Genomic DNA, 144,179 nt, shown 5'->3' on the forward strand with positions numbered 1-144,179 from the left:
GCAGACTTATCAGTAAAGGAGCCTTTAGTCCACGTTCAAAGTCAGCAGGGTTCGGACAGACAACAGCAGTAGGTACATCTTAACAGTGTAGTATAAGGCCTACACATAAATAAGTTTTTTGATGACAGCAGCAGCAGGTAGTGTTGTATTATGAGGCATACAGTGGGATGCGAAAGTTTGGGCAACCTTGTTAATCGTCATGATTTTCCTGTATAAATCGTTGGTTGTTACGATAAAAAATGTCAGTTAAATATATCATATAGGAGACACACACAGTGATATTTTAGAAGTTAAATGAAGTTTTGGGGATTTACAGAAAGTGTGCTATAATTGTTTAAACAAAATTAGGCAGGTGCATAAATTTGGGCACTGTTGTCATTTTATTGATTCCAAAACCTTTAGAACTAATTATTGGAACTCAAATTGGCTTGGTAAGCTCAGTGACCCCTGACCTACATACACAGGTGAATCCAATTATGAGAAAGAGTATTTAAGGGGGTCAATTGTAAGTTTCCCTCCTCTTTTAATTTTCTCTGAAGAGTAGTAATATGGGGGTCTCAAAACAACTCTCAAATGACCTGAAGACAAAGATTGTTCACCATCATGGTTTAGGGGAAGGATACAGAAAGCTGTCTCAGAGATTTCAGCTGTCTGTTTCCACAGTTAGGAACATATTGAGGAAATGGAAGACCACAGGCTCAGTTCAAGTTAAGGCTCGAAGTGGCAGACCAAGAAAAATCTCGGATAGACAGAAGCGACAAATGGTGAGAACAGTCAGTCAACCCACAGACCAGCACAAAAGACTTACAAATGATTTGCTGCAGATGGAGTCACTGTGCATCGTTCAACCATTCAGCGCACTTTACACAAGGAGATGCTGTATGCGAGAGTGATGCAGAGGAAGCCTTTTCTCCGCCCACAGCACAAAAAGTGCCGCTTGAGGTGGGCTAAAGCACATTTGGACAAGCCAGCTTCATTTTGGAATAAGGTGCTGTGGACTGATGAAACTAAAATTGAGTTATTTGGCCATAACAAGGGGCGTTATGCATGGAGGAAAAAGAACACAGCATTCCAAGAAAAACACCTGCTACCTAGAGTAAAATATGGTGGTGGTTCCATCATGCTCTGGGGCTGTGTGGCCAGTGCAGGGACTGGGAATCTTGTCAAAGTTGAGGGACGCATGGATTCCAGTCAGTATCAGCAGATTCTGGAGTCCAGGAATCAGTGACAAAGCTGAAGCTGCGCCGGGCCTGGATCTTTCAACAAGACAACGACCCTAAATACTGCTCAAAATCCACTAAGACATTTATGCAGAGGAACAAGTACAATGTTCTGGAATGGCCATCTCAGTTCCCCAGACCTGAATATAATTGAAAATCTGTGGTGTGACTTAGAGCTGTCCATGCTTGGAAGCCATCAAACCTGAATGAACTAAAGATGTTTTGTAAAGAGGAATGGTCCCAAATACCTTCAACCAGAATCCAGACTCTCATTGGAACCTACAGGAAGCGTTTAGAGGCTGTAATTTATGCAAAAGGAGGATCAACTACATATTGATTTCATTTCTTTTTTGTGGTGCCCAAATTTATGCACCTGCCTAATTTTGTTTAAACAATTATAGCACACTTTCTGTAAATCGGATAAACTTCATTTCACTTCTCAAATATCACTGTGTGTGTCTCCAATATGATATATTTAACTGACATTTTTTATCGTAACAACCAACGATTTATACAGGAAAATCATGACGATTAACAAGGTTGCCCAAACTTTCGCACCCCACTGTATATATAACAAATAAACTTGATCAAGACAGCAGCAGCAGGTAGTGCTAAAGTATTCTGAGGCCTACAAGTCAGCTTTAAAATGTACAGCAGCAGCAGGTATTTATAGTGTTGTATTTAGAGGTATATACATAACAAATCAACTTGATCAGGATAGCAGCTGCAGGTAGAGCTAACGTTATATTCTGAGGCATACAAGTCAGCTTCATCTGGACAGCAGCAGTAGGTAAAGTTAACGTTTTAGGTTGATTAATAAATTGAAAAATCAACTTTATCAGGACAGCTGATGGTGTTGTATAAGGACTTCACATAGCTACAAAGGACAAACAACTAGCTTGACATAACTCTGTATGATCATGACAGAGAGCATCTGCAGCTGGTAGATATTAATGGTCTAGTATAAGACCTAAACATATCTCATCCTAACTCAGCAGGACAGGCAGCAGCAGATAATGTGGATTGTCAAAAGGCTAAATGCTAACTCGCTGTGATCAGGACAGACAGCAGCAGAATCCGCAGCAGGTAGATATTAACAGTGGATTATACGGCCTACACATAACTCTCAATGATCAGGACAATAGAAGCAGTCATTGCTAACGGTGGAGTATAATGACTACACAGAACTCTGAAGTATCAGGACAAGATCAGTATGCAGTTGGTAAGTTAAAGTAGTATTCTAATTACTACACAAAGTTTGGCATAACTAAGCAGTAATAGAGAGTGTCAAGTTATTATATTGCAGCAGACAAAATTTTGTAACAGATATGGCTGTGGAAGACCGATTAAAAAAAAGATTGAACCCCCAACTACAGCATGTGTATTCATCGCTTACATATACGCTGTTGTACAACTAAAATAAACTATTTAGATAAAAAAAAATTATAACAGTTCATTATTATTATATTTTATTAAAAAGGCCTATATAACATTGTACAAAAAATCAGTTATCTAAAAAAAAATAAAAAAAAGGCCGTAATTTATATTAGAAAATTATTGTTTAATGCACATTAATTAACCTTTGTGTGAACATACTATTACCTATTCAAATGTATTATTGAACAAAGCTTTAGATTACAAAATACAAATCTACATTCAAAATGTGTAATAAATAATAAATAGAGAATCAACCAAATTTTAACATAAAATAAAATGATACTTTAAAAAAAGTAGCTTATAATAAAAAAAAATTCCAATTATCCATACTGTGATCCAAATCTCAACCTCAATAAGATAATATTGCATAGTAAAATTGGCTTCAGTTATATTAGTTCCATAAAAAAAATATTTAATCAAATGTGTTGGAAAATATAAATAATTATTTTAAAAAAGTAAACAATTGATGAGTCAGCAAAGAAATAACTAGCATGAATCTGATATAGTGTCTGTTTGCTAAACTGGACATGTCGGAGCATAGTTTCCTCAATAAAGACATCAACATGTGATGCAATGAGTAGAATCACTCACAAAATGGTGACATGGCTTCAAGATCATTATACTGTCAGTAGTTAATTCGGAAAGATTAAAATCTGTTATTATATTACACTAGCATGTGAAAATAATCATTATATAATTGTCAAGAAGTAAGATTACATATAAATGTATCTATCTATCTATCTATCTCTCTCTCTCTCTCTCTCTCTATATATATATATATATATATATATATATGTGGCAATAACACTCCATTACCAAAACCGAATTACCACACGGATGAGTATAAAGCCAGTAACACCCAACCATGTAGAGAGGTCAACACGGAAGCCAGACATCCTTTCCAGGACAACAAACAACACCATGTTAGAACCTAAGTCCGTATTAAAATAATAATAATAAATAAAATAAAAAACTTTTATTAGGTTTATCAATCAGTCTTGTACAATGTTAAGTGCAGAAAACCTTTTGAAAATGGAAGCCCACATGCGGTCTCCACCTTGCTAAAGTAAGAACCACAACATGGATGCCAAAAACCCAATTAAAGCAAAATTAAAACTTTAAAAATAAAATAAAACAAAATAAATTATTTTGGTGAATGAAGCGCAAAACCGCATGAATGTATTAAAGGAAAACATTTTTCTTCAATATATATTCAAATCAAATTCTTGACAATATACAATGAATAGTGCACATTTGCAAATATTAAACATGAACACCATTTTATGAAAAATATAATTCGCAATACTTGTCATATTACAAGGGCTAATAAGTGGTCCAGTATGGTTGTCCTTTGCATGATCTGGACAAAAAATTCAACAGTTAGATTTTAATACTTTACTATATTTCAGACACATTACTTGGCAGCATTAGGCCAGACAGTAGCAGTAAAATAGTAACACAACAGAAGGCATGCAAATCAAAGGCCCAAACAATGAAGGATAACTACTGAAACTACCATTAAAATTTAAAAATCTGTTGTCTAAAGGTCACACATAGCTAAACTAAACTCTGCAGGAACAGGACGAACAAAAGCAATTAAATGTAAACACCATAGTAAAAGGTATACACCAAATTCGCCTAACCCTGCAGGACAGGCAGCATCATAATTTAATGTAAAAATTGGAGAATAAAGAGTAATTATAACTCTGCATGTTCAGGACAGACAGCTTCAGCATCAACAAGATGGAGGTTTGAAATGGTTGAGCATAAGGTCTACACATAACTTGGCATAACTCAGTAGGAAATACATAATCAACATTTAAATCTAATGATGCAGTGTAAGGATTAAACAAAAATCAGCATGATCAGCAAATACTATTGTAACATCAACTGGATGGAAGATGGAAAATGTCTAGTATAAGGCCTAAACATAGCTCTGAATAACTCATCAGGACAGACAGCAGCACATTCAAAGTTAGCAGCAGGAATGAGTACCCCTGAATGGGAAACCAACAGGCCATGGTAAGCCCATAAATAAAATATGACATGTCAGACAGCAGCACTTTTAAAGTTAGCAGCAGCAATGTATACCCCTGAATGGGAAACCAACTGTAACGGACTCCTAGCACCCCGACCGGGTACCTCCGTTAATGGATGCTCCCAGTGCCTCCCGGGGACTCCAAGCACTCCGCTCGACACCGATACCACCACAGGAACCAGGAACAGCTCTTACAAAAGCTAGTAGTAATAGCCAGGAGAGTATACAGCGTATAGCAATCCCCATACACATGAGACGAGGCTCTATGTTGAATGTAAAAACAGCAACTCTTTATTGAGGGCTACCCGCCCGTATTTATGCAGGTCCCCATCTGGTTGACATGCCCCTAGGGGACCAGAAGGAAGACTGCGACACAGGACAGATACAACACATCCCCACAATGCATCATGGTTTCCTCCTCTCTGTCCTGGAGACAACCGAGGAGCAATCCAATTATCTCTCAGGAAAAAGGGAAATCGCCAATACACATGTGGAGACAACAGGACAGACATCTCCATTTAAACACACAATGGCACAATGGGACAATAGAAACACACCCAGCATATTCCTCCCCTCTGTCTATCCACTCAACTATCTCCCAAGCTGACAAGTTACACTTATTATAAATTGTTGCAACTTTGTGAGTTTACATTGTCCATACATATAACTTATATCAATTTAACCAGTATAACTTGGGGACAAACCTATCCAAAATTCACTTGAACAGGTTCAGGGGTTTAAAAGTTAGCAAAAGTATCTCAAAGGGCCGTAATCCTGGGGCAGGAGGCTGGCAAACAACCCCCTCCAAAACACCGTGGCGAGGTTGATTTTGTCACACATCTCCCCCTCCCAGGAAAGCCGGTCGGTACCTGAGTTAGTCTGGCAGCCCACCCACAACCAAATACTGGACCTGTTGAATTTAGTAGCCTGTCTCTGTCCAGTGAATCCACCAAGGTTATATTGGTATCTGGTACTCCCGGTCTCTGAGTTGCTCCCTGGCTTGGAGGGGAGGTTGCTTTGTGGGCAGGGATCAGCGGGACTCTGCCCTGGTGCCAGCGCTACCACGGAAGAAGCCTGGTTGGAGTCTGGTTGTTGGAGGGGGAGACCGACTGTCTCCCCTTTGGCTAAACAGCCCTGTTGCTGGGGGACAGGAGCGACTGTCCCTACCCCCTGTGCTGTAAGTGCAGAGACCACGGTCCCATATGCACTGTTGTGGGGCTTACTGTCTCCCCCTGGTGCGTTAAGCTGCCGCTGGGGAGAGGGGGTAACGAGCTCCTCTACCATACATACTTCCAGCCGCTGGGAAGGGCGACCGACCGTCTCCGCTCCCAATACAGTGTCCTGCTGCTGGGGAAAGGAGACTGGGCTCTCTATTCCCTGTAGGACACTCTGCCGCTGGGGGACAGGACTGACTGTCTCTGCCCCCTGTAACTCCGCCTGCCGCTGGGGAATGGAGACTGGGTTCCCAATTCCCTGTAAATCACCCAGCCGCTGGGGAATGGAGACTGGGCTCCCAATTCCCTGCAATTCACACTGCCAATAGGGAGAGGGGGTAACAAGCTCCTCTCCCATACATACTTCCAGCCTCTGGGGAGGGAGACCGACTGTTTCCACTCCCAATACAGTGTCCTGTTGCTGGGGAAAGGAGACTATTGCTCCTGATGAAGGGACGTGCCTGTCCCGAAACGCATTGAGCCGGATTTTTATATGTACATGCAATAAAGACCTTTGAAGAGAAGCACCCGTGTAATTAGCTGCCTTCATCCGTTAAAACTCTAGACGTGATCCAGGCTGAGGGGGTGTTCGGTTTACAGGTGTATTATGCTTATCCTGGTAAACCGCCCCCTCGTGAAGTGAGTAAATGAACCCACGATACCACATTATTTTAATATACAGTGTGCCGGCATACATACATAATTCCTCTGGGTAGCCATCTTATATGCTTCTGGCCTATGTAAAAAGCTGTGAACTCTCATCTTTCTGAAGCCTGGGTCGCCTATGATATAGATGGACACTTTTATTACCACTACTCTGTAAGGCCAGCAATAAAAGGTCATAAAGGCTATACCAGGCCCAGCTCATCCTATAAGATAAGATCAGCTCGCTGTCAAGCCTGGCTGGAGCGTGACGTCATTAATTTCCAGGTCTGGTTTGAGGAGAGCTAATAGCCCTTAATTAGCTCTGGGCATAAAACCAGTCCACTTTCATATTTCATTTATGAATCAACTTATGCCCTTTCTGACACCAGATCCAGGCTCTACAGAGTATTGTGGTTAATTGGGTATCAAATATGACTAGAGGATGTGATTCCGTAGCTGACCTATGGGTGGTAGAAGAACTACAGGTCCCAGCATTACCGTGTGTGGTCTCATTCTGTAGGTAAATAAATAAGGATCGCAAATATGTATTCTGTATAAAAATATGCTGATGTATCAAGGAGATACGGGCTTAAGTATAATCCTCATTGTAGGAACTGAACTTTGATGGGGTCATAAAACACTTGGAGGCCAATCCCTAGGATTGACAGTCACTCTGCTGCCATTGGCTGACAGGAGTAAGTCTCCTGCCCATGGGAGAGTTCATAAAAACCCATGCACAAGGACAGAGGAGAGAGACCCATGGAACATCACCAGACACTTAATTGGACATTGACGGCATATCCCTGTATCAGAAGAACTTTGAGGGTCTCCCCTGATACATACTGAAAAGGGGTTTGCAAGGATTCAAAAAGGACATATGAGCGACCATCTGAAACCCTCCAGAGAAACTAAGTATTCTTTCATCTTTTTCCCTTTCATTTGAACTGTCGTGATTATTTATATTGTTATTATTATTCTGTAGATTTATAGTCATTTTCATTAGACTTGTCTGCACTGCTTTTTACCGCTTATTAAAGATTATAAAATCTAAATAGCCAAGTCTTCCATATTCTAAGCTGCTGAACAACGTACCTTGCCTCTGAAGAGACGTTACCAGGTAGTTAGTTAAATTGCATTTAGGAATTGTAGCTGGGGGTGATTGACTGCGGTTGGTCAGTAAGTGATATCCGGTTCATCCACTAATCTGTGTGATAGTGAATGACCCGGATAGTCGGCTCGTGGACCGGGAACCCACGTGGTGGCAGTTACCGAAGTATAGTGGGGGGTGTTAGCCGAATGTAATACCCCGGTCACGTGAGGTCTCTGTGTGTGCGCAGACTCCGTCACAGACCACTACGTCAGAGCTGTGGGATCCGGAGCGATCGGATCCATAGTTCGTGACATTTTTCTGGTGGCAGCTTACGGGATTCTGTATGCTTAGAATATTAGTGCATGAAGTTATGTCCATAACTCTGTACTAAAGGATTAAAAAATTCTGGAAGACGAAGCATAGTGCATTAGTTTTGATAGAATAATAATTCACGACAGTACCCTCCCCTCTCTCTTGTTTTCTGTCCTATCTTTTATTTGGCAATAATGTCTGAATCCGTGAATTATGACGCCCTGAGCGTGGCTGATATCACAGCTCTGTGTGAGCACAAAGGCATCCAAGTATATGGGAAAAATAAGACTGTCCTTATCCAGGAGTTATGTGCACGGAGGAGTCAAGAGTCATCCCTGCAGGATTCAGAGAATGGAGGAGACTCTGGGGCCCCTGAGCCAGGTGACCCCTTCCAGAATGAGGATGATGAACTGGGAGGAGGACAGCCTGCTGGGGCTTGCAGTCCTCTAGCTGGACATAACTCTGTCTCTATGCCATCCCAAAATGGTCTGGACCAACTAATGCTCAGTAACCCGGACTTATATTTTCGGCTGCTGGAGGCACGTCGTGCAGAGCGTAAGGCTGAGCTCGAGGCTGCAGAGCGCAAGGCTGAGCGCGAGGCTGCAGAACGAGAACGGGAAGCTGTCCGCAGGCATGAACTGGACCTGGCCCGAGTACAGCTTCAGGGGTCCGACCGGCATGCCACATCCACAGGCCCATCCCTGATGGTCAAGCCAAAACTGCCTGTGATGGAGTCTGAGAACTGTGACATTGATCTTTTCCTGCATGCTTTTGAAACCTCATGCCAGCAGTACCAGGTACCAGAGCCACAGTGGGCGGGACATCTAATGTCCGCACTGAAGGGCAAAGCTATGGAGGCCCTGGTCGGACTACCATTAGCAGAGCGTACCAGTTACGCGGTCATCAAAAAGGCTATTCTGGTCAAGTACCAGCTGACTCCAGAGACTTACCGTTTACGGTTCCGGTCCCTGCGGAGAGGGCCCGGAGATACTTTTATGGACCATCTGGGCAAGTTGCAGACCACCTTCCAACAGTGGTCTGATCCCCTCACAGAGGACACCAAGCAGTCCCTGGCGGATCTGATGGTCCGAGAACAGTTTGTCTCCAATTGCCCCACAGATGTGCAAAAATATGTATGTGAGCACAAGCCGAAGAGTGCGCGAGAGGCGGCTGAGCTAGCCGATGAATACGTCGCCATGCCCAGCACTCGGGCATTCAAAGACACTCTGTCCCGTCTGGGAGGAACCTCTTCATCTGCTTCTTCCTCACGGCCAGCTTTGTCGGTTCCTGTCCAGCGACCCTTTCACAGGCCTGCACAAAGACCGGAAGGAGTCAAGCCAGCACCGACAGACGTGCGCAAGTGCTATGCGTGCGGCAAGCCAGGACACCTCAGCCACTCGTGCCCGGAGAAGAAGATAGCACCCCCTGGCAAGCTTGCCCGCAACCCATCATCTGTGCTGTTAGTGAATGGAGCTGCAAGACACACCGCAGACAACCTACAGTCGGTTACTGTGGGCAACCGATGCACCACAGGCTTCCGCGATACAGGAGCCGAAGTCACACTCGTTCGGCCTGAACTAGTGGATGACACAGACCTTATTCCCGGCAAAAGCCTCACCATCACGGGAGTTGGGGGGGTGAGCCCTAATGTTCCCCTAGCTCGTGTTTTCCTTGATTGGGGGGCTGGGAGTGGAGTAAGGGAGGTGGGAGTCTCTGCGGAGATCCCCACAAATGTTTTATTAGGCACTGACCTAGGACGATTGGTCTCGTGCTACATGCCCCCTGGAAGCACACAGGACTCACCCGTCCCTATGGAGGTCCCTGGACATACCGAGGTACTGTGCAAGGATGTTTGCGTAACATCAGATAACCTTGTGGATGGACCGCGGGAGGTGGGAGGTGGGGTGTGTGGGAGCAGTTCTCCTATGACAGGAGATGTAGAGGGGATGGCGGGTGTATGTACACAGGTAGCAAACATGTGTTTAACTGATTCAAGTTGTGCAAATGTTAAATGTGATGACATTATTGTGCCTGTGTTGCCCGTCACTCGCAGGGCTGCAAAAGCCGCAGCGGAACGCTCCATTGGGGAAGAGCAATTGGAAGTGTCCTCTTCCACCGGTTCGGACCCCGTGGACTTAACCGCGTCAGAGCCTCAGCCACTGTCCCTGTTCGCCACAGGACAGCTGGCTGGGACTTGTAGTGCCGCCTTTGAGCAGGCCCTGCGAGATGACCTTACCTTGGAGCAGCTAAGAGGGTTAGCTGCCAGCCCTCCCACTGAGGGAGACAAATACCGAGTGTGTTGGGACAATGGGAAACTGTATAAGGAGGACATCTCCCACAGTGACAGTAGGGTGGGGCCACTCAAGAGGCAGCTCATTGTACCTGTGCAGTTCAGGGAACAATTACTGCAAGTGGCTCATGAGATCCCCTTAGCTGGTCACCTGGGAATAACCAAAACAAAGTCCCGGGTGATGCAGAATTTTTTCTGGCCTGGCCTCGGGGCAGATGTCGCCAAGTACTGCAGGTCCTGCGACACCTGTCAGCGAGTTGGCAAAGCAGGAGACCGTCACCGAGCTCCATTGAATCCCTTACCAATAATTGATGAACCCTTCAGGAGGGTGGCCGTGGACATCATTGGTCCCCTGGCCATCCCCAGCAGTTCGGGTAAACGGTTCATATTAACCCTGGTGGATTACGTGACGCGCTACCCGGAAGCAGTGGCGTTATCCTCCATTAGGGCGGACAAGGTTGCAGACGCCCTGCTGGGGATCTTCACGAGAGTGGGGTTCCCAGCTGAGCTTCTCAGCGACCAAGGACCTCAGTTCATGTCTGAACTAATGCAGGGGCTCTGTAGGAAAATACAGGTGAACCATATCGTAGCCAGCCCTTACCACCCACAAACAAACGGCCTCTGTGAGCGCTTCAACGGGACGTTGAAGCAGATGCTGAAGACGTTTGTGGAGGCGCAAGGGAAGGACTGGGAACGATATCTACCTCACCTGCTATTTGCCTACAGAGAGGTTCCCCAGGAGTCAACCGGGTTTTCGCCCTTCGAACTCCTGTATGGTCGACGAGTAAGAGGTCCCCTAGACCTAATCAGAGAGTCTTGGGAAGGCAAGGTTGCCGGAACTGAAGTCTCTGTAGTAGACTATGTCCTCAGGTTCCGAGACAAAATGGAGTCGCTGGTAGGTCTGGTACAGGAGAATATGGTGCAGGCCCAAAGCAAACAGAAGCAGTGGTATAACCGCACTGCCCGAGAGAGAATCTACCAGGAGGGGCAGAAGGTCTATGTCCTGCTGCCATTGCGGCAAAACAAACTGCAAGCTGCATGGGAAGGGCCATACCCCATTGTCAAATGTCTGAGTAAGGTAAATTATGTGGTGGGCCTTGGAGAGGGAGGTAGGAGACAGAAGACGTTTCATGTCAACATGCTCAAGGAGCATCACGAGAGAACGCCACATGTTATGCCGGTTTGCAGCCTGCCCGAAAGGGAGGAGGCCGACCCCCTACTAGATCTGCTAGCTGACACTCGAGAGTTGGAGGTGGACTTAACCCTCAACCCTCAACTCTCGTCCCAGCAGAGACCTCAGCTCTTAGAAGTGTTGACGGCTCACCGTGACACTTTTACAGGGAAACCCGGGAGAACACACCTTGCAGTCCATCATGTGGACACAGGTACACATGCTCCCACAAAGCAGTCCGCCTACCGTGTCTCACTGGAGGTCCAGGCAGACCTCAGGAGGGAGATCGAGGAGATGAAGCATCTCGGGGTCATTCAGAAATCCCACAGCGCTTGGGCCTCACCGGTGGTTCTGGTCCCGAAGAAAGATCAGATAACCAGGTTCTGTGTGGATTATCGGAAACTGAATGCCATCACAACCTCGGATGCTTACCCCATGCCCAGGATTGATGAACTGTTAGATAAGTTGGCAGGAGCCAGCTACCTGACAATCATGGACCTGAGCAGGGGGTATTGGCAGATTCCCCTGACCTCGGAGGCTCAGGAGAAGTCGGCCTTCATCACCCCTTTCGGCTTATACGAATTTACTGTAATGCCGTTTGGGATGAAGAATGCGCCAGCCACCTTTCAAAGGCTTGTGAATGACTTGCTGGAAGGACTAGAAGAATGTGCTGTCGCCTATTTAGACATTGCCGTGTATAGCCCCACGTGGAAGGAGCATCTGGTGCACCTGTCGCAAGTACTGGACAAACTTGCTGCGGCTGGACTAACTGTTAAGCCTAGCAAGTGCCAGCTGGGCATGAATGAGGTCCCTTACTTAGGACACAGAGTAGGAGGAGGCACACTGAGGCCTGAAATAGAGAAGGTGAAAGCCATTACGAGATGGCCAACACCTCTCACCAAGAAGCAGGTCATGTCTTTCTTGGGAACGGCCGGGTACTATAGGAAGTTCATCCCGAACTATAGCGCCCTGGCCAAGCCTCTGACAGACTTGACCAAGAAGAAGCTGCCCAGGATGGTGTCATGGACGCCGGAATGCGAGCAAGGCTTCCAGGCCCTGAAGGATGCACTAGCCAGTGCTCCTGTGCTTCAGGCCCCAGATTTCACTCGGAAGTTTGTGGTCCACACGGATGCTTCCGCCTTTGGTCTGGGTGCAGTCCTGAGTCAGGTGAACCAGGCCGGGGAGGAGCATCCTGTACTATACCTGAGCCGTAAGTTACTGGCCAGGGAGACCAGCTACTCCACAATAGAGAAGGAGTGTTTAGCTATTGTGTGGTCCCTGCAAAAGCTACAACATTACCTATATGGACGCAATTTCACAGTGGTCACTGATCACAATCCCCTCAGCTGGTTGGCACGTCTCGCAGGAGACAATGCGAAACTGCTGAGATGGAGCCTGATTTTGCAGCAGTACAACTTCACCGTGCAGCACAGAAAAGGTAGTTTACATGGAAATGCCGACGGGTTGTCGCGGCAGGGAGAATCGACCGGAGATGGCTGGGTTGCTGTGGAATAGGCTTGTGGCCATTTCCCCAGGCAACCTTTTAAAAGAGGGAGGTGTGCCGGCATACATACATAATTCCTCTGGGTAGCCATCTTATATGCTTCTGGCCTATGTAAAAAGCTGTGAACTCTCATCTTTCTGAAGCCTGGGTCGCCTATGATATAGATGGACACTTTTATTACCACTACTCTGTAAGGCCAGCAATAAAAGGTCATAAAGGCTATACCAGGCCCAGCTCATCCTATAAGATAAGATCAGCTCGCTGTCAAGCCTGGCTGGAGCGTGACGTCATTAATTTCCAGGTCTGGTTTGAGGAGAGCTAATAGCCCTTAATTAGCTCTGGGCATAAAACCAGTCCACTTTCATATTTCATTTATGAATCAACTTATGCCCTTTCTGACACCAGATCCAGGCTCTACAGAGTATTGTGGTTAATTGGGTATCAAATATGACTAGAGGATGTGATTCCGTAGCTGACCTATGGGTGGTAGAAGAACTACAGGTCCCAGCATTACCGTGTGTGGTCTCATTCTGTAGGTAAATAAATAAGGATCGCAAATATGTATTCTGTATAAAAATATGCTGATGTATCAAGGAGATACGGGCTTAAGTATAATCCTCATTGTAGGAACTGAACTTTGATGGGGTCATAAAACACTTGGAGGCCAATCCCTAGGATTGACAGTCACTCTGCTGCCATTGGCTGACAGGAGTAAGTCTCCTGCCCATGGGAGAGTTCATAAAAACCCATGCACAAGGACAGAGGAGAGAGACCCATGGAACATCACCAGACACTTAATTGGACATTGACGGCATATCCCTGTATCAGAAGAACTTTGAGGGTCTCCCCTGATGCATACTGAAAAGGGGTTTGCAAGGATTCAAAAAGGACATATGAGCGACCATCTGAAACCCTCCAGAGAAACTAAGTATTCTTTCATCTTTTTCCCTTTCATTTGAACTGTCGTGATTATTTATATTGTTATTATTATTCTGTAGATTTATAGTCATTTTCATTAGACTTGTCTGCACTGCTTTTTACCGCTTATTAAAGATTATAAAATCTAAATAGCCAAGTCTTCCATATTCTAAGCTGCTGAACAACGAACCTTGCCTCTGAAGAGACGTTACCAGGTAGTTAGTTAAATTGCATTTAGGAATTGTAGCTGGGGGTGATTGACTGCGGTTGGTCAGTAAGTGATATCCGGTTCATCCACTAATCTGTGTGATAGTGAATTACCCGGATAGTCGGCTCGTGGACCGGGAACCCACGTGGTGGCAGTTACCGAAGTATAGTGGGGGGTGTTAGCCGAATGTAATACCCCGGTCACGTGAGGTCTCTGTGTGTGCGCAGACTCCGTCACAGACCACTACGTCAGAGCTGTGGGATCCGGAGCGATCGGATCCATAGTTCGTGACATACAGTATGTATTGGTATCCTTTTAAACAAATTTTACCTATTGATTTGCCCAACTGTACCACACTATATCGTGTACAATACTGCAGAATACGGTCTCTCAGGCACTCGAGACGGTATGCAGTGATCCTATCTATGTGTACAATCTTTTAATCTTTTATGCAGATTATATATATATATATATATTTTTATCCTATACATCGATATCTCTATATACATCCCTACATCCTTGAATTCACTTCTTTACAATCGTTACGCTAATGTAAAACCTATTACACACCTAAGTAGCTTGACACCGGCCCACCACTATCGACCGACCACTATTGGCGCCCCAAAAGGGTTTATCAAAGAATAGGTGAGACCTGGAGGGTACTACCACCCACCTGTCCCCCTATTTTGGCATGCTACAATATCACGGCACATAAGACATTAGACCTAATTCTGTTAGTGCTGACGATACTGCATTATTTCCAAAGTCAATTGTTAGTATAAGTGTCTTTAGAGTGTTTGTGGAAAAGGAAGGACATTTTTTTCTCCTCCCTGTCTTTAAGTTCTGGAAAACAAGTAGTAGTAGTAGCAGTCCACAGTCCACAGTTGTCCCTGGCTTTGGAAAGGCACAATATTATCATTGAGGACAAAGCTCAAGGCCCAGCAGGATGAGGAACTGACTTCTGAGTCTAACACCATTCCATGGAGCCAGGGGTCCTCCTGCTTCTCCTCCTTGCAGCACTAGAGAAGGCTTTCAAAGGAGTCATCTCTGTCTTCATTGCCCCTTCCTAGTGGGATGCCTTCATTTTTCCTAAGAAGTGGCAATAAAAGCCTATCATGCTCTATGGCAGGTAGTCAAGAGAGTCTCCCTGTTGAAGACTTCTGTGAGAACAGCAAGCATTTGAACTGCCCCGAGGAAGAGGTTCAGGTGGAGGCTGGAGACTTCATGCATAGCTGTATTGGTGGTGGCAATAGTGGTGTCACTACCTCCCCTGTGAGAGATCTGAGAAGATTGGATAGACTTGAGGCATGTGAGTCTATCTGACAGGTTTTTCTGTGTTTCCATTCTGTTTGTTGTTGCTGGCAGGATCCCACCTCTCCACAGGTTCTGCTAGCTATATGTGAAGAGGCTCTATTTAAGTCTGCCTCTTACTGCTGACTTTGCGGTTGATAACCGGTCAATCTTATTCCTGGAGCTAAATTGCCAAAGTCTTGGTTGTATAATCTTTCTCAACCCAAAAGAGAAGCAATGCTAGAGTATATTACCAGGAGTATGGCAAAACGGACATATTAGAGCATCCAAGTCACCTGTAGCTGCCGGCTTCTTTTTTGTTAAAAAGAAGGATGGGACCCTTAGACCGTGTTTAGACTTCCAGGAGCTAAATTTGATCCCAGATTTATTTGATCAGGTTGTCGGAGCCAAGGTGTTTTCCAAGTTGGATTTAAGAGGGACTTATAATCTGATAAGAATCAGGGAAGGGGACAAATGGAAGATGGCCTTTAATACCCCTGAGGGGCACTTTGAGAACTTGGTCATGCCCTTTGGGTTGACTAATGCTCCGGCGGTCTTTCAGCACTTTATCAATGATATTTTTCATCATTTGGAGGGGAGGTTTGTTGTTATATACCTCGATGACATACTAATTTACTCGCCCGATATGAAGACTCATCAGGATCATTTAAGACAAGTATTACTGATCCTCTGGGAAGAATAAGTTGTATGCTAAATTGGAAAAAATGTGCAGTTCCTGGGTTACCTGCTTTCTTCCTCAAGTTTTCATATGGATCCCGAAAAGGTCCGTGCAGTATTGGACTGGGATCGACCTGAGAATCAGAAAGCGCTGATGTGGTTTTTGGGGTTTACTAATTACTACAGAAAATGTATCCTGAATTATTCTACTGTTGTCAAGCCTTTGACCAATATGACTAAGAAAGGTGGATTTCTCAGTCTGATCTGAAGAGGCATTACATGCTTTTTCTGCAATAAAGAATTTTTTTGCTTCTGCTCCCATTCTGGTGCAACCCGATGTATCTTAACTAGAGTTGAGCGAACACCTGGATGTTCGGGTTCGAGAAGTTCGGCCGAACATCCCGGAAATGTTCGGGTTCGGGATCCGAACCCGATCCGAACTTCGTCCCGAACCCGAACCCCATTGAAGTCAATGGGGACCCGAACTTTTCGGCACTAAAAAGGCTGTAAAACAGCCCAGGAAAGAGCTAGAGGGCTGCAAAAGGCAGCAACATGTAGGTAAATCCCCTGCAAACAAATGTGGATAGGGAAATGAATTAAAATAAAAATTAAATAAATAAAAATTAACCAAAATCAATTGGAGAGAGGTTCCATAGCAGAGAATCTGGCTTCCCGTCACCCACCACTGGAACAGTCCATTCTCAGATATTTAGGCCCCGGCACCCAGGCAGAGGAGAGAGGTCCCGTAACAGAGAATCTGTCTTCATGTCAGCAGAGAATTAGTCTGCATGTCATAGCAGAGAATGAGGCTTCACGTCAGCCACCACTGCAACAGTCCATTGGCATATATTTAGGCCTAGCACACAGGCAGAGCAGAGAGGTCCCGTAACAGAGAATCTGGCTTCATGTCAGCAGAGAATCAGTCTGCATGTCATAGCAGAGAATGAGGCTTCACGTCACCCACCACTGCAACAGTCCATTGGCATATATTTAGGCCTAGCACACAGGCAGAGCAGAAAGGTCCCGTAACAGACAATCTGGCTTCATGTCAGCAGAGAATCAGTCTGCATGTCATAGCAGAGAATGAGGCTTCACGTCAGCCACCACTGCAACAGTCCATTGGCATATATTTAGGCCTAGCACACAGGCAGAGCAGAGAGGTCCCGTAACAGACGATCTGGCTTCATGTCAGCAGAGAATCAGTCTGCATGTCATAGCAGAGAATCAGGCTTCACGTCAGCCACCACTGCAACAATCCATTGTCATAAATTTAGGCCCAGCACCCAGGCAGAGGAGAGAGGTCCCGTAACAGACAATCTGGCTTCATGTCAGCAGAGAATTAGTCTGCATGTCATAGCAGAGAATCAGGCTTCATGTCAGCCACCACTGCAACAGTCCATTGGCATATATTTAGGCCCAGCACCCAGGCAGAGGAGGGAGGTCCCGTAACAGAGAATCTGTCTTCATGTCAGCAGAGAATCAGTCTGCATGTCATAGCAGAGAATGAGGCTTCACGTCACCCACCACTGCAACAGTCCATTGGCATATATTTAGGCCTAGCACACAGGCAGAGCAGAGAGGTCCCGTAACAGACAATCTGGCTTCATGTCAGCAGAGAATCAGTCTGCATGTCATAGCAGAGAATCAGGCTTCACGTCAGCCACCACTGCAACAGTCCATTGGCATATATTTAGGCCTAGCACACAGGCAGAGCAGAGAGGTCCCGTAACAGACAATCTGGCTTCATGTCAGCAGAGAATCAGTCTGCATGTCATAGCAGAGAATGAGGCTTCACGTCAGCCACCACTGCAACAGTCCATTGGCATATATTTAGGCCTAGCACACAGGCAGAGCAGAGAGGTCCCGTAACAGACAATCTGGCTTCATGTCAGCAGAGAATCAGTCTGCATGTCATAGCAGAGAATCAGGCTTCACGTCAGCCACCACTGCAACAGTCCATTGTCATAAATTTAGGCCCAGCACCCAGGCAGAGGAGAGAGGTCCCGTAACAGACAATCTGGCTTCATGTCAGCAGAGAATTAGTCTGCATGTCATAGCAGAGAATCAGGCTTCATGTCAGCCACCACTGCAACAGTCCATTGGCATATATTTAGGCCCAGCACCCAGGCAGAGGAGGGAGGTCCCGTAACAGAGAATCTGTCTTCATGTCAGCAGAGAATCAGTCTGCATGTCATAGCAGAGAATGAGGCTTCACGTCAGCCACCACTGCAACAGTCCATTGGCATATATTTAGGCCTAGCACACAGGCAGAGGAGAGGTTCATTCAACTTTGGGTAGCCTCGCAATATAATGGTAAAATGAAAATAAAAATAGGATTGAATGAGGAAGTGCCCTGGAGTCCAATAATATATGGTTATGGGGAGGTAGTTAATGTCTAATCTGGACAAGGGACGGACAGGTCCTGTGGGATCCATGCCTGGTTCATTTAATGAACGTCAGCTTGTCCACATTGGCTGTAGACAGGCGGCTGCGTTTGTCTGTAATGACGCCCCCTGCCGTGCTGAATACACGTTCAGACAAAACGCTGGCTGCCGGGCAGGCCAGCACCTCCAAGGCATAAAAGGCTAGCTCTGGCCACGTGGACAATTTAGAGACCCAGAAGTTGAATGGGGCCGAACCATCAGTCAGTACGTGGAGGGGTGTGCACACGTACTGTTCCACCATGTTAGTGAAATGTTGCCTCCTGCTAACACGTTGCGTATCAGGTGGTGGTGCAGTTAGCTGTGGCGTGTTGACAAAAGTTTTCCACATCTCTGCCATGCTAACCCTGCCCTCAGAGGAGCTGGCCGTGACACAGCTGCCTTGGCGACCTCTTGCTCCTCCTCTGCCTTGGCCTTGGGCTTCCACTTGTTCCCCTGTGACATTTGGGAATGCTCTCAGTAGCGCGTCTACCAACGTGCGCTTGTACTCGCGCATCTTCCTATCACGCTCCAGTGCAGGAAGTAAGGTGGGCACATTGTCTTTGTAGCGTGGATCCAGCAGGGTGGCAACCCAGTAGTCCGCACAGGTTAAAATGTGGGCAACTCTGCTGTCGTTGCGCAGGCACTGCAGCATGTAGTCGCTCATGTGTGCCAGGCTGCCCAGGGGTAAGGACAAGCTGTCCTCTGTGGGAGGCGTATCGTCATCGTCCTGCCTTTCCCCCCAGCCACGCACCAGTGATGGACCCGAGCTGCGTTGGGTGCCACCCCGCTGTGACCATGCTTCATCCTCATCCTCCTCCACCTCCTCCTCATCCTCGTCCTCCTCGTCCTCCAGTAGTGGGCCCTGGCTGGCCACATTTGTACCTGGCCTCTGCTGTTGCCAAAAACCTCCCTCTGAGTCACTTCGAAGAGACTGGCCTGAAAGTGCTAAAAATGACCCCTCTTCCTCCTCCTCCTCCTCCTCCTCCTGGGCCACCTCCTCTTCCATCATCGCCCTAAGTGTTTTCTCAAGGAGACATAGAAGTGGTATTGTAACGCTGATAACGGTGTCATCGCCACTGGCCATGTTGGTGGAGTACTCGAAACAGCGCAACAGGGCACACAGGTCTCGCATGGAGGCCCAGTCATTGGTGGTGAAGTGGTGCTGTTCTGTAGTGCGACTGACCCGTGCGTGCTGCAGCTGAAACTCCACTATGGCCTGCTGCTGCTCGCACAGTCTGTCCAGCATGTGCAAGGTGGAGTTCCACCTGGTGGGCACGTCGCATATGAGGCGGTGAGCGGGAAGGCCGAAGTTACGCTGTAGCGCAGACAGGCGAGCAGCAGCAGGATGTGAACGCCGGAAGCGCGAACAGACGGCCCGCACTTTATGCAGCAGCTCTGACATGTCGGGGTAGTTGTGAATGAACTTCTGCACCACCAAATTCAGCACATGCGCCAAGCAAGGGATGTGCGTCAAATTGGCTAGTCCCAGAGCTGCAACGAGATTTCGCCCATTATCACACACCACCAGGCCGGGCTTGAGGCTCACCGGCAGCAACCACTCGTCGGTCTGTTGTTCTATACCCCGCCACAACTCCTGTGCGGTGTGGGGCCTGTCCCCCAAACATATGAGTTTCAGAATGGCCTGCTGACGTTTACCCCGGGCTGTGCTGAAGTTGGTGGTGAAGGTGTGTGGCTGACTGGATGAGCAGGTGGAAGAAGAGGAGGAGGAAGCCGAGAAGGAGGAGGTGGCAACAGGAGGCAAAGAATGTTGCCCTGCGATCCTTGGCGGCGGAAGGACGTGCGCCAAACAGCTCTCCGCCTGGGGCCCAGCTGCCACTACATTTACCCAGTGTGCAGTTAGGGAGATATAGCGTCCCTGGCCGTGCTTACTGGTCCACGTATCTGTGGTTAGGTGGACCTTGCCACAGATGGCGTTGCGCAGTGCACACTTGATTTTATCGGATACTTGGTTGTGCAGGGAAGGCACGGCTCTCTTGGAGAAGTAGTGCCGGCTGGGAACAACATACTGTGGGACAGCAAGCGACATGAGCTGTTTGAAGCTGTCTGTGTCCACCAGCCTAAATGACAGCATTTCATAGGCCAGTAGTTTAGAAATGCTGGCATTCAGGGCCAGGGATCGAGGGTGGCTATGTGGGAATTTACGCTTTCTATCAAATGTTTGTGAGATGGAGAGCTGAACGCTGGCGTGTGACATGGTTGAGACGCTTGGTGACGGAGGTGGTGGTGGTGGTGTTGGTGGTACATCCCCTGTTTGCTGGGCGGCAGGTGCCAACGTTCCTCCAGAGGCGGAGGAAGAGGCCGAGGCGGCAGCAGCAGAATAGGCCGAGGCGGCAGCAGCAGAAGAGGTAGCAGGGGGAGCCTGAGTGACTTCCTTGGTTTTAAGGTGTTTACTCCACTGCAGTTCATGCTTTGCATGCAGGTGCCTGGTCATGCAGGTTGTGCTCAGGTTCAGAACGTTAATGCCTCGCTTCAGGCTCTGATGGCACAGCGTGCAAACCACTCGGGTCTTGTCGTCAGCACATTGTTTGAAGAAGTGCCATGCCAGGGAACTCCTTGAAGCTGCCTTTGGGGTGCTCGGTCCCAGATGGCGGCGGTCAGTAGCAGGCGGAGTCTCTTGGCGGCGGGTGTTCTGCTTTTGCCCACTGCTCCCTCTTTTGCTACGCTGTTGGCTCGGTCTCACCACTGCCTCTTCCTCCGAACTGTGAAAGTCAGTGGCACGACCTTCATTCCATGTGGGGTCTAGGACCTCATCGTCCCCTGCATCGTCTTCCACCCAGTCTTGATCCCTGACCTCCTGTTCAGTCTGCACACTGCAGAAAGACGCAGCAGTTGGCACCTGTGTTTCGTCATCATCAGAGACATGCTGAGGTGGTATTCCCATGTCCTCATCATCAGGAAACATAAGTGGTTGTGCGTCAGTGCATTCTATGTCTTTCACCGCTGGGGAAGGGCTAGGTGGATGCCCTTGGGAAACCCTGCCAGCGGAGTCTTCAAACAGCATAAGAGACTGCTGCATAACTTGAGGCTGAGACAGTTTCCCTGGTATGCATGGGGGTGATGTGACAGACTGATGGGGTTGGTTTTCAGGCGCCATCCTGTGCGCTTTCTGCAGAAGACTGGGTGGGAGATAATGTGAACGTGCTGGATCCACTGTCGGCCACCCAATTGACTAATGCCTGTACCTGCTCAGGCCTTACCATCCTTAGAACGGCATTGGGCCCCACCATATATCGCTGTAAATTCTGGCGGCTACTGGGACCTGAGGTAGTTGGTACACTAGGACGTGTGGATGTGGCAGAACGGCCACGTCCTCTCCCATCACCAGAGGGTCCACTAACACCACCACGACCATGTCCACGTCCGCGTCCCTTACTAGATGTTTTTCTCATTGTTATGGTTCACCACAACAACAAATATATTATTTGGCCCAATGTATTGTATTCAAATTCAGCGGGATATAAATTTGAGGCCTAGTATTTAGGCGCTGGGTGACCGGTATGGATTTAGTGACAGAATTAGACTTGGAAATGCACAGAAGCGTGTGTGTGAAGTTATTCTGAATGACCCTATGTGCACCTTCAATATGATCTACCCTTTTAGGGATAGATTTCAAATAGCTCTGATATAGCAGAAACGACTAAATTATGAAATTGCTAAATTGGGAATTGTATTTCAACCCAGAACAAAAAATGTGCTTTGACGGACACTAAATAACTTTCCCAGCCACAACAGGACAGCGGTAACGAGAGATTTAGCGGGATATAAATTTGAGGCCTAGTATTTAGGCGCTGGGTGACAGGTATGGGTTTAGTGACAGAATTAGATTTGGAAATGCACAGTAGCGGGTGTGTGAAGTTATTCTGAATGACCCTATGTGCACCTTGAATATTATATACCCTTTTAGGGATAGATTTCAAATAGCTCTGATATAGCAGAAACCACTAAATTATGAAATTGCTAAATTGGGAATTGTATTTCAACCCAGAACAAGAAATGTGCTTGAACGGACACTAAATAACTCGCCCAGCTACAGCACTAGGGACAGATTTAGCGGGATATAAATTTGAGGCCTAGTATTTAGGCGCTGGGTGACAGGTATGGGTTTAGTGCCAGAATTAGACTTGGAAATACACAGTAGCGGGTGTGTGTGAAGTTATTCTGAATGACCCAATGTGCACCTTGAATATTATATACCCTTTTAGGGATAGATTTCAAATAGCTCTGATATAGCAGAAACCACTAAATTATGAAATTGCTAAATTGGGAATTGTATTTCAACCCAGAACAAGAAATGTGCTTGAACGGACACTAAATAACTCGCCCAGCTACAGCACTAGGGACAGATTTAGCGGGATATAAATTTGAGGCCTAGTATTTAGGCGCTGGGTGACAGGTATGGGTTTAGTGCCAGAATTAGACTTGGAAATACACAGTAGCGGGTGTGTGTGAAGTTATTCTGAATGACCCAATGTGCACCTTGAATATTATATACCCTTTTAGGGATAGATTTCAAATAGCTCTGATATAGCAGAAACCACTAAATTATGAAATTGCTAAATTGGGAATTGTATTTCAACCCAGAACAAGAAATGTGCTTGAACGGACACTAAATAACTCGCCCAGCTACAGCACTAGGGACAGATTTAGCGGGATATAAATTTGAGGCCTAGTATTTAGGCGCTGGGTGACAGGTATGGGTTTAGTGCCAGAATTAGACTTGGAAATACACAGTAGCGGGTGTGTGTGAAGTTATTCTGAATGACCCAATGTGCACCTTGAATATTATATACCCTTTTAGGGATAGATTTCAAATAGCTCTGATATAGCAGAAACCACTAAATTATGAAATTGCTAAATTGGGAATTGTATTTCAACCCAGAACAAGAAATGTGCTTGAACGGACACTAAATAACTCGCCCAGCTACAGCACTAGGGACAGATTTAGCTGGATATAAATTTGAGGCCTAGTATTTAGGCGCTGGGTGACAGGTATGGGTTTAGTGCCAGAATTAGACTTGGAAATACACAGTAGCGGGTGTGTGTGAAGTTATTCTGAATGACCCAATGTGCACCTTGAATATTATATACCCTTTTAGGGATAGATTTCAAATAGCTCTGATATAGCAGAAACCACTAAATTATGAAATTGCTAAATTGGGAATTGTATTTCAACCCAGAACAAGAAATGTGCTTGAACGGACACTAAATAACTCGCCCAGCTACAGCACTAAGGACAGATTTAGCGGGATATAAATTTGAGGCCTAGTATTTAGGCGCTGGGTGACCGGTATGGATTTAGTGACAGAATTAGACTGGGATATGGCCAAAAAATAAACAGACTATTGCTGGTTAAATGCACTTGGTGTGACAGCTTCACCCTGATGTAGGCTTTAGCCAAAAAACAACCACACCATTGAGGGTTAAATGCACTTGGTGACAGGCGCAGCTTGCCCCTGATTTAGTATATGGCCAAAAAATGAACAGACTATTGCTGGTTAAATGCACTTGGTGTGACAGCTTCACCCTGATGTAGGCTTTAGCCAAAAAACAACCACACCATTGAGGGTTAAATGCACTTGGTCGCAGCTTTTGCTGGCGCACCACAAGACACAAAATGGCCGCCGATCACCCCAGAAAAATGTGACTGACAAACGGTCTGGGCAGCCTAAAAACAGTGAGCAATTGAGGATCAGCAGCTCAATGATCCACAGCTGCAGATCGATCAGTTAATCAAGTCCTTTGGAGGAGTTAATCTGCCTAATCTCGCCCTACTGTCGCAGCCGCAACCTCTCCCTACGCTAATCAGAGCAGAGTGACGGGCGGCGCTATGTGACTCCAGCTTAAATAGAGGCTGGGTCACATGGTGCTCTGGCCAATCACAGCCATGCCAATAGTAGGCATGGCTGTGATGGCCTCTTGGGGCAAGTAGTATGACGCTTGTTGATTGGCTGCTTTGCAGCCTTTCAAAAAGCGCCAAGAAAGCGTCACAAAAGCGCGAAGAAAGCGACGAACACCGAACCCGAACCCGGACTTTTACGAAAATGTCCGGGTTCGGGTCCGTGTCACGGACACCCCAAAATTCGGTACGAACCCGAACTATACAGTTCGAGTTCGCTCATCCCTAATCTTAACCTTTCATTATGAAGGTTGACGCGTCAGAAGTGGGAGTCTGAGCAGTTTTGTTGCAGGGTCCTTCTCCTGGCAAATGGTGCCCTTGTGCTTTTTTTTTTTTTTTTCAAAAAAACTCTCTTCTGCCAAAAGAAATTATGATGTTGGTAATTGAGAGTTGCTGGCCATTAAATTGGCCTTTGAAGAAGGACGTCATCATAATTACTGATCATAAGAATCTGGATTACCTGCAATCGGCGAAACGTCTGAACCCAAGGCAGGTCAGATAGTCATTGTTTTTTTACCAGATTTAATTTTGTGGTCACTTATCGCCCAGGGGTCAAAAACATCAAGGCGGATGCTATGTCGCATAGCTTTCCTGGGGGGGGGGGGGATTCGGAGGATCCTGCTCTGATTTTGGCTGATGGGGTGGTTGTATCCGCACTTTATCCCAAACTTGAGGCGGAGGTGTTAGAAGCTCAAGTAGAGGCACCTGATTCCGGTTGTTTGTTCCTCCTGAACTTCGGTACAAGGTGTTCAAGGAACATCATGATACTGTCCTTGCAGGACACCCTGGGAGCAGATCCACTGTGGATCTTTTTTCCCAGAGATTCTGGTGGCCAGGTTTGCATAAAAGTGTGGAGGGCTATGTGGCAGCCTTTGCGACCTGTGTACTTGCCAAGGTGACTCATACTCGGCCTTCAGGATCTCTTCTTCCTTTGTCCATCCCATCCCATCCCTGGATGCATTTGTCCATGGACTTCATCACTGATTTCCCTAGTTTATCTGGGAAGATTTTGGTTGCGGTTGACCGCTTCAGTAAGATGGCACACTTTATACTATTATTAGGTTTGCCCAATACCAAAACTCTCGCTCAAGTGTTTATTGATAACATCATGAAATTACACACCATTCCCTCTGATGTGGTGTCTGATAGGGGGACGCAATTTGTTTCCAGGTTCTGGAGGGCGTTCTGTACTCAGTCACCTGGGGGTTTAGTTGTCCCTCTCTTTGGCTTTCCACCCTCAGTCGAATGGACAAACTGAACGCACTAACCAGAATCTGGAAACTTGTTTGAGGTGTTTTGTCTCTGAGAATCAGGAAGAGTGGTCTTCATTTTTGTCTTTGGCTGAGTTTGCCTTGAATAACCATAGACAGGTGTCCACTGATAAGTCACCATTTCTTTTCACCCTCAGTTTGGTACTTTTTATGGGACTGAGTCCTCTGGTATACCTGAAGAGGAAAGATTCTCTTCTTCATTGTCATCTGGCAGGAGATTCAAATCAATTTGGAAAAAATGGGCGAAAGATATAATTGTATGGCTGACAAGAAACGTATAACTGGTCCGTACCTGTGTGTGGGTGATTTGGTGTGGCTGTCCACTAACAACATTAAGTTGAAGGTAACCTCTTGGAAGTTGGGCCCAAAATGTATTGGTCCTTACAAGCTATCTGCCATTATTAATCTGATTGTGTTTTGTCTCAAACTTATGCAGGCTTGGAAGATCCATAATGTGTTTCTCAGGTCTTTGTTGAAAAACTATGTGGAACCTGGCAATCTAGGGGTTTCAGATCTCCAGAATAATTAACTGGCATATTCTTTGTGGTTCCCTTCAGTACATCATACACTGGAAGGGTTGCGGTCCAGCAGAAAGAATGTGGGCTCCGGCGACTGATGTCAGTGCTAGTGGCCTTCTAAAGGCCTTTCACAGGGCAAACCCTGATAAGGTCGGTCCTGGGTGCCCAGATGTCACCCCTATCAGGGGACGTGTATAGAATAGATTTATGGGGGAGGGGGGGCGGAGCCAACTGAGGAGCAGGACGGCTGCATGTGAAGTGAGCTCCTGCTCTTTGAGCTAATTATCATCTTTTATTGTGGTTCTAACCTTTTTCCAGTGGCTCAGAGGACTTTGATTTGGCTGGGTGACGTTTTAGCACCCTTAATTTGTGCTGAAAGCCTTTTCTGCGGCGAATCTGCATGTCATTGTAAAACCTGTTCCCCTGCAGGCACCGGAGTCAGCGCTCCCGGCGGGAGAAAGAGCCGACAGAAGAAAAATAGTCCCGCTCTTGCAGGACTGCAGGACTGCACAAATTCAAGGAGACTGGAGCGATTTTGCTGCCACTAACACCAGTGGATCATAGCACAATCAGTGAGGTTAGTGCTGAAAATAATCAGAGCTGGACTGTAAGCAGTGTGGGGGAAAGTAGTTCCGGCCGGAGCTACAGCCAGAAGAGAGACACAGAGCTGCTTCTGAGTGCCTGTGTCTTACAGATCCCTGCTCCCCCTGCCTCTCGGAACTTGAAGGGAGCAGGAGTGAACATTGCAGAGGGAGAAATCTCATTAATAAAGGACACCTCAGTGGAGCTGACAATTGCTACAGTGCTTGGCAAATAAATAATTAGTGGGGCGTGGCTAACTTCCGACCGAGGAGGACGTCTTCACTAGCCAGCGTCATCTTGTGAATCAGATGTAGTGACCTTAAAGATCGGTCACCTGAGGCACTAACACTCCCCGATTTTATTATATAAAGCATGTATCTGCGGACGTTTGTGCTGTATATTTCCTTGGGCACTTGTCTCTTGGATCCCCTCTCTGCCTCACACACTCCAGCCTATTGTGGGGTTATACTTATCCTGCTCAAGTGCAACGGCACTGAACTGGGCCCTGGTGCCCCTTATGGTTGCTGGACTGTAGTGGCATATGACCCTACAACCTCCTGATTGCCACTGCTTAACCCTAAACTAAAAGATCCCTGCTCTGTTAATTTTTCAAAATTTAAAGAGACAGTAACACATTTTAACTAAGTATTAAAAACACTGCAGGAATATTTCCCATCTATAAAATGGCCTAAGAGCCTGATCTAGAGGGGGTGAAACTGACGCTTGATCTAACCGGCCGCATGAAGTTGTAGCTCCGTCAGTAATATCACCCACAAAGCCTGGCCTTCTAGCCTGTCAAGTCCAGAATGGTCAAGATCGGCAAATCCGCAGCTGGGGACACGCTGAACCAACACAGATCTGTAAACACTGAAGGAGAGATGGACAAATTTATCAAGAAAGCGGCCTCTGCTTATGTGGCCAGAGATTCCAAAATGGCGCCGATCTCACCGCACCCCGCAAGCCACAAAACGCCGGAGGCAACTGATACTGCGCACGGTGGTGAGACTGATGCGGATGCGCTACCCATATCCCACACATACCTCAAAGAAGTCCTTTCCTCTTCCCTGGCATCTGCCCTGGAACCTCTAAATTAAGATCTGCTTGCCATCAAACAAGACGTCCGACATATAGGACGCAGAGTAGAAACACTAGAGGAGTTGCAAACCTCAGTTATACAGCATCAGACCGCTGTTCAGCATAACCTACATGCCATTCATTCTAATATGAACTTCCTTTACAGTGCGCTAGAGGATCAAGAGAATAGAGGGAGGCGCAATAATCTACGCTTCAGGGGTGTCCCTGAGTCAGTCGCCCCTAGCGATGTACCTAACACCATAGTGCAAATCTGCCTCTCCCTCCTAGGCCCAGATTAAGCACATGAAGTGCTCCTGGAAAGAGCCCACAGGGCCCTTAAGCCCAAACCAGCTTCCTCAGCCCCTCCTAGGGACATAATATGCAAATTTCTCCATTTTCCTGTGAAGGAGGCTGTCCTCCTAAAAGCTAGAGAAGCTAAAGCTGCAAACTGGGATGGGCATGAAGTTCTCATTTTCCAAGATTTGGCCCAGTCAATCCTGTGGAAGAGAAGAGCTTTAAAGCCACTGACGGACTGGCTTAGATCAAAGCAAGTCCTATATAGATGGTCCTTCCCTTTTGGCCTCTCCTTCATGTACGAGGGTCGCAGAATCAATGTTTCCTCATTCCAGGACCTGGAACACGCTTATGAACTCCTGGGGATTGATCCCTTGGACATCCAGAACTGGGACCCAGTCCAGGACCTGGATAAATTGCCTACCCTTCCTCCGCTTGAGCTTTGGGAAAAGCAGCAAACCCCTAAACCTCAAAGAGGTAGAAGAGGAACCCCCAAGGCAACACCCAGAAGGCTTACATTGGGGGACTGAAGACATCCCCTCTTCGCTGATGTCCCTTGATTAGGGATACTCTATGCTTAATTTTACGAAGTCTTTTCTACGCTGTCTTTTCCATTAAAATTTCTTGACTTCTTTCCCTCTCCACCTACCTCTCTGATGCTCACTTGCCGATCCCAACCTGGTCACCTATCTCTTAATTAGGGTGATACACATGATAGTGTCTCACCCCCCCCCCCCCCTCCAGATTCTCTGATTCTCTGTTCTCCTCACTCTCCCCTACCCCTGCTTACTTATCTTAATTCCCTTTTCCCACACTGTCTCTTTCCTCACACTTTTCATCTCTTTGGCTCTCAATTTACAATATGGTATTGTTATATACAATGCTTTTCTCCTACCTGGAGCTGTGTTGCTCCTCTTTGTGCGAACATCCTGTTACTCTAACTGTTATGGTACATGTTAATGTTCTATATGTTCTTATCTTGTTCCTCAGATGTGAGATGTCTAGAAGCACAATGTGGTATCACTATTTTGTGGAAGTATTGGAGTCTTCCTCTCCTTGTGGCAGCGCCCTTCTCCCCCTTCTACTAGCGGTATTTACCTGCACTGTTCAACAGACTTCTGAGCTTGTCCTTCCATTTCTCTCCTTAAAACATGAGTACACTTAAAATAGCATCATATAATGTCAAGGGGTTGAGGTTTCCACCAAAGAGATGTCAAATCCTCTCGCAACTTAATAGAGAGAAATGCTCAATAGTCTTCTTACAGGAGACTCATTTTAAGCATGGTAACTATCCGAACCTCTTCTACTCCAAATTTCCCATTTGGCATCACAGTGGGGCCGGGGGCGCAGCTTCAAGGGAAGTTAGTATTGGATTCCATAAAGATCTGTCATTCCAATACAAAATGCATATCCAGGATCCAGAGGGAAGATTCCTGATTCTGATAGGATTAATAGGGCAGACTCTATTCACCCTAGTTAATGTATATGCCCCTAACAAGGACCAAATCACCTGGCTCTCCTCTCTCCTTTCTCTCATAGAGACCCACAGGGAGGGAATATTGATTATGGCGGGCGATTTTAACATAGCACTCCACCCTTTAGTAGACACCTCTTCAAAGAGATCCTCCATCCCCATAAAGGCTCTCAAATTAATACAAACCAGATTATTTGATATGGGTATGTTAGATAACTGGCGCTGTCTTAACCCTGATGTACGTGACTATTCTTTCTATTCCTCCGCTAACGACTCGTATAGCAGGATAGACTACATCTTTATTTCAAGAGAACACTTACAGCACTGCTCCTCCGCAGAAATAGGTGACATGACCCTCTCGGATCACTCCCCGGTATATTGCTACCTTTGTATTACGCCCGGGTCAGGTAAGAAACCTAACTGGAGGTTCAATGAGTCTCTGCTGAGCAACCCGAATCACAGATCCCAAATTACTTCCTTTCTAGAGCAATTTTTCTCCATCAACTGCACCCCAGATGTATCCCCCCAGGTCCTATGGGACACCCATAAGGCCTATATTAGAGGTAGACTGATTAGCCTTTGCTCTTTCCTTAAAAAATAATCTGACAAAAAATACACAACTTTACTGGCAAAGATCCATGCTCTGGAAAAGGCTCACAAGCAGTCATTACTAGCTCAACAGTTGGTAGAACTTTCTTCCCTTAGGACTGAACTAAAAAACCTCCTGAATGAGCGCTCAGCCAAATACTTTCTGTCTGCACAACAAAAAATTTATGCTCATGGTAACAAGGCATCAAAATTTATGATGCAGAGAATCAAACAGAGGAGAGGCTCCCGCCTCGTCCAAAGCATTAGATCTCCCCAGGGGAACCTCCTATTTAAGGCTGAAGAAATTGCTGAACAATTCAAACTTTATTACAAAGCCCTGTATAATTTACCCACCCCTACGCCGCCTGACCCCACTAAGGGGAGAGAGGACAATATTATCGAGTTCCTGAGACGACTGCATCTCCCAATCCTCTCTAAGTCTCAACGAGACTTATTAACTAGACCGTTTACAATAAACGAACTGTCGCTAGCCATCAATTCCACCCCCAAGGGCAAGTGCCCAGGCCCTGACGGTCTTCCCATAACATATTATTCAGCATTCAAGAAACCCCTTCTCCCTTTCCTGCTTTCCATATGTAATCTTTCCTTGGAGAACCACCCCATTTCCATGGATATGACTAGGGCCATGATCACTATCATCCCAAAAGAGGGCAAGGACCCTTCCCTGTGCCCCAATTATCGCCCCATCTCGCTACTCAATGTGGACCTCAAATTGTTAGCCAAAATGCTTGCCTCTAAACTCCAGGGTTTATTACCCACACTGATCCATCCTGATCAGGTGGGTTTTGTCAAAGGCTGAGAAGGAAAGGATAATACTATGAAGGTCCTAAACGCCCTTTATTATGCCACCCACAAATCCATCCCTCTGGTCCTGATTGGCACGGACGCCAAAAAAGCATTTGATAGAGTGGATTGGTTATATATTAGACTGACCCTAACTAAATTTGGGGTCCCGGAACCCTTTGTGAATGCAATTTTTTCTATGTATATTTGCTCTTCGGCGTCCGTGTCAGTGAATGGAATCTTATCATCCCCCTTCCCAATCAGGAACGGAACCAGACAGGGATGCCCACTCTCCCCCCTACTCTTTGTTTGGTAATGGAGACTCTCCTGCAAACCCTCAGGCAAGAGGAGAAAATTAGGGGTTTCCTAGTGGAAGGCTGTGGGTTCAAACTTGCTGCTTTTGCAGATGACCTGCTAATAATCACTACGAATCCCTCTAAAGCCATGTTTGTCCAATTTTAAAGTAAATCCCACCAAGTCGCAGGTCCTTCACACCGGGCCTTTAACTTTAACCCTCTCCTCGCTCCAGAAAAACTCTCCATTAAATTGGCACACTCAACAATTAACGTATTTGGGTATTAAGCTCACTCCCCACCTCCCTGACTTGTTTAACCTAAACTACAAACCCCTTCTTGCTTCCATGGTTGCTCAGCTCTGGATCTCCCTTACCTGACCTGGTTTGGGAGGAAAAATATCCTCATGTCCTTAGTTATCCCCAGATTGACCTACTTAATGCAGGTACTCCCTATTGAGATTCCCCAGACATTTTTTCAATCTCTGAATAAAAAAAATTGCACTTACATCTGGCAAGGGAAAAGCCCACGCATCTCCTTTAGCACGCTAACCAAACCCCGGACCCACGGAGGAATGGGTTTGCCTGACCCTGAAGTTTATATGAAGGCCATCCAATTGTCTAGGGCAGTGGACTGGCTTAGAAGCCCCCCTCACAAAACACGGCTTAAGTTAGAGCCCTCTTGTTGGCTGACAGCCCTCTTCCAGCTCCTAGCTCCATACCTAACTCCATGATCCGCAACACTCTAAAGGTCTGGAAGTCGGTCTCGGCTGATAGGGAGATCTTGATGCTTCCCTCCCCTCTGCTGCTTGTTGAAGATATTGTAGCCCTTGCCCCTAAGGAACTAAGACAAAGCTGCCCCTCTGCTATAAGGTGCTCAAAACTCACTTTACCTAGCTTACTGGATTCAGAAGGTTGCTTTCCTACGGAAGTTGATCTTATAAGGAAACTAGGACTCTCGGGCCAAAACTATATGCTTACCCGTTATCTGATAACAAAAATACCTCCCCTTGTCAAAAAAAAATACCCCCCACAAGACAGATTAGCTGGCTGGAGAAGTTGTTTAGCCAACTATTGCCCCCCCTTAAATCAATCTCTACCATATATAAATCTCTAAAGACCTCTCCCCCCTGCCCCAAATTAGCGGCTCTAGGCCTATGGGAACGAGACTTGGAGAAGACCTTCTCACCACCTGAAATTGCAAAGATACTGCTAGCGCCGCACAAAATTTCCAGGTGCATCCGCATACAGGAGAATAGCTATAAAATTCTCCTCCACTGGTATAATACTCCTGACAAAACCTGTTGTATCAAATTATGGTGGCTTGAAATAGTTAGGCTTAGCAACCAAATTTGTAATACCACATACCCATGTACCCCAGAATTAGTTCTTCTCTCCCTGGGAGTAACTGGATCTAAAGAACACAAGGCTTCTCTCTTCTCTTTCCTGCTGGCGGCCGCCAGAATGCTTATACCTACCCACTGGCTCTCCACAGAGATACCAAAGAGAGACCATTGGTTCAACAAAGTTGATCAAATATATCAAATATATAGATTCGAGGAGATCTCTCATTGGGAAACAAGGTCGAGACCTACCTTCCTTCAAATATGGAAGAACTACAGGAATTTTTCTTGATCAGTCCAGATATCCCGATCTCCTCCTACTTCCATGCAAAAAATTATGACTTGCCACATATGCGATTTAACATAGAACATTGTTAATATGCTAACCCACATCTAAATTGTTGGTATAGTTATACTGTTTTAACCCATCAGTGTTTTGCTTTACACTTTATTATTTTTATTATTATTATTATAATGTGTGTTAAGTAGTACTATTCCTGCCAGTTTAATCCCTGTTACGTCCCCTATCAGGTAACGTGTATGGAATAGATTTTAGACAACCGCAAAGAATTGTCAATAGTTGACACACTCATGACATAAATTTTATACCTCTATGCGTCAATCTTGGTGTAGTGATGACTGTGCTCGTGCGCACGTTTGGGAGATTGCAGGTGATGAGGTTTTTTCAAAGCCTATGGTCATGCTGAGGTATTTCAGTGACAGTTAAGTGACCCAGAAAACAATGATTCTGCAGTGTGGGCCCATCGTTGGCCTAGTAGGCTTTAATGATCACCTTAGATGATCACAAAGAAAATGAATGTATTTTCTATGCAAAATATTCCAGCCGATCACTTTTGGTCTGTTCACAATGAAGAAACAACCTTATCATCTGGGGTGTGCCAACATTGCCATTGCCAACACACTCATAGAGGTGGTCGCTTCATTGTGATACGCAAGCCCCTTCACCACAAGGTAACTATCACGAAGGGGAATTGACACATATATGTGCCTTTTTTTTTTGTTTGGTTTTTGAAGCCACAGTGCAGCACCAGAGGCCAGAAAAATTAGGCATGTACACATGCCTGAAAAATGTGTTCTTGTTGCAGCCGCTGCTGTAGCAGCTGCCAGAAAAATTTATGTTTCCCAGCAGAAAGTGCCCTAAAACATTGCAGCTTGAACCCTAGTTGGTGGCGGATAAGTCATCCGGCATTCAGAGATAAAATACAGCAGCGTGTGGACCATATTTAGCCCAAGGCAGCTCATCTAAGTCATCAGGCCTTTTTTAGTTGAATGTATTGCCCACTGTCAGTCCCTTCGGGATCCATCCCTCATTCATCTTAATAAAGGTGAGGTAATCTAGACTTTTTTGACCTAGGCGACTTCACTTCTCAGTGACAATACCTCCTGCTGCACTGAAGGTCCTTTCTGACAGGACACTTGAAGCAGGGCAGGCCAGAAGTTCTATCGCAAATTGGGATAGCTCAGGCCACAGGTAAAGCCTGCACACCCAGTAGTCAAGAGGTTCATCGCTCCTCAGAGTGTCGATATCTGCAGTTAAGGTGAGGTAGTCTGCTACCTGTCGGTCGAGTCGTTCTCTGAGGGTGGACCCTGAAGGGCTGTGGTGATGCATAGGACTTAAAAATCTCTGCATGTCCTCCATCAACAACACGTCTGTAAAGCGCCCTGTCCTTGCCGGCGTGGTCGTGGGAGGAGGAGGATTACTTTCATCTCTTCCCCTGTTTGATTCCCGTTGTGCTGTGACATCACCCTTACACGCTGTGTAAAGCATACTTTATCATTTATTTTGGTACTGCTGCATCCTTTCCGACTTCCGGTAATTCTATAACATTTCAGGCACTTTCTGCTTATACCACGGGTATTAGATATTTGACAACGAGCACCCTGGGATGCCTGTTGTGGTTGGTCTCCTCCTCTTCAAAGCCACATTCCTCCTCTGACTCCTCTTCCTCACACTCCTCTTCCAGTGTTGCCGCAGGTCCAGCAAGCAATGCTGATAAGGCTGTTTCTGGTGGTGATGGTGACCACAACTCTTCCTCTTCATGCTCATCTATGGCCTGATCCACCACTCTTCACAGGGCATACTCCAGGAAGAAATCAAATGGGATGATGTCGCTAATGGTGCCTTTGGTGTGACTGACTAGGTTTGTAACCTCCTCAAAAGGACGCATGACACTACAGGCATTGTGCATGAGCGTCCAGTAACGTGGCAAAAAAATTCCCAGCTCCGCAGAGGCTGTCCTAGCACCCCGGTCATAAAAATACTCGTTGACTGCTTTTTCTTGTTGGAGCAGGCGGTCGAACATTAGGAGTGTTGAATTCCAACGTGTCGGGCTGTCGCAAATCAAGCGCCTCACTGGCATGTTGTTTCGGCGCTGAATGTCTGAAAAGTGCGCCATGGCCGTGTAGGAACACCTGAAATGGCCACACACCTTCCTGGCCTGCTTGAGGATGTCCTGTAAGCCTGGGTGCTTATGCACAAAGCGTTGTACGATCAGATAACGCACATGTGCCATGCACGGCACATGTGTCAACTTGCCCAAATTCAATGCCGCCAACAAATTGCTTCCGTTGTCACACACCCCTTTGCCGATCTCCAGTTGGTGCGGAGTCAGCCACTGATCCACCTGTGTGTTCAGGGCGGACAGAAGTGCTAGTCCAGTGTGACTCTCTGTTTCAGGCAAGTCAACCCCAAGACGGCGTGAGACTGTCGTATCCGGGATGTGGAATAGCCCCTGGGGAGCTGGGGGGGTGCCGTTGATGTGGAGCAAGACGCAGCAGCAGAAGAGGACTCAGCCGAGGAGGTTATGGAAGAGGATGGAGTAGGAGGAGTAGAGGAGGTGGCAGCAGTCCTGCCTGCAAGTCGTGGCGGTGTCAACAACTCCTCTGCAGAGCCACAAATTCCATGCTTGGCAGCCGTGAGCAGGTTTACCCAATGCGCAGTGTAGGCGATATACCGGCCCTGACCGTGCTTTGCAAACCAGGTATCAGTGGTCAGATGGACCCTTGCCCTAACACTGTGTGCAAGACATGCCATGATTTCCTTTTGCAGAATCGAGTACAGGTTGGGGATTGCCTTTTGTGCAAAGAAATTCGGGCGGGTACCTTCCACTGCGGTGTCCCAATAGCTACAAATTTTTTGAAGGCCTCAGACTCCACCAACTTGTATGGTAAAAGCTGGCGGGCTAAGAGTTCAGACAAGCCAGCTGTCAGACGCCGGGCAAGGGGGTGACTTTGTGACATTGGCTTCTTACGCTCAAACATGTCCTTGACAGACACCTGACTGTGGGCAGATGAGCAGGAACTGCTCAAGGCAAGAGACAGAGTGGCGGATGGTTTAGAGGGGGCAAGGAGGACAGCAGTGGTTGACGTGTCTGAAGATGCTGGATTAGGAGGAGGATGGCGGTTTTGAGTTTGTGTGCTGCTTTTACTCATGTGTTGATCCGATAGGCGTTTGTGATGTGCGATCATGTGCCTTCGCAAAGCAGTTGTACCTAGGTGGGTGTTGGACTTCCCACGACTCAGTTTCTTTTGGCACAGGTTGCAAATGGCATCGCTGTTGTCAGAGGCAGACACACAAAAAATGCCACACTGCTGAGCTCTGCAATGATGGCATTCTCGTGGTGGCAACAGCATGCGTTGATTGGCGTGCTGTCTGACTGTGCCACTAGCTCCTTGCGATGACCTCCCCCTGATTCCAACTCGTCTCCTCCTCCTCTCTGTCTCCCCATCAGAACTTTCCACCCATTCTTCTTCTCTTCGAGCGGGCACCCACGTGACATCCACAGACACATCATCATCAACCGCTTCACTTGTATCTGACAACTCAGCAAAGGAAGCAGCAGCGGATACAACAACATCATCATCACACCGTACTTTCATGTGTGTAATGCTGCATGACTGAGACATATGCCTGTTATCTACGTCCTCTGGCAATAATAGTTGCGCATCACTCATTTCTTCCAACTGATGTGTAAATAACTCCTCTGACAGATCAAGTGAAGCGGCTGTGGTGCTAGTGTTGGTGGTGGCCACAGGCGGGCGAGTGGTAACTTGAGAGATGCCCGAAGATCAGCTGGAGGAGGATGGTGCGTCAAAGTTCCGAGCGGAAGCTGTAGAAGATTGGGTGTCCTATGTTAGCCAGTCAACTATGTCCTCAGAACTTTTCGAGTTCAGGGTATGTGGCCTCTGAACACTGGGCATTATTCTAGGCCCAAAGGGAATCATAGCACCACGACCACGACGGCCCCTGCGGGGTGGCCTGCCTCAGCCTGTATTTTTTTTTAGATTAGTTAAGATGTACTATGCGTGCAAGCTACTGTGACACCAGATATGAGTTGTGCTGAAGTGACACTATGGACTTGCAGCTGGGCCGTAAACACACAAACACATGTGTGCAACTGACTGCTAGTTATTCACAGTCAAAATTGTTGTTTTTCTTTAAATGCAATCGAATGTGACACCAGATATGAATGGCGCTGAAGTGACACTATGGACTTGCAGCTGGGCCTTAAACACACAAACATGTGTGTGCAACTGACTGCTATTTATTCACAGTCAAAATTGTTGTTTTTCTTTAAATGCAATCAAATGTGACACCAGATATGAGTTGCGCTGGTGACACTATGCACTTGCAGGGCTGTGAGCCTGACACACATGCTGGCAGGCAGGCAGGCAACTGCAATTTGATTACACAAGAAAAAAAAAAGCAGACTGATGTTCTAGCCCTAAAAAGGGCTTTTTGGGGTGCTGTCCTTACAGCAGAGATCTGCTACCGATCCATAGGTAAGTGGTCCCACGCAGCGCAGCTGTCCACAAGCAGGACACTCTCTCCGGCCGGATGGGTAAGTAACCCTCTCCCCACCTTCTTTCCAGGTTTCCCCATGCCGACTTCTGCATTCCTCCAACTCCGCTCCCCACGTGGGACGCTGCTTTCCCTTCCTGATGGCTAGCGCTCGATATCTTGCGAGACTGCCCGCCAGGTCCCGCCGCTTCTGCCGTTGCGCTGCCTCCACCTGGCGGTTGGATCGTATGGCACCCCTTCACCACCACGTCTTCCCAGAAAGGCTCACTAGTGTATCAGCCCGTGGCCAGCTGCACTGCTCCAAGGGGCCAGTGCCACAATAAAGGACCCTTTTCTTTCTCAGGGAGACTGCTACTCAGATCCAGACCAGGAGCACTCAGCTAGGCAGCTGCTGTTTCAGTAGGGTTGCTCCTACTGATAAATGTCAATTCAGTTCATGTCCGCATCCTTTTCTTTTCTGCTGTGTGCATGTTGTTTCTCCCATAGCGCTGTCCCCTCAGTAACCCCGATTCCCGCATACTTGCCATACTAAAAAATAATTATAATTGGCGCACTCCTGCCACCAACGACCTCCAGTCCATAGCATACAGTCATTCAAACCATATTCTACTTTATGCACTCACCTTTGTTCTAATGTTCTAGGTTTGCAAATAGGTCTCCTTTCACCTTTCATCCGTTGCCTCCAGACTATGTCAGCCTCTCCGCGTCGATTCATCTTTTTTGGTCTAAGGTATGGGTTGTTTAGCAATGTTTTCTGTATGCACATGCTTCTCAGCTTGTTGTTCACACACGTCATCATTTCACTGTTTGTTCTCCATCTCGGTTCTGGCAGTCACTCGGCCGGAAGCGGTCATATCAGGCCCTACCGCTTCTTCAGTCTTTTCCCCTTTTCATTTAAATGTCTTGCCTAGTCTTCAGGCCGCTCAGCTTCCCGTCAGAGTCACCTGCCACATCCTTCAGGTCTCATAAAAAATAAATAAAAAAAAACTATAAAATAAATTAAAAACTAAAATATACCTGCCAGTCTGGTCAGGTCACATTTTTTGTTTATTTTCACCTGTCTCAGGTGACGTAGCGAGCCTCTCAGGGTCACCTGCCAAGTCGTCAGGTTACGTTTGTTAAATTTTCTCCTGTTTCAGGTAATGTAGCGAGCCTCTCAGGGACACCTGCCACGTTGGTCAGGTTACGTTTGTTAAATTTTTCTCCTGTCCCAGGTCACGTAGGCGAGCCTCTAAGAGTCACCTGCCAAGTCAGTCAGGTTACGTTTGTTAAATTTTCACCTGTCTCAGGTCACTTAGCGAGCCTCTCAGGGTCACCTGCCACGTCGGTCAGGTTACATTTGTTAAATTTTCTCCTGCTTCAGGTCACGTAGCGAGCCTCTCAGGTTCACTTTTTACAAAATTGTTCCATTAACATATGTTGAGACACGATACTACAAATATTTACAATTGGTCACTAGGACCATAAATTGTCTCTGGGTTTACATATGTTACTAATCCTTATATATAAAATGTAACGTTTATTTCTTGTCACTAAAAATTGCTACCTAAGACTGACACAATTATCAGCTGTGTCTGCAATGCCACTTCTAATTCCTTGGTTTAGCAATGGGGCTAGCTCCGGGGCCTCCCTTTAATGCAACCTAGCATGCTCCTCTATTTCCACATGATAACTATTGTGCTGTATTATGCTCACACTGTTTCTCTCACAGTGTGCTACTCCTTGAGTTAGTTCCCTGCTAGCGCTCCCTATTTGCTCAGTAATGCTCCATGATCTTTGCTGGTGCAGACACTAACTGGTTAAAAAACATGTATATTCACCCTCTGCCCCCTGACATGTTTCGCCAAGCTCTCGGCGTCTTCAGAGGTTTGTGCAGTTTGCTTGTGAAGGAGACGGGACCAGACTTTTAAAACCTACGTATTGTGAAACAGTGACAGGTCTCACGCAGGTTAGAGGCAAGGAAGGGGTGGATAGTTCGGTCCACACCCCTATTCCACCACAGGCGAGACCAGCTGGAAGTAATCAGGCTGGCACAAAGCACTTCCCAGGGTGTCAGTAAGAGGAGAGTGTGTTGCCTGTGGACAGAGGCCTGGAGGCTCTGTGTTGTCCAAGCCAGGAGGGCTGAGAGACCACTATTCCCCATGTGTGCTGAGACACTGGACTGGAGGCAGTGGGCGTCCTGTGCTCTGTATAGTTAGAGCCTAGCCGGGCAAGTGTTTATTATTTTATGTGGCTGTCACATGTGTTAGGTGAAGCTGTGACTTCATGATAACCTGTATTGGTTGGAGTGTGCACAATAAATGCACGGTTTGGACTTGAAACCTGGTGTCCTAAAGTCGTATCTGTGAGAATGACCCCCAAATAAGAGGCGATCCCTTAAAGTATACATATAGACATTTTGATATTTAGATATTAATATTTACAAACCGGATTCCCAAAAAGTTGGGACACTATACAAATCGTGAATAAAAACTGAATGCAATGATGTGGAGGTGCCAACTTATAATATTTTATTCAGAATAGAACATAAATCACGGAACAAAAGTTTAAACTGAGAAAATGTACCATTTTAAGGGAAAAATATGTTGAATCAGAATTTCATGGTGTCAACAAATCCCCCAAAAAGTTGGGACAAGGCCATTTTCACCACTGTGTGACATCTCCGCATCTTCTTATAAGACTCAACAGACGTCTGGGGACCAAGGAGACCAGTTTCTCAAGTTTAGAAATAGGAATGCTCTCCCATTCTTGTCTAATACAGGCCTCTAACTGTTCAATCGTCTTGGGCCTTCTTTGTTGCACCTTCCTCTTTATGATGCGCCAAATGTTCTCTATAGGTGAAAGATATGGACTGCAGACTGGCCATTTCAGTACCCGGATCCTTCTCCTACGCAGCCATGATGTTGTGATTGATGTGGAATGTGGTCTGGCATTATCTTGTTGAAAAATGCAGGGTCTTCCCTGAAAGAGATGACGTCTGGATGGGAGCATATGTTGTTCTAGAACCTGAATATATTTTTCTGCATTGATGGTGCCTTTCCAGACATGCAAGCTGCCCATGCCACACGCATGCAACCCCATACCATCAGAGATGCAGGCTTCTGAACTGAGCGTTGATAACAACTTGGGTTGTCCTTGTCCTCTTTAGTCCGGATGACATGGCATCCCAGATTTCCAAAAAAAACTTTGAATCGTGACTCATCTGACCACAGAACAGTCTTTCATTTTGCCACACTCCATTTTAAATGATCCCTGGCCCAGTGAAAACGCCTGAGCTTGTGGCTCTTGCTTAGAAATGGCTTCTTCTTTGCACTGTAGAGTTTCAGCTGGCAACGGCGGATGGCACGGTGGATTGTGTTCACTGACAATGGTTTCTGGAAGTATTCCTGAGCCCATTCTGTGATTTCCTTTACAGTAGCATTCCTGTTTGTGGTGCAGTGTCGTTTAAGGGCCCGGAGATCACGGGCATCCAGTATGGTTTTACGGCCTTGACCCTTACACACAGAGATTGTTCCAGATTCTCTGAATCTTCGGATGATGTTATGCACAGTTGATGATGATAGATGCAAAGTCTTTGCAATTTTTCGCTGGGTAACACCTTTCTGATATTGCTCCACCATCTTTCTGCGCAACATTGTGGGAATTGGCGATCCTCTACCCATCTTTGCTTCTGAGAGACAATGCCACTCTGAGAAGCTCTTTTTATACCCAATCATGTTGCCAATTGACCTAATTAGTGTTAATTGGTCTTCCAGCTCTTTGTTATGCTCAAATTTACTTTTTCCAGCCTCTTATTGCTACTTGTCCCAACTTTTTGGGGATTTGTTGACACCGTGAAAATTTGAATCAACGTATTTTTCCTTTAAAATGATACATTTACTCGGATTAAACGTTTGATCTGTCATCTACGTTCTATTACAAATAAAATATTGACATTTGCCATTTCCACATCATTGCATTCAGTTTTTATTCACAATTTGTTTAGTGTCCCAACTTTTTGGGAATCCGGTTTGTATATGCATTGTTTTATTTTTCTTTCCTTTACTTTGTCTAATTTTGGTGTATCGTCCTTCGTCTTTTAGGATTGTGCTTTACTTTACATTTTGACTTGGGATATTATAACATTATTTGCTCCTGGGTGGTATTGCTGGCTTTAAAGCTGGTTTACCGCCTTGTTCTTAACTGGTTGTATTGTTCAGTACGATAGAATATTTTACATGAATCTGTTATAACTTATTATTTTCTTTTATCATTTCAGGAATCTCTTTCAGATGAACGACACATATGTGAAGCCTTCATTCAGCCCATGTGGGGCCAGGCTACCAAGACGGTATATCCATCTGGTTTCCTCCTGTTGTAGTCTTTTATCCAAGTTGCCCATTCTTGGGCCTAACTTCAGTTTTTGAATGCCCCATATTTTTAGGGTCTGGGTGTTCCCATTATGTTTGGTTTGTACATGTATGGAGAGAGGTGTGTCACCGATTGTATTTATAGTACTGAGATGTTTTGAAATATGCCTCCTAAGTTCCTGTGTCATTATGCCCACGTATATTTTAGGGCAGCCACACTGAATGGCATATACTACTCCCATGGACTTGCAATTTTTAAATTCTTTGATCTGATATTTTTTATTATCTACTGGATTTGTAAATTCCTTTTTTTGGTATCATTTTTTCGCAGAATATGCAGTCGCCACATGGATAGGATCCCTTGGTGCTTAGCCAGGTAGGTTTATCTTGTTTCTCGACATGTGTGAAGTGGCTATGTACCAACTTCTCTTTTATATTCTGCCCCCTCCTGTAAGTGATAGCTGGATTCGGGGAGATGATTTCTTTCAGAGAAGTTGGCACTTCACACATGTCGAGAAACAAGATAAACCTGCCTGGCTAAACACCAAGGGATCCTAATCTAATGTAAACCCGCATTAGATTAATAAGTCCCGAGACATGCGTATTGGAAGATAAGGCACCGGGCTATCTAGATGTAAGCAAGAGCAATGGCAATATGCGCAGCCGTAGTAGATGGTGACTTCTCAAAATTCTATCACTGTGCACATGCGCAGTAGAGCAGAGAGATCACGCTGCACATTTAAGTATTCAGACATGCGCACTGGAAGCCGCCAGGTCTGATGGGAGCTAAGTCCTGACACATGCGCAAAGCTAAGGCGTATGTGGATTGGACAAGGGCCCTGTGGGCGTTACCACTAGGCAGTAACCTCCAAGAAGCCATCACTGATAGGTTGAGTAATCAACTCAGCAACAAAAGAGACACACATTAGCCGCTGCAACTGTGACGCTGGTAGGGAGGTTTTAAAAGTCTGGTCCTGCTCCCTTCACGAGCAAACTGCCCAAACGCCTGAAGACACCAAGAGCTTGGCGAAACATGTCGGGGGGCAGAGCGTGAATATACATGTTTTTTTACCAGTTAGTGTCTGCACCAGCAAAGATCATGGAGCATTACTGAGCAAATAGGGAGCGCTAGCAGGGAACTAACTCCTAACTCAAGGAGTAGCGCACTGTGAGAGAAACAGTGTGAGCATAATACAGCACGATAGTTACCGTGTGGAAATAGAGGAGCATGCTAGGTAGCATTTTAAGGAGGCCACGGAGCTAGCCCCATTGCTAAACCAAGGAATTACAAGTGGCATTGCAGACACAGCTGATAATTTTAAAGTGTCAGTCTTAGGTAGCAATTTTTAGTGACAAGAAATAAACGTTACATTTTATATATAAGGATTTCAGGTTCACCTGTCACCTGCCATGCCAATCAGGTCACGTCTTCTTAATTTCATCTCCGGTCCGCCTGGTCTTGTAGGGTCACGCCAAGATCACCTACGTTCTCCTCTACATCATTTTTTTGTATAGCTGATTCTGATACAGTATGTTCATGGTTTGTTTCCTTCCATTCATTCAGGTCGAAGCCTTCCGGTCCAGGTAACAAGGGCTTCTTAATCTTTATTTCCGTCCCTCTATCGTTTCCTCCCATATCACTCACCACCGTTCTTTCGACCACCCGCTCCGTGTCCTCGCTTCTTCATCGGGTCACCAGCTACTTACTTCTCGCTCACCCATGGGAATGATTGTTAAGTCATTCTTGTTTTGCCTCGCAGCTGCAGACATGTCACAAGTGTCGGATCTAGAAGATGTGCTGTCAGTCCCGGTAACCCAGGTGTCTGAGCAAGCCAGCAATGTCTCGCTAAGAAACTGGACGATTCCCAAACTGATCGCAGAGTTGAATCGTCGGGGGATTCGTCACCCGGCCTCCGCCAGAAAGGCTGAATTATACAGACTTCTTTTCACCGAGCCTGCAGCTCCAGCCGAGGAACGGGCTTCGATGTCCACCATCCAGCTCGCCCTGAAGCAGTTGCATGTTGCGATAAACAACATCACCTCCATGGTGTCTGATATGCAGTCTAGGTTGTTTGCGGTGGAAGCTCGCCCGTCTGCTACCAGCCAACCGGGCCCACAGGCGTCGATACCCTCCACTTCTCGTTGTCCTTCACCAGGTAGGGCTTCGAGTATACTCAACATTGCGCCTTCTCAGTTTGTCCCTGAAAACATCAAGAAGGACATCTTGGCTGGGAGGGACGTCAACCTAGCCTCCATCCTCATTGCTAACCATGATTCCCTTGAAAATAAGACAATTGCCTGTGGCAACGTTTCCATTATACTCAAATCTAAAGATGCCCGCCTCAATAAGAAATTATCCATAACAGAATTTGTCCTGGCTTTCAGCCTTTTCAGGGACATTATATGTCCAGGGAGATGTGAGGAACCAGACACATATCTCTACAGGGTCACCGACCTGGGGCATAAATACGGTGGTTTTGCTTTCTACGATTATCATTGTTCCTTTTCAGCAAAAGCAACCACAGCCCTGGCTCAGTTCCAGTATATGACCAAGTGGGCTGTGCTGAACATGGAGCTTTTCTGTCGTCACTTTGCAGGGCTTAAGGCCCCAACCTGTGCTTCCTGACAATCCATCCTTCTCTCCTCTGAATGGTGCCCCAACCCAACACCCACTCCCCAAGACAGGTATCTTCCTGGTCCATCTGGCATCCAAAAACAGTTGCCATCCGTAGACAAACTAGGTAGGCTCATAGTTCTCTTGGGCAGGATGGCCATATGCAATAACAAGTGTAGAGCCCTCTACATCTGCTTGTTATGTTTCAGAGCTCACCCTCAGTCCACTTGCCACCAAAGGTCAGCTAAACACTCCTGACTAGTCAGGGTCAACAGTGATTTACTGGCCACCCTCCTCCAGGGTCATCCCCAACCTCAGTTTGTCCAGTTTCTGGTCTTGGGCTTCACAGAGGGTTTCCACACAGGTCTAGTTGCCCTGCCTTAAGCCACCTGGGAGGGCGACAATCTCAAGTCAGCCATCAGGGATCCTGTTTCGGTCAATTTACTGATCTCGTCCGAGTGTCTCAAGGGTTTTTTAATTGGGCCTTTCTCCACAGTTCCCTTAGATTTCTGGAATGTAAGCCCCATTGGAGTTGTGTCAAAAAAAAATTCCAATAAAAAACATCTCATCTACGATCTTTCAGATCCTCAAGGTTCCTGCATTCCTAGCTTAAACTCCTTAATTCCCTCTGAAGAGTTTTCTATGCACTACTCTTCGGTAGGTAAAGCTATTCAGCTCATGCTTCAGGCAGGCACAGGGGCATGGTTGGCCAAAGTCGACATTGCAGATGCTTTCAAGCTCTTGCTGGTCCAGGCACAGTTGTGGAAATTATATGGGATCAGATGGAGGGACCTGTATTATTTCGCTAACAGAATAACCTTCAACTCCAAAAGCAGTCCCTGGCTGTTCATTCAATTCGCCCAGGCACTGCATTGGATTTTGGTCAACCATTGTGGCTGTCAGATGGTCGTTCATTATCTGGATGACTTCCTCCTGGTAGAAGAACCAGGCTGTAAACCAGGTAAACCTCACAAGTCTCCTGGCAACATTTGCTGCGCTCAATGTCCCTGTCGCATTTGCAAAAACGTAAGGGCCTTCAACCACGGTCACTTTTTTGGGCATAGTTTTGGATTCCGTCAGTATGGAAGCCAGAAAAGTTGTCAAAAATCAAAGAGACCATCTCCAAGGCAGTGTCATCCAACACAATAACCAAGGCAGAGCTCCAGTCCCTACTAGGCATGCTAAATTTTGCTATGAGGGTCATGCCTCAGGGCCGCACCTTTATTTCCAGACTGCTCCAGCTAATTCCCGTGGCTCCCGAACAGGATTCTCCCATCCACTTGGATTCCCAGGCCATGGCCGACCTCGCAATATGGAAGGTGTTCCTGTCTGAGTGGAACAGCATTTCCATGTTCGTTCCTCGTTGGAGCCCCGCATCACCCATGTTTTTTTCCGATGCAGCCGCCTCAGGAGGGTTTTGCGGCGATTTTTGGCAAACAATGGTTTGCGAGTTTGTGGCCTCCGGAAATGTATTTGTCCAGAGAAGATCTGAAATCTCCTCCCATGTTGGAGATTCTGCCAATAGTAGCAGCCGCCCAAGTCTGGGGCAGGCACTGGGCTAACTCCCCGGTGGCCTTCATCACCGACCACCATTCAGTAGTCAAGATACTGGACAAAGGCAGATCCAAATCCCCACAAATCATGTCTCTCCTTCACAAGTTGGTTTGGCTCTCCATGCAGTTCAATTTTCATTTTCTCTGCAACCACATTCAGGGCTCTAAAAACATTGTGGCTGATGCCCTGTCTTGTTTTAATTTATCTGCTTTCCTTCAGGTCATGCCAGAGGCAGACCGCATAGGATTGACCCCGCCTGCCTTTCGCTCCCTGCTCATGGATTAAACTCGCACATTGCCTCTGCCAACTCCCTCATTCGTAAGTCCTTATCCACAAACACTGCCCGAAACTACAAAACCGGCTGGAGCATTATCAACAAATTCACACACTTGCATCCCAGAGATGACACTAACAAAACAACATACATGACGGCTTTCCTAGCTTACTGCCATGTGAAGCTCAAACTATCCTACAACACCAGTAGGTTGTATCTAGCAGGGGTCCAGCATTTTTTCATGCTTGAAAGTCCCAATAGCAGATCATTCTTCTCTTCCCAGGCGATCAAAGCAACCATAGGCGCATTCAAAAGAGTAGCAAAGAGTCTACCTTGGCCAGACAGCCGGTTTCAGGAGACCTGTTTAGAAAGCTATCCAGCTCTTTAGGCAGGAATCCTTTTGGGCCCTATATTAGCATCACCATCAAAGCTGCCATGTTCCTGAGTTTCTATGGTTTTCCCAGGCCCGGAGAATTCACCAGCTCCTCACGCAAGAATAGAGGCTTAACAAAAGGCCAGCTAGAATGGCACGAGGGCACTTCACCCTATCACTGCCGTCCACCAAAACCTTCCAAACCGGTCCTCCGGTGGTGATCAGATACTACCGGACTTTCAATGACTGGTGCCCGGTTCAGGTGTTAAACAAACTTCTGTCAGGTCTGGGTGATGCTCCATCGGATAGTCTTTTGCTCCCCTTTAACAATCATTATCTCACCTCGCCCCAATTTATTTCACATATCCACACTTTAACTTCCGGCCTAGGTTTTGACCCAAGTCTTATTTCAGGACATTCCTTTCGAATTGGAGCCGCTTCCTCAGCTTCCCGTCACAGAGTACCCGGGCATAGCATCAAGAAGATGGGTAGGTGGCGTTCCTCTTGCTTTGTGCGTTACATTCCCAATCCTCACGCAGAGATTTTCAATGCCTTCCGCAATCTAGCTTTTTGAACCACGTGTCAGAAAACTAATATACATTAAACTCATCATTAACAAAACATCCTATGCTTGCTTTTTTGCCCCCTTATAGGCCTACCCACACTCATGGCTATGGGCACACCGCTAGCCATCTTTAGGTAGTTTCTGGCCTTTCATGTAAGCTGTTTCACTCTTTAGGTCAGGTCGTTTAGGTCAGCCTGCATTTGTGGGAGTGACGTAGGGCTCCTTAAATTCCCCAGCGTACCTGCACTGCTCACGTGCGCTTCCAGTGCCCCACCCTCCCTCTCCTTTTTCAGCATCTCACCTAGGGTATGACCCCTTATTCGCCTACCCACGCTCATGGCTATGGGCACAATGCTAGTCATCTTTAGTTAGTTTCTGGCCTGTCGGGTAAACGGTTTCACTTTTTAGGTCAGGTTGTTATCTCCGCAGCCATGACCACAAATATATATTGTGGCATAGCAAGGGGTTTTGTTTGGGAAGGCAGGTATTTACCTCCCAACATGGGCGGCTGAGCTGATTTCTGAGACCTGGCTGTCTTTTAAATAGGCAGCTGGGCTCTGGATATTTTCAGCATGCTCAGGGTACTATCACAGGGCCCTTCCAAGGTGTTATAACTCACGCCCCAGGTTAGGAATGCCAGAGTGGTGTGATTGAATATTATGTCTCTGTATGGTGATGATAATGGTGTCTCCTACCTGGGTACGGCCGGACTCCTGGCTCAATTGCAATAAATTAAGTGTAGTGATAGTAGGAGTAATAGAGGGATTTTGCAGCAGAAATTGAGGTCCAGACATTTAGATGAAGTTCAAACTTGTCTTTACTGAAGATAACTTTCATCCAAGCAATGTACAGCTTTGGTCTAAGGTCCCAGCAGGCTTTCAGCAATGGTCGGCAGGAATTTTTCTTCTGCTCTATCAACCTGGAGCTTGCAGGAAAGGGCATCTGCTTTGTAGCTCTATACTGTGTATACTGCTCTATACTGTGGGGACTGACTAGCTGAGGAGGAATAGGACTTCTCCTGGGTCTCTGGACTTTACTCACAGTTATCGTCTCAGGGTATGCTATGGTCTTCCAGGAACTGGAGGTGGTCTGCTTTCTGCAGGCTGCAGGGCTCAGGCTGAGGATTTGATCAATGTCTCAGCCGAGACAAGATCCTGGCTTTCTTTCCTATATCTGGGAGTTCCTAACACACAGCTGGCACACTCTGCCTCTAACTTCCTTCTCCTCCCATACTGCAGGATGTGGGAACGTCCACATCTCCCCACAGGGGGAGCTAAGCTGAAATAAACCATTCCAGTCTAGATATACTAAACTGAAACAAATTCCTTACCAACACATTGTTGCCTCCTGCTGGTGAACATGGAAAATTACAACAATAATTTACATTTGACATGGTTTATGCACATTTGTGAGTGACATAATGTAAAATCATACCAGATGACAAGGTAAAGGTTCTTAAGAGATAGTAGCGGGGTAGAGGAGTGTGATAACATAACTCTGGGGTGTTGCAATTATATATATATATATATATATATATGAAAAAATCTGCAGCACTCCCTTAAAACTTTTGCAGTGTAGGGTGCCCACGGTGATCCCTCGATTCAGGATGGTAGACAGACAATAAAAGCCCACAGCACTCCTTTAAAAGATAAAATGCGCTATTTATTCACACATATCAAGTGACAGCATTTCAGTTCTCTCACAGAACCTTTCTCAAGTCAGGACCTGACTTGAGAAAGGTTCTGTGAGAGAACCGAAACATTGTCACTTGATATGTGTGAATAAAGAGCAAATTTTATCTATATATATATATATATATATATATATATATATATATATATATGTATATGTATATTGTAGGGGATTAGCTCTTTTCCAGGGGTTGCAAACACACACTTCTTCACAGACACAAGGATTTAGGGGCCAAACTGTGCTTTATTGTGGCACACGGCATAAAGCAAAAACACACAAAGCCAAAATAAAATACCTTGCCCGTCTGGGCCCTATCTAAACACATAGGTTTCCCTGACTCACCTAAAGCGTACCACAGTTCACACCTGTGATGAGATGCGGCTTTCCCAGCCCAACCTCCAGCAGCCTCCAGGCTGCTCCCACACCAGTGTCTCTTGTGGGATAGTGGTCTCTCAGCCCTCCCGGCTCAGACCACACAGGGCCACTCCAGCCTTCTGTGTGCAAGTCCCCACCCCTCTCACTCTGAGGATTCCTTTATCCCCAGGTGATTACTGCACCTGGTCTTTCTTCAGACCTGGTGATTCTGGAGAAGACACAGCAAATCCTGCCATATATCTCCCCTAACAACCATGAGGCCTGTCACTTCCTCACAATATATATATATATATATATATATATATATACATACAGGGAGTGCAGAATTATTAGGCAAGTTGTATTTTTGAGGATTAATTTTATTATTGAACAACAACCATGTTCCTAATGAACCCAAAAAACTCATTAATATCAAAGCTGAATATTTTTGGAAGTAGTTTTTAGTTTGTTTTTAGTTTTAGCTATTTTAGGGGGATATCTGTGTGTGCAGGTGACTATTACTGTGCATAATTATTAGGCAACTTAACAAAAAACAAATATATACCCATTTCAATTATTTATTTTTACCAGTGAAACCAATATAACATCTCAACATTCACAAATATACATTTCTGACATTCAAAAACAAAACAAAAACAAATCAGTGACCGATATAGCCACCTTTCTTTGCAAGGACACTCAAAAGCCTGCCATCCATGGATTCTGTCAGTGTTTTGATCTGTTCACCATCAACATTGCGTGCAGCAGCAACCACAGCCTCCCAGACACTGTTCAGAGAGGTGTACTGTTTTCCCTCCTTGTAAATCTCACATTTGATGATGGACCACAGGTTCTCAATGGGGTTCAGATCAGGTGAACAAGGAGGCCATGTCATTAGATTTTCTTCTTTTATACCCTTTCTTGCCAGCCACGCTGTGGAGTACTTGGACGCGTGTGATGGAGCATTGTCCTGCATGAAAATCATGTTTTTCTTGAAGGATGCAGACTTCTTCCTGTACCACTGCTTGAAGAAGGTGTCTTCCAGAAACTGGCAGTAGGACTGGGAGTTGAGCTTGACTCCATCCTCAACCCGAAAAGGCCCCACAAGCTCATCTTTGATGATACCAGCCCAAACCAGTACTCCACCTCCACCTTGCTGGCGTCTGAGTAGGACTGGAGCTCTCTGCCCTTTACCAATCCAGCCACGGGCCCATCCATCTGGCCCATCAAGACTCACTCTCATTTCATCAGTCCATAAAACCTTAGAAAAATCAGTCTTGAGATATTTCTTGGCCCAGTCTTGACGTTTCAGCTTGTGTGTCTTGTTCAGTGGTGGTCGTCTTTCAGCCTTTTTTACCTTGGCCATGTCTCTGAGTATTGCACACCTTGTGCTTTTGGGAACTCCAGTGATGTTGCAGCTCTGAAATATGGCCAAACTGGTGGCAAGTGGCATCTTGGCAGCTGCATGCTTGACTTTTCTCAGTTCATGGGCAGTTATTTTGCGCCTTGGTTTTTCCACACGCTTCTTGCGACCCTGTTGACTATTTTGAATGAAACGCTTGATTGTTCGATGATCACGCTTCAGAAGCTTTGCAATTATAAGAGTGCTGCATCCCTCTGCAAGATATCTCACTATTTTTGACTTTTCTGAGCCTGTCAAGTCCTTCTTTTGACCCATTTTGCCAAAGGAAAGGAAGTTGCCTAATAATTATGCACACCTGATATAGGGTGTTGATGTCATTAGACCACACCCCTTCTCATTACAGAGAAGCACATCACCTAATATGCTTAATTGGTAGTAGGCTTTCGAGCCTATACAGCTTGGAGTAAGACAACATGCATAAAGAGGATGATGTGGTAAAATACTAATTTGCCTAATAATTCTGCACTCCCTGTAGTGGGGACTAGCTTGCTCTGGTAGACAGGATTAGCTGACACAGTTTAGAGGCAACAGCAAGATCTTTTGATCAAATGGTTCAGTGTTTTATTCACACGTTAAGAAAGTGACAAAACAAACATTCTTATTCAAACCAAAAGTCACCTTGCGTTGTTGGTGGTAATTCACACCATGTGGTAATTCTGCCTCAAAAAGTCCTTGCTGATAACAGCACAAACCTGTTTTCACGCGAAACAGGTAGCAAGCCTTCATCCAGACACAAGGCTCCCAGATCCCAACAAAGACACTCAGCTGCTGAGCCCAGCTGCCTATTTAAGGACAGCCAGGTGCTGCCAAAATACGGATTGGCACTTAAACTCCCGTCTGGTATTTGACCTCACCTTGCTGAAAACCAGCCCAGCCACACGTTGGGAGGAAAATACCTACCTTCCTTTCCAAACAAAACAAAAACTTTCTAAATATATATATATATATATATATATATATATTTTGTAAGGAGTAGCTTTCTTTCAGGGGATCATCCTCACAGATACGGCTTCAGGACACCAGGTTTCAGGTCCAAACAGTGCGTTTATTGTGGCACAACAGCAAAAACAAACACTCGCCCGTCAAGGCTCTAACTAAACACAATATTCCTGACTCACCTAAGTCATCGTTCACACCCTGTGATCACATACGGCTTTTTCAGCCAATGTCCCACAGCCTCCTGGCTGCACAGAGCACAGTATACTCACTGTCTCCATTCTAGTGTCTCTTCTGAGGGATTGGTGCTCAATAGTCTGCCTGACTATGGCCCTGCGACCTTCCCAGGCATTGCTTTGTTACCCAACTCCAGGCTATCTCCTAGCCTTGTGGTCCCTCAGCCTTGCCCAGCTGAGACCACACTGACAGAGCCTCCAGGCCTCTGTCCACAGGTAACACACTCCCCAGAATGAGACACACCCAAGATCCAGTAGCAGGAATAAATAGGATCCTTGGACACGAGCAAGCCTCAAGTCCCAGACTGGAACCTGGGGAACAGGCACCCACCCAACACATTGCCTGTTCCCAGTAAAAGCCCGCCCTGAACTAGCTGAACCAGCTACACTATCTACATGCTGTACCCCAACTATTTTAATGGGCACCTGAACTAGGGCTTTTACTTCTTTAAGGCCGTGCCCCTTGGTGACACACTCCCGTTGCACACAACACCCCTTTTATCCTGCTTCCCCTTGACATTACTGCACACCTCAATATTTACATTGCCTCTATATATTTATATATATATATATATATATATATATTCGGGATCTGCCCCAATGGTAGCCTTCAGATAACACAGCAGCAGCCTTTTATCGGTGAAAGCAAAGCAACAATTGTATTTTATTCCTCACAAAAAAATAAGGCAGTAAACGGCAGTGACCGGCTTGCTCCAGCCGCCCTCAAAAAACAATAAAGTCCTGTATCTATACTATCTACTGGTTTTGCACAGTACTGTAACCCCACAGGGTGTATGTGGACCTCGCTTTGTCCTTAGTCTTTCAGACACAGCAACTCCAGCTCAGACTCTGATCCCACACAATACTCCACAGGGTTCCACAGTCAGAGAGGTAATCACCCACTACCTGACTCTTCTGGCTGTTTTTTTGTAGGCCAGTCAAGACCCTGGAGCCTGGAACATGGGGAGAAGTAACCCACCCAGTGTATATATATATATATATATATATATATATATATATATATACTAAATTTAAAAAAATGAAAAGTAGCACTCCAAAGAATATATACAATGAAACACGATGGCGGCACCGGACAAATTAAGATGACGGGTGCTAGGTTCAAGGGTATAGCTGCTTACCCAATATCATAGACAGCAATCCAGATAAAAAATTGTGGTTTATTCACCCATGTGGTGTAGGCAACGTTTCAGCTCATACAAAGAGCCTTTCTCAAGCCTGAGAAAGGCTCTTTGTATGAGCTGAAACGTTGCCTACACCACATTGGTGAATAAACCACTATTGTTTATCTGGAGTGCGGTTTCCTGTGTGTGTGTGTGTGTGTATGTATATATATATATATATATATATATATATATATAATATTGGAATGATAAGGATTTCTGCACAAATTGGTCATAAAATGTGATCTGATCTTCCTCTAAGTCCCAACAATAGACAATCACAGTCTGCTTAAACTAATAACACACAAAGAATTAAATGTTACCATGTTTTTTATTGAACACACCATTTAAACATTCACAGTGCAGGTGGAAAAAGTATGTGAACCCTTGGATTTAATAACTGGTTGAACCTCCTTTGGCAGCAGATCAGACGTGCACAACGGTCAGGAGTAATTCTTGACCATTCCTCTTTACAGAACTGTTTCAGTTCAGCAATATTCTTGGGATGTCTGGTGTGAATCACTTTCTTGAGGTCATGCCACAGCATCTCAATAAGGTTGATGTCAGGACTCTGACTGGGCCACTCCAGAAGGTGTATTTTCTTCTGTTTAACCATTCTGTTGTTGATTTACTTCTATGCTTTTGGTTGTTGTCCTGTTGCAACACCCATCTTCTGTTGAGCTTCAGCTGGTGGCGGACAGATGGCCTTAACATCTCCTGAAAAATGTCTTGATAAACTTGAGAATTCATTTTTCCTTCGATGATGGCAATCCGTCCAGCAAAGCAGCCCCAAACCATAATGCCCCCACCACCATACTTCACAGTTGGGATGAGGTTTTGATGTTGGTGTGCTGTGCCTCTTTCTCTCCACACATAGTGTTGTGTGTTTCTTCCAAACAACTAAACTTTAGTGTCATCTGTCCACAGAATATTTTGCCAGTACTGCTGTGGAACATCAATGTGCTCTTGTGCAAACTGTAAACGTGCAGCAATGTTTTTTTTGGACAGCAATGGCTTCCTCTGTGGTATCCTCCCATTAAATCCATTCTTGTTTAGTGTTTTACGTATAGTAGATTCGCTAACATTCGCTCATTGAGCTAATTTTTTTGTTGAATGTGACACCAGATATGAATGGCGCTGAAGTGACACTATGCACTGGCACTGGGCCTTAGACACGCAAACACGTGTGTAACTGACTGCTATTTATTCAGTCCAAATTGTTGTTTTTCTTTAAATATAATTGAATGTGACACCAGATATGAATGGCACTGAAGTGACACTATGCACTGCACTGGGCCTTAGACACACAAACACGTGTGTAACTGACTGCTATTTATTCAGTTCAAATTGTTGTCAGTTACACACGTGTTTGTGTGTCTAAGGCCCAGTGCCAGTGCATAGTGTCACTTCAGCGCCATTCATATCTGGTGTAACAGTAGCTTGGACGCAAAGTACAACTTAACTAATCTAAAAAAAATGACAGGCAGAGGCAGGCCACCCCGCAGGGGCCGTCGTAGTGGTGGTGCTGTGATTCCCTTTGCCCCTAGAATAATGCCCAGAGGCCACATACCCTGAACTCGAAAAGTTCTGAGGACATAGTTGACTGGCTAATACAGGACATACAATCTTCTACAACGCACCATCCTCTTCCAGTTCAGCTTCGGGCACCTCTCAAGTTACCACTTGCCTGCCTGCCACCACAACCAACGCTAGCACCACAGCCGCTTCACTTGATCTGTCAGAGGAGTTATTTACACATCAGTTGGAAGAAATGAGTGATGTGCAATCATTATTGCAAGAGGATGGAGGATGTAGATAACAGGGATATGTCTGTCAGGCAGCATTACACAGATGGACGTACGGTGTGATGATGATGATGTTGTAACTGCAGCTGCTTCCTTTGCTGAGTTGTCAGATACAAGTGAAGCGGTTAATGATGACGATGTGTCCCTGGATGTCACGCTCGAAGAACAGGTGGAAAGTTCTGATGAGGAGACAGAGAGGAGGAGGAAACGAGTTAGAAGCAGGGGGAGGTCGTCGCAAGGATCTAGTGGCACAGTCAGACAGCATGAATCGGCACCCATGGTCAGCCAGACAGCACGCCAATCAACGCATGCTGTTGCCACCACCAGAATGCCGTCATTGCAAAGCTCAGCAGTGTGGCATTATTTTTTTTTTTTTGTGTCTGCCTCTGATAACAGCGATGCCATTTGCAACCTGTGCCAAAAGAAACAGAGTCGTGGGAAGTCCAACACCCACCTAGGTACAACTGCTTTGCGAAGGCACATGATCTCACATCACAAACGCCTATGGGATCAACACATGAGTAAAAGCAGCACACAAACTCAAAGCCACCATCCTCCTCCTGGTCCAGCATCTTCAGCCACATCAACCACTGCTCTCCTCCTTGCCCCCTCTCAACCATCCGCCACTACGCCTCTTGCCTTGAGCAGGTCCTGCTTATCTGCCCACATTCAGGTGTCTGTCAAGGACATGTTTGAGCGTAAGAAGCCAATGTCACAAAGTCACCCCCTTGCCCGGCGTCTGACAGCTGGCTTGTCTGAACTCTTAGCCCGCCAGCTTTTACCATACAAGCTGGTGGAGTCTGAGGCCTTTAAAAAATTTGTAGCTATTGGGACACCACAGTGGAAGGTACCCGCCCGAAATTTCTTTGCACAAAATGCAATCCTCAACCTGTACTCGATTGTGCAAAAGGAAGTCATGGCATGTCTTGCACACAGTGTTGGGGCAAGGGTCCATCTGACCACTGATACCTGGTCTGCAAAGCACGGTCAGGGCAGGTATATCACCTACACTGTGCATTGGGTGAACCTGCTCACGGCTGCCAAGCATGGAATGCGTGGCTCTGCAGAGGAGTTGTTGACACCGCCACGACTTGCAGGCAGGACTGCTGCCACCTCCTCTACTCCTCCTACTCCATCCTCTTCCATAACCTCCTCGGCTGAGTCCTCTTCTGCTGCTGCGTCTTGCTCCACATCAACGGCACCCCCCCAGCTCCCCAGGGGCTATTCCACATCCCGGATATGACAGTGTCACGCCATCTTGGGGTTGACTTGCCTGAAACAGAGAGTCACACTGGACCAGCACTCCTGTCCGCCCTGAACGCACAGGTGGATCAGTGGCTGACTCCGCACCAACTGGAGATCGGCAAAGCGGTGTGTGACAATGGAAGCAATTTGTTGGCGGCATTGAATTTGGGCAAGTTGACACATGTGCCGTGCATGGCACATGTGTGTAATCTGATCGTACAACGCTTTGTGCATAAGTACCCAGGCTTACAGGACGTCCTCAAGCAGGCCAGGAAGGTGTGTGGCCATTTCAGGCATTCCTACACGGCCATGGCACACTTTTCAGACATTCAGCGCCGAAACATGCCAATGACGAGCTTGATTTGCGACAGCCCGACACGTTGGAATTCAACACTCCTAATGTTCAACCGCCTGCTCCAACAAGAAAAAGCAGTCAACGAGTATTTTTATGACCGGGGTGCTAGGACAGCCCCTGCGGAGCTGGGGATTTTTTTGCCACGTTACTGGACGCTCATGCGCAATGCCTGTAGGCTCATGCGTCCTTTTGAGAAGGTGACAAACCTAGTCAGTCGCACCGAAGGCATCATCAGCGACATCATCCCATTTGTTTTCTTCCTGAAGCATGCCCTGCGCAGAGTGCTGGATCAGGCCGTAGATGAGTGTGAAGAGGAAGAGGAAGAGTTGTGGTCACCATCATCACCACCAGAAACGGCCTTATCAGCATCGCTTGCTGGACCTGCGGCAACGCTGGAAGAGGAGTGTGAGGAAGAGGAGTCAGAAAAGGAACGTGGCTTTGAGGAGGAGGAGGACCAACCACAACAGGCATCCCAGGGTGCTCGTTGTCACCTATCTGGTACCCATGGTGTTGTACGTGGCTGGGGGAAGAACAGACCTTCAGTGAGATCACTGAGGACGAGGAACGGGACATGAGTAACTCGGCATCCAACCTTGTGCAAATGGGGTCTTTCATGCTGTCGTGCCTGTTGAGGAACCCTCGTATATAAAGGCTGAAGGAGAACGACCTGTACTGGGTGTCCACGCTACTAGATCCCCGGTATAAGCAGAAAGTGCCTGAAATGGTACCAAATTACCGGAAGTCAAAAAGGATGCAGCAGTTCCTAAATAAATTAAAAAGTATGCTTTAAACAGCATATAAGGGTGATGTCACAGCACAACGGGAATCTAACAGGGGAAAAGGTGAAAGTAATCCTCCTCCTCTTACGACCACGCCGGCAAGGACAGGACGCTTTACAGACGTGTTGTTGATGGAGGACATGCAGAGCTTTTTAAAGGGAGTCTGTCACCTCCATATGGCCATATACAGTGCTTACATGGCAGTGCAGCCTCTGGTGCTGCACTGTGGCTTCAAAAACCAAACAAAAAAAAGGCGCATACATGTGTCAATTCCCCTTTGTGATCGTTACCTTGTGGTGGTGAATGGGCTTGCGTATCACAATGAAGCGACCACCTCTATGAGTGTGTTGGCAATAGCAATGTTGGCACACCCCAGATGATAAGGTCGTTGCTTCATTGTGAACAGACCAAAAGCGATTGGCTGGATAATTTTGCATAGAACATACATTAGTTTTCTTTGTGATCATCTAAGGTGATCATTAAAGCCTACTAGGCCAACAATGGGCCCACACTGCAGAATCATTGTTTTCTGGGTCACTTACAGTAACTGTCACTGAACTACCTCAGCACGACCATAGGCACCAATGCCCAACAACTTATGTGCCAGGATGAGTACATGGGAGAACCACCGCAGCACATCTCGGATGATGACGAAACACAGCTGTGGCTATCAAAAGTATGCAGACCGACAAGGAGGGCTGGGGTTGAAGACTCGGTGGAATATGATATGGAGGATGATGAGGTCCTCAACCCCACAATGAATCAAGGTCATGCGAGTGACCTGTGTAGTTCGGAGGAAGAGGCGGTGGTCGCACAGAGCCACCAGCGCAGCAGAAGAAGGTACAAAAGCGGATCGGCCATCCCCTAGACAGTATGCCTGCTACTGCCCACCGCAGCAATGGACCGAGCACACCAAATCCAGTGCCAAGGATTTCCCTGGCATGGCAGTTCTTCAGACAATGTGCTGACGACAAGACATGGGTGGTTTGCACGCTGTGCTATCAGAGCCTGAAGCGAGGCATAAACATTCTAAACCTGAGCACAACCTGCATGACCAGGCATCTAAGTGCAAAGCATGAGCTGCAGTGGAGTAGACACCTCAAAAACAAAGAAAGGTCTCTGGCTACTCCTGATTCCTCTTTTGCTGCAGTCTCGGCCTCTTCATCCACCTCTAGAGTGACAGTGGCACCTGCCACCCCACAAACAGAGGATCTGCCAGCAACACCACCACCTGGGTTACCAAGCATCTCCACAATGTTCCATCGAAGCGTTCAACTCTCTATCTTCCAAACACTGTAGCGGAAGAGGAAGTACCCCCCTACCAACCCGCGATCCCTGGCCCTGAATGCCAGCATTTCAAAATGAATGGCCTTTGAAATGCTGTCATTCCATCTGTTGGAGACAGAGATTTTTAAAAGCCTTATGGCGGTGGCTGTCCCACAGTACATTGTGCCCAGCCACCACTACTTTTCCAGGCGAGCCATCCCTTCCCTGCACAACCAAGTAGGGGACAAAATCAGGTGTGCACTGCGCAACGCCATCTGTGGCAAGGTTCACCTAACTTCGGATACGTCGACCAGAAATCACAGTCAGGGACATTATATCTCCCTAACAGCACACTGGGTAAATGCAGTGGCGGCTGGGCCTGAGGTGGATAACAGTTTGGCGCTGTTCTTCCACCACCGAGGATTGCAGGGCACTTCTCTTTGCCTCCTGTTGCTTCCTCCTCCTACTCCGCTTCCTCATCCTCTACCGCCTTCTCATCCGGTCAGCGTAACATCTTCACCACCAACCAGCGCAGCCAAGAGTAAATGACAGCAGGCAGTTTTAAACCTTATCTGTTTGGTGGACAAACCCCACACCGCGCAGGAGCTGTGGACGGGCATGGAACAACAGACCAATAAGTGGTTGGTGCCAGTGAGCCTCAAGCCCGGCCTGGTGGTGTGCGATACTGGGCAAAATCTCGTAGCAGCTCTGGGACATGCCTGGCGCATGTGCTGAATTTGGTGGTGCAGAGGTTCCTTAAAAATTACCCAGATATGTTAGAGCTGCTGCAGAAAGTGCAGGCCGTCTGTGCCCGCATTCAGTGTTCTCATCCTGCTGTTGCTCGCCTGTCAGCGCTGCAGTGTAACTTTGGCCTTCCTGCTCACCGCCTCATATGCGACATGCCCACAAGGTGGAACTCCACCTTACACATGCTGGCCAGACTGTGCGAGCAGCAGCAGGGGATAGTGAAGTTTCAGGTGCAGGACGCACGGATGAGTCGCTCTGCAGAACAGTACCGCTTCACCACCAATGAGTGGGCCTCCATGCGAGACCTGTGTGCCTTGTTGCCCTGTTTCAAGTACTCTACCAACATGGCCATTGCCGATGACGCATTCCCAGCGTTACTATCACACTTCTATGCCTCCTTGAAAAAACACTTCTGGCGATAATGGAAGAGGATGTGGCACAGGAGGAGGAGGAAGAGGGATTACTTCATAGGGTTTCAGGCCAGTCATTCACAAATGGCTCCGAGGGTTGGTTCCTGCACCCACAAACGCCAGGTACACAATTGTCCAGCCAGGGCACAGTTCTGGAGGATGATGAGGTGGAGGATGAGGTGAAAAGATGGAGGAGGAGGAACCGTGTTCACAGCAGGGTGGCACCCAAACCAGCTCATGGCCATCACTGGCTGGGAGGATACTGAGGACACAGACGATACACCTCCCACAGTGGATAGCTTGTCGTTGCCTCTGGGCAGCCTGGCACACATGAGCGATTATGTGCTGCAGTGTCTCCGCAACGACCGCAGAGTTGCCCACATTCTAACTTGTGCTGATCACTGAGTGGCCACGCTGCTGGATCCCCATTACAAGGACAACATACCATGCTTAATTCCGTCACTGAAACGTGATCGTAAGATGTGCAAGTACAAGTGCACGCTGGTAGACGTGCTGCTGATGGCATTCCCACCTGACAGCGGAGGCACAGTGGAAGCACAAGGTGAAGGCAGAGGATGAGGAAGAGGTCGCCAACGCAGCTGGGGCACCGTCAGCACTTCAGAAGGCAGGGTTATCATGGCCGAAATGTGGAAAAGCTGAGTCAGCACGCTACAACAACCAGCACCACCAGCTGATATGGAACGTCTTAGCAGGAGGCAGCATTTCAGCAACATGGTGCAGCAGTGTGCACACGCCTACACGCACTGACTGATGGTCTGCAGTATGCAGACCGACAAGGAGGGTAGGAGTAAAGAGTGGGTGGAAGATGATGTGGAGGATGATGAGATACTAGACCCCACATGGAATTAAGGTCATGCGAGTGATCTGTCTAGTTCAGAGGAAGAGGCAGTGGTCACACACCATGAGGCACCAGCACAGCAAAAGAGGGAGCAGCGTGCAAAAGCATCTGCTACATTCTTGGGTGACATTTTACCATTTTTGCCGTGAATAAACCTCTGCTTTGCATAGGTGGCAGGGACATAAATTTCAAAAAAATAGTCTGTTACATTGTCATTTGACATTTTACCAATTTTGCCGTATACAAACCCCTGTTCTACATAGGTGACAGGGACCTAATTTTTGTAAAATCATCTGTTTAATTGGTGGGTGACATGAACACAGTTTTGCCGATGGAAAAAACCCTGCTCTGGATAGGTGACAGGGACTTCAATTTCCAAAATTCGTCTTTAATTGACACACGCCACCTCCTTTCATTCGATCCTTCCACTTTTACAACTTTTGCCACATTTCCGATCAATCACATTTCAGCCATTGACCTCCCTTGGATGTGGTATCCCTTTCTCACGCTCCCTCTCCGGAGTGGAACCCTGATTCGCGGATAACTGTGATCAACATGGTAAGCGCAGAAAAGAACATCAAAAGTTGATAGAGAAGATATCCAATTGGATCGTGGAGATCACAGGGATGTGCAATTAGGCAATAGTTATCTAGAGTCAACAAAGAGGCAGCAGGGCCTCTCCTGTCTAATGTTTCCAAATCCAAAATATCCCTCTGGCATTCCCTATATTTTTTAATAATCATTCCAATAACAGGGCATCTTAAGAGTCCTGTATTGTTATTTATCATCACTACCTCCCCGAGTCGGGAGTGGGTAATTGCCACGCCCCCCCTCCTTTACTTGGAAGCTTTGGCTTCAATAATTTGTCCCACATTTGCGCTCAAACACATTTAATTTCATACATTGACCTTCCTTGGATTTGGTATGCCTTTCTCACACTCCCTCTCGGCGTGGAACCTTGATTTGCCGCTAACCGTGATCAACATGGTAGGCGCAGAAAAGAACATCGAAAGTTGATATCCAATTGGATTGTGGACATCACAGGGACATGTGAAATGGTGGAGCAGTATGTGTGCACACGCCTACACGTACTCACTGATGGGTCTGCCCCCTTTAACTTCTGGGTCTCCAAATTGGGCACATGGCCTGAGCTTGCACTTTATGCGTTGGAGGTACAGGCCTGCCCTGCAGCCAGTGTATTGTCTGAATGTTTGTTTGCACTACTGGAGGGGGTTATCATAAGTTATATTTCCCAATGTTTTGGGGTGTACCAAACAAAAAATAGAAAAAAATAAAAATGAAAACCAAAAACCAGTGTTGGCTACCTCCTCCACCGCTGCTTCCACCTACACCACCATATCCACCACCTCCTCAACCTCCTACTCTATATGGACCTCGTCCTCCTAGATCAAAATTATTATTATTTATTTATTTTATGTATTTTATGTTGTCATTTCCCTATCCACATTTGTTTTCATAGCACTTGCCATGCTCTTAACCACATTTTGATGTCATTTGCAGCCCTCTAGCCCTTTTCATGACTTTTTTAGAGCCCTTTTACTGCTCCAAAGTTTGGGTCCCCATTGACTTCAATGGGGTTCGGGTTCGTGGTCAAGTTCGGGTCCCGAACACAAACTTTTTTGTTAAGTTCGGCCGAACCCGTTGAACCCGAACATTCAGATGTCCGCTCAACTCTATTTGTGAGGGAAGAAAAAAAAAAAAGCTGTATGCATTTAAAAAAAACTTATGAACTGGTTTTGTTAAATTCTCACTTTTCCCTTCTTGCATATTTCACATGACACTTTTTGTTTTCTGTTCAACATAGTTTTTACTCAGAAAACTGCATGCAAAAAAGGCATGTCAAAAGTGCTTATGCTTCTTACGTTTTGCATTCCTGTTTGTTTGTTTGTTAGTTTTTTTAGGTCGGAGAACACAGATGTCTGTGCTATTGCATTCAGATAAAAACTGATCAATCAAGAAAAAAAATATGCGAGCTGATGCAAATTGATACAACAGATTTAATTTATTTATTTTTTGCTGCATCCATCTAAAAAAAAAATCATTAGTTTGCATCAAGAAACAAATAATGTGATGTGGAGGAGGCCTTGCTACAAGTAATGCCTTGATAACGAGTACAAATTTTTCACTTTTTTTATGTTAATAGGATATATATACAGTACAGTACAGACCAAAAGTTTGGACACACCTTCTCATTCAAAGAGTTTTCTTTATTTTCATGACTATGAAAATTGTAGATTCACACTGAAGGCATCAAAACTATGAATTAACACATGTGGAATTATATACATAACAAAAAAGTGTGAAACAACTGAAAATATGTCATATTCTAGGTTCTTCAAAGTAGCCACCTTTTTGCTTTGATTACTGCTTTGCACACTCTTGGCATTGTCTTGTTGAGCTTCAAGAGGTAGTCACCTGAAATGGTTTTCACTTCACAGGTGATCCCTGTCAGGTTTAATAAGTGGGATTTCTTGCCTTATAAATGGGGTTGGGACCATCAGTTGCGTTGTGGAGAAGTCAGGTGGATACACAGCTGATAGTCCTACTGAATAGACTGTTAGAATTTGTATTATGGCAAGAAAAAAGCAGCTAAGTAAAGAAAAACGAGAGGCCATCATTACTTTAAGAAATGAAGGTCAGTCAGTCCGAAAAATTGGCGCTACAAAGAAACTGGCTCACAAGCGGACCGCCCCAGGAAAGGAAGACCAAGAGTCACCTCTGCTGGGGAGGATAAGTTCATCCGAGTCACCAGCCTCAGAAATCGCAGGTTAACATCAGCTCAGATTAGAGACCAGGACAATGCCACACAGAGTTCTAGCAGCAGACACATCTCTAGAACAACTGTTATGAGGAGACTGTGTGAATCAGGCCTTCATGGTAGAATATCTGCTAGGAAACCACTGCTAAGGACAGGCAACAAGCAGAAGAGACTTGTTTGGGCTAAAGAACACAAGGAATGGACATTAGACCAGTGGAAATCTGTGCTTTGGTCTGATGAGTCCAAATTTGAGATCTTTGGTTCAAACCACCGTGTCTTTGTGCGACGCAGAAAAGGTGAATGGATGGACTCTACATGCCTTGTGACACTGTTGGGTATTCATTCAAAATTGAAGGCATACTGAACCAGCATGGCTACCACAGCATCTTGCAGCGGCATGCTATTCCATACGGTTTGCGTTTAGTTGAACCATCATTTATTTTTCAACAGGAGAATTACCCCAAACACACCTCCAGGCTGTGTAAGAGCTATTTAACCATGAAGGAGAGTGATTGGGTGCTGCGCCAGATGACCTGGCCTCCACAGTCACCGGACCAGAACCCAATCGAGATGGTTTGGGGTGAGCTGGACCGCAGAGTGAAGGCAAAAAGGCCAACAAGTGCTAAGCATCTCTGGGAACTCCTTCAAGACTGTTGGAAGGCCATTTCAGGTGACTACCTCTTGAAGCTCATCAAGAGAATGCCAAGAGTGTGAAAAGCAGTAATCAAAGCAAAAGGTGGCTACTTTGAAGAACCTAGAATATAACATATTTTCAGTTGTTTCACACTTTTTTGTTATGTATATAATTCCACATGTGTTAATTCATAGTTTTGATGCCTTCAGTGTGAATCTACAATTTTCATAGTCATGAAAATAAAGAAAACTCTTTGAATGAGAAGGTGTGTCCAAACTTTTGGTTTGTACTGTATATATATATATATATATATATATATATATATATATATATTATAGTGCAGAATTACCAATCTTGTAGATGGCATAAACATATACATGATGTCTAGATATTCTCCAAATGTATTACAGTGGCTCATGTTGGATGATAAATTTTGTCTAGGGATAAACACTTTTTACATCACCTGTTGGTTGGCTTACTCGTGATATAATTGTGGCACAACTGTGGCTCAAAATGTAGCATTTTAGGCCTTGACCTCTTTCATGCTACACCGCAACCCATTTAATTAAACCAAGTCCCCATGGTGAGTGAGGCATGATGGATTTTTCTAAAACTAAATATGCTAAACTGCACCAAAAATAATAAAAAATGCCATACTTTTTGCACAATGTACAACAATGAGAGTAATTTTTCACACCCACTGACATAAACCAATATGGAAACACACAAAAATACTTAAAATCTAGAACATACATTTATTGTAAAATATACCTGCTCTAAACTTCCCACTGGAAGTGATTGATCCCAGAGATCGCAACATTTCAGATGATTGGCTCTGGATGCATATAGTGACAGTGAAATGTGATTCCATATACAACATAGTAATATTTGTCATTGTTGTCAGCAATCTAAATAATATCCAATACAGGCAAAGGGTCACTGTGTTGACAGAGACGAGAGGCGCACCATACGGTAAATCAGTCCAAAGAAAAATATGTTACTCCAAGAAAATGGAGGCTCACCTTATATGGTTGCGCTGGAATAGGCACTAAGCTATTGTAGGCTTGTTTAAATGCAAATCCTAGTTGTCAGGTATGCTGCCAAGGTGGATTGCCTTGAGGCAGAGGTGCCCAAACTTCCAAAAGGACAAGTACAGCTTGAGATTTGTTCACCTTTTCTGGTGCAAGAAACCACTAACAACCGGCATAGGAAAGGATCTTCTTTTATTTTCTTATTTAAAAATAAAATAAAATAAAATGCAAATAAAAAACAACGCTTTTTGAGGATCAGCGGGTCCTCTTCATGAGGTTAGGATAGATATGCAATTTAACCTGATGAAGGGCACCTGCTGATCTTCGAAACAAGTTTGTTGTTTTTTTATTTTATTTCATTTTATTTTTAACTAAGAAAATAAAAGATCCATTCCTATGCCGGTCGTTAGTGTTTTTTTTTTGCACCAGAAAACATAGTAGTAACATAGTAACATAGTACATAAGGCCGAAAAAACACATTTGTCCATCCAGTTCGGCCTGTTATCCCGCAAGTTGATCCAGAGGAAGGCAAAAAATAAATAAACCCTGTGAGGTAGAAGCCAATTTTCTCCACTTTAGGGGACTATAAACTTCCTTCCCGACTCCAATCAGGCCATCAGAATAACTCCCTGGATCAACGACCCCTCTCTAGTAGCTATAGCCTGTAATATTATTAAGCTCCAGAAATACGTCCAGGGCCCTCTTGAATTCCTTTATTGTACTCACCATCACCACCTCCTCAGGCAGAGAGTTCCATATTCTCACTGCTCTTACCGTAAAGAATCCTTTTCTATGTTTGTGTACAAACCTTCTTTCCTCCAGACGCAGAGGATGTCCCCTTGTCACAGTCACAGTCCTGGGGATAAATAGCTGATGGGATAGATCTCTGTACTGACCCCTAATATATTTATACATATTAATTAGATCTCCCCTCAGTCGTCTTTTTTCTAAAGTGAATAACCCTAATTTTGATAATCTTTCAGGGTACTGTAGTTGCCCCATTCCAGTTATTACTTTAGATGCCCTCCTCTGGACCTTCTCCAGCTCTGCTATGTCTGCCTTGTTTACAGGAGCCCAGAACTGTACACAGTACTCCATGTGTGGTCTGACTAGCGATTTGTAAAGTGGTAGGACTATGTTCTTATCACGGGAATCTATGCCCCTTCTGATGCAACCCATTATCTTGTTGGCCTTGGCAGCAGCTGCCTGACACTGGTTTTTGCAGCTTAGTTTGCTGTTTATTAAAATTCCTAGATCCTTTTCCATGTCAGTGTTACCGAGTGTTTTACCATTTAGTATGTACGGGTGACTTGCATTTTTCCTTCCCTTGTGCATAACTTTACATTTATCAGTGTTAAACCCCATCTGCCACTTATCTGCCCAAGCCTCCAATCTATCCAGCTCCCTCTGTAGTAGTATACTGTCCTCATCAGTGTAAATTACTTTACACAGTTTAGTGTCATCTGCGAAAATTGATACTTTACTATGCAAGCCTTCTACAATATCATTAATAAATATATTGAAGAGAATAGGGCCCAATACTGACCCCTGAGGTACCCCACTAGTGACAGTGACCCAATCTGAGTGTGTACCGTTAATAACCACCCTCTGTTTTCTATCACTGAGCCAGTTACTTACCCACATACAGATGTTTTCTCCCAGTCCGAGCATTCTCATTTTATATACTAACCTTTTATGTGGTACAGTGTCAAATGCTTTTGAGAAGTCCAGATATACGACATCCATTGATTCGCCGCTGTCAAGTCTAGAACTTACCTCCTCATAGAAACTGATTAAATTAGTCTGACATGACCGATCCCTCACGAAGCCATGCTGATATGGCGTTATTTGCTTATTTCTGTTGAGATGCTCTAATATAGCATCTCTCAGAAAGCCTTCAAACAGTTTACCCACAACAGATGTTAAACTTACCGGCCTATAGTTTCCAGGCTCTTGTTTCAGATTTGTTCCAGGTGAACAAATCTGAAACAATCTAAATAAGGCTGAGTTCATACCCCAGTTATTTGGTCAATTATTTCCATCAGTTATTGTGAGCCAAAACCAGTAAAGTCTACTCAAAGATCCGGTGTAATTATGTGATTTGCACTTATTCTGTGTTTTTGGCTCATAATAACTGATATAAGTGACCAAATAACTAAGGTGTGAACTTAGAATAAGCTTGATTTTTTATTTTCAATTTATTGTTCATTGATGGAGTGTTCTCTAACTTCATGCAGCAATGTTTTAATTTGCATATATCTTTTCAGCTGATCAAGACTGCAGTTACTTGGGATGTTGATATGCAACATCGATAAAAAAATCTGTAGGGAATGAAAAAAATAAAAAACATAAGCTGGGGAATACTTTCCAACAACCACAGTTCAGGGTATAGCAACCATCCCATTCCCATGAGTTCTGCATCATGAAGACCTCTTATTTTTACCTCTTTTATTTTGGTCACTGTAACTGACATAGCTCTTATCCCTGAGAGACGATTTACATTTTGTTCCAGCAATTGTAGGTATTATTTGTAATTGTAATCCTGTATGTGATGACTGCTGAAAAGTGATGCCAATTATTAGGCTTTCTGGCCAGTGCAAAGACTGCACAATGTTTCTTTAAATATAAATGCTAACATGGAAAATTAAATATAACATCACAATTTTTTCTTTTTTTTTCTTTTACCACTCGCTGGCTTATTTTTTTCTTATTATTATTTTCTCTTTTCTCTAATTGGCAAATTATAATACTCTCTAATATGAATCATTTTGTCACTAGAATATACCATAAATGTCAGATAGGAGTGGCTCTCTCCATTGCGATCCACACCTATCTCCAGAACAGAGCCCCCCAAAATTCAGGATGAGCAGCTGTGCATGCATGGCCACCTTCCGACCACCGCTATGGGAGTTACAAAAATAGACAAGTGCTGGCAGAAATTCTCTTTACACAGGCAAGCGATCGGTCATCCAAAAACCGATTCACTGCTTGCTGTCAAGACATGCCTCTTTACAAACGGCAATGTTTTGCTGGCGAATTGCATTGCATTTTTTTTTTTATAAAAGATGCAATTACTGACAAAAAAAGCAAATGCCATTTACATTAGGCAACTATCAGGAACAAACATTCATATGAGGTTTGTGTAAAGAGACCTTTAGAGAACATTCTAGTACATTTCTGAATGGGAAATGTAATAATTATATTGTATGTCAAATTCACACTGATAACCTATTTTTGTTAAATGATCATGCACTAAAATCTCTACTAATAATCTATAATTGAAACTGGTTCAGTTAAGCCATGAAAAAAATTGTATGCTGTATATCATTGCCCAGAAAAAAATGCAGATTATAAATACATGTTCAATTTTCTTTTGCCCATTAAAATAAATATACGCTATAAATGTTTCATTAAAAAATGTTATTGCTGATTTAGTAAAAATACTGTTTTTTTTTATTATATAATCCATAAAATACTGATTAACATTAGGGAATTATATAAAATATTTAAATTGATGAATAAGTAAATAGTGTAATCTACTGTTTGATTGTATCTAATTTCTAATTTGCTTTCAGTACAAAAAGGAAACAATTTTAACCATAATTGTACTTTCTGTACAATTCAAAGAAATGGAATGAAAAGCATAGGGCACCCTATGACATGCAAAATGTAACATCACAATCAAACAGGGGGAAAAAAGAATGACAGACATGAAAAAACTGTCTGTGTCAGGCTAAAAATTCATTTATGATCAAAAATGAAACATTTCCAATCTCATAATGGGTAGATTGCCTAGTTTTTATTTCCAGCCGTGCAAAAAAAGACCTCATCAAAAAGATGCTACAGAGAGGTCCCATCTTCCATTAAAATAATTTCAAACTGTTTTTTTTTCTACTGAAAGAACCCATTTTGTGAAATGATTTAGCTGAAATCTTCTGGGAGTAACCCTTGACATAAAGTCATATTGTATTGGAGTTTAGTTCTAAATTCATACATCAATTATTTACTTTCAACGCAGATTGTATAAGTGTAGAAAATTACTAGGAATGATATTTTCTCTGAGGCAGAAAGAATGTGATACAGCGAATACATCCCACCGAATGTGCTGTCCTGCTGTCCACAGGCCAGAATTATTTATGCATTAGAAAAAACTGTGTGCGAGGGCAAGAGGAAAGAGAGAGAAAAGACGCAGGCACATTATTTTAAACCTTTCATAACACCTATAAATATTTCATGACAAATAAATAAAGAATGTCAGCCTTGTTTGGAGGACAGCTGTAGCTGCATGGTTCAGTGCTCGGTAGAGCTCAAGGGACACTATGCTTACCCCTCAGTTAAAACCCCATTTCTTTTTAATCATCTACTTAGTGCATTGTGGGTAGGGAAGCTCTCCAGGTGAGTAAAAAAAAAAGCTAGAGGTTATATATTTGAATCCAGCTTTCAACTTGGTCTCTTTCATTTTCATGAAATTTTAAATTGGAAGAGAGTGTACATGTTTTTTATTTTTATTTTTTTTATTGTTGAGCTTATATTTTCTATTGTTCAATTTTCTGAAAAAATAAAAGTTAAACAATAATAAATATTTACACAATAAATTTGCACCAGAAATCATGCTAAGGAACACATTGAATTTAATGAATGACTGAAAATGTGATGAAAACTATTATAAAGAAATATGGTTAAAGGAAAATACACTGATAGTGACATACAATTTATAGCAAGCGTTCTATAATCCTTGATGGCATATTCTTTCTTTCATTACTGCTATATTTATTTTTATACATCTATATTTACATTATGTAAGGAAAATATCATAACTCACAGCTGGTATTCTTGAGCACCAACCAGAGCACCAAATTTGTGAAGCATAACTGTATTACAAAGTGTATGTGGATCCATTGGGCAGATTTATTAATGAAAATTTGATATATATATATATATATATATATATATTTTTTTTTTTTTTTTTTTTTTTTTTATGCAGTTTGCGCCAAATAATTGTCATGCATACTTTGGATCACATTTACCAACTATTTTAAACCTTATTCTAAGTTTTTTCACTATGTCCCACAAGAGATATGGCTTCCCTGGAAAGAAGTGTGACTTTGCTAGAAAGTGGCGTGGTCTAAATTGTTGCTCTGGGCAACATAAAGCTGCTAAAATTTGACAGCATTTTTGGAGTGAAACTAGATCAACTTATATGTGGTGTAAACATAGACTAGATATTATTTTTCCTCACTGACACAATTTTTGCAGAATGGACAGAATTTTTGCGCACTAGTCCATGCACCAGAATAGTAAATTTGTATAACAATAAGACAGTTTTTTTTATTCTTAGACAGTGTAAAGTCCAACACTATTAGTATATCTACTGAAAAGATATGATTAGGGGCAAGTCCTAAGGGAGTTATGAAAGTGGCCCCCCTGTCTTCAGGGGAACTATCAGGGTGCTACCTCCTAGGGTAGTTATTGTTCAATAGAATGCTGACCCACTAGGGTCCAGAGACACCTGTGCAAAACACAGAGGGGTCAAGGATCAGGTCAGGAAAAGTTTAGTCTACGGTTACAGCAGGCAGCTCAGGGTCAGGTCAGCCAGTGCAAAATCCAAAGATCATATAGAGGTCAGTACACGGACAAAAAATAATAATATAGCACACCTTAGCAAGTTCTAAAGTACAAGAACCAGACAAAACCTGACACTCATGCCAAAAAACTGCCTGGTCCCCACTGGATCCCATTATGGTCTATAGTGTCCGGCAGTATCCGATTATGCTGGATATGGTGAATTACAGTAGTCTGTTCCTCTGCCAGAAGATATTACTGGATCAAATAATGCAGATATGAATGTAGAATTAGGGTACTTTCACACTAGCGATGCTGGATTCTGGCAGGAAGTTCTGTCACAAATGTATTGCAATACCGGATCCATTTCTCCGGTTGTTATCCGGAAAAATGGATCTGGTATTTATCCTTTTCACATTTTAATAGGTCTGCGCATGCGCCGACAGCAAAACCGGATCAGTTTTACCAGAACACTTAGGGCTTTATCTAGCAATAATGCATTTCAATGTAAAATAATGCCAGATCTGGCATTCCGGCAAGCGTTCTGGAATTTTGGATGGAAAAAAACCCCCAGCATGCTGCAGTATTTTCTCTGTCCAAAAACCGTACAGTGAATGAACTGAAGACATCCTGATGCATACTTAATGGATTGCTCTTCATTCAGAATGCATTAGGATAAAACTGATCAGTTTTTTTTTTTTTTTTCAGGTATTGAGCCCCTAGGACGGAACTCAATACTGGAAAAGAAAAACGCTAGTGAGATGATGCCAATAGTCTGTTTGCTTACTGACAAATGAGCAGTGTCACTCATTGTCTCTAATGAAGAGGGCAAACTGCCTGTTTGTACATAAAGTCAGCAATATTTCACAGTGTGACCCTTTCCTATCCTACTGGCACCACTGCACCGAGATTGTAATTACTTCTTGTTCAATGTTGGTGCATTAGCCCTAATAGAACAGGAAGGAGAGCAAGCTCTTTTTATATGTAAGGCAACTGTGATGTTTGGCAATGCTCAGTGGCTCAGCCAGCTGGTAATGTTCCCTCTAAGATTTGTAGTTAGTAAATGGGGCAGTTAGGGATCTGGGTGATACGTCCTCTAGTCGGGCAATTCTAAACCGCATCAAATCAGACACCATAAGCTAAAAACACAGCCAGATATACAGGGACAAATAGCATTGTGCAAACAGTGGGAAAGAGCATCCAGTGAATGTAATGTCCTGGTCTACATCCCTGGTGGTCTATAGCAATGAAGGTGTTAATGTCACTAAGGCAGTGAAAGTGTCAGCATCTCTGGTGATATGGGGCAGTGAAAGGGTTAATTATGGTAATCCTAGAAGTCTAGAATAGTAAAGGGTTTAATCTTAGAATCTCTAGGACAGACAAAAGGGGTTCATTGCAGTATCACTGGTGATCTTGAGCAGTGAAAGTGGTCTAGAGAAGTCAAATTGTTAAATTTAAAGTCCCTGGTGGAGGGCAGTAGAAGGGTTAAAACGACATATCTGAGATCCACCTCTCTGGCTGTAACAGCAAGCTGAACACTGATAATTCCGCTTCCTGTTTCCTCCCTGCACTCATCTCTATAATCAGATAGAGAGGACTGTTCACCTGTAAACTTACATTAGCAAAGTTCACAATATGATAGGGAAGTGCAAGGAGTCCTCTCTCTGATCATTTAAGAGGGCCTGTCATGTATCTTGACTAGTGTTGAGCGCAAATATTTGAATATAAATTTTTTTTTGCGAATATCGGCACTTTGCTAATTTGCAAATATTTTGAATATAGTGCTATAAATTCGATATTTCGAATATTATTTTTTTATTTGTTTTTAAATTGTTATATTTTTTTTCTTTCCCACTTCCCTAAAGTTTTTCTTACCTGTCCTTAGGATTCCTGGCTTCCTGGCTGCTCCAGTCAGTGCCCGCTGCCGCTTCTGCCGACTTCCGTGCTCATGGAGCATCCCCATCACCATGGGAACGTCTCCATACTAGAATGTACTGTCGGATTTGAGAATTATGTTGAAATCGCAATTCGATTAATTCAAGTTATAATAATCAAATTGCAATTTCAACTTAGCACTGCTATATTCCATATTCGTTAATTCTAGCCTAATATGGAATATAGCAGTGCTAAGTTGAAATCGCAATTCGATTAATTCAAGTTATAATAATCGAATTGGGATTTCAACTTGGACCTGGTTTACTATGGTTGGTTAGGTAGAATTAGCGAATATGACAAATGTATTTGTCATATTACTCAAAACGAAGATAAAGTATTCTCCATCTTCGTTTTAGCTACCTATTCGTCAACTTCGCTAATGCTAGCAATCATATAGGAAAGTTTACTATAGAGACAGCTAAGTTTAATTACTGCTTTTTTTTAAATAAATAGAATTATTATAATACTTGATAATTATTATAATTATTCTATTTATTTAAAAAAGCAAAGTAATATAATCGCATAGCGAATTAATAGATCGGGATTGATGTGATGCACATATTGATGCTTTATTTGCATTGTCAATTCTGTCACATTTTTTTGATTATTTGATTGTCATAAGATTACATGAGAAAATGTGCATGTTTTCTTTTATTATTGTACCATTCTTCAATAAAAAGACAATTATACAAAAAAAACTTAGCTGTCTGTATAGTAAACTTTCCTATTTGATTGCTAGAATCGGCGAAGTTGACGAATATGGAGTTAAAACGAAGATGGAGAATACTTTGTTATTTTCGTTTTGTGGAATATGACGAATACATTCGTCATATTCGCTAATTCTACCAAGCAAACCATAGTAAACCAGGTCCAAGTTGAAATCCCAATTCGATTATTATAACTTGAATTAATCGAATTGCAATTTCAAGTAGTAAGAGGGTATATGTTTTGTCAAAGTGACAGGTACCACGCCCCCTTTTACACGCCCTTTTATATCGCTTGATATTAATTTTATATCGCTTGATAATAATTTTATATTGCTTGATATTTGGTTTATATCGCTTGATATTAATTTTATAGTTCTAGCTATTAAAATTTATAGTGTTTGATATTAAATTCATATTGTTTGATAATAAATTTATAGGGCTTGCTATTAAAATTTATATTGTTTGCTATTAAAATTTATAGTGTTTGCTTTTAAAATGTATAGTGTTAGCTATTAAAATTTATAGTGTTTGCTATTAAAATTTATAGTGCTTGATATTAAATTGATAGCGCTTGATATTACATTTATAGTGTTTTTGATATTAAAATTTATAGTGCCTGATATTAATTTAATATAATAATATTAAAATCAAACAATGAAAAATATAATTTGGTTAAAAAGCTTTATTAATTTCCCTATTTGCAACATTCCCGTAGGGACAGACATGTTTGATTGTAATTACAGCATTGTATACATAAGTGTTTCATGCATTTTGTTACAAATGATCGCACAATACGGTCATTTTTTCTAAAATCATTAGTGAACTTTTTTTTGTAAATTCTTTATTTTCAGAGTTTTTCAGTCAAGAAACAGACATACATTGGCCTATTGGCCATAAAATGGAATTACATCAAGCCAATGGTACATGTGTACAAGCATAAAAGATCGCAATAACTTGAGGTAACATCATGCAGCCATATATGGTAAATCAGTTTATAGGAGCAAGATCGGACTTCTATATGACTCCTAGAGGCGTGAGATATTGACTAGAAAGTTGTCTAGTGGAGTGCCTAAGGGAGCTAAGGCTGCCTGGATAATATACACAATTATAAAATACGTTATAGAGGTAAGATGAGAAAGAAGAGAAAGCAGGAAAGAGAGAGAAAGAAAAGGAGAGCGGGGGTTTAGATAAAGAGGAAGGGAAGAGGGGGAGAAGGGGTTGGGGGGAGAGTAGACGCTGTGTTCATGTAGCTTCAGTACACAATGGGATTATGTGCAGGTTAAAGGGCAGACCCCTAAATTGAGGCACCAGTCAGGTGATGCTAACCCACTATTAATCGACCATGTAGTCACCAGATTAATTTACATCACTGCCCATCACCCATCAGCCTCCAAGGGAGCCAGGTTTTCAGAAATTTCTCATTGTTCCAGTTATTCCAACTGGTCATTTCTTCAAATTGACAAATTTGGTTTACCTTAGCTATCCATTCCTTTACTGAGGGAGCATTGGCATCACTCCAGTGAAGAGGTATGATGGCTTTGGCTGCAGCTATGAGATGGGTTACTAGGTTGTGCTTTGATGGCCTGTAAAGTTCAGTTGGGAGTGAGAAAAGTACCATCTTAAGTGTAATTTTAAGCTTGTGGTGAAACCAACCTCGCCACTGGGTTTTGGAGAGGGCTGTTTAAAAGCCTCTTGCCTCAGGATTATGGCCCATAGTAACTTTAAAGGAGAAGACAGACCGGCCGCACAGCTTAAATCTGTCTGTGGACGTGTATTTTATGTTATTCGTGTATTCTGAGTGCCATTCACCTAATGATATGCACGCAGACTTGAGCTATCTGGGGATATGTTAAATGTCTGTGTTTGCTGTGGGGGTGTGACATTGTGTGTTTAAATGGTGATGTCTGTCCTGTTGTCTCCACATGTGTATTGGTGATCTCCCTTTGTCCTGAGAGATAATTGGATTGCCTTCGGTTGTCTCTGGGACAGAGAGGAGGAAACCATGATGCATTGTGGGGATGTGTTGTATCTGTTCTGTGTCGCAGTCTCCCTTTTGGTCCTCTAGGGGGCGGGAACGATTGGTTGCTGTACTTGCATTGTGTTTGTTGTAAGGTATTGATTGGTTGGATTTCAAAACCCTGTGGGCAGTACTATGTATGTTTCTTATGAATAAAAGGGGCTGTACCTGAAGTACAGTCAGACCACTGCTGACCCTCAAGACGGAGCCTTGTCTCGTTATTGGGGTAATTCCCTATATGCTGTTAGAGACTGATTGCCAGGAGTGTAAGCTGACTGTACGCTTTTCCTGTTCGTCTGCCGGCAGCTATTCGTGAGGTTCCAGCTTGGAGTGCTATTTTGTATCCAGTTCGGGAGGTTGGTGTTCTGCAGTAGCTGTGCCTGTCTCTCAGAAAGGGGCATATTGCCTAAACGTATTTTAACCCCTTGTCTGCTGAAACGGTCCGTTACAAAGCTCAATAGGCGAGACTTTGTTTATGGTCTTGTTAACATCTTCCCAAAATGGAGTGATTAGGAGGCATGTCCACCATATGTGGGACAAAGATCCCTCTCCTTCGCCACATCTCAAGCAAGCCCGATCAGGGGATAGACCACATTTGCGTAAGAACTCAGGAGTTCTATACCATCTGGATAGGAGCTTGAAATGATTCTCCTGTAAGCGTGTGCACGGTGATGATCCATGCGAGAAAGCTAGGAGTTGTTTAAGTTCTTGCTCTGAGAAAGCAATGTCTAGCTCCCTTTCCCTGTCTCTGACATATAAGGGTTTTTCGCCTCACCCTCGGCTCCCACCAAAGTGTAAATCGCTGAGATTTTTCTCTGTTTACGAAGTGGGGACAGAAGAGTTTTTTCAAACTCCGTCAGTTGCCTTGCTGAGTTAAGCTTCTCTCTCAGTCCTCCACACACAGCACCTATATATGCCCTTGTGAGAAAAAAGCTAGGAGAGTTTTTTTATTTGTTCTGGAATCCTGCTTAATATTGACGCTTCTGTGTCTGGTGTTAACTCCCCCAATCTGGCCTGAGCTAGAAGCGACCATATTTCCTGATGGATATCTCCATTGATTCCTAAGAGGTCTGGGATGAGGTTTGCAGGCATTAGGGGGGACGGGTCAGGTGCTAGCTTTCTGCCTAGTTCCTTCCATGTCTCTCTTATCCCTTTCAATAGGGGGTCAGTAGTGTTACCTTTATTTTGACCAGTATCACTTAGCCAGAGAAGCCGTTGAAGTGTAGGTCCAACACTAAATTTCATAAGCTCCAATACATCTGGTTGTCTCTGGGGGTCTACTGATTCCAGCCATCTGTTTAGTTGGATTGCTTGGTAATATCTTGAGACATCTGGAAGTCCTAAGCCGCCCCTCGCTCTACTCCTAACTAACAGGTCGTGTGCTAGTCTGGGTTTTTTCCCATTCCACAGGAATTTCAGGAAAAGTTTCCTAATTTCCAGAAAGAATGTTTTTGGTAAGTGTATCGGTACAAGTTGCATGGTATATAGGATCTTGGGAAAAACATAAGCTTTGATCACTTTCTTTCTACCAATCCAAGATAAATATGGCATGTTATATTTCAGCAGTAGTTGTGAAATATCCTTTTTGAGGGGAGTGTAATTACATTTGAATAAATCATCTAGATTTTTGGGGATCTGTATTCCTAGATATTTTATTAGTCCTTTGGACCAATGAAAAGGGAGGCTGTTCTGTAAAGAGGTAGCTCTGGAGTCAGTGAGTGAGATGTTCAGGATTTCAGATTTAGAGTGGTTGACCTTAAAGTCAGATATCTGGCTAAACATCTCAATCTTTTTGACCAGTTGGTCAAGCCCTTTATCTGGGTTGGTCACCAGGAATAGAAGGTCATCTGCGAAGGCGGTACATTTTAGTTCTCCCCCTATATGCTTTACGCCCTCTATGTCGAGTCTGTCTGACTAACTGTATGAGTGTCTCTACAACTAGGATAAATAAGGAGGGTGATAATGGACACCCTTGTCTGGTCCCATTTGATATTTCAAATGTTGGGGACAGTGTTCCATTAACTTTTAGTCTGGCATGTGGTTGTTGATAAAGTGTGAGTATCGAATGAATGAAGGGGTCAGGAATGGCAAATCTCTCTAACGTCAGTTTCATGAAGTTCCAGTTGACCCTGTCAAATGCCTTTTCAGCGTCAATGCTCAGCAGGGTCAACGGGAACCTCTTTGTTTTGGCGGCATGGATTGCGTGGAAGATCCGGTGTGTGTTGTCCCTCCCCTCTCTACCCAGGACAAATCCCGACTGTTCTGGGCCAATCAGGTAAGGAAGTATTTTACTTAGCCTGGACGCCAATATTTTGGCCCAGATTTTCAGGTGTAGGTTAAGGAGAGAGATCGGCCTATAACTCCCACAATTCTGGGGGTCCTTGCCTTCTTTATGGATAAGTGTTACATACGATTCCTGTGTCTGTCTAGGCAACAAACCTCCTTGCAGTAATATATTGCATACATCTGTGAACCGGGGAGTTAAGATATCCTGGAAGCTTCTGTAGTACAGTAGGGGCAGACCGTCTGGGCCTGGGCTCTTACCTGGGGGGAAACTGCAAATGATCGAAGACACCTCCTCTAGAGTGACCGGGGAAGTTAAAAGAGCCATGTCCTCTTGGCGAACTGTCGGGAGCCTGAGGGAGTTTAAAAATTCACTAATACTAGTCTGTCTGGGGACAGTTTGGTCTATAGACAATGGCTTATTTAGGTTGTATAACCCCTCATAGAATTGTTGGAAGGCTCTTGCTATTTCAGGTGTCCTGGGTAATTCTATCGTCAGGCTGTTTGATTTTGGGAATGTAAGTTACGTTTTTTGTCTTTTTTAGCAGCGAGGACATCAACTTACCCCCTTTGTTTCCGTGCGCATACACTTTATGTTGAAAATTCAACATTTGTTTCCTCACTTTCTGAGCCAGGAGGTTTTTGAGTTGGAGTCTAAGTTCTGCTAATTCCCCCTGTTTCTGTCTACAGGCAGATATTTTGTTTAATTTCTCTAGCAACATTATTTGGGTTAGTATGGAGTCGACCTTCTTCTGATGTTCCTTCTTTACCCTAGTGACAATAGATATGAAACAGCCTCTGATGTAAGCCTTATGTGCCTCCCACTCCATAGGTATGGTCCTGTGTGCAGAGGAATTGATTTTGAAGTACAGCTCTAGCTGAGACCTAACCTGGTCGAGGTGTAGTTTGTTGTTCAACAGGGATTCGTTAAGTCTCCAGTTCCATTCTCTCCTTGGTAGTGAAGCCAGGGCGAGGGTCAAATGGCGTGGTGCATGATCGGAGATGGTAATATTCCCGATCTCTGTATTGCTGGAAACAGGCAAAAGAGAAGCAGATGTTAAAATGTGATCAAGCCTCTGATATGAACCGTGTGGGTTAGAAAAGAAGGAGTAATCCCTCACTGTCGGATTGCTAATTCTCCATACGTCCATCAGTTGGAGATCCTGCAATTTTCTGTGCAACCTACTTATGTGTTTCTGCGCTATGTGTGACTTGGATGTGGAATAGTCGAGATCTTGGTCCAGCACCAGGTTAAGGTCTGCCCCCAAAATCACCTGACCTTCTGCAAAGTTTTTAACTATGTCTAGGGTCTTAAGGAGCCATTGCACAGTGGCTGTATTCTGGGCGTATAGGTTGACTAGTGTATACTTTCTGGACGCTATCTCCCCTTTTAAGATCAGGAACCTCCCTTCCTCATCCGTAAGCTGTTGAGATAGTGAAAAAGGTATGGACTGGTGTATGGCTATGGAAACTCCCTTGGAGGCTGAGGTAGGGTGAGCGCTATGAAACCACTGGTTGAATGGTCGGGATGGCAGCTTTGGTATCTTTTTCTGGCGCAGATGTGTTTCCTGACGCTGTGGGAGCCCATTTTCTTCAAAGCTAGCATCACCTGACCTCTCTTCTGAGGTGAATTGAAGCCCTTAACATTGAAGGTTGTTACTTTGACCTCTGCCATATCTTATTGGATGAAAGTGCTCTCTATTGCTGTACTGGAGCAAAAAAAAAAACAAGTTCTAAGCTGTCTAACAGGTAGGATAAAAAGGGGTAAGGGGAGGGCGTGGGGTGAGGGGAGGGCGAAGGGCGGGGTAAAGTGCGAGTAGGACAGAAAAAGATAAGTAAAGGGGGAAAGACAAAAAAAGAATACAAGTGTTAAACAATATAACAGTAGCTCTTTCTACTAATTTTGTAGGCTATAATCAAGTCAAGGCGAATACTAGAGGGTGGAGAATGAAGGGGGGAGGGTGAGGGTGGTCGTGAGAGTGAATGAGATCTGTGTCGCCCTGTATTGCCATGTTTTTGGCGGTGCTAAGGCCTCACCTTTCCTCTCACTAGCTTCCCAACTAGGAAACACACAGCATACAACTTCTCTCTGTTATTAATGATTTATTATATGAATACTTAGGTCACTATACAGTTTTCTAGAGTATACAGTGAAATCGTGGATAAATCAATCATAGAGTAAGAATCAATACATTACCGGATATTGCATCATCACTCCATATCGGGGGACCAGCGATTCATCAGGAGGCAGCGCATACACATCACACGGCTCGTCAGCAGTGGAACAGTCACAACCACATGGGAAAGATCCTCTGCCTATATGCCCATAACTCCACCCATCATCTTGTTGCATCCTGGGGATGCTCAGTCATGAGCTTCATTATGATTGGATGGCTTGTAGCCATTTCCTCATGAACAGCACTAGTTATAGTTAAGTACTGTTTGTGCGCGCTTACTATTACGCGCATTGCAACATACTATTATATAAGAGTATCACGTTCTACGCATGCTCAGTACTCTGTTTTCAACGGGCGGTGTCCCTATGAACCAATTGTATGATTGCTGGTATGAGCTATTTTTCGTTATCAGTAGATGATTACAGCTCCCACAACATGTCTTTATGAACTGCAGTAACCTAATGTTCTTGTAGAATGGTTTCTTATGAGACGATCAGCATTACCTAAGATGTAAAAGGAATTCCTGTCTACCTATCCTTTATATAACTATGGGGGGCCCTTTTCCTATAGCCCTCCAGTCATACACACATTCGTATCAGATTTACATCACATTCGGTCCTTAATGCTGACCGTTGGTATAGGAAACCATTATCATTTTTTGTTTTTTACAACATATACCGTAGGCTACATAACAATTCCAAATAGATAGTACAATTACTACTATCATGACTACCAACAAGGGGTGAACCACCCAATCCATGGTAGTCCTGGCTGATGGGGAATACCCCATGAATATGTCCCACCAATGATGGGATGTAGCGTCCGCTATGGCGGATCCTACTTTTACTATTTTAGCAGACACTACCGTAGTAAAGAGCTTGTGTCCCGTGATACTCCTGTTCAAATTCTTAATTGCTGCATGGACTTCTATCGATTTGTCCAGCAAAGCTTTCAGTCTAGTCAAATTCAGATCCCAATTAGGGACTTCTAAAGCCGTGTCTTGCCATAACACCTTGGTGCTTAGCTCATTATCTGGATTTAACATAAAAGTTTCATTTTCCCATTGAATAACCGTGATGTTGTGTATGCATCCTGCAAAAGGCACCCTCATTTTAGGGACCACCTGACGATCTGTCACTACGCATATCACCTGGGGTGCTATTTCAACCATCCATCGGTATGACGTAGGCATTATGGTCCACTCGCATTTATTTACAGTGTTCTGTAACAAGCAAGGCTCATATACAGCAGACTGTAACTTACAGATTTTACCTTCAAGAGTGTCATCACAGGAAGTTAAATCATGTGTGCTATTATTGCTATCAATTACTTGTCCATAAAATGTAGGTACCCAAAAATGTTGATTACCTTCTGGGCCCATTAACATTGGTAATACTACAAACTTGCACATTATATTACTTTTAGTCACATTGTAGTAGACCAATTTACCGGTGCAGGACGTATCATTACACCTTATTTTAGGCGCTTTGATGTCCAGCCAGTGTTTTTCCCTTACGAAAGAGTTAAACACGGTCCTCCAAACTTCCTCATTCCCCGTCAACAACATGGTTTGGAACAGCCCTTTCTGTTGTTGTTGCTGTAGGGTTTGCAAGGAACAAATAGTCCAATTAACCACACGACTGACATTACCATCTACTAAATATGTAAACGATGTACTAGCATCATGTATATGCACAAATGTTTGATATAAGGCATACAGGGTAATATTCCTCTGTCTATTATGGAATGTTCCGGGTGGATTGGCCCCTAGCCAAGCACTGGTATTTATGTTCCACTTGGCAAATAAGCAGAGTCAATTGGCTTCACATGTAACACTGTCCTGTTTCCTGGTTTTAGAATGGTTTCTCCATCCCCACGTCCAATTTCTGGATTCAGCCAGGCTCAGCTTGTGTCCGGGTGTATTACCGTCTGCGTAGGATGCCAACCACACGATACCAAGGAGACCAAGGGCGATGCCACAATGTCTTAGTGGATTCTGTAAGTCAAGAATACAGCATTATTCCCTTAAGTAGCATTTTTCCTGTGGAATATATTCCCACTTCTCTACTCCAGGCCTCATCACAAGTAGAGCACGGTCCTTGCCAACCGCTATTACTTCAGCAGGTGACGGAGGTCCGTTTACATCTTGAATCCAAATTTTAGCACCTACACTAATTTCATTAGTGGATCCAAATCCTTTCTGTCCCCTCACAGTTAGTTCCTTGGGGGCTGTTGTTTCTTTTATCTGTGCTATATATATTGGGATTAATAGCAATTGTGCCACCCTATCTCCTTTTGATATTATAGCATCCATTTTACCCAGATTTATGAGGACAACTTTGACTTCTCCTTGGTAGTCTTCATCAATTACCCCTCCAACCACTATTAAACTTTTTAGAGCATAACTGGATCTAGTGGCCAACTGTCCATAATGTCCTGAGGGAATTTTTTACCCCGATTCCAGTAGGAATTATCTTAGTGACTCCTGGACTTACTACCGTCACCTCCAGTGAGTGCAAGTCCAACCCTGCAGATTTTGATGTTCCCCTAAAAGGGACCTGAGCTTCTTCATTAATTTTCCAATATTCAATAGATTCTATAGTTAATTTACCTACAGTCAGATTTGGCGTCAACATTCTCATTAAAGGTGTAGTGGATTCTGTTAGTGGTCTATTATTGAGCGACTGAAGGACCGAGGAAAGATTATCTCTCCATTGTCCGTATTTACCATCTGAAGTCATTTTTTCAATGCTCCTTTAAGCAACCCATTCATTCGCTCAATGAGACCAGCAGCCTGTGGGTAATAGGGCATGTGATATACCCATTCAATGTTGTTTTCTAAAGCAAACTGTTTTACTTCCTTCCCTGTAAAATGAGACCCATTATCTGTTTGTATTTGTAAGGGCATCCCATAATACTGTATAATCATTTCCAATGTTCGTAGCGTGCTCCATTGAGTAACAGAGGCACACGGGAAGGCCACCATAAGGCCTGAATATGTGTCTACTGCGGTACACATATATTTACATCTCCTACTTTCAGAGAGGGGCCCCACAAAATCCATTTGCCATATCTGTGCGGGTAGTTTTCCCCTCCCAATGTGTCCCATTACTGTATGTGGTACCTCTCTTTTTCGTACATGTTGACATATGGGGCACTTTTGTATGACCTGCTTGATCATGTCTCTCCTGTTAGTGGAATACCTCTCTCCTGCGCCCACCTGTAAGTGGCCTTTTCTCCAAGATGTCCACTTTTTTGGTGAGCCCAAACGGCTGTCGCATCTGCTTGGGAATTAAACAAACGTTCAAGAGAGTCTATTGGCATATGAGCATCAACATGGAAAACAGTGGTGTTAGTTCTCTGGACCATCTCCTCTATTTCCTGCCAAATTTGTTTTCCCCAGATTTCCTTTCCATATATAACCCAATCATGTTTTCTCCAGCCCATTAACCAAGTAGCCAAGCCATTAGCTACCGACCATGAGTCTGTGAAAATATGACATTGATCTCCCTGTTCTTTTTTCAGGGCAAGGAAAACAGCCATGAGTTCCGCATATTGACTACTCATGCCATCCCCTTCTGCTGTGAGTGTAGCAGACAACCGAGGGTTGTATGCCACACTCTTACCCTATTTTTTCCCTTATTTCCGGTCCTAAGGTAGTTTTTTCCTTCCTACGTAGCACCGGGAATGCCTTAGCAGATGGGGGATCCATCACTGGATCAGGACAATCAGGACCATCGGGACAATCATCCGAGTCTGAATCCCAGATATCCCCATCCCATCTACTAGGGTCCCGATCCACACTAGCGGCAGCTATATGTTTATAAACTTTATTCTTGTTAATCCTACCCCTTCTTTTCTTATATTTACTCGCCGCTATGTATACAGCAGAGTTCTCTGCTATAGTCTGATAGTGGGTCAACTTGTCTTTCAACAGTTTTCCACTACATTCCAACATCAGAGCACGCCCCTCGGCTTCCAACTGAGCCTGTTCCGCGCACCTCTGATCTTGAATTGCCTTCTGCAATCGCTTGTGCACTCCACGATATGCAGATGCCAACACCCAGCTCCTTCGAGCCAGGGTAACTGCATCACCAGCTTTCGCTGGGAGTTTCTCAAGTACTTGAACTACATCCACCGGATTTGATTCTTTTAACTGTTTATCCCATGATTCCGCTAACCCGTGACCAGCTAATTCTGTTGCTATTATATTATAGGGAGCCTCGGTCCAGCCGGGGATCTCCATGGGTTCTTTCTGGGATTTGCCCTTTTTCTTAAACATACTGTTATATTTTTGGCTTTTTGCCAAAATGGGTGGGGCTGTGCTCAGAGGTGTCCCTTGTTACTTGGAACGTTTTAAGACAACCTCCGACAGATAAATTGTTTTTAGTTTCCAAGATATTTTGCTTTGAAACTGGAAAGGAGGAGCTTCTTACTCCTGTCTTAATCTAATCGGTGCATTACCGGATGATTTGTTCAGATACCAAGTTTCAAGTCAAAATATCCTTCAGGGGCAATTTTACGAGCTTATGTATCAATTGCCCCTTACTTCTGGCAACATGCCAAACTTCTACAAATTACTCCCCTGGATTCCCCTGCCCCAAACAATATGTTATAAAAGGTCAAATCCCATCCTCGTCGCCAATTAATGTATTGCCATGTTTTTGGCGGTGCTAAGGCCTCACCTTTCTTCTCACTAGCTTCCCAACTAGGAAACACACAGCATACAACTTCTCTCTGTTATTAATGATTTATTATATGAATACTTAGGTCACTATACAGTTTTCTAGAGTATACAGTGAAATCGTGGATAAATCAATCATAGAGTAAGAATCAATACATTACCGGATATTGCATCATCACTCCATATCGGGGGACCAGCGATTCATCAGGAGGCAGCGCATACACATCACACGGCTCGTCAGCAGTGGAACAGTCCCAACCAGATGGGAAAGATCCTCTGCCTATATGCCCATAACTCCACCCATCATCTTGTTGCATCCTGGGGATGCTGTCATGAGCTTCATTATGATTGGATGGCTTGTAGCCATTTCCTCATGAACAGCACTAGTTATAGTTAAGTACTGTTTGTGCGCGCTTACTATTACGCGCATTGCAACATACTATTATATAAGAGTATCACGTTCTACGCATGCTCAGTACTCTGTTTTCAACGGGCGGTGTCCCTATGAACCAATTGTATGATTGCTGGTATGAGCTATTTTTCGTTATCAGTAGATGATTACAGCTCCCACAACATGTCTTTATGAACTGCAGTAACCTAATGTTCTTGTAGAATGGTTTCTTATGAGACGATCAGCATTACCTAAGATGTAAAAGGAATTCCTGTCTACCTATCCTTTATATAACTATGGGGGGCCCTTTTCCTATAGCCCTCCAGTCATACACACATTCGTATCAGATTTACATCACACGCCCATACACTCACGTTCATAAACCAGATTGTGTCTAGCTATCTGGTTGGTGACCCATCTACTTTATTCTAATCTTCTCATCTTTTCTTATTTTTGAATAAAGTGCTAAGGGGGAAAAGGAAATGGGGGGAGGGGGATATACTGAGATGAGTGACTATTCTCTTGCTGGAATTAGTGAACATTTTTAAAACATTTTCAAAAGATATTCCTTTAGCGAGACATTGTAAGATATAGATACAGTAATGGCCGCAGACGGAACTAACGGCGTCTTGTATTTGTCTGTTTTGATATCTTATAGTCTTAGAATTTTTATATAAAAACTGCATAAAGTCGCCAGGAAATATTTCATTTGCTGGTGATAAATCATACCGATCAAAAAAAAATAGATATATCATTCGGATTTAATATAATTAAAATCCAATGCTTCCCCCGCTGATACAAATTATCCGTATTTACCATGTAGGCTGCGGGCCTGTCGATGATTTTACCCCCCCGGTAATAAATCACACGGGAATACACCTTTAAATATGCGCCTGGCGTTAATATCAGCTTTAATAACACAGGCAATTTCATAATTATTCATGTTTATTGAAAATCATATAATACCTCAAGACGATTATTTATTTCAATAATATTTTCATGAACTGAATATACAATCATATTAATTGTGTTCGCAATCGGTTCGGCAAATCAAATTTCAGCTCGCAGATTGCCAGTTTTTACTAGAGAGAAATGACCGCCGGGCTCTTGATCCGGCGATAAATCAAAAACGAACAAAGTGTAACCGTTCAAAAACTCGTGTCGATCGACGGATAAAGCGTTCTCGGCCTTGTGTTTCCCCGAAATATGTACTAGGGACATATATTCACGAACAGCTGATTTGTCTTGGAAGTTAGGTTGAAAAGGGTTTGCCGGTATCTGTTGACCATCCAAATATAAGGCTGCATAATTCACATTATAGTGGTTGAAGCACAAAGGATTTCTTTGGTAACTCCCAGAAAATGATTCATTATCCACAAACGCTAGTATTACAGTTTTTGGTAGGGTTCCGAGGAAAAGATTCTCGTGGTTACATATGCGAGTACCGGCGGGTACGCTATACACTTTAAGCGACGCCCGATCGATCGAGTACTTTGCGTTAGCTGTTAACAGAGAGCGGCTGTGACCGATTCTTACAGCGGGCGATACTTGTACTCTTTTGAAAAACAGGGAAGCGTACTTTACGAAGTGTACTTTAAAATGGGCCGCCTCGGCCGACATAAGGCAGAAAATGTCTTTGTTTCTGGTCAATTTTCTCTTTAGATCTAAACCGTTCAGTATTAACTTCGGTTGATTATATTGGCGTAAATGGGGCCCATTAATTCAACACTCCTAGAGCGGGCTAAATACTTTGCTCTCTTGCTGAAGCCTTCATTATGCCCGTTGAACCCTGTCATCATGATGTCCCGCTGTGTCTTTATATAATAAACCGTCTGTAAATTGGGACGCTAAAGTTTGTGAATTATAATTTATTAGGGACTCTATATACTCTCTATACGTATAAAGGTTGTCGCTTCTTGAAATCAACGTTTCGCAGAGCGTTATATCCAGTTGATTAAAAAGACTCGCTATAGGGTAGTTAATAAGTGCAGCGCGGGATCCTTCTGGTATGGGTGTGTTATCAGGACTAACGATTTTGCAAACGACGTGTAACAATGTGTTATTAAGGTCGTAATAATATTCACCGCTGCCCGTGATGTAGAATTCCAAAGGGGCTTTGTCAGTGATTGCTGCGATTGGCTGCGCCTCTACATAAAGCGATTTTTCAATGCTTGCTTGGGTAGGCGGTATTTGAAAGATATCCAACTCTGATTTGGCGTACTCAGCGGATGCGTCATGCACGAAAGCCAAAGCGTCTGACTAGAAGATGTCACTCGGTGAGCGACTTCTTGTTTTCTGGCGACGACGTCTCTTAGGTTGTGCTACTTTATTCATAAAAGTTGGTAAGACAATGGCAGCGCGTTCACGGCTCTGCGCCGACCTATTCATACGATCCATAAAGGCGGACAAAGCCGTAGTGACAACGTCTTTAGCAATGTTACGGGCGGCTGTTTTCACGTGTGGTTTTAAAAGTTCCACACCTTTCTTAAATAGGGGAACGACACGACGGAACAGACCCCGAAATAACCCGGCGAGTCCAGAACCGTGCATGAATTCAGTACCGTGATATCCGTCCAAACCATGACCGGCTTGCGTTATGTAATAATGCGTATATGCGTCACGGTCACCGTACACTCTCGGGGACAACATTTTAGTGCGTCTTCACCGCGCGCGGTCTAAAGTGTAATCGCACAATAGTCTTACCGTATTTTAATTTAACAGGTTTAGCCTGATCCGTGAGGATCGATATTGTAACCGTGTCAAAATGATGTTTACAAACAGGTATATAGTCCGGACTGTGATACTTTTGCGTGACTATATCACCATTTTTACTGTCTTAGGCTACTTTCACACTAGCGTTCGATCGGATCCGTTCTGAACGGATCCGATCATATTAATGCAGACGGAGGCTCCGTTCAGTACAGATCCGTCTGCATTAATAAGTTAGAAAACATTCTAAGTGTGAAAGTAGCCTGAGCGGATCCGTTCAGACTTTCTTTTTTTTTTTCAATGCTTTATTGAATATATTGATCAATAGTACACATAATCCACAGTAAATGAACAATATTCATCAGGAAGCAGTATTGCAATGCATACATACTTGGGTAATTACTAAATTACAAAGTAAAATACAAATTAAAAGCCAAATTAAAATACAATCAGGTACAAATTATTGACACAAAATCATATTCTTAGTCAAATTAATAGGACGTGAGTAAGTGCTACTAATATCTGTAGATACAATAATATTTAAAAGAGGCAAATAGGACTCCTGGATGCTAAAGGACTCAGTACCATAAAGTTGTCAGTATATCAATTCCAAACATAGAATCCTAAGCTTGTTATCATGGAAAATATAGAAGAATATATCTGACGTCAGCAGAGATAGCTAGTCATATCCCCTGAAAGATGACCATTGTTTCCAACGTGACCTATAAGCTGTTATGCCGTCATTTTCCCAAGCTGCTAACTCCTCAAATCTGAAGATTTGATCAATTTTGGCAATCCACCTGGAAATGGGTGGTATTTCCAATGATAACCAATAACATGGAATTAGAAGTCGAGCTGCATCTAAAAGATGAGCAAATAAGGGGGGCATGGTCGTCCTATGAGCGGATGTGTGCGTTCCCAAGAGAGCTAAATCGGGTGAGGCAGGTATGGATGACTGGCAAATCTTATTACACTGTTCGAAAATAGTAAGCCACCATGACTTAATTATGGGGCAAGACCACCATATGTGGAAAAAGGAGCCTTTGTCTTGTTCACACCTCCAGCACCTGTCCGAAAATGTGAGGTTAAATCTACAGGTACTATTAAACCTACAAAAGAAAAAACCTCTCTGTCTAGTCTAAACAGAACGCATCACTTGATATCATCTAATCTATAAGGAAAAAAAAAAAAAATTCAAGTGGAAAATATATATATAGCAAAATATCACTTTATTCACGAATAATAAATACGGGAAAAGCCAGGGTGGAAAACAGTATCCAGAGAGCCATAGGGAAATACACAAGAATGGAATCATGTATATCCATGCAATTCAGCATGGATGACCCAAAGGTACAGGTAAAAATGGTACATGGATGATCGGAAATCTGGGTGCAAGCATAGGAAAAAATGCCACTAAATAAGTAAGCACCCTACCAAATAATCCCATACAACAATCTCAAAGGAACTTCCGATCACTCATGAACCTCACATCAGCAAGAATTGTACAGGCATATACACACTTGCAGGGATCCAGTATAAGTAAATAGAAATAATCATTTAAATATCATAGAAATGGCATCCCACAGCTAATAATGTGGATCTGGTGTAGATGCCAACTGGAGCCAGGACGTGAGCGCCCTGTGTAATAGTACTAGACGACAACCGTACCTGAGGACATGATGACCATGCGTGTAAGCCCTTAGAGCGCAGACCTCGACGCGCGTTTCGCCTGAACGGCTTCGTCAGGAGGTATTGAGAGACAGATTAACAGGGTATATATAGTCTATGAGGCTGTCCAATAAAGGTACCTGGATTGTATGCACCTGCGGTCCAGTGTAATCGGCGCGGAAACATCATGATGTGCGGCGCCATCTTTCAGCGCATCACCGTCCACCCGCCGCGCATGCGCGGCGCATGTGGACGTCACGGAGCGCATTCAGATGACGCCGCACAGCGCATGTATGGACCGCGACCCACTGGAACGCAGGTGAACCGCAGTAAGCGGGGGGCGGATCCCTTGACTACAGGGAAACTATAGTCAATAAGTTGCATATATGACCGCATTAATCCAAAGGGAGGTGATGACATACAATCCATTTCCCATCCACACCAGATCCACAAACCACCGCAGTATGACAATAAAAACACAACAGATACAATAATCCAAAAAGACATTGTGTCATAATATGTAGATTACAATAATAATAATAACAAAAGCCCCGTGAGCTATTATAAACATACATAAAAACATCCCAATGTGCAACATTGTAATGTGTGAAAGAACATCTGTATTATACATATAATAATATCATGGCGAAACTATCACCAAATAGATACTAAAAGGTGAAGGGAAGGATTACATCCCAGTAGCCCAAAGTGCATCTATAAGTGACAATGTCGTCTGCACCCTGGACGGGTGACGACATACACATAAAAACGTGACCAATATACGTCACCAACAATTGTGGGGGTGAGATATCCAGAATGACCAAACAGGCCAAAAAATATCATGTGTATCATAAACTAACAAATGGGGTAGGGTATGGTGCGTTGAGCCCAACATACCGCCCATAATGGTTGAATAATACTATTCTATAATGTGGTAATGCGGTCAAGTTATACCTCACAACATAAAGAAGTCACCCCAACCACCCTTCAGTATAAAACAGAAGAGGCGGAGAAAAACACACACTCGACGTGACCCATGAATAATGATGTTCTATGATATAGAAATGCAGTCAAACTTGCATCGTAACATCAGAGAGTCACCTCCACCACCTCTCATTGTAGAAAAAAAGAGAAAACCAACAAAAACATACTCAAAATAGGTAAACCGGGGGTGTCCAGGGCGCCGCCACAGGCAGCGATGGCTGCCGATGGGGGCGACCGGGACACTCCCTGTCGAGGATAAGGAGAAAGGAGGGGGGGGGGGGGGGGAAAGGAAGGGGGGAAAGGCCAAGAAAAAAGAAAAGAAAAGAAGAAAGAGAAAAACGGAAAAGGAAAAAAGAAGAAACAAGGGACTATGCCCATCACATCCATCTAAAAATGATCATATCGACTGTCACGTCAAGAATATGTATACAATATAAATGTGCATGGAGCGTACATGAGAGGCATAACATGAAGATACAATATTCTAGAAGTGCATCGTGAAGTATCCATCCATGGTAGACTTATCGTCCCAGAAGTGACTTCTCCAATAGGACCCACCAACAAATCCAAAGTACACCAGAATAGGACAATCTCAAAGAAAGAAAGGAAAAATATTATAATACGAATAATAAAATTAAAATTAACTATACCCTGATGATTAAAATTCGCGCAACTTATAAAAAGGAGGAGAAACTATTCGATTCATTCAAGCCGTATGGGGTAACAGTATCCAAGATGACGATCCATCTCGTTTCTTTCCAGAGAAGCGCTAACTTCACATTGCCTCCCCTGGATCCTAAGTGGATTCTGTCTATTCCCCTTACTGTAAGGCCTCGCGGGTCAGATCCGTGAAACCTGCGAAAGTGCCGTGGAACTGCTTGTAGTGTGTCATAATCCTTTTCAGGTATTGCTGCAGCTGCTTTAATTTTGTTAACGTGTTCTAAAATACGAACCTTAAGGGCCCTAGTCGTCATGCCAATATAAATCAATTGGCATGGGCAAGTAATCAGGTATATAACTGCTTCAGTGTTGCAGTTAACATTGTGCAGGATCTTGAAGTTCCTGCTACCTGATGAGTTGCTGAAGGAAGAGGAGCGAACCATATATTTGCATGCAGTACATGACCCACATGAAAACGATCCCCATTTGGAACCTTTACTGCCAAATAGGCCACCCAATACTTTGGGGACATAATGGCTTTTGGTCAAAATATCCCGTAAATTGCGGGATCGTCTCCATGTAATCTGGGGATATGGTGTCAAACATACTGCCAAGTCTCCATCTGTTTGTAACACTGGCCAGTGCTTACGCAGGACATATTGAATGAACCGCCATTTATGATTAAAAGGGGTGACAAAACGAACCTCAGAGTCCTTATTCTTTTTCTTTTTGATCTTACTTACCAGTAAGGAATCTCTTGTGGTATTTCTGGCTCTTTTGTAGCCCTGCTGAATCATATGCATATGATACCCTCTATCGAAGAATCGCCGCGATAGTATAGATGCCTGCTGTTCAAAGTGTTCTTCAGTAGAACAAATCCTGCGTGTCCGTAAAAATTGCCCTGTAGGTATAGCCTGGATTGTTTTAGGGTGGTGTGCAGAGGAGGCATGGAGAAGGGCATTGACAGCTGTAGTTTTCCTAAAAAGGTTAGTGGACACCAATCCATCAGACCCCTTGGTGATCATTATATCCAAAAATTCAACGTTGGTAGGGCTGTATTTCCAAGTAAGCTTGATATTGAACTCATTAATGTTAAGACGGCTCAAAAATTCCTCAAGTGCAGGAACCGAGTCCTGCCACAGAAAAAACACATCGTCTATATACCTAGACCATAGGAGTGCGGCGTCATATCCAGGGGTGTTATGTACGACCTCTCTTTCCCACAGCCCCAGGAACAGGTTGGCATAAGACGGTGCACAAGATGCACCCATAGCTGTTCCCTGGAGCTGTAGGAAGAGGCGGTCCTTAAATAAAAAATAATTATGTGTCAACATAAATTCCAATAACACCAAAATAAACTCGACCATGTTATTGTCATAATCTGTCATGGATAGAAAAAATCTCGACGCCCGCACTCCCTGGTCGTGGCATATAGACGTGTATAAAGACTCGATGTCGCAGGTGACAAGCACCACATCCGCATCGACATGGATCCCATTGAGACGTCTTAACATATCGGTGGTGTCCTTCACAAATGAGGGCAGTGTCTCCACACTCTTTTGAAGAAAAAAGTCAATAAATCTGCCCACATGAGTACATAGACCCCCTATCCCGGAGACGATAGGGCGTCCGGGTGGGTGGGTCTGACTTTTATGGACTTTGGGAAGTAAATACAAAGTTGGTTTAATGGGAAAATCGACCTGTAAACCCTGCATCATATTGAGACTGATGATGCCCTGATCATGGGCATCCCTCAAAATATCATCCAACTCTCTTTTATACATAGATGTAGGGTCTCTATCGATTTTCCTGTAACATTGTTTGTTGTTCAGTTGCTTAAAGGCCTCCTTCTCATACATCTGCACCGGCCATATCACGACATTACCCCCCTTATCGGCGGGTTTGATGACTATATCACTGAGATCCTGTAGTTCCCTCAGTGCCCGCCTCTGCAGTTGGGTTAAATTGTCTCCCCTGATATGGGTATCCTCGATATCCAGGTCTCGTTTGACCAGTTTTACGAAGACATCCACCGCAGGACACAAGGTCTTGGGGGGAAAAGTACGTGAATGACGGTGCAGATGTATGGGGAGAGAATGAGTCCTAGTCTCAACCTGGTCCTCCAACAGAGATTCTAAATCTCTGATAGCTTGCCTCTCGGCAGGTGACATGGTTGCCGTCATCCCATGACCCCGGTTAAAATATTTTTTGTAAAGCAACCTACGAGCAAACAATTCAAGGTCCTTGACCACCTCAAAGTAATCAAACTTACTAACTGGGGAAAAAGACAAGCCCTTTTGTAAAACCTGTTGTTGTGGTATAGTCAACTGGATATCGGAAAGATTAATTACCTTTAATTCTTTACTTTCTTCCCGCGGCCATTGCCGTTCCAATATTTTCGTTTCTTTGCTGGGGTACGCAGATTGTAGCCTGTCTTTTCTGTATCTGGATCTAAAAAAGACGATGCGCCACATTCCTCTTCAGATATAGAAGATGCTAAAGATTGAGAGTGTGAACGTGGTTCAGATCTCTTGTTAGTTCTCTGCCACCTAAAGACTTTGTTCTGCTGATAATCTCCCAAATCTCGCTGAAACTTCTTGGTTTTCATAAGCTGTATTTCTTTCTCCCACTTAGCAAGATCTTCTTCTAAGCTTTTATCAAATGTATCCAAATCTTCCCTAGTAAGGAGCTGCTGGATCTCCTCCTTACAGCTGTCAATGTCCCTCTCCACAACCTCCAATGATCTCCGATCCACACCAATCAGCAACTCAATAAGGGTTTGTGAACATTTGGTCAAAGTTTCCTCCCATTTATTCACAAATGTAGGATCCTCTACCTCCAAGGTTGGAAATATTTGTACACGAAGGCCCCGTGGTATGATATTTTTATTCAAGTAATTCTCTAATGCAGCTTTGTTCCACCACAGCTTCGTGCGCTTTTTTAAAGCCTCTCTGATCTTATATTTTAACTCCTTGATATCACATTTCTCTGAATCCTGTGCCGTATTTTCGCCGAAAACTGATCCCAGTTGTGACAGCCAATCCTTGTCACGTGATCTGAAATCCATATATGAGGTATTGCCTAAAAGCACAAGATACTATTAAACCTACAAAAGAAAAAACCTCTCTGTCTAGTCTAAACAGAACGCATCACTTGATATCATCTAATCTATAAGGAAAAAAAAAATTCAAGTGGAAAATATATATATAGCAAAATATCACTTTATTCACGAATAATAAATACGGGAAAAGCCAGGGTGGAAAACAGTATCCAGAGAGCCATAGGGAAATACACAAGAATGGAATCATGTATATCCATGCAATTCAGCATGGATGACCCAAAGGTACAGGTAAAAATGGTACATGGATGATCGGAAATCTGGGTGCAAGCATAGGAAAAAATGCCACTAAATAAGTAAGCACCCTACCAAATAATCCCATACAACAATCTCAAAGGAACTTCCGATCACTCATGAACCTCACATCAGCAAGAATTGTACAGGCATATACACACTTGCAGGGATCCAGTATAAGTAAATAGAAATAATCATTTAAATATCATAGAAATGGCATCCCACAGCTAATAATGTGGATCTGGTGTAGATGCCAACTGGAGCCGGACGTGAGCGCCCTGTGTTATAGTACTAGACGACAACCGTACCTGAGGACATGATGACCATGCGTGTAAGCCCTTAGAGCGCAGACCTCGACGCGCGTTTCGCCTGAACGGCTTCGTCAGGAGGTATTGAGAGACAGATTAACAGGGTATATATAGTCTATGAGGCTGTCCAATAAAGGTACCTGGATCTGGTGTGGATGGGAAATGGATTGTATGTCATCACCTCCTTTTGGATTAATGCGGTCATATATGCAACTTATTGACTATAGTTTCCCTGTAGTCAAGGGATCCGCCCCCCGCTTACTGCGGTTCACCTGCGTTCCAGTGGGTCGCGGTCCATACATGCGCTGTGCGGCGTCATCTGAATGCGCTCCGTGACGTCCACATGCGCCGCGCATGCGCGGCGGGTGGACGGTGATGCGCTGAAAGATGGCGCCGCACATCATGATGTTTCCGCGCCGATTACACTGGACCGCAGGTGCATACAATCCAGGTACCTTTATTGGACAGCCTCATAGACTATATATACCCTGTTAATCTGTCTCTCAATACCTCCTGACGAAGCCGTTCAGGCGAAACGCGCGTCGAGGTCTGCGCTCTAAGGGCTTACACGCATGGTCATCATGTCCTCAGGTACGGTTGTCGTCTAGTACTATAACACAGGGCGCTCACGTCCGGCTCCAGTTGGCATCTACACCAGATCCACATTATTAGCTGTGGGATGCCATTTCTATGATATTTAAATGATTATTTCTATTTACTTATACTGGATCCCTGCAAGTGTGTATATGCCTGTACAATTCTTGCTGATGTGAGGTTCATGAGTGATCGGAAGTTCCTTTGAGATTGTTGTATGGGATTATTTGGTAGGGTGCTTACTTATTTAGTGGCATTTTTTCCTATGCTTGCACCCAGATTTCCGATCATCCATGTACCATTTTTACCTGTACCTTTGGGTCATCCATGCTGAATTGCATGGATATACATGATTCCATTCTTGTGTATTTCCCTATGGCTCTCTGGATACTGTTTTCCACCCTGGCTTTTCCCGTATTTATTATTCGTGAATAAAGTGATATTTTGCTATATATATATTTTCCACTTGAATTATTATTTTTTTATTTTTTTTCCTTATAAATCTACAGGTAGTCTCCGGTACTTTGTACCACCTTGTCAAAATCTTATAAGCGTTCTCCTGGACACGCACACATCTTGAAGCTTTGTGAGGTCTAATAAGCAGTCTAGTTATAGTTGTTTGATCGAACGAAGTGTCCAGATCTTTCTCCCATAGACCAATGAAAGCTGGTTTAACAAAATTTTTAGGAGAGATAAGGTTTTTGTATATTAGGGAGATTAATTTGGGTTGAGGTTTGGGATTAGCCACAAGATTCTCAAACCATGTGAGTGGACGCTGAAGGGAGCTTTTATCAATAAATTTGGTGGCAAAGGACTGAAGAAAGGATTGGAGAGGAAAGGGAAACTTGCATTCTGGGTAAAGTTTAGTAATGGAGGTCGGATCTAGTACCTCATCGCCACTACTAAATAGCAAAACCACCGTATGAGTAGAATTTTTTATGGATAGTGGGAGACTATCCAGCAGGGTTTCGGACGCAAATCCCAAGATGTCTCTCACTTGAATCAGGGGAGATGGTAGTGATATAGCATGAACAGACGATTGAAACCAGTCCCACGCTCTCAACGTGGATTTAACTATGGGAGTATTGAAGTCCCATGAAGTCCTAGGGTTCATTCATTGTACCTTTAACCCAGCCTACAAACCTAGCTAGCAGTACTGCATTATTATAAAGTTCAGGGTCAGGCATGTTTATCCCACCAAAACGTTTGGGTTTCTGTAAAGTCGCAAGGGAGATCCGAGCTTTTTTACCAGCCCAAATGAAAGATCTAATCATCCTATTGAATGATATATAGAAAGATCTTGGCACCTGTATTGGTAAGACTTGTTGGAGGTAAGTCATTCTGGGGATAATAAGTGAGGATACTATATTCTTTCTACCGAACCACGATAACATAAGGTTATTGAGGGAAGAGAGTTGGTCTTTAATTGAGTTTAGGAGCGTTGAGTAATTTAGGCCAAAGAGGGTATCAGGATTGGGTCCTATTTTGACACCTAAATAGGTAATATGTGAACAATCCCAGTTAAATGGTGAATTCAATTTAAGCTTATTGGCCAAATGGGAGGGGAAATCCACATTAAGAACATGAGACTTGGTCGCATTAATTTTAAAATTTGAAAGTTTACCAAAACTTTCCAGGATGCGTTCAATGTGGGGAAAGGCAATGGATCGGTTCGTAAACATAATAATCAAGTCATCAGCGAAAGCTGCTACTTTGTGGCATTGTCTACCAACCACAACCCCCTGGATACCCCTCTCCCCCCTAATAGCCTGCAGTAGGGATTCCATGACCAATACAAACAGAAGGGGGGAGAGAGGGCATCCCTGCCTGGTCCCATTGCTGATGGCGAAGGGTGAAGACAAAGAGTCATTTACAATTACAGAGGCCAAAGCATTTGTGTATAGGGAAAAAACCGCCTTCAGGAACCTTTCTGGTATCCCAAATACGAGCAGAACCTTGCTCATATTATCCCATCCCACCCTGTCAAATGCCTTCTCAGCATCAGTGCTGAGAAGGACCAAAGGGCGCTTGGATCTTTTAGCATGATAGATGCAGTTTAGGACTCTGGCTGTATTATCCTTGCCCTCTCTTCCCTTAACAAAACCCACTTGGTCCTTTTGAATTAAAATAGGAAGGAGGGAGGACAGGCGAGAAGCCATTAATTTTGCTAAATTTTTTAAGTCTAAATTCAGCAAAGAGATGGGCCAATAGTTCGCACAATCCGAAGAATCTTTTCCCTCTTTGTGAATCAAGGATATATGAGCCTTCGTCATATCCGTGGACATATTAGAGCCATTTAAAGCACTGTTGCATACCTCCAACAGGAAAGGGCTAAGTATATTGGATAGGGATCTATAATATGACGCTGGAATACCATCCGGGCCCGGGCATTTTCCTCTCGGGAGCTGCTTAATAGTGTCCTCCAGTTCCTGAATAGTGAAAGGGGTCTCTAACAATTGGGCTTGCTCCGTGGACAGCGAGGGTAGTGACAGTGATTGTAAAAAGGAGGATATTGAATTATTATGTGGGAAAGGATAGTGTGCTTTACCAACTGATCCTTCTAGGTTATATAGGGAATGATAAAAAGTTTTGAATTGGGCCGCTATCTCAGTTGTGGTGTAGACTAGTCCGCCACTCGAAGTTTTGATCTGGTGAATATAGTTTTGGGCTTTCCTTTGTTTAATCATAAATTTAGATGCTCTATCACCGTGAGCGTAGTATTTAAAACGTGCCTGTAAATAATATTTGGCCGAGGTGGAGTCTAAGATCTTTTTTAGGGCCTCTCTTGAAGCAGTTAACTCAATGAGATGAGACTCTAATAAAGAATGTTTGTGGAGGGTTTCTAATGTTTGGATTTTAGTTAGTAAGGAATTTACTCGTGCCGTCCTTTCTTTTTTGGCTTTCGCACCCATTGAAATGAAAAAACCCTCTAATGAATGCCTTATGGGCATCCCATAACACATGGCAGGAGTCGACAGATTTATGATTAAAAGTGAAATATTCCCTCAATGCTGTTTGTGTCTGGGTCAGGCGATCACCTGGGGAAATTAATTGCTCATTGAGCCGCCATCTGAATGGCCGAGGATTCGTATTTGGGGCTGATATCGACAGGAAAATAGGGGCATGATCAGAAAGATGCATAGTCCCAATGCTGGCCCGGCTGCAGAACTGAAGATGCTCCTTTGATATGAACAAGTAGTCCAATCTGTGGTAAGAGCCATGCTCATGTGAAAAGAAAGAGTAATCTCTTTCATTAGGATTGAGATGCCTCCATGCATCACATATGGACCAATTGTGCAGGGTTTTCTTAAGACGTCTAAGCTCTTTGATAGCTATTGGTGGCCTTTTGGATGTGGAGTCTATACAAGGCTCAAGAGCTAAATTTAAGTCTCCTCCCAGTACTACCACTCCTTCTTTGAATGGTTCCAGTAAGGAGAGAGTCTCTATAATCCATGAAGCCTGGCCAACATTGGGAGCATACAAATTAATGAAAGTATATATTTGGTTATTGACAACTCCTTTGAGTAATAAGTATCTACCTTCCTGGTCCTGGGTGTGATATAGGTAAGTGAATGGTACTTGTTTCCTAAACCCTATGCTTACGCCCCTGGAGGCCGAGGGACTGGAGCAGCAATGGTACCATTCCGCGCATATGGAGTTCTTAAGATTCGGGTATTTGCCAAATTTAAAGTGGGTCTCCTGTAGAAATAAAATTGAGCGCTTTTCTTTTTTTAAGTAGGAGAAAACTTGATTACGTTTAGAGGGGGAATTGAATCCCTTCACATTGAAGGACGTAATGCATAAGTCATCCATACCACAATGTAAAGGGATATACGACACATAACTTTAGTGAGGAAATTTTGATGAAGGAGAATCTTAAGAGGGGGGGGGGGGGGGGGTACTCAGCCTCCAGAAGCGTATCAAGGAGTTGTCCCAAGTATCTCGAATAAGACCTTATGTCTTGCGCACAAAGAAGGGTACCTGACTGAGGAACAAAAATAACAGAAAAAAACATAAAAGTAAAAAATCATAATACCAACAACCATAAAGTGAACACTCTGAAGTGCATTAAACATTGTGGGTTGAGTAATAAAACTCTTTATCTATTGAGGGGGGGAGAGAGGGAGAACACTCTATTTGCAGTATCCTTCCTGAGGGCAAAAAATACCAGACCTAGGTCCAATAGTTTGAGGGAAACTTAAAATAATCACGTTGCGTTGCGAAAAGAACAATCACGTTTCCCCAAATACTGGAACAAGCAGTTTAGACTAGTACAGCGGGAAACATATAAGTGGTCATTAACCAATGAGTATACACGAGAGGAAAGTTCTCACGCATATATTTGCATTCTGTGCTGAGCGCAAATATAACCGTGAAAATGCAAACATGCAAAAATTCACAGTTCCGTAGAAGCTTATCCTGACCAGGGGGGGGAGCTGCGAAGCAGGACAAACATAGAGGAGATCTGAATATAAGCCTCCGCATACTGGGTGAGGCGCACACAAGGTATCGGTGTTGTCAATATGCGAAAGTTTACAATACAGTAAAAGCATACCTATCCTTAGGGGTCTGCGAGAACTATCTCGAAACATCAAGGGTAAAGAAAGAAGAATTTAACATACTACTAGAGTCTCATATGGAAAAAATATGAGCGCCACATCCGCATTTGTGGCGATTGTGCTAGTGAAAGTACTATAGCAGGTATTAGAGAGTATACTCATCCAGAGGGATTTTCTTCACTCGTCGGTCAAAGGCAGTCTCCTCGGAGTGGCGGCATTCATTCTTCTGCCTCTTGATGGCTTTGGGGTACGTTGAGGTTCCCAGGGAAGGAACGATGGCAACTCAGGTAAGGCGTAAGTATTCTGCAACACCTCCCAATTGTCAATCGGCAGCGGTTGGATTTGGAGTTGCGAATAAATCTTCTCCAAGTCCCTGGGTGATGAGACCATTAGACGACGGCCGTCGTAAGAGAATGAGAGTCCAAAAGGGAAGTGTCACGGCTGGCGGTGGGGAAAACCCCCAGCCGTGCGGTGCCAGGAGATGGTAGGGTTACCCCTTGGCCGGGACCACAGAGTTAGGGGGCAGGTCACCTCCTATTGCGTCCCTAACGCTGACCCTGTCTCCTGTCAGTATGAGCCGACCTTGGTGGTAGGAGGGCTCATACGCCGGAACCTAAAAGTCCCTGCAAGCCCTCAAGTCGGCCCTGAACTAGGGGACAGAGTAAGACGACCTGCTCCTCCTAGACACGGAGGAGCAGGAGTCTCAACGGCCAAGCAACCCAGGGGATACAAAAACAGCTATGGCAGTGGCAGTCAAATGGAACCAACTCATCACTCACCTGCCACAGACAACACAACCAGGAACCCATGTGCAGGTGCTGTAAGTACAAGACAACAACGGACACAGCACACACCAGACATCACACAGGAACCCTGGACCATAGGCTGCAATAACACAATCCCATACACACCTAGATAACACCGTGAAACATAGAATTTACTAACAAAGGTTTTAAACTTATGACCGGAAGGGTGGCCCTTACAAGAAGGATGGAATCCACAGGAGGCTGCTTCAGCCAAGCATGACTGAAAGCAACCTACTGAGCTGTGCTCCAGACACAGGCTTTATAGGGCAAAGTGGCCACACCCACCGGTCAACCACACCCAGTGACACAACACACACACTGGGAAGGAAGTTAACCCTTCCAGCACACAGAAGGGAAAACACACATACAGGGGAAGTGACCAACCTGATCACCCTGTGGCTGTTGCCGCTGGCAACAACATGGGTGGCAGCCGTCCTGGGAGACAGCCCGAAGGCCGAGACACTGCCACCACATGTACATAATACCAAACGTTGCCACGGGCAGCCACAGTGAAAGGACGATGTCCGTGCGCACCAAACAACAACAAGTGCACACCAGACATACAAACAAAGTGCATCCACACACGCACACAACTCCCCGGGAACCGCACACATAGCTGTTGTCCGCGGCAACCGCACTGAGGCCAACTACAATATGCCTCAGCTGCGGTTGAAACAACAACCACAACCGCGGGCAACTGTATGCGGCTCCCAAGGAGTCACGACTATAACCGTGGCCGTGACAGGAAGGACCAGCGATATAGGATTTTCCGTGATCGCAGCCAATCCGTGAGCGGCTTCAGTGCTCTGCGCTTGCGAAGAGTTGTTTGAGCTAGGTCTTGAAAAATCGCAATTTCATTGCCTTCCCACAATAGCGACGGATTATTCCTTGCTCCCGACAAGATCGCTTCCTTAACTGGGAAATAAAGAAATTTACAAATAATGTCTCTTGGAGGCTCATTCGGAAGCGGCTTCGGTCTCAGAGCTCTATGAGCCCGTTCAATAGTGATCTCATGTGCTGTGTCAGGGCCCAAGAGCTGTAGGCAGATTTGCATTATTGCTTCAGAGATATCGCCAGGGCCGACTGATCCAGGAATTCCTCTAAATCGGAGGTTATTCCTTCTTCCCCTATTTTCCTGGTCCTCCAGCGCTGTGTACAGTGCATTTATGTGAGCTTGATGGTCAGCCATGTTAGCAGAAACCTCTGTTTGATGCGCCACAACTTTTTGTTGATGTTCTTCCAGGATTTCCACCCTGGATCCAATGTGGCGAATGTCTCCCCTGATAGCAGCTAGTTCCGAGCTGAGGGGTTCTAAGGCTTCAGCTAGAGAATCTTTAATAAAACTCCTAGATATTGGGAGAGCTTCTGGGCTAGGAGAGGTCTCTCTGCCGCCTTCAGCACCTAGCGGAGCATGCTGTTTGTGGCCTGCTGTCTTCGGTGTTCCGGGCGCCATTTTATTTTCTCTAGCCACATACGCAGCGGCTGCCTTTTTAACAAATTTGTCCATTTCTCCAGGCTGAGGCACCGTTCTAGCAGGACCGGAGTTGTCACTGTTCTTCTGCCCTCCGATTTTGACCATTGTAGGTCTGGTCAGCTAAAGATATAAGGCTTAGAAGGATATCTGTTAAGCGGAGCAACGCTTCACACAGCCATCCACTCTCGGCGTTGGCTCCGCCCCACCCATCCGTTCAGACTTTCAATGTAAAGTCAATGGGGGACGGATCCACTTGAAGATTGAGCCATATGGTGACATCTTCAAGCGGATCCATTCCCATTGACTTACATTGTAAGTCTGAACGGATCCGCTCGCCTCCGCACGGCCAGGCGGACAGCTGAACGCTGCAAACAGCGTTCAGCTGTCCGCCTGTCCGTGCGGAGGCGAGCAGAGCGGAGGCTGAACGCCGCCAGACTGATGCAGTCTGAGCGGATCCGCTCCATTCAGACTGCATCAGGGCTGGACGGAGGCGTTCGGGTCCGCTCGTGAGCTCCTTCAAACGGAGCTCACGAACGGACCTATGAACGCTAGTGTGAAAGTAGCCCAACTCGACAGTTCTTAAAAGTTGTACGTAACTATCGCCAACAAGTTGATATTGGACGATATCGGTACAAACAAACAATGTATAAAAACCGGCCTTAATATGGGAATTAATTGTTTTCTCTTTTGATGAAACTAGAGCAAGCCCCTTTATACCACCAACATGATGTTCTAAAACAGGTAAGCCGGGTCCTTTGTAGCGGAGAGTGATGTGCTCGGTGTCGACATTCTTGAGCGACGGAGCTCTTGAATACCCCGTCAGCCCCAAAATATTCCCCAACTTCACACAAGGCATGAACTTGTATGCTGGTGAATTCAGTACATAAACGGTTCTGTCAATATCGTCGTATCTTAGACGCAGTTGATCAGGGGGTATTTTTATAGATTCAAGTTTGCTATTAATGGATTTGACTATATCGTGCATATTGGAGTAATAACCCGATTTAACAAAAAGCTGGCTGATCAACTTGTCGCGCTGTGCGACGTAGAATACACCATCTCTGGGGCCAAAGGTTTCCCACGTATGTGGATACTGAATCTCCACTAAAGCTACTTCGTAAGGGCCGCGAAGATGCACCGCTTTTGCTAACTTAGTGGTGTAATCGGCGATGCTGTTTTTGGAATAAAGTTTGGCGGAGGCGTTGCAGGCCAGCGTGATAAATAAACGATCTGTCCTCCATAGTTTACAGATGCATCAACTGTTTTTCAGGCACCCAAGAGTTAAACTTGTCAGGGTAACCTACCCACATCCAAAACACAACGTTTTACCCCGAACTTTCTTCTTTTTCAGTATTTTTTCTATCATGTAAACTCGTAGCTTGTCAAGAGTTACTTTTTGGACTTCATCCTGATAGAATGAGCCTTCAATGAACACATCGGACAAGTCTTTCAACTTATAAAGGAGTCTGAGGCCCCTAGCGTTTACAGCGTGAATTTTAAATATCTCATCCGTCATCCACAATTCTGACGTGGTTACCTATTTTTAATACCGGTTTAACTTTTTTAATAGTATCGTAACACCCGTAGATATTTTTCCAAATGGTTAAAGAGTTCTCTTTTGTCACATCGACGGGGCGCCTCCTTATAGTTCTGTGGTATGTGTGGTTATAACTAGAGTTGAGCGAACACCTGGATGTTCGGGTTCGAGAAGTTCGGCTGAACTTCCCGGAAATGTTCGGGTTCGGGATCCGAACCCGATCCGAACTTCGTCCCGAACCCAAACCCCATTGAAGTCAATGGGGACCCGAACTTTTCGGTACTAAAAAGGCTGTAAAACAGCCCAGGAAAGGGCTAGAGGGCTGCAAAAGGCAGCAACATGTAGGTAAATCCCCTGCAAACAAATGTGGATAGGGAAATGAATTAAAATAAAAATTAAATAAATAAAAATTAACCAAAATCAATTGGAGAGAGGTCCCATAGCAGAGAATCTGGCTTCACGTCACCCACCACTGGAACAGTCCATTCTCAGATATTTAGGCCCCGGCACCCAGGCAGAGGAGAGAGGTCCCGTAACAGAGAATCTGTCTTCATGTCAGCAGAGAATCAGTCTGCATGTCATAGCAGAGAATCAGGCTTCACGTCAGCCACCACTGCAACAGTCCATTGTCATAAATTTAGGCCCAGCACCCAGGCAGAGGAGAGAGGTCCCGTAACAGACAATCTGGCTTCATGTCAGCAGAGAATCAGTCTTCATGTCATAGCAGAGAATCAGGCTTCACGTCACCCACCACTGTAACAGTCCATTTTCATAAATTTAGGCCCTGCACCCAGGCAGAGGAGAGAGGTCCCGTAACAGAGAATCTGGCTTCATGTCAGCAGAGAATCAGTCTGCATGTGTCATGGTCTTACCTCCTTGCTGTTCCCTTCGTTTGACATGTGCTGGCGGCCATCTTGGTTTCTGGGTTTTCTTGTAGCCTCCCACCCTGCGGCTCCTCCTTCCCACTGGGAGGAGCTGGATGCCTAGCTCATATATATAGGAGGTCTGTGGCTTCAGTTCCTTGCTTGGTCCTCCTGTGTTCACATGCTTCCAAGACTGCTGCTGCTTCTGGTTCCTGATCCTGGCCTCGTCTGACTACCCCGTTGGTTCCTGATTCCGGCTTCGTCTGACTACCCCGTTGGTTCCTGATTCCGGCTTCGTCTGACTACCCCGTTGGTTCCTGTTCCTGGCTTCGTCTGACTACCCTTCTGGTTCCTGACCTCTGTCTCCGCAAGACCCTGCTTCGGTTTAGCCATCCGTTCGGACTTTGCTTACGGCTTGCTCTTCAATAAAACCTTCTTATTTTCCACTTATCCCTTGTTGTACGTCTGGTTCATGGTTCCATGACATTAGGACCAAGCCATGAATTCTGACGGTACAGGGCCACCCTCGCTACCTACGCTGGTTGCCAGACTTGATCAGCAGGATCACCTGTTGGGTCGGTTCGCTGTGGCGTTGCAAACCCTGCTTGAACGCACGGCTCATTTAGCTTCCGTTGCCGATGGGTCGGTTGTCGCTCCTGGGCCCGCTCCTACTGCCGCTCCGGTTGTTGCGCCAGAGTCTACCCTGACACCTGTTGCTGCGCCTGTGGTGTTTCAGGGTATGACCGGTTCTGCCCCCCTTCCACAGCGCTTTGGGGGAGAGCCAACTCAGTGCCGAGGTTTCCTTAACCAGGTGGGCATTTACTTCGAGTTGCTGCCACATGCCTTTCCTACTGAGAGATCAAGGGTGGGCTTCTTGATCTCGCTGCTCTCGGACAAGGCCTTGGCCTGGGCCAGCCCTTTATGGGAGAACAACAATCCGGTGGTTGCCGAGTTTTCCGGTTTTGTTGCTTCTCTTCGGAAGGTATTCGATGTGCCGGCTCGTGCTGCCTCTGCTGCGAAGCTCCTTATGTCCATCAGACAGGGTTCACGATCCGTAGCTGAATACGCCATTGAGTTTCGTACCCTGGCAGCAGAGGTGGGCTGGAATAATGAGGCTCTGGTCGCTGCTTTCTCTCATGGTCTCTCGGATGCCTTGAAGGATGAGGTTGCAGCTAAGGACCTACCAGTGGAGCTCGAGTCTCTTATTTCTTTCCTGATTTTGATTGACACCAGACTCAGGGAGAGACCTTCCTTTAAGGAGAGCCTGCGGAGGTCTTCTAACAGATTGGCGCCTACGTTTGCTGTCCCACCCGTGCCTCCCTCTCCTCCCACGCCTCCTGGGGATGACTTGTCTGGGGGTGAACCCATGCAGCGGGGGTTTGCTCGCCTGTCTGAGGGGGAGAGGGTACTCCGGAGACGCGAGGGCCGATGCATGTACTGTGGTCTCGGTGGGCATTTTCGGTTGACATGTCCGAACCGTCCGGGAGAACGCTCGCACCTGAGGTCCTGTCGGGGGCAGATCTTGGGTGGAGTCTCCTCGTCCCCGGTTTCCCGTGTTGACAAACCACTGATCACGGTTGTCCTCTCCTGGGTCGGGGGCTCGGTGACGACCCAGGCGTTGGTGGACTCTGGTGCTGGTGGTTTGTTCATTGATAGAGTGTTCGTTGCCGCCAATTCCATTCCTCTGCAGCCTCGAGGCGATAGACGGCAGACCCCTTCTGCCGCCACACGTGACTCATGAGACCCTTCCAGTGGGGATAGCCATTGGTGCCGTTCACAGAGAGTCGGTCTGTCTCCAGGTTATTTCATCTCCACACTACTCGGTGGTCTTGGGGTACCCCTGGCTCCAGAAGCATAATCCGACTTTCGATTGGAGATCGGTCGAGATCCTCTCGTGGTCACCGCAGTGTGGGGCTAGTTGCATCCATGGGCCTGTCAAGTTGCTGTGTACTTCCTCGGACTCTCTGTTGCCTCCTGAATACGAAGAGTACCGGGATGTATTCGATAAGGTGCGCGCGGTTGCCCTACCTCCGCACCGCCCATACGATTGTGCCATAGAGTTACAATCCGGTGCCGTTCCTCCTCGTGGCAAAGTCTATCCACTGTCGGTAGCGGAGAATGAGGCCATGGAGGAGTACGTGAGGGAGGCGCTTTCACGCGGACACATTCGCAAATCCTCGTCCCCGGCAGGGGCTGGATTTTTCTTTGTGAAAAAGAAGGGCGGCGAGTTGAGGCCTTGCATCGATTACAGGGGTCTCAATCGCATCACGATCAAGAACGCTTACCCGATACCCTTGATTTCCGAGCTGTTCGATCGCCTCAAAGGGGCCACGGTCTTTACCAAACTCGACCTGAGGGCGGCATATAACCTGGTAAGGATCAAGGCGGGCGATGAGTGGAAGACCGCGTTTAACACCAGGACCGGTCATTATGAATCCTTGGTTATGCCCTTTGGGTTGTGCAATGCGCCCGCAGTCTTCCAGGAATTCATCAACGATGTTTTCCGTGACCTGTTGCAGCAGTGTGTGGTGGTCTATTTGGATGACATCTTGGTATATTCTGCATCCATGGAGGCCCACATTCTGGATGTCAGACGAGTGTTGCAACGCTTACGAGAGAACAAGCTGTTCGGTAAGCTTGAGAAATGCGAATTTCACCGATCCCAGGTAACCTTCTTAGGTTACATCATTTCCGCTGAGGGGTTCTCCATGGATCCTGAGAAGGTTTCAGCTGTCTTACAGTGGCCCCAGCCCAGTGGGCTTCGTGCCCTGCAGCACTTTTTGGGCTTCGCCAATTATTATCGGAAGTTCATCAGGGACTTTTCCATGCTAGCCAAGCCTCTCACGGATCTGACCAGGAAGGGCAGTAATCCTCAGGTCTGGCCGCTCGAGGCCATCCGAGCTTTTGAGGCTCTAAAGTCCGCCTTTGTGTCGGCTCCGATTCTGTCGCATCCCAACCCTGGGTTGCCTTTTGTCCTCGAGGTGGACGCGTCTGAGACGGGAGTAGGCGCCCTCCTGTCTCAGCGTAGAACACCAGAGGGTCCTCTGCTTCCTTGTGGGTTTTACTCCCGGAAACTGTCTTCCGCGGAGTGCAACTATCAGATTGGTGACAGGGAGTTATTGGCCATCGTGCAGGCCCTTAAAGAATGGAGGCACTTGCTCGAGGGCTCGGTGGTTCCGGTTCTCATCCTGACGGACCACAAGAATCTGACCTACCTCTCTGAGGCCAAGAGATTGACACCACGTCAGGCCAGATGGGCTCTGTTCTTGTCACGTTTTAATTACGTGGTCTCCTACCTACCCGGCTCCAAGAACATCAGAGCGGATGCCTTATCACGGCAGTACTCCGAGCTGTCCGGGGAGGAGTCGATTCCGACTACGGTCATACCCCCGAATCAGATCCTGGCCGCTATTCGCACCAGCCTGACTTCTCCTCTGGGTGAGCAGATTTTGGCGGCTCAATCTGGTGCTCCCTCTGGGAGACCCAACGGCAGATGTTTTGTGCCTGAGGAGTTGCGCACTCGGTTGTTGCGAACCTACCATAACTCCAAGGCCGCGGGGCACCCTGGAAAGAATCAGCTGTCCTGGGCGGTTTCACGTCTGTTCTGGTGGCCTTCTCTACGTTCCGACATCGCCGCATATGTAGCGGCATGCTCCGTTTGTGCCCAGAGTAAGTCCCCTCGGCACCTTCCGTTGGGCCTTTTGCAACCCATAGCCACCGGGGAGCGTCCATGGTCACACCTGGGGATGGATTTCATTGTGGACCTCCCTGCATCCCGAGGCCATACGGTCATTCTCATGATTGTGGATCGGTTTTCCAAAATGTGCCACTGTGTTCCTCTCAAGAAGTTACCCTCTGCACAAGAGTTGGCCTCGATTTTTGCCAGGGAGGTCTTCCGGTTGCACGGTTTGCCCAAGGAGATTGTGTCGGATCGGGGGAGTCAGTTTGTGTCCAGGTTCTGGCGCGCCTTTTGCTCCCAGTTGGGGATTCATCTCTCTTTCTCCTCGGCCTACCATCCTCAGTCCAATGGGGCCGCAGAACGATCCAATCAGGCCTTGGAGCAATTCCTTCGTTGCTATGTCTCCGATCACCAAGACAATTGGGTTGACCTCCTGCCTTGGGCTGAGTTTGCCAGGAACACAGCGGTGAACTCTTCCTCTGGGACGTCTCCCTTCATGGCCAATTATGGGTTCCAACCTGCCGTGTTACCGGAGGTATTCTCTCCCCAGGATATTCCGGCTGTGGAGGATCACCTTTCCGTCCTACGTGCTTCTTGGGTACAGATCCAGAGGTCCCTTGAGGTCTCTGCGCAGCGCCAGAAACTCCAGGCTGATCGCAGACGAGCGCCCGCTCCTTCCTACCAGGTCGGAGACCGCGTATGGTTGTCCACCCGCAACCTCAACCTTCGAGTGCCCACTCCCAAGCTGGCGCCTCGCTTTGTTGGTCCCTTCCGAGTGCTTCGCAGGGTAAACCCGGTAGCCTATGCCCTTGCGCTTCCTCCTGGCATGCGGATCTCCAACGTGTTTCATGTCTCCCTGTTGAAGCCACTGGTGTGTAATCGTTTCACTTCCTCGATTCCTCGGCCTCGTCCGGTCCAAGTGGGCAATCGTGAGGAGTATGAGGTGAGCAATATCCTGGACTCACGCCTGGTCCGCGGCCGGGTGCAGTTTTTGGTCCATTGGCGTGGTTACGGTCCAGAGGAGCGTTCCTGGGTTCCCTCCGCAGATGTCCATGCTCCTGTCTTGCTCCGAGCCTTCCACGCACGCTTCCCTCAGAAACCGTTCCCTACTCCGCGGAGGAGGGGCCCTTGAGGGGGAGGTACTGTCATGGTCTTACCTCCTTGCTGTTCCCTTCGTTTGACATGTGCTGGTTCCATGACAGCATGTCATAGCAGAGAATCAGGCTTCACGTCAGCCACCACTGCAACAGTCCATTTTCATAAATTTAGGCAACAGGAGGCAAAGAATGTTGCCCTGCGATCCTTGGCGGCGGAAGGACGTGCGCCAAACAGCTCTCCGCCTGGGGCCCAGCTGCCACTACATTTACCCAGTGTGCAGTTAGGGAGATATAGCGTCCCTGGCCGTGCTTACTTGTCCACGTATCTGTGGTTATTTGGACCTTGCCACAGATGGTGTTGCGCAGTGCACACTTGATTTTATTGGATACTTGGTTGTGCAGGGAAGGCACGGCTCTCTTGGAGAATTGTGCCGGCTGGGAACAACATACTGTGGGACAGCAAGCGACATGAGCTGTTTGAAGCTGTCTGTGTCCACCAGCCTAAATGACAGCATTTCATAGGCCAGTAGTTTAGAAATGCTGGCATTCAGGGCCAGGGATCGAGGGTGGCTAGGTGGGAATTTATGCTTTCTCTCAAATGTTTGTGAGATGGAGAGCTGAACGCTGCCGTGTGACATGGTTGAGATGCTTGGTGACGGAGGTGTTGGTGGTGTTGGTGGTACATCCCCTGTTTGCTGGACGGCAGGTGCCAACGTTCCTCCAGAGGCGGAGGAAGAGGCCGAGGCGGCAGCAGCAGAAGAGGTAGCAGGGGGAGCCTGACTGACTTCCTTGGTTTTAAGGTGTTTACTCCACTGCAGTTCATGCTTTGCATGCAGGTGCCTGGTCATGCAGGTTGTGCTCAGGTTTAGAACGTTAATGCCTCGCTTCAGGCTCTGATGGCACAGCGTGCAAACCACTCGGGTCTTGTCGTCAGCACATTGTTTGAAGAAGTGCCATGCCAGGGAACTCCTTGAAGCTGCCTTTGGGGTGCTCGGTCCCAGATGGCGGCGGTCAGTAGCAGGCGGAGTCTCTTGGCGGCGGGTGTTCTGCTTTTGCCCACTGCTCCCTCTTTTGCTACGCTGTTGGCTCGGTCTCACCACTGCCTCTTCCTCCGAACTGTGAAAGTCAGTGGCACGACCTTCATTCCATGTGGGGTCTAGGACCTCATCGTCCCCTGCATCGTCTTCCACCCAGTCTTGATCCCTGACCTCCTGTTCAGTCTGCACACTGCAGAAAGACGCAGCAGTTGGCACCTGTGTTTCGTCATCATCAGAGACATGCTGAGGTGGTATTCCCATGTCCTCATCATCAGGAAACATAAGTGGTTGTGCGTCAGTGCATTCTATGTCTTTCACCGCTGGGGAAGGGCTAGGTGGATGCCCTTGGGAAACCCTGCCAGCGGAGTCTTCAAACAGCATAAGAGACTGCTGCATAACTTGAGGCTCAGACAGTTTCCCTGGTATGCGTGGGGGTGATGTGACAGACTGATGGGGTTGGTTTTCAGGCGCCATCTGTGCGCTTTCTGCAGAAGACTGGGTGGGAGATAATGTGAACGTGCTGGATCCACTGTCGGCCACCCTATTGACTAATGCCCGTACCTGCTCAGGCCTTACCATCCTTAGAACGGCATTGGGCCCCACCATATATCGCTGTAAATTCTGGCGGCTACTGGGACCTGAGGTAGTTGGTACACTAGGACGTGTGGATGTGGCAGAACGGCCACGTCCTCTCCCAGCACCAGAGGGTCCACTGACACCACCACGACCATGTCCACGTCCGCGTCCCTTACTAGATGTTTTCCTCATTGTTATCGTTCACCACAACAACAAAAATATTATTTGGCCCAATGTATTGTATTCAAATTCAGCTGAATATAAATTTGAGGCCTAGTATTTAGGCGCTGGGTGACCGGTATAGATTTACTGACAGAATTAGACTTGGAAATGCACAGTAGCGTGTGTGTGAAGTTATTCTGAATGACCCTATGTGCACCATGAATATTATATACCCTTTTAGGGATAGATTTCAAATAGCTCTGATACAGCAGAAACCACTAAATTATGAAATTGCTAAATTGGGAATTGTATTTCAACCCAGAACAAAAAATGTGCTTTGACGGACACTAAATAACTTGCCCAGCCAGAACAGTACAGCGGTAACGACAGATTTAGCGGGATATAAATTTGAGGCCTTGTATTTAGGCGCTGGGTGACCGGTATGGATTTACTGACAGAATTAGACTTGGAAATGCACAGTAGCGTGTGTGTGAAGTTATTCTGAATTACCCTATGTGCACCTTGAATATTATATACCCTTTTAGGGATAGATTTCAAATAGCTCTGATACAGCAGAAACCACTAAATTAGGAAATTGCTAAATTGGGAATTGTTTTTCAACCCAGAACAGAAAATGTGCTTTGACGGACACTAAATAACTTGCCCAGCCAGAACAGTACAGCGGTAACGACAGATTTAGCAGGATATAAATTTGAGGCCTAGTATTTAGGCGCTGGGTGACCTGTATGGATTTACTGACAGAATTAGACTTGGAAATGCACAGTAGCGTGTGTGTGAAGTTATTCTGAATGACCCTATGTGCACCTTGAATATTATATACCCTTTTAGGGATAGATTTCAAATAGCTCTGATATAGCAGAAACCACTAAATTACGAAATTGCTAAATTGGGAATTGTATTTCAACCCAGAACAAAAAATGTGCTTTGACGGACACTAAATAACTTGCCCAGCCAAAACAGCACAGCGGTAACGACAGATTTAGCGGGATATAAATTTGAGGCCTAGTATTTAGGCGCTGGGCGACCGGTATGGATTTACTGACAGAATTAGACTGGGATATGGCCAAAAAATAACCACACTATTGCTGGTTAAATGCACTTGGTGTGACAGCTTGACCAACCACACTACTGAGGGTTAAATGCACTTGGTGACAGGCGCAGCTTGCCCCTGATGTAGTATATGGCCAAAAAATGAACAGACTATTACTGGTTAAATGCACTTGGTGTGACAGCTTGACCAACCACACTACTGAGGGTTAAATGCACTTGGTGATGGGCGCAGCTTGCCCCTGATGTAGTATATGGCCAAAAAATAAACAGACTATTGCTGGTAAAATGCACTTGGTGTGACAGCTTCACCCTGATGTAGGCTTTAGCCAAAAAAACAACCACACCATTGAGGGTTAAATGCACTTGGTGACAGGCGCAGCTTGCCCCTGATGTAGTATATGGCCAAAAAATGAACAGACTATTGCTGGTTAAATGCACTTGGTGTGACAGCTTGACCAACCACACTACTGAGGGTTAAATGCACTTGGTGACGGGCGCAGCTTGCCCCTGATGTAGTATATGGCCAAAAAATGAACAGACTATTGCTGGTTAAATGCACTTGGTGTGACAGCTTGACCAACCACACTACTGAGGGTTAAATGCACTTGGTGACGGGCGCAGCTTGCCCCTGATGTAGTATATGGCCATAAAATGAACAGACTATTTCTGGTTAAATGCACTTGGTGTGACTGCTTGACCAACCACACTACTGAGGGTTAAATGCACTTGGTGACGGGCGCAGCTTGCCCCTGATGTAGTATATGGCCAAAAAATAAACAGACTATTGCTGGTTAAATGCACTTGGTGTGACAGCTTCACCCTGATGTAGGCTTTAGCCAAAAAACAACCACACCATTGAGGTTAAATGCACTTGGTGACAGGCGCAGCTTGCCCCTGATGTAGTATATGGCCAAAAAATAAACAGACTATTGCTGGTTAAATACACTTGGTGTGACAGCTACACCCTGATGTAGGCTTTAGCCAAAAAACAACCACACCATTGAGGGTTAAATGCACTTGGTCGCAGCTTGTGCTGGCGCACCACAAGACACAAAATGGCCGCCGATCACCCCAGAAAAAAGTGACTGACAAACGGTCTGGGCAGCCTAAAAACAGTGAGCAATTGAGTATCAGCAGCTCAATGATCCACAGCTGCAGATCGATCAATTAATCAAGTCTTTTGGAGGAGTTAATCTGCCTAATCTCGCCCTACTGTCGCAGCCGCAACCTCTCCCTATGCTGATCAGAGCAGAGTGACGGGCGGCGCTATGTGACTCCAGCTTAAATAGAGGCTGGGTCACATGGTGCTCTAGCCAATCACAGCCATGCCAATAGTAGGCATGGCTGTGACTGCCTCTTGGGGCAAGTAGTATGACGCTTGTTGATTGGCTGCTTTGCAGCCTTTCAAAAAGCGCCAAGAAAGTGTCAAAAAGCGCCAAGCAAGCGACGAACACCGAACCCGAACCCGGACTTTTACGAAAATGTCCGGGTTCGGGTCCGTGTCACGGACACCCCAAAATTCGGTACAAACCCGAACTATACAGTTTGAGTTCGCTCATCCCTAGTTATAACTATACACCAAGTCTTGTAACTTGTCGATGTACCTGTATGTGTTTTGTTCTCTAAGATAGCGCCACATTTTAGTTTCCAGCGTTCTATTAAAACGCTCGACCAACGCAGCCTTAACAGCGTTTGTAGTTACAAAAATGATGTATTTTATAGGTTTCACAAAGACGCCTCATAGGTTTGTTTAAAAAGTCACGGCCTCGATCAGTCTGGAGCTTTCGGGGGGTTTGGCCGCTTAACTTAAATAGCTCAAAAGAGGTAGCCATGGTAGCGCCTGACTTATTTGAAAGGCCCGACACCCAGGCATATTTAGATAGAATATCAACGACCGTCAGCAGGTATTTTACACCATTATTTTCTTTAGAAAAATCCATCATTGACACAAGATCTGCCTGCCATTGAGCATCTATATCAGACACCATAACCTTGTTTCTTGTAAAGGATTTTTTAACAGGTTTGTACAATGTGTAAGTATCCTCGTTGCTCAACCAGTTTTTTACAGAGTCTTTTTTTATTCCAAAGAGCCGACAGCTTTTGGAGTGTAGTACTGTTTTCGCAATATTTTGCTTTTTGCAGGAATTTTAGAAGTGTTTTAAACAGCGTCTACTCAACAACACGTCCTAACTGTTTATACGATTTTAAATAATCAAGCTATTATATTTATTGAAAAAGAAAAAACAGACTACATTTTTATTTAAAACTGTTTATGTATAGTAAATAAAACATTATAAGTCATTACACACAAAGAAATGTTATATACATGCAAAGTAAAAATTTATGTAAAACAAATAAAAACATTATAAGATGTTTAATACAAAGAAAGTTTATATACAATAGCCAAAGTAAGAAAATTTACAACGTTAACCAAGCAGCTTGCAACAAGGACGGGAGACTCTTTTTAGGTAATAATGAGCCACGCGTCGACACAGTAGGCGATGTTAATAACACCGGAGGTGTAAAAGGGCTTAGAGCCTCGAGTGAGGGCTCACTCAGCGACCGCTTTTTCAAATTATCAAAAATTTCTCTTGTTCTTGTACTACCGATAACCGTTCAGCTGTGCAATAGTCTCCATAAAATAGTCCCAACTGTGAGGTTTAATCTTAGGCAGCCCATGACTCTGGGTAGCTGTTTGAATCAGATCAATAATGTTGGAACTGGGTACAGTTTGTTCTTTGTAAATGAACTCACCCATAGCGTTCCAGTAAGGCTTATTACCAGCGTGGTACAGTTTACTTAACAATAGTTCTGCATTTTTTCTATAACGTGTGTTAATACTGTCAAGTATCTCGTTAGTATCTGTGCTGATTGAGGTTGCATTTGACAATTGTTGTTGATCGGTTTGCGGCTGTGTAATCAAGGTTATACCAGGCATTTCTTTACCGGACTGTTTGTTGAGCATTAAGTACCTCTGTAACATGACTGTGTATCTCTTAATTTTTTCATCATCTGAAAGGTCATTTCTGTGTAGTATTTCACTAATCTCATCATCTAATCGCCGTATGGCTGTTTGACGTATACCTGTTGCATCTACGGATGTATTTTTAAGCCTGTCCATTTCATTTTTGGAAACCAGGAACATTTTCTCTGCATACTGCATTATGAACTACCGGCTGTATTAGGCTAGTGATTAAAGGTATTGCAAAGCCGAGCAAAGCTCCTACAAAACCGCCGCTCTGGTTCACAATGCGCTTTCCTTTAATGGAGAACTTTTTATCGCTTAATTTCTTTATAGCCCTACGACATTTGTTCAATATATTTTTTGGGCGCTCTTTAAGAGGGATCTTTCCTTTAGATTGCTTTGTGTAGAGGTGCAGCCAATCGCAGCAATTACTGACAATGCCCCTTTGGAATTCTACATCACGGGCAGCGGTGAATATTATTACGACCTTAATAACATATTGTTACACGTCGTTTGCAAAATCGTTAATCCTGGTAGCACACCCATACCAGAAGGATCCCGCGTTGCACTTATTAACTACCCTATAGCGAGTCTTTTTAATCAACTGGATATAACGCTCTGCGACACGTTGATTTCAAGAAGCAACAACCTTTATACGTATAGATAGTATATAGAGTCCCTAATAAATTATAATTCACAAACTTTAGCGTCCCAATTTACAGCCGGTTTATTCTATAAAGACACAGTGGGACATCATGATGACAGGGTTCTCGACGGGCGTAATGAAGGCTTCAGCAAGAGAGCAAAGTATTCAGCACGCTCTAGGAGTGTTGAATTAATGGGCCCCATTTACGCCGATATATTTAATCAGCCGAAGTTAATACTGAACGGTTTAGATCTAAAGATAAAATTGAATTCCAGCACAAAGAGATACAATCTTATAATGGGTCAAAAAAAGGATTAAACTAAGTCCAGCAGCAAAAATAACCCTTATAATAATATATATTTATTAATTCCTTACATAATGACATACACAACTCGACTACTAGGCAAATCTACCACTGTCCAGGCTATTCGATATAGGGTGGGGAAACTGTCCTTAAGCTAACACCCTAACCTACACCTCTGCCCAGGGATGTCCCTGGGCAGAGGTGTAAGTTAGGGTGTTAGCTTAGGGACAGTTTCCCCACCCTATATTGAATATCCTGGACAGTGGTAGATTTGCCTAGTAGTCGAGTTATGTATGTCATTATGTAAGGAATTAATAAATATATATTATTATAAGGTTTATTTTTGCTGCTGGACTTAGTTTAAAGATAAAATTGACCAGAAACAAAGACACTTTCTGCCTTATGTCAGCCGAGGCGGCCCATTTTAAAGTACAAATACAAGTATCGCCCGCTGTAAGAATCGGTCACAGTCGCGCTCTGTTAACAGCTAACGCAAAGTACTCGATCGATCGGGCGTCACTTAAAGTGTATAGCGTACCTGCCGGTACTCGCATATGTAACAACGAGAATCTTTTCCTCGGAAACCTACCAAAAACAGTAATACTAGCATTTGTGGATAACGAATCATTTTCCGGGAGTTACCAAAGAAATCCTTTTTGCTTCAACCACTATAATGTGAATTATGCAGCCTTATATTTGGATGGTCAACAGATACCGGCAAAACCTTTTCAACCTAACTTCCAAGACGAATCAGCTGTTCGTGAATATATGTCCCTAGTACATATTTCGGGGAAACACAAGGCTGACAACGCTTTATCCGTCGATCGACATGAGTTTTTGAATGGTTACACTTTGTTCGCTTTTGATTTATCGCCGGATCAAGAGCCCGGCGGTCATTTCTCTCTAGTAAAAACTGGCAATCTGCGAGCTAAAATTTGATTTGCCGAACCGATTGCAAACACAATTAATTTGATTTTATATTCAGTTCATGAAAATATTATTGAAATAAATAATCGTCGGGAGGTATTATATGATTTTCAATAAACATGAATAATTATGAAATTGCCTGTGTTATTAAAGCTGATATTAATGCCAGGCACATATTTAAAGGTGTATTCCCGCGTGATTTATTACCGGGGGGTAAAATCATCGACAGGCCCACGTCCTACATTGTAAATACGGATAATTTGTATCAGCGGGGGAAGCATTGGATTTTAATTATATTATATCCGAATGATATATCAATTTTTTTTGATAGTTATGATTTATCACCAGCAAATGAAATATTTCCTGGCGACTTTATGCAGTTTTTATATAAAAATTCTAAGACTATACAATACAGACAAATACAAGACGCCGTTAGTTCCGTCTGCGGATATTACTGTATCTATATCTTACAATGTCTCGCTAAAGGAATATCTTTTGAAAATGTTTTAAAAATGTTTACTAATGATTTTAGAAAAAATTACCGTATTGTGCGATCATTTGTAACAAAACGCATGAAACGCTTATGCATACGATGCTGTAATTACAATTAAACGTGTCTGTCCCTACGGGAATGTTGCAAATAAGGAAATGAATAAAGCTTTTTAACCGAATTATATTTGTCATCGTTTAATTTGAATACTATTATATTAAATTAATATCAGGCACTATAAATTTTAATATCAAAAACACTATAAATTTTATATCAAGCACTATAAATTTTATATCAAGCACTATAAATTTTAATAGCTAACACTAAATTTTAATAGCAAACACTATAAATTTTAATAGCAAACATTATAAATTTTAATAGCTTGCCCTATAAATTTTATATCAAACACTATACATTTTAATAGCTAGAACTATAAAATTAATATCAAGCGATATAAAATTAATATCAAGCTATATAAACCAAATATTAAGCGATATAAAATTAATATCAAGCGATATAAAAGGGGGCGTGTAAAAGGGGGCATGGTACCTGTCACTTTGACGAAACATATACCCTCTTACCACTACTACTACTACTACTATTTCAACTTAGCACTGCTATATTCCATATTCGTAACTTTGTTAATTCTAGCAAGCTGACCCATTAGAAACACAGCTCTAAGTTGAATTTGCAATTTAATTATCATAACTTGAATTAATTGCATTGCGATTTCAACTTGGACCTGGTTTACTAGGGATGGCTTGGTAGAATTAGCGAATATGACGAATGTATTCGTCATATTCCACAAAACGAAGATAACAAAGTATTCTCTATCTTCATTTTAACTCCATATTCTTCAACTTCGCTAATTCTAGCAGTCAAATAGAAAGGTTGACTATAGAGACAGCTAAGTTTAATTCACTATGCAATTATATTACTTTTTTTTATAAATAGAATAATTATAATAATTATCAAGTATTATAATTATTCTATTTATAAAAAAAAGCAAAGTAATATTATCACATAGCGAATTAAACTTAGCTGTCTCTATAGTAAACTTTCCTATATGATTGCTAGAATTAGCGAAGTTGACAAATAGGTAGCTAAAACGAAGATGGAGATTACTTTGTTATCTTTGTTTTGAGGAATATGACGAATACATTTGTCATATTCGTCATCTTCACTAATTCTAGATATCAAACCAATAGGAAAGTAGCCTTAAGTTACAATCGCAATACGCGATTATTTAAATTGCATAATAATCGCGATAACTAGAAAAATGATGAATATTCGATTTCAACGAATATGAAACGAATATTCTAGCAAATATTCACGAATTTCGTCGAAATCGAATATGGCACCTCCCGCTCATCACTAATCTTGACATGTATGTTTTAGTAACTACTTGCATTTTTCTTAATTTCTTACAGTATATCTCTATGCTGTGACTTTCCTCTATAATTTGAGATTTTCCTAGCTGCTTGTGCAGGAAAATATGGATTTTAATAAGGACATGAGGCGAGCATTATGCATAACTTTCTTTATATTAGTGATCACAAAAAAACTTGACTAGGTACAACCTAGTATGCTGTATATGCAATCACCAATGAGGGCAGAGTACAGGTAATATCAGGTCCACAGGTGCAAACTCCGCCCTCTTTCTTTAGCAAACAGATATATAACATCAAATGGAGAAGTCTATATGAAGAAGAAGGTATCACTGAAGTCAGGAACAGCAGAGATAACATCAGAAACTTGTAGTGAACAAGTGGGGTAACAACAGGAAACAATTCTTGTAGATAGAGGTAAAGCTGATAGTTGTTAGGATCAATACACACACAGCAGATTTTGAAGCAGAAATGTCCACAACTGAAAATCTATTCCATTAATTTGAATAGGGCAGCAAGCACATGGATTTCTGAAAGCCCAATTCAGGCGAATGGAACTGTTATTCAGTCATGGAAACTTGTGCAACAAAATCTGCAGCGTGTGAAGGCAGCCTTAGGGCTCAACCACACAAACATATATTTTCTTTCCGTGTCCGTTCCGTTTTTCTTGCAGACAGTATGCGGGACCATTAATTTCAATGGGTCCCCAAAAAAAAAACAAAAAACTGAAGTGTGCATTTCCTTTCAGTATGTCCGTATTTCCGTTCTGTAAAAAATAGAACATGTCCTATATATTAGGGGCCAGCTGTTCCATTCCGCAAAATACAAAATGCACACGGACGTCATGCGTATTTTTTGCGGATCCGATTTTTTGCGGACTGCAAAATATATACGGTCGTGTGCATGAGCCGTTATTGAAAGGGAAATCTATTAGATTCCCTATAAGGAGGAAAAATTAACATAAATATACATTATTGTTGAAAATGTTATACAGAAAAACATGATTATTGATACAATGATTACTAATACAATGGGGTGATTAATATAGACAATTATCACATGATTGGTGGTATAAGATAATACATGATTGATGGCATAAAATTACAAGCAATCACTGAATGAGGTAAGTAATTACTGAATTATAGTGCAGTGTAAATAGGTTTTATGATACTAATGACAAACAATAGAATCCCACAGGAGGTTGCCACGCTAATTTTTGCAGACAGAAGAAATTAGGTGGTCTCTTGGACCTTAGCGTGTCTCTGCAACCTCTCTGATAATATTACTAAAACTAAATCTTTATTATGGTTACTAAAATACACTTATATAAACCTTTTGGGATCAGATGGTTAAAACTCTCAGGAATCGGTTGATTCCAGGGTGAATTATCTGTTACTAATGAGTGATTCACATGTTGATTCATGTTGTCCCTGTAGGGATAACTACACTCTGGGGCTTGATTAACTTTATTGAAAACCCCTGTCTACCCTTCCTGCCTAAAAAATTAAGCCTGCTTCCCTCCATGTTTCACCGAGCGATTCGGCGTCTTCAGGGGATACTAAACAGGTTCTGAAAATGGGGTCGGGGCATTTAAACCCTCGGTTTGCTTTGCAATCACGTATTCACCAATCATTATCGCCTGCCTCATTGTGCATCTAGGACGTCCTTCCCATTGGGCCAGGCTATGCTTCCATGATCGCTCGTTAACCTTATAGCCTTATTAACATATAACTGGTTAGATCACCATTTCTGCCACATACGTACATCTCAGCCTAGAGATAACCCAAACAAGGGTCCCATCTATGTCACTGGATCTCTCCATTGTCATTAAGAGACACAAACAATACATTATCAATGCAGAGATCCAGTGACATAGATGGGACCCTTGTTTGGGTTATCTATAGGCTGAGATGTACGTATGTGGCAGAAATGGTGATCTAACCAGTTATATGTTAATAAGGTTATAATCAATTTAGCGATATATGGGCACAGAGGTAACCCTTTCAAGGGCCGCAAGTATCCTGGTATATTGATATAATGGCCAAAGTAGCGATGCTATCTGGTGGATTATACAGAATGCCCCTTCATAGATAAGATACCCTGCAGTGGGGCATGCTCTGATCCGTGGCAAAATTCTAAGTACGGGCGCATGCGCAGCATACCTGCAGCAAATGAGGAGCAGTCACCCGGGGCATGCGCCATAGAATGTAAACAGTCCCGGGGAGAGAAAGGAGTATGGCGCATGCGCAGAGGAGCTCGATCGAGCACCTATGTCGGCACTGAGGCGGCGCATGCGTGGCGCACCCCTGGTGACGTCATTCGCGGGGAGGAGCTCAGTCGAGTCCCGGTGCCGGAGCGGCGCATGCGCAGCGCACCCTGGTGACGTCTTAAGCGCCGAACGATCATGGAAGCATAGCCTGGCCCAATGGGAAGGACGTCCTAGATGACGTGTACATGACGCACAATGAGGCAGGCGATAATGATTGGTGAATACGTGATTGCAAAGCAAACCGAGGGTTTAAATGCCCCGACCCCGACCCCATTTTCAGAACCTGTTTAGTATCCCCTGAAGACGCTGAATCGCTCGGTGAAACATATAGGGAAGCAGGCTTCACTTTTTAGGCAGGAAGGGTAGACAGGGGTTTTCAATAAAGTTAATCAAGCCCCAGAGTATAGTTGTCCCTACGGGGACTACATGAATCAACATGTGAATCAGTCATTAGTAACAGATAATTCACCCCGGAATCAACCCATTCCTGAGAGTTTTAACCATCTGATCCCAAGAGGTTTATATAAGTGTATTTTAGTAACCATAATAAAGATTTAGTTTTAGTAATATTATCAGAGAGGTTGCAGAGACACACTAAGGTCCAAAAGACCACCTAATTTCTTCTGTGTAAATAAGTTTGTGACTAAGATTATATTAGAGCAGGGATGCTCAACCTGCAGTCCTCCAGCTGTTGTAAAACTACAACTCCCACCATGCCCTGCTGTAGGCTTTCTGGGAATGCTGGGAGTTGTAGTTTTGCATTAGCTGGAGGGCCGCAGGTTGAGCATGCCTGTATCAGAGGAAGGAAAGATGGAAGAGAAATGCGTTAAATACTACAACCAGTCCCCTGGTGCAGAGATCTCCAACCACTGATCCATGGACCAGTACCGGGCATTGGAACATCTGGTACTGGTCTGTGGGGAGCATTGGGGTTGGGCGGCAGGGATGGAAACGGTTTGTTTCTGTGCCCCTCTGTTTAGCCTCATAAGCTGAAGCTGAAGTCCGAGGCATTGCTAACGTGCAGTAGGTCATGAGGTTCTGAGATTTTTTTGTCACATATTTTACTTCATGACTCCAAAAATAGTTATTAATTTACATTCCCCATATGTCTACTTCATGTTTGGATCATTTTGGGAATGTCATTTTATTTTTTGGGGACATTACAAGACTTAGAAGTTTAGAAGCAAATCTTGAAATTTTTCTGAAATTTTCCAAAACCCACTTTTCAAGCACCAGTTCAGGTCTGAAGTCACTTTGTGAGGCTTATATAATAGAAACCACCCAAAAATGACCCCATTTTATAAGCTACACCTCTCAAGGTATTCAAAACTGATTTTGCAAACTTTGTTAACCTTTTAGGTGTTCCACAAGAGTTATTGGTAAATGGAGATGAAATTTCAGAATTTATTTTTTTTTGCAAATTTTCCATTTTAATCCATTTTTTTCCAGTAACAAAGCAAGGGTTAACAGCCAAACAAAACCTTTTAAAATATTTATTGCCCTGATACTGTTAACCCTTGCTTTGTTAGTGGAAAAATTTATAAAAATGGAAAATTTGCAAAAAAAAAATAAAAATAGCTGTTTTGGGACCATTTTTATTTTTTGTTATTTAAATCGTTGATCTGACAGGTTAGATTGTGTGCTATTTCTATATAGCAGGTTGTTACGAACGTGACAATACCAAATATGACTACTTTTTGGCGTGTTTGTTTCAGTTTTACATAATACAGCATTTTTGAAAAAAAAATATTTTTTAGTGTCTCTACATTCTGAAAGCCATATTTATGTAGGGGCTATTTTTTTGGTGGGATGAGATGTTGGTTTGATTGGCACTATCTTGGGGAGCATATGACTTTTTGGTCACTTGCTATTACACTTTTTGTGATGTAAGGTGACAACCTAACCTGGGGGTTAGGTAATGTGTTATTTTTTATAAAGCAGGTTTTTATGGATGTGGCAATACCTAATATGTTAACTTTTTTATTTATTTAAGTTTTACACAATAATATAATTTTTGAAACAAAAATAAATAAATCATGTTTTATTATCTCCATAGTCTGAGATTCATATTTTTTTTTTTTGGGGGGGGGGCGATTGTCCTATGTAGGGGCTCATTTTTTGCGGGATGCGTTGGCAGTTTGATTGGTACTATTTTGAGAGGCATATAACCTTTTGGTTGCTTGCTATTACACTTTTTGTGATGTGAGGTGACAAAAATGGCATTTTTGACACAGTTTTTTTTTTACGGTATTTACCTTAGGGGTTAGTTCATGTGATATTTTTATATAACAGGTTCTTACGGACGCGGCGATACCTAACCTGTATAGTTTTTTTGTATATGTATTTAATAGCAGCATTTTATTTTAAAAAAATATATGTTTTAATGACTCCATAGAACCATATTTAATTTTAATTTTTGGGCGATTGTCTCAAATAGAGACTCATTTTTTTGTGGGATGAGGTGCCAATTTGAATGGTACCATTTTGGCATACATACGACTTTCTTGATCACTTTTATTACCTTTTTTGAGAAGAAAGGTGGGCAAAATTTGATCTTCATCATAATTTTTATTTTATATTTTTTATGGCGTTAACTGTGCGGGGAAAGTAACATGACCATTTTATTTTTTACATTTTTTTGACCCAGACCCACTTGGTTCTTGAAGATCCAGTGGGTCTGATGTCTGCATAATACAATACAGTACACTATATAGTGTACTGTACTTTCACTTTACACTTAGTCTGATCAGACTTCTGCGTTTAGCCAGCACAGATGTCAGCCGTTTCAAGCAGAGTGTTAGCAATGTGCTGATACTCTGCTAACCGCTCGGCCATCCTGGAAATGAGAGAGAGAGGGGCGGGCAGATGATCGCATGCGCACCCGCCCGCACCACCAGCACCACCCTCACCGCTTGCTGTTGTAATTTTGAAATTTCGGACCGTGGGGATCAGAAACTTCTGAAAGCACTCCAAACCGCAGGTCTGAATTGACCTGCGCTTTGCAGCGATCGCCGATACGGGGGTGGGTCAATGGATCCCCCTCGGCATTGTCACAGAGTGCCTTCTGAATGATTTCAGCAGGCACTCTGTTCCGATCACCGCCGGCCGCACGGCGGTGATCAGAAATACACAAGGCGTACACCCTGTGTCCTTAAGTACCGGGACATTGTGGCGAAACCAACCTCGCCACTGGGTTTTAGAGGGGGCTGTTTAAAAGCCTCTTGCCTCAGGATTATGGCCCATAGTAACTTTAAAGGAGAAGACAGACCGGCCGCACAGCTTAAATCTGTCTGTTGAATTGTATTTTATGTTATTATGCGTTTGGTTAAATTGTATGTTATGTGAGGGTACCCAGATAGCTAATATTATTGTATTCGTGTATTCTGAGTGACATTCACCTAATGATATGCACTCAGACTTGAGCTATCTGGGGATATGTTAAATGTCTGTGTTTGCTGTGGGGGTGTGCCATTGTGTGTTTAAATGGTAATGTCTGTCCTGTTGTCTCCACATGTGTATTGGTGATCTCCCTTTGTCCTGAGAGATAATTGGATTGCCTTCGGTTGTCTCCGGGACAGAGAGGAGGAAACCATGATGCATTCTGGGTATATGTTGTATCTGTCCTGTGTCGCAGTCTCTCTTCTGGTCCTCTGGGGCGTGAACGATTGGTTGCTGTATTTACATTGTATGTGTTGTAATATACTGATTGGTTGTATTTCAAAACCCTGTGGGCGGACCTGTATTTGCAACAACTGTAATAAAAACCAGGCTGGGTGTGCCAGCACGGCAGAGCACTGCTTGACCCTCAACACGGAGCCTTGTCTCGTTATTGGGGGGATTCTCTGTATGCTGTTAGAGACTGATTGCCAGGAGTGTAAGCTGACTGTACGCTTTTCCTGTTCGTCTGCCAGCAGCTATTCGCGAGGTTCCAGTTTGGAGTGCTATTTTGTATCCAGTTCGGGAGGTTGGTGTTCTGCAGTAGCTGTGCCTGTCTCTCAGAAAGGGGCATATCGCCTAAACGGATTTTAACCCCTTGTCTGCTGAAACGGTCCGTTACAGACATCTTGTGTCCCAAGAGGTTAATGAGTATTTGCTGGAAGCAGGTATATCAAACCCCTTAATCAATTTATTTTGGGGCAACAGGTAGATCACACCAGTTGCAATTAGTTGTTCCAATAGCATTTGTCCCTCTGTATAGCTGCGGCATCTCAGCAGAACCGCACACAAATGCTGCACAATACAAATGCACTATGGGTGTATAGAAAGTATATTATAGGTATATCACACCCCTGCCTCAATCAGTTTTTTTTGGGGGGAAACTGGTATATCAAACAAGTTGCAATTAGTTGTTCCAATGACGTTTGTCCGCCTGTATAGCTGCGGTATCTCAGCAGGCTGTACACAAGTGATGCACAATACAAATGCACTACGGGTGTATAGAAAGAATATTATTGGTATATCACACCTCTGCCTCAATCATTTTTTTTGGTGGGCAACTTGTATATCAAACCAGTTGCAATTAGTTGTTCCAATAGCGTTTTTCCCTCTGTATAGCTGCAGTATCTCAGCAGAACCAGACACAAATGCTGCATAATACAAATGCACTATATAGAAAGTATATTATAGTTATATCACACCCTGCCTCAATCAGTTGGTTTTTTTTGCTTTTTTTTGGTGCCAACTGGTATATCACACCAGTTGCAATTAGTTGTTCCAATAGTGTTTGTCCCTCTGTATAGTTGCAGTATTGCAGCAGAACCACACACGACTGCTGCACTACACAAATGCACTATAATATACTTTCTATGTTGGAAAGTATATTATAAGTATATTACATTCCTCAGTATGTCACACCTATTAATAGCACACCTATACCAGTCCTTAAAAGGACTTTTGTTGCACTATTAGCTAGCGTTTGGTGTCTCTAACAGTCTGTCCCTGCTCCACACAGTAACCTCTCCCTACACTGGCAAAAGACTGAATGTAAAATGGTGGCCAGATCCGGTTCATTTATCCGCTTGCCGCCACGCTAACGCCGAAAGGCGTCATCGCGGCGGCTCTCCCAGGTCACACTAACGCCAATAGGCGTCATCTCGCGTGAGCCGAGATTTCCTGTGAACGCGCGCACGCAGGCGCGCGCGTTCACAGGAACGGAAGGTAAGCGAGTGGATCTCCAGCCTGCCAGCGGCGATCACTCGCTGGCAGGCTGGAGATGTGATTTTTTTAACCCCTAACAGGTATATTAGACGCTGTTTTGATAACAGCGTCTAATATACCTGCTACCTGGTCCTCTGGTGGTCCCTTTTGTTAGGATCGACCACCAGAGGACTCAGGTAGCTCACTAAAGTAGCACCAAACACCACTACACTACACTACACCCCCCCTGTCACTTATTAACCCTTTATAAACCACTGATCAGCCCATATAGACTCCCTAATCACCCCCCCTGTCATTGATCACCCCCCTGTCATTGATCACCCCCCTGTCAGGCTCCATTCAGAGGTCCGTATGATTTTTACGGATCCACGGATACATGGATCGGATCCGCAAAATGCATACGGACGTCTGAATGGAGCCTTACAGGGGGGTGATCAATGACAAGGGGGTGATCACGCATATAGACTTCCTGATCACTTCCCTGTCATTGATCACCCCCCTGTCATTGATCACCCCCCTGTAAGGCTCCATTCAGACGTCCGTATGATTTTTACGGATCCACAGATACATGGATCGGATCCGCAAAACGCATACGGACGTCTGAATGGAGCCTTACAGGGGGGTGATCAATGACAAGGGGGTGATCACGCATATAGACTTCCTGATCACTTCCCTGTCATTGATCACCCCCCTGTAATGCTCCATTCAGACGTCCGTATGATTTTTACGTATCCACTGATACATGGATCGGATCCGCAAAACACATGCGGACGTCTGAATGGAGCCTTACAGGGGGGTGATGAATGACAGAGGGGTGATCACCCATATAGACTCCCTGATCACCTCCGTCATTGATCACCCCCCTGTAAGGCTCCATTCAGACATCCGTATGATTTTTACGGATCCACGGATACATGGATCGGATCCGCAAAACACATGCGGACGTCTGAATGGAGCCTTACAGGGGGGTGATCAATGACAGAGGGGTGATCACCCATATAGACTTCCTGATCACCCCCTGTCATTGATCACCCCCCTGTCATTGATCACCCCCCTGTAAGGCTCCATTCAGACGTCCGTATGATTTTTACGGATCCACGGATACATGGATCGGATCCGCAAAACACATACGGACGTCTGAATGGAGCCTTACAGGGGGGTGATCAGTGACAGGGGGGGTGATCACCCCATATACACTCCCTGATCACCCCCTGTCATTGATCACCCCCCTGTCATTGATCACCCCCCTGTAAGGCTCCATTCAGACGTCCGTATGATTTTTTACGGATCCACGGATACATGGATCGGATCCGCAAAACACATGCGGACGTCTGAATGGAGCCTCACATGGGGGTGATCAATGACAGAGGGGTGATCACCCATATAGACTCCCTGATCACCTCCGTCATTGATCACCCCCCTGTAAGGCTCCATTCAGACGTCCGCATGTGTTTTGCGGATCCGATCCATGTATCCGTGGATCCGTAAAAAATCATACGGACGTCTGAATGGAGCCTTACAGGGGGGTGATCAATGACGGAGGTGATCAGGGAGTCTATATGGGTGATCACCCCTCTGTCATTGATCACCCCCCTGGAAGGCTCCATTCAGACGTCCGCATGTGTTTTGCGGATCCGATCCATGTATCCGTGGATCTGTAAAAAATCATACGGACGTCTGAATGGAGCCTTACAGGGGGGTGATCAATGACGGAGGTGATCAGGGAGTCTATTTGGGTGATTACCCCTCTGTCATTGATCACCCCCTTGTAAGGCTCCATTCAGACGTCCGCATGTGTTTTGCGGATCCGATCCATGTATCAGTGGATCCGTAAAAATCATACGGACGTCTGAATGGAGCCTTACAGGGGGGTGATCAATGACAGGGGGGTGATCACCCCATGTGGATTCCCTGATCACCCCCTGTCATTGATCACCCCCTGTAAGGCTCCATTTAGACATTTTTTTGGGCACAAGTTAGCGGAAATTTTTTGTTTGTTTTGTTTTTTTCTTACAAAGTCTCATATTTCCACTAACTTGTGTCAAAAAATAAAATCTCACATGAACTCACCATACCCCTCACGGAATCCAAATGCGTAAATTTTTTTAGACGTTTATATTCCAGACTTCTTCTGACGCTGTAGGGCCCCTAAAATGCCAGGGCAGTATAAGTACCCCACATGTGACCCCATTCCGGAACGAAGACACCCCAAGGTATTCCATGAGGGGCATATTTAGTCCATGAAAGATTGAAAGTTTTGTCCAAAGTTAGCGGAAAGGGAGACTTTGTGACAAAATACAAAAAAATCAATTTCCGCTAACTTGTGCCAAAAAAAATAAAAAATTCTAGGAACTCGCCATGCCCCTCACGGAATACCTTAGGGTGTCTTCTTTCCAAAATGGGGTCACATGTGGGGTATTTATACTGCCCTGGCATGTTAGGGGCCCGAAAGCGTGAGAAGAAGTCTGGGATCCAAATGTCTAAAAATGCCCTCCTAAAAGGAATTTGGGCCGCTTTGCGCATCTAGGCTGAAAAAAAGTGTCACACATGTGGTATCGCCGTACTCAGGAGAAGTTGGGGAATGTGTTTTGGGGTGTCATTTTACATATACCCATGCTGGGTGAGAAAAATATCTTGGTCAGAGGCCAACTTTGTATAAAAAAATGGGAAAAGTTGTCTTTTGCCGAGATATTTCTCTCACCCAGCATGGGTATATGTAAAATGACACCCCAAAACACATTCCCCAACTTCTCCTGAGTACGGCGATACCAGATGTGTGACACTTTTTTGCAGCCTAGGTGGGCAAAGGGACCCACATTCTAAAGAGCACCTTTCAGATTTCACAGGTCCTTTTTTACACATTTTGATTTCAAACAAATTACCACACATTAGGGCCCCTAGAATGCCAGGGCAGTATAACTACCCCACAAGTGACCCCATTTTGGAAAGAAGACACCCCAAGGTATTCCGTGAGGGGCATGGCGAGTTCCTAGAATTTTTTATTTTTTGTCACAAGTTAGCGGAAAATGATGATTTTTATATTTTTTTTTTTCCTTACAAAGTCTCATATTCCACTAACTTGTGACAAAAAATAAAAAATTCCAGGAACTCGCCATGCCCCTCACGGAATACCTTGGGATGTCTTCTTTCCAAAATGGGGTCACTTGTGGGGTAGTTATACTGCCCTGGCAATTTAGGGGCCCTAATGTGTGCGAAGTAGTTTGAAATCAAAATCTGTAAAAAATGGCCGGTGAAATCCTAAAGGTGCTCTTTGGAATGTGGGCCCCTTTGCCCACCTAGGCTGCAAAAAAGTGTCACACATCTGGTATCGCCGTACTCAGGAGACGTTGGGCAATGTGTTTTGGGGTGTCATTTTACATATACCCATGCTGGGTGATATAAATATCTTGGTCAAATGCCAACTGTGTATAAAAAAATGGGAAAAGTTGTCTTTTGCCAAGATATTTCTCTCACCCAGCATGGGTATATGTAAAATGACACCCCAAAACACATTCCCCAACTTCTCCTGAGTACGGCAATACCAGATGTGTGTCACTTTTTGCTGCCTAGGTGGGCAAAGGGGCACATATTCCAAAGTGCACCTTTCGGATTTCACAGGCCATTTTTTACACATTTTGATTTCAAACTACTAACCACACATTAGGGCCCCTAGAATGCCAGGGCAGTATAACTACCCCACAAGTGACCCCATTTTGGAAAGAAGACACCCCAAGGTATTTCGTGATGGGCATAGTGAGTTCATGGAAGTTTTTATTTTTTGTCACAAGTTAGTGGAATATGAGACTTTGTAAGAAAAAAATAAAAATAAAAAATAAATCATCATTTTCCGCTAACTTGTGACAAAAAATTAAAAGTTCTATGAACTCACTATGCCCATCAGCGAATACCTTAGGGTGTCTACTTTCCGAAATGGGGTCATTTGTGGGGTGTTTGTACTGTCTGGGCATTGTAGAACCTCAGGAAACATGACAGGTGCTCAGAAAGTCAGAGCTGCTTCAAAAAGCGGAAATTCACATTTTTGTACCATAGTTTGTAAACGCTATAACTTTTACCCAAACCATTTTTTTTTTTACCCAAACATTTTTTTTTAATCAAAGACATGTAGAACAATAAATTTGGCGAAAAATTTATATATGGATGTCGGTTTTTTTTGCAAAATTTTACAACTGAAAGTGAAAAATGTCATTTTTTTGCAAAAAAATCGTTAAATTTCGATTAATAACCAAAAAAGTAAAAATGTCAGCAGCAATGAAATACCACCAACTGAAAGCTCTATTAGTGAGAAGAAAAGGAGGTAAAATTAATTTGGGTGGTAAGTTGCATGACCGAGCAATAAACCGCTAGAGTGCCGATTTGTAAAAAAGGGCCTGGTCACTAGGGGGGTATAAACCTGTGGTCCTTAAGTGGTTAAGTTTGGTGTCTCTAACAGTCTGTCCCTGCTCCACACAGTAACCTCTCCCTACACTGGCAAAAGACTGAATGTAAAATGGTGGCCAGATCCGGTTCATTTATAGGGTAGGGGGTGTGTCCATGGGCTGAAACGTCTCAATTGGCTGTCCTGTCCCACCTGATGGATGTGTCATGGGTCAAAGTTCGGCACAATGCAATAGAATATGGCGCTGGCGGACATCGCCATATGTTTGTTTGTTCCGCGAACCGCGAGCGAGCAAAGATCGCCGCAAAACGACTGCCGGGCGAACCGAAAGGCCATCTCTAATTATTAAGGCCACTACTGGGAGGCATTATATGCCAATAGGGCACTACTGGGGCTCATTATATGTACATAGGGCACTAATGGGGGGCATTAATATGTATGTGAACCGAGAGCAAGGCAGGTGGTTTGACTCCGCAACCAGAAAAGAGTGCGTACGCAGAAGTCAAGATTAAGAAAATTGCATTTACTATAAATTAATAAAAGCAGGTTAACAGTGAAGTTACAGAGGTAAAGACAAGCAAAATATTCAAAACAGTATAAACAATACAAGTCAAATACTGCAACAATTTTCACCTTTACTGTGTCCGTATTCACAGTGCAGACACTAAGAAATAACAGTCCCAGGAACTATCCCTAACTGACCCTAACTTTCAAGCGGGTGCGCACCCCCTTATCCCAGTGGTCCAAGTGGACCTCTTACAGTTTGTGGAAGTGCACGGTGGGGCCCGATGTCGTCCTTTTCCTTTAACCAGCGCAGGATCCGCAACAAAGAAGTCCTCCCCAGCAGGCCATAAAACCAGTTGAATATAATCCAGGATTATTACAGTTACTGTCCGGTACCTCGACAGCACTGTGAGTCTCTTTACTGTTTGGGGCAATCCACTCAGCCCAATGTCGGCTCCACAGGTTAGTTGCTGCACAGTCCTTTTTAACTTGGCTTCACTAAATGCACGGTTCCTTTATACTCCATCCGTCTCTAGACTGAAGTTCACACAGCTTGGCTGCACAGGAAAGTCCTTTAGTATCTCCACACACGTCTTACACAGCACAGAACTTGCTTTCTATCTAGCCAATATGGCAGCCGTTATAGTACCTCTTTCTTCCTGCTCAGGTAATTTGGAAGAAGGTCTCAGATTCAAGTAGGGTCCATGTTAAAATCGCTTCTTTATTTGGACATCATACAGACATGACAGACTGCCACACAGTACAACAGATTGGCGTTGACGCGTTTCGGGTACTGAGACCCTTAGTCGTAACGTTGTTGCACAGTGAGATACCCCAATATAAAGGGAAAAGATAGCCATTCCCCCCTACAATCCATGGGAGGCGGCATTGATCCCATTGGTCGTCTCACTGTGCATCACACCTTAGTTGCCACCCATTCATTACCAAGTTGATGCATTGCAGACTGTGCTGGGACTTAACAAAAGTTAACCCTTGAGGACTCTGGTCCAAATTCTGTGAACATTCACAAAAAAAAAAAAAAAAAAAAAAAGGGGGGGGGGGGGGGGGGAAACAGGTGAAAGTCCCCCCAAAAAAAAAAAAAAAATGCACAGTGTGAACACACCAACTTGTGTAACATATAAAAACATATATTGTACAAAACCAAAACAGCCTTCACATTAATAACAGTATTATTGACAGTATTATTTCTGCTTAGGACATTGTTGCCACGCTTGGTAATCTTGTTATGCAGGAGAAAACCACTAATAATGATAATGGCACCAAGAACTGGGGACCAAATGGACAGACACAAGAAAAGGAATGGGGGGGGAAGGGGAGACAGTGAGAAAGAATAAACACGCAGGAATGATGCACATAAATGCACATGTTTATATATAAATGAACATATTTGTTATTGGTATATGTACATCAATTCCTTTTTCAGGTTAAGGCCATATGGAACTCTAGTGTTCAGCCTGAAGATCCAAAACGCCTCCCGTAGGAGGAGTTTCTTGCGGTGGTCACCACCTCTCTTGGGGGCAAATACCCTCTCTATCGCGAAGGCTTTAAAGCCCCTTACTTGACGATCATGTATTTGTATAAAATGTCTAGCTACATTCAAAATATTAAGTGCATTAGGGTTGCTTATATAATTTAAATGTTCCAGAAGGCGATTCCTGAATCTTCGGATCGTACTTCCAACATACATTAAGTCGCAATCCTTGCACTGTATAATGTATACCACTCCTGCAGTGTTGCAATTGATATAGCTTTGTATTGGAAAGCTGCAGGAGTGGTCAGATCTGTCAAAGGACTTAGAGGGGGTGACATAGATGCAAGTCTTGCAGGGATTGCCCCCGCATTTGGAAAAGCCCTTGTATCTGAGCCAACTAGGCTTCATGCTGGCTCCCATCCTATTGGCCGTGAAGAGGGATGGGGACAGCGAGCAGGACAATGTAGTGGCTTTTCTGGAAACAATTTTGAGACCTGATTTCAGGGCATTATATAATATTTCGTCATCATACAGAATAGGCAGACAGCCCTTAATGATGGAGCTGATTTTATTGAACTCCTTACTATATGCCAGCGATAACGTTAGTACATTGTCCTGGTCACTGTTCCCATACCTCTCCATCCTCCTGGATGGGGTATCCCGTTTGCCTCCTGCTGCTATTTTGCCAAAAAGCATTTCCCCTCTATTTTTCCTCCGTGCAATAGCTCTACCCCTCTCTAGCATCCAGGTAGGGTAATTTCTGGCTTTTAATCTGACATCTACCTTATTAAATTCCTCGTCCAGAAGTGCAGGGAGACTGCAGTTCCTGGCTGCTCGTATGTATTCCCCAACGGGGATCGCCCTGATGGTATGTAGGGGATGATGGCTCCTGGCATTCAGGATGGAATTCCCGGCCACCTCTTTTCTATATGTTCGGGTGTGCACCACTTCACCTGGGCAACCTCGGAGCGTCAGGTCTAAGAAATTGATAGTGGTCTCACCAAAGGCACATGTGAAACGTAAGTTGTAATTGTTCGCATTGAGGTACATCTGGAGGTCCGGGACGGCAGATACACCGCCCGCCCAAATCATGAGCAGGTCATCGATGTATCTGCCGTACCAGACCAATCCAACCCCAAAAGGGTTGTCCACATTATATATGAATTTTTCTTCCCAGTATGCCATGGTTAAATTCGCCAGCGAGGGCGAAAATTTCGCCCCCATTGACACTCCGCGTGTCTGTAAGTAATGCACACCGTCGAACATAAAATAATTGTGAATGAGCAAGAAGGCTGTGACCTCACACACATAATCAATGTAGTTGGGGCCACATCCCGTATACCTATGGAGATGGTATTCCATGGCCATCAGGGCGACCCCGTGGGGGATGGAGGGGTACAGAGCTATAACATCCGCCGTGATCCATATATAGTTGGCTTCCCATTTTAGGCTGTACATGGCTCTTAATACGTCTGATGTATCCTTAAGGAAACCCGGCGTGCGCCTGACAAGTGGCTGGAGGATGTTGTCCAGCCAACTGCCCAGGCGCTCCGTCAGGGATCCCATGCCAGACACTATGGGGCGAAGAGGGGGGGGGGTGGACACCCTTGTGGATCTTCGGCAGAGCATGCATAATTGGGGTCACGGGCGCATCCACACACAGGTACCTATATTCTGTTTCTGTAAAAATGCCCATGTCTCTTCCTTTTTGTATTAGAGACATATACTCAATCATGTATTCCCTGAGTGGGTTACTAGTTAATATTCTGTATGTGGATGCGTCCGTTAACATGTCCCGCATCTGGCCGCCATATAGATCCTTGTCCATGATGACCACCGCCCCCCCCCCTTGTCCGCCATCTTGATAACTATTTAACTACATTGCTGTAGTTCCATGAGGGCCTGAAAATGGGAGTGGCCTAAATTGTCTGGACATTTAGTAACCTTAGTTTCCTTTTGGATTCTTTCCAACTCCTTTTCCAATGTGCCCTGAAAAATGTCCATGCTACTTGTGCGCGACATTACCGGATAAAATTTAGTATTGCGAGTCTGTAATCTCATGACAGGTCTGGCTGACTCCACGATTCCCTGTTCCTCCTGAAGACCCGCAAGACAGCATAGAGACAACTGTTCTTTGAACATTAAATCCTTATAGGAATTTTCCTCATAAGTCTCTATCTGTGCTGGCGGGTGTTCAGGAGGGGCAGGGATATCATGGAAGTGCCGAGGTACTGTAATGTTGCGCACAAATTTGTTAATATCCAACATTGTGGAGAACATATCAAAATGCGCAGATGGCGCAAAATTGAGACCAAGAGACAACACAAATTCCTGATCTTTGGTTAGTTTTATACTAGACAGGTTCACAACATTTAAGTGGTCAGAGCTTACTTTTGTCTGGTCTGGAGCCGGGTGGATCTTGGATGCGGTAGTCTGGTGTCTCCGTCCGGCTCTCCCTCTGCGTTTTTTGGTGGATTCACCATTTCCCTCTTATCTCTTTCATTTTTAGATTTTTTATAGTATGACGCTGTATTAACCCTCTCTGGTGAGGCCAGCGGAACGGAAGCACCAGACTCCGGATCAAAGGTCCCGGCTACATTGGAATAATCTGACACCTCCGTGTCTGAAGAAAAACTAACTCTTGATACTCTTTTGTGTGGTTTGGACTTCTTGCGGTTTTTTAAAATAGATTTCGGCGTGGAGTAAAGGTTCTCCCGTCTTCCCCATTCATAAACTTGGTTGGTCGTATAATCATGAAGGTCTCGCTGGTATTTAGAATGTTTGTATTCCATTATAGTGTCCTCCAGTTTATTAATTGAAGCCTTGGTGTCCTCCTCCATGGATAAGAACTCCGTGTTGCTGTTAAACTTTGTGAGCTTGTCTTTACATAATTGGATATCCTGTTGTAGGCCAGTCAGTTTCTCATTTTCTGAATCCACAATGAGCTTCATTAGCTTCAGAGAGCACTCTGACAAAATATCATTCCATTTGCAGACAAAGTCCTCTGAAAAAACTGTGGTGGGTATTTTTTTAATTCTTAACCCACGCGGAATCATGTTCTTTTCCATATATTTGGTGAGCGTGGTACAGTCCCACCAGACCCGAGTCTCCTGATTTAGCAAACGTTCCAGGTTGTTCATTAGACCTTTTAAATCCAGGTCCCTGGTGCCAATCATATCCTCCGCTGAGAAGACTGAGTCCGCTTTTAGCTGTCGGTCTTGTGAACTGTGAAAGGCCATGATGGGCAGGTGCGTCTGTGTAACTTTCTGTGGCAGTCTGCAAAATAACTCGTCCAATGAAGCAATGTAAATATTGTTGGTACTGATAATTTTCGGGAACTGGGGGCGTTGCACGGAAAAACCACTTGGGAAACAGAGAGAAAAACTTAAATCCAGCTCACCTCCCAGTTAGTATGATCCCGATTCTGAAACCCTAGGGGAGTGACCCCGTCGCAGGCTGCAGGTAATTTGGAAGAAGGTCTCAGATTCAAGTAGGGTCCATGTTAAAATCGCTTCTTTATTTGGACATCATACAGACATGACAGACTGCCACACAGTACAACAGATTGGCGTTGACGCGTTTCGGGTACTGAGACCCTTAGTCGTAACGTTGTTGCACAGTGAGATACCCCAATATAAAGGGAAAAGATAGCCATTCCCCCCTACAATCCATGGGAGGCGGCATTGATCCCATTGGTCGTCTCACTGTGCATCACACCTTAGTTGCCACCCATTCATTACCAAGTTGATGCATTGCAGACTGTGCTGGGACTTAACAAAGGTTAACCCTTGAGGACTCTGGTCCAAATTCTGTGAACATTCACAAAAAAAAAAATAAAAAAAAAAAAAGGGGGGGGGGGGGGAGGGGAAACAGGTGAAAGTCCCCCAAAAAAAAAAAAAAAAAAAAAAACGCACAGTGTGAACACACCAACTTGTGTAACATATAAAAACAAATATTGTACAAAACCAAAACAGCCTTCACATTAATAACAGTATTATTGACAGTATTATTTCTGCTTAGGACATTGTTGCCACGCTTGGTAATCTTGTTATGCAGGAGAAAACCACTAATAATGATAATGGCACCAAGAACTGGGGACCAAATGGACAGACACAAGAAAAGGAATGGGGGGGGAAGGGGAGACAGTGAGAAAGAATAAACACGCAGGAATGATGCACATAAATGCACATGTTTATATATAAATGAACATATTTGTTATTGGTATATGTACATCAATTCCTTTTTCAGGTTAAGGCCATATGGAACTCTAGTGTTCAGCCTGAAGATCCAAAACGCCTCCCGTAGGAGGAGTTTCTTGCGGTGGTCACCACCTCTCTTGGGGGCAAATACCCTCTCTATCGCGAAGGCTTTAAAGCCCCTTACTTGACGATCATGTATTTGTATAAAATGTCTAGCTACATTCAAAATATTAAGTGCATTAGGGTTGCTTATATAATTTAAATGTTCCAGAAGGCGATTCCTGAATCTTCGGATCGTACTTCCAACATACATTAAGTCGCAATCCTTGCACTGTATAATGTATACCACTCCTGCAGTGTTGCAATTGATATAGCTTTGTATTGGAAAGCTGCAGGAGTGGTCAGATCTGTCAAAGGACTTAGAGGGGGTGACATAGATGCAAGTCTTGCAGGGATTGCCCCAGCATTTGGAAAAGCCCTTGTATCTGAGCCAACTAGGCTTCATGCTGGCTCCCATCCTATTGGCCGTGAAGAGGGATGGGGACAGCGAGCAGGACAATGTAGTGGCTTTTCTGGAAACAATTTTGAGACCTGATTTCAGGGCATTATATAATATTTCGTCAGGCAGGCTGACATCATAAGGGGCGTATCACTTCAACACTTAACTCCTGCCTTAAAGAGCCAGTATCACATTAATACACTTTCTCTATGGTAAACTTCAATGCAAATTGGTCCTATGCTGCCATCTACTGACCAAACGAATACTGCAGGCATTTACATTTATCTGTATTACTGAAATAGCATTATACATTAAATTTTAACACAATTTACCAGGATAATGAAACTTAGAGACATTGCATGACTGCTTCTTACATGTACATAGGCCTAAACAGGGATGATTACTAAGTAGGTGCATAAAAGTAACAATCAATACTAAATAGGTGTGTTCAATTATGCAGAAAGAAGGTCAGGAGACATCATCAGAGTGCACTATGCAGGAAAGCCAACAACTCCAGTCAGAGGAGACATCACCTGTAAGTCACTGAATACGGGTCTAAATGGGATTATTACTGACTGGGTCAGGGTGTATCAGTAGTATTTGGCCTTTATAAAGTCTTATTATTGGCAATGTTGGCCATGTAGTCACTTTTGTTTTGGTATGTGTATGATTTATCCCCATAATGCACTCCAATCCCCCCCCCCATCCGCTGAAAAAATGTGGACTAGTGGACATATATGTTGTATAATCCAAATTTGATTGTAATGACTAGTGTTGAGCGCGAATATTCGAATATCGATTTTTTTTCGCGAATATAGGCACTTCGCTAATTCGCGAATATTTCGAATATAGTGCTATAAATTCGATATTTCGAATATTAATTATTATTTTTTTTTTTTTTTTTTTTTTTTTATTTCCCACTTCCCTAAAGTTGTTCTTACCTGTCCTTTGGATTCCTGTCTGCTCCAGTTAGTGCCTGTTGCCGCTTCTGCCGACTTCCGTGCTCTTCATGGAGCGTCCCCATCACCATGGTAACGTCTCCATATACTATAATGTACTGTCGGATTTGAGAATTACGTAGAAATCGGGATTCGATTAATTTCAGTTATAATAATCAAATTCCGATTTCAACTTTCACCTGGTTTACTATGGTTGGCTTGGTAGAATTAGCGAATATGACGAATGTATTCGTTATATTCCACTAAACGAAGATAACGAAGTATTCTCCATCTTCGGTTTAGCTACCTATTTGTCAACTTCACTTATTCTAGCAATCATATCTATAGAGACAGCTAAGTTTAATTCGTTATTCGATTATATTATATATATTTTTTTTTTATAAATAGAATAATTATGATAATTATCAGGTATTATAATTATTCTATTTATTTTTCTAAAAAATCAAAGTAATATAATCGCATAGCGAATTAAACTTGGCTGTCTTTATAGTCAACTTTCCTATATGATTGCTAGAATTAGCGAAGTTGATGAATAGGTAGCTAAAACAAAGATGGAGAATACTTCGTTATCTTCGTTTTGTGGAATATAACGAATACATTCGTTATATTCGTTTTGTGGTATATGACGAATATATTCGTCATATTCGCTAATTCTACCAAACCAACCATACTAAACCAGGTGAAAGTTGAAATCGCAATTCGATTAATATAACTCGAAGGAATCGCATTGCGATTTCAACTTAGAAGTAATGCTATATTCCATATTCGTTAATTCTAGCCTAATATGTATTTTGCTAAATCGTAATGTGATTACTTCAAGTTATATTAATCGCATTGCGATTTCAACTTGAGGCTGCTGCTGGGTCTCTAATGGAATGGGTCTAGAATTAACAAACTTAACTGATATGGAATCTTGCAGTGGTAATTTTTAATCGCAATGTGATAATATTTTCTATCATTAGTAACCACATTGTGAATCCAACTTTTATAATGCACTATTCTGACATACAGTAATATATTTGTTTTATTAGTTAATTCTACCAATACCACCTATAGCAAAATCTCCAAAGCAGGAATTGCAATGCAATAAAAATAAGTTGCATTTTGAATTCAACACTATTGCTAAAATATTCGTATTGCTGGTATTGTTATAATTAACAAGTCACCACTACATCTTATGGGTTAAGATATCCACCATCGGTATTACTGGTGGTCACGCACATTAGCCGTGGGTGTATGCAGCCACACAAAGCAGGTGGCCACTGCGCCCGCATAAGTATTAATCCATGTTTAATTATTCTGCTGGATGAGGTATAGCTACGTCATTGGGTGTGAAGCGGTAAATGATTATGGCACAAATTATGGTGGTTACATCACACTACAATGTCTGTAACATGTATGTATGGAGAGCAGACAAATGTCTCTCATATGCAAATAGCACCTCTATTTACGTGCTACACACTGTATATCCCACGCTATAAAATCCACACCAACCCCACCTCCCCCCTTAAACCCTCCACCACCTTAAACCCCCCTCCATCATGTCCCCCCCCACCTCCTCACTCACACACAGTTTATGAGAAGTAATGATTGACCTCCAGTATTTCAGTATTCGCTGGTTCATTTACCATAACCCAGGGTGCACAGCGTAGAGGCGAACCAGATGTACATCCCATACCGTACCGTCACCTCACTACACAGGTACACCTCTCCTTAGATAACCATTGGCCAATACCCCATTGCTCATACCCCACACACAATGGAATGTTATAACGGTAACCTAAAATCAATTTTTTTCCATTCATACACATATTTTTTAAAAATTTTGATGACATGATCACATTAAGTACAAATACTTGTATTTTCAAAGTTTTTGATTACATGTATGCATGTTGTAAAAGGTCTATGATTGGACCTGGTCCCGTCACGCGTCTTGCTAAGAGTGTCACAGACCGCAGTATTCGGTTTGAATTGTGGCACACACATGACCACCGGCACAAGAAAATAGTCATAGTGAATAAGTGGTGCGACCATAAGCGGCGCCATGTCTATTACCCTGTTTCTATGTAACGGCGGCTGCTGTATGTAATGATAATGAATTATTACTTTGGCCCAGACTAAATTGTCTGTACTGTAACCCCATTGGTTAAAATAAAACAAAACACAATAAATTAGATAGTCAATAAAATTTTTGAAAACAATCTTTAAATAAAGAAAAATATTATTAACAAATAACAGAAGTAACATACAAAAATAAAATGAAAAAAATTATGGAAGCCTTTTCATTTGTATCAGCTCTTGAATCACTTCCTCAAGGGCCTTTTGGTTGGCCTCCTCCATCTGCGTTATCTCATGTGAGAATTGGAGCTTCTGCTCCCTCATCCTCCTCATTTGATGCGCCCTCAACTGCTTCATTCTCTCGAGCTGCTCCTGCTTCATCTTTTTAAATTTGCGAATCAACGTGGTGCCAATATTCAAAAATGGTCCAAAAACAGAGCCCGGAAACTATAGGCCGGTAAGTTTAACATCTGTTGTGGGTAAACTGTTTAAAGCTTTTCTGAGAGATGCTATCTTAGAGCATCTTAACAGAAATAAGCAGATAAAGCCATATCAGCATGGCTTCGTGATGGATCAGTCATGTCAAACTAATGTAATCAGTTTCTATGAGCAGGTAAGTTCTAGACTTGACAGCGGCGAATCAATGGATGTCGTATATCTGGACTTCTCCAAAGCATTTGACACTGTACCACATAAAAGGTTAGTATATAAAATGAGAATGCTCGGACTGGGAGAAAACATCTGTAAGTGGGTAAGTAACTGGCTCAATGATAGAAAACAGAGGGTGGTTATTAATGGTAAATACTCAGATTGGGTCACTGTCACTAGTGGAGTACCTCAGGGGTCAGTATTGGGCCCTATTCTCTTCAATATATTTATTAATGATCTTGTAGAAGGCTTGCATAGTAAAATATCAATTTTCATAGAAGACACTAAACTGTGTAAAGTAATTCACACTGAAGAGGACAGTATACTACTACAGAGGGATCTGGATAGACTGGAGGCTTGGGCAGAGAAGTTCCAGATGAGGTTTAACACTGACAAATGTAAGGTTATGCACATGGGAAGGAATAATGCAAGTCACCCGTACATACTAAATGGTAAAACACTCCGTAATACTGACATGGAAAAGGATGAATTAATTTTAATAAACAGCAAACTAAGCTGCAAAAACCAATATCAGGCAGCTGCTGCCGAGGCCAATAAGATAATGGGTTGCATCAGAAGGGGCATAGATGCCCGTGATGAGAACATAGTCCTACCACTTTACAAATCACTAGTCAGACCACACATGGAGTACTAGGTACAGTTCTGGGCTCCTGTGAACAAGGCAGACATAGCAGAGCTGGAGATGGTCCAGAGGAGGGCAACTAAGGTAAAAACTGGAATGGGGGGCGGTGGACACACACACGACTACAGTACCCTGAAAGATTATGAAAATTAGGGTTATTCACTTTATAAAAAAGACGACTGAGGTGAGATCTAATTACTATGTATAAATATATCAGGGGTCAGTACAGAGATCTCTCCCATCATCTATTTATCCCCAGGACTGTGACTGTGGCGAGGGGACATCCTCTGCGTCTGGAGGAAAGAAGGTTTGTACACAAACATAGAAGAGGATTCTTTACGGTAAGAGCAGTAAGACTATGGAACTCTCTGCCTGAGGAGGTGGTGATGGTGAGTACAATAAAGGAATTCAAGAGGGGCCTGGATGTATTTCTGGAGTGTAATAATATTACAGGCTATAGCTACTAGAGAGGGGTCGTTCATCCAGGGAGTTATTCTGATTGCCTGTTTTGAGTCGGGGTCGGAATTTTTTATTCCCCTAAAGTGAGGAAAATTGGCTTCTACATCACAGGTTTTTTTTTTTGCCTTCCTCTGTATCAACCTGCAGGATAACAGGCCGAACTGGATGGACAAATGACTTTATTCGGCCTTATGTACTATGTTACTATGTTAATCCATTATATATTGGTTTAGTTAGGATTAATAATAGTTTTTTAGACTTTATGGTTATGGACTTATTAGTTAAGTTAATGCTTTTCATGTATATTAATTACTTTATAGTGTTCATGTTTTATATTACTGTTGTGTGTTGTACGTTCTTTGTTGACAGTTTTTTATATAAATATTAATATTGTTTTGTGCACTTTTATTTTTTAGTCTAAGAAAATTTTTATATTTTGGATGTTCGTTACAGCCATTATTAAACAGTATGCCTCATTTAGATACTTTACGGAAATCAGTACACCAGTAACATCAGCTAGCTGTAAAAAAAAAAAATTACTAGTATTTAATTAGGCTCCGGGTTTTTGAACTGGCTGCCCAGACAGATATAGTGGCACAGGTCACTTCTGTACTCCATCAAGCCTTTTTAATAAAGTTTGGATTAAAAATGCTGTTCTTTTCAAGTGTGGACAGGAGATGTGAAAACTGAACCTGCAGAGAAATGAGCATGGTCTCTGACAGACCCTAAAGAGTGGTGATATACTAATATTTTTGTTACACTGCTTGGAGCGAACGCAAAGTGTGGGACTTTAGGTTATGCAATATCTGAAGTCTGAATAACAATTAGAGGTTGAACTTGAACTTGTTTAAAATTGTTTTCTTGACTAAAATCTGCCTGTGGTGAAGACTAAACTGACACCTGTATGTGTGTGGGGACATTTTTTGAATTAAAACAACAGAATGTATTTACCCTCCTGGCGGGGGGTGGTCACCAACTCGTCTTCTTCCTCCTCCTCATCCTCCTGTACGTTATCTGCCTCCGGTGGGCTATGGGCCTGATGCCCTGATGGTCCTGCCTGCTCCTGTTCCTGCTCCTCATCCTCCTGATCCTCCATCAGCTCCTCTTCCACCACCACCACCTTATTCTTATTGGAGCGCTTAGGGCGCACTTTAGGAAGAGTAGCCCCTGTAATGAACAAATGTTACAAAAATTCCAAGATAAACAAGCAAAGCAAAAAAAAAAAAAAGCTAACGGTACACAAATGAATCTATGGTGTGATCTCGATGGGATGATGATTACCCCTATGTTTGATTTCACATGATTTGGTGTTTGATGAAACTATGAATGAAGTCTTTCAGATGGTTTACAGTTGAGTACGTTAAGAGCTAGGATGAGGTATCGGGGGGTATTGGTTCGCAAGGTACTGTTGCAGGGTTATTGAAATGAGGTGGACCAAGTCAACTGTTTCGACATTGGATAAGGGTTTACATCATATATCTGTATCTCGCTGTCAGTGTATGTATATATTGTAAATATCAGCTACGTGTCCCACCATGTACTAAATCCATGCTGGAGAACTTTTAGGCAGAAGAGAAACCCAACTAAATTATTTATTGCAAATTTCCAACGTTCCCATTGTACCTGAATACCAGTATAGTCTGTCCTCTACACAATTATCATTTTGCTGTAACAGCTGCCTACATTCAATATGGTGACTGTGCTGTTAATAGTGTGCCTGCGAAGCTGTATGGTAGGAAATGTCTAAAGGCGATTAGTGCACCTTAGACCTTTTCAAGGGTATGCGGCCCACAGAGAGGGCTATGAGTGCTGCCTCTAGCACCCGTCCCATCGGTTCGACACCACTCAACTAAGTTATCAGTTGTAAAGGGATAGAAATACTTATTTGCCTAACTGAACACATAAATAACAATAGGTGGGTGATAGAAAATTAATGTAAGCATCATACCTGGACAGTTCCTGTCTCTGACCTCTTTGATGAGGTCCATCCGATGCCTCTTCAGGTCGGACCATTTCTTCAAATATGCATTCTTCGAATGCCTCCTTGAATTTTTATTATAAATGTACTGGGCAATTCGCCTAAGAATCACCTGCTTCTCCAACCGAGAAGTACGTTCGTCGTACTTTTTTTCTAACATTTTCTGCAATATAACAATTAAAGGATGTAATCCCAAAGTTCTAAAATCCAATTATTAGTAATTATAGTCATCTCAACCATAAAAAAATATAATTTAATATGAAAATGGTAAACAAGTACATATTTATATAGTTCACTATGGAACTATATGAAAGAAAAGTAATAATATTATTTTTTTTTTATTAAAAGCAAATATACAAATTAAACTTCACATTGGACGCCACTTTAACAGTGACTTTCAACAATGGCCTCCCATGTAACAGTGACCT

The sequence above is a fragment of the Bufo gargarizans genome, chromosome 5 (genome assembly GCF_014858855.1).
Source record: "Bufo gargarizans isolate SCDJY-AF-19 chromosome 5, ASM1485885v1, whole genome shotgun sequence".
NCBI lineage: Eukaryota > Metazoa > Chordata > Amphibia > Anura > Bufonidae > Bufo > Bufo gargarizans.